At 40.6% G+C, this 144,179-nt stretch overlaps 1 protein-coding gene across 2 annotated transcripts; it reads left to right on the plus strand.

Moving 5' to 3' along the window:
- The first annotated feature begins 4,424 nt into the window (after window positions 1-4,424).
- On the plus strand, window positions 4,425-76,503 carry AP1S3 (adaptor related protein complex 1 subunit sigma 3). Of its 2 annotated transcripts, none has more exons than XM_003406038.4 (5): window positions 4,425-4,501; window positions 55,102-55,280; window positions 57,695-57,803; window positions 67,408-67,545; window positions 72,280-76,503. In XM_003406038.4, the coding sequence occupies exons 1-5, from the start codon at window positions 4,499-4,501 to the stop codon at window positions 72,313-72,315; spliced, it is 465 nt and encodes a 154-aa protein (XP_003406086.2). In that variant the 5' UTR covers window positions 4,425-4,498; the 3' UTR covers window positions 72,316-76,503. The 2 variants fall into 2 exon arrangements, with proteins under 2 accessions (XP_003406086.2, XP_064142709.1); XM_064286639.1 differs by lacking the exon at window positions 4,425-4,501 and adding an exon at window positions 49,438-51,387.
- Window positions 76,504-144,179: the final 67,676 nt, after the last annotated feature.

Consider the following 144,179-nt stretch of genomic DNA (forward strand, 5'->3'; position numbering starts at 1 on the left):
TATCTCCAACTCACATCTGTATAATGGGGATAAAAAATGACACGACAGTTGCTGTTGCGTTGATTCCAGTTCTCATGGCAGGCTCATGTGTGTCACAGTAGACCTGTGCTCCATGGGATTTTCAACAGCTGATATTTGGAAAGTAAATCTCCAGGGCTTTCTTCTGACGCACCTCTGGGTGGACCTGAACCACCAATCTTCTAGTTAGCAGTGAGGGTATTAACTGTTTGCCGCACCCAGATAAAGTGGGCAAACAGATTGTCTTGAGGTCCAGATAAATTAACCTATGTGAAGTATCCAGCCCATTGTAGGCCTCTTTGTTTTGGGTCAGGCAATTTCAAGGTGAGGTGTGAGCAGCTGGAGGGAAGAACATGGAGGTCAGAAGCCCCAAGAGCTTCTCTGACCATCTCAGTAAGGCCAGGGGGAAAGCAAAGAATGCTAATAGATTTTAAGTAAACCTTCTCCTCCTTCTCCATTAAAACCCTCCCATCAGGGGCCACACAGTGAGGGAACTTTCTCACGCTTTAATCCTCTTCTTAACCATCATGGTAAGAGCATTGAGATTTCTTTAGAGTTGAAACTCACCTTTAGTAATCCTCTGTCTCTTTCTCACCACGATTAGTAATAAAACCCTCAAAGCACAAAGTTGTGGTGCTTTTCAGAAGATCAGCAAGGTGGGTGGGACAAGGCTGGGCCCTGGTCTGAGGGAGCGGAGGCACTAAGTTAGGAAAACCCACCCGGGGGAGAATTCTGGAGTTCAGAAAGCCACTCTCCTATATTCACAATAATCTGTGGATCATCTTTCAGTAGATGAAATCACCTCTCAGCCTGGGGCTTAACTGTCAGGTATTCTTCTTCCAACTCCCTCAGCGGATGCCACACCACCAGGGGTGAAAGCTAAAAGGATTAAAATCGAGGACACATGGAGGCAGTTGGGCTTTTGCAGAACTTTGAGGTTGAAAGATTTCACTTTCTTGGGGGCTTTTAGTGTACCTGCCAGCTTAACACAGGTGAGCCCCATTGCTTCTGGCTCCTGCCCTTCTCCTCACACACAACTCCAGCCACAGAGGCCTTCTTTGGGGTCCTTGGAGAAGGAACACTCTCCTTTTATGCTTCAGAGCACTGGTTTCTCACCTTAGGTCTCAAGTCGCCTCCTTAGGGAGCAACCTTCCCTGACCACCCAGCTCATATATGGAGCTTTCCGGTGTCTATTCCAGCAAGCTATGCTTCTTGGTACTCAATGGTACTTTGTAATTACTTATTTACTTGTTTATTAGTTATTGTCCCACAAAATACTATAAGCTCCAGGAGTAGGGCTGTTCCCAGATGTCTCCCCAACGTGCCTCCTGTAGTGCCTGGCACAGAGTTGCTGCTGTTGTGCCCGTCAAGTTTATTCAGACTCATAGTGACCCCACAGGACAGGGTAGAACTGCCCCATAGTGTGTCCAAGGCTGTAATCTTTATGGAAGCAGACTGCCTCATCTTTCTCGTGCTGAGTGGCTAGTGGGTTCAAACCGCTGACCTTTTGGTTAGCAGCTGGGTGTGTAAACCCTTTGCTACCACGGCTCCTCTTCTGACTCATAGAGACCCTATAGGACAGGGTAGAACTGCCCGTAGGGGTTCCTAGGATGAAATCTTGACGGGAGCAGATGGCCAGGATTTTCTGCCATGGAGCCGCTGGTGGTTTCAGACTGATCTTTGGGTTGCCAGCCAAGCATTTAACCATTGTGACACCAGGGCTCCTTTGGCACAGAGTAAGGGCTGATAAATATTTGTGGAACAGATGTGGGGTGGATCCACAGTCACCTGAGCTGGCCCGCAGTGCAGGTTAAGGAGCTTCAACACACCCTTTGGGCAGGACTTTACAGATATTGGCCTCCAGGGACCAACCAGGCAGGGACTACCCAGCCTAACATTTTTAGGGTGGCGGATCTCTTTTGGTGTTCGATAAAACTGACAGACTCTCTTGCCCCAAACAACATAACATTACTCCAAAACTCTGTTTACAGCTTGGGAGTTTGGAGACTCCTAGAGCCCCAGGTAAAAACCCCATGACTTAAGAAAAATCTAGAGGACAAGCAGAAGAGTTGCAGAAGCAAGCCTCCATTCCAAAACATCTTAGGTGGGACCTCTTAAAGTGTTGTTGTTGTTGTTAGGTGCCGTTGTGTCAGTTCCGACTCACAGCGACTCTACGTACCACAGAACCAAACACTGCCTGGTTCTGCACCATGCCCACAGTCGTTGCTAAGCCTGAGTCCATTGTTGCAGCCACTGTGTCAATCCATCTCATTGAGGGTCTTCCTCTTTTCCCCTGACTCTCTACTTTACCAAGCATGATGTCCTTCTCCTGGGACTGATCCTCCTGGACAACATGTCCAAAGTATGTAAGATGCAGCCTTGCCATTCTTGCATCTAAGGAGCATTCTGGTTGTACTTCTTCCAAGACAGATTTGTTCGTTCTTTTGGCAGTCCACAGTATATTCAATATTCTTCGCCAGCACAATTCAAAGGTGTCAATTCTTCTTTGGTCTTCCTTACTCATCGCCCAGCTTTCGCGTGCATATGATGCGACTGAAGATACCATGGCTTGGGTCAGGTGCACCTTAGTCTTTAAGGTGACAGCTTTGCTTTTCAACACTTTAAAGAGGTCCTTTGCAGATTCACCCAATGCAGTGCGTCTTTTGATTTCTTGACTGCTGCTTCCCTGGGTGTTGATTGTGGATCCAAGTAAAACGAAATCCTTGATAACCTCAATCTTTTCTTTGTTTATCATGATGTTGCTAGTTGTGTCCAGTTGTGAGGATTTTCATTTTCTTTATGCTGAGGTGTAATCCATACTGAAGACTGTGGTTTTGATCTTCATCAGTAAATGCTTCAAGTCCTCTTCACATTCAGCAAGCAAGGTTGTGTTATTGGCATAATGCAGGTTGTTAATGAGTCTTCCTCCAATTCTGATTCCCCGTTCTTCTTCATATAGTCCAGCTTCTCGGATTAGTTGCGCAGTATACGGATTGAATAGGTATGGTGAAAGGATACAACCCCGACACACACCTTTCCTGACTTTAAACCACTCAATATACTCTTATTCTGTTCAAACAACTGCCTCTTGATCTATGTAAAGATTCCTCATGAGCAAAATTAAATGTTCTGGAATTCCCGTTCTTCTCAATCTTATTCATAATTTCCTATGATCCACACAGTACGAAACCCTGGTGATGTAGTGTTTAAGAGCTATGTCTGCTAACCAAAAGGTCAGCAGTTTGAATCCACCAGGTGCTCCTTGGAAGCTCTATGGGGCAGTTCTTGAAACGGGCCCTGTTTAAAATGACCTATGTCCTTGGATTGCCAATTTTATTAAAAAGAAAAAAAAAAAGATGAAATGAGGGTGGGGTAGAAATTGTTTCTAGTTCACTCTGCCAATTGCTCCCTCCCTCCCTCCGCTTTTTTTTTTTTTTTTTTTAGTGTTAGGCAGCCTCTGATACTTTCTTAAGAGTAAGAGAAATGTCTTGGTAAATCTTTGTGGAATGAATGAATGACACACTCGCGGTGTAGACTGAGAAAAGCAGCCGCCTAGGGCGCTTCCCCTTAGGGGCTTCCTAGTTCTCTCACCTGTCTGGGCCTCCAGAGTGGCTGCAGAGGAGGCCTGGCTGCAGAGGCAGGGCACAGGTGCATCCTCACCTGCTGCAGCCGGTGTAGGGCTGGGCAGAGAGAGCTGGGGGGGAGGGGGAGAGGGGGGAGGGGGAGAGGGGGGGTGAGGACGGAGAAGGGAAAAGGGAGGAGGACGGAAAGAGGAGGACTCTGGCAGGCGGGAGAGGAGGAAGAGGCAGGGAGGAGGGAAAGGGGAGGTGGGAGGGAGGCCAGGAAAAAAAGAAGGGACGGAGGAGTTCTACAGAGGCTTTGACAGGGACAGATTACCCACTAAACAAGGTAAGCATGGGTTTATTAGTGCTTACTTACTAATCTGTAGTGACCGATTTCACATGGGTTTCACCACACCTTTGTATTTATTTTCTAATTTGTAGTGACTAATTTCACATAGGTTTCATCACATCAAAGATGAAACCGGCGGTGAAATCGGTCACTCCCAGTACCCAGTGCCGTGGAGTCGATTCCGACTCACAGCGACCCTATAGGACACTACCCAGGACACTTTTTTTTTTTTTTTACAGATTAGTAAATAAGCACAGGCAGGCCCGTGCTTACCTTGCTCCCTGGGTAATTCGCCAGGGGAAGAGAGGGAGGAGGCAGGAGAAGAGAGAGAGGACGGGGAGACGGGAAAAGAAGAAGCGGGGAGGAAGAGGAAGGGAGGAGGGGGGAGGAAGAGAAATGGGAGGGGCGGGAGGGCGGGAGCCGCGGGGAGGAGCCGGCGAACTTTCCGTCCGAGGGCATTGTGGGAAGCAGCCATGGTCTGAGGCCGGCGCTCACCTGCCTGCCGCGCCGCCTCCCGCGCTCGCGTCCCAGCGCTCGCCGCTCGCCGGGTGGGCGCGGCCCGGCCACCATGGTGAGTGCGGCGAGCGGGCTGGCGGGCAGCTGCAGCCCGGGCCGGGGAGTGGGCGCCCACGGGAGGCACCTGCGGCGCGCGGCGGAGTGGGGCGCGGAGGGCGCCCCGCCCCGGCTCGGCCCCCCGGGACGCGCGCACCCCCTAAGGTGCCGGCGCGCGGGAGCACGAGGGGGGCGCCTGCCCGGGTCCCGGGGACACCCGGCGCCGCGGCTTCATTCATTCAGTCAGTGGTCGCTGAGCGCACAGTCTGTGCCAGGCACAGTTTCAGGCGCTGGGATGTTGCGGTGGCCCCGGTGGAACCCTTGCTGCCCTGGACCTTACACCTTAGGAGGAAGGTGTGGAGGGAGGGAGACCTGTAAACATGAAAGTGAAATAAAGATAACTTTCGAAAGTTAAGAGTGCCCTGAAGTCTCAGATACCTCGGGGTGATGGGATGGAGGAGTAGAGAGGCAACTCTTAGAGATTGGAAATTCAGGAAGGGCTTCTTTGAGGAGGTGACATTTGAGCTGTCCGAGGGAAGTCGGAGAGGGGCGCTGCAGGTCGAGGGAAGGGCTAGCCTGAGAGAGAGGAGCATGCAGGGGCAGAGGTAGGCAGGGACCGGATTATGAAGGACCTCCTCAGTGTGGATAAACAATTGGGTTTTATTCCAACTGGGTGGGGAGCCTTGGGAGGATTTTAGCCGGAGAACTGACCTTATTTGTTCTATACCCTAAAAAGATCCCTTTGGTTGCTGGTGAGGTGTGTTGTGTGGGGGGTGCTGGGAATCAAGGTGGAAGCTGGAAGAATGGTCCCACTTCCCTCAGGTGAGCTCACTTCCCAAATCCCAGGAACAGAAGTGACCTGCACTCTGTGGCCCACAACATGCAGGGGCAGGTGGACCATATGAGTTATGAGTGGATGGGCAGGGAAAATGGTGACGTGCTGGACACCTGGATAAGAAGACCACAGGAGGTGGCTTCTAGGTGAGCCTTGGCTAGGCACCACTGTTTGCTGAGGGTTCCTTGTAAATGCAGCATGAGGCAAAAAGGAGGCTGTAAATAATGGAGCAGCTCTCTTGGCTTGCTCAGGTTTCCCAGGGAACAAGATGATGGTGTGCCCAGGTGTGCCCAGCTCTCCAGTGTCATTTGCAGAGTGGAAGGTGGAAAAAGGCCATGAGTTTCTGAGTTGGCAGAAGGCTGCTTTCATTCTGTGGGCACCAAGCTTGAAACAGCAGCTGGTGTGGAGTCTTTTTTTTCTCACTGGTGTCATGAATCAGTTGATCAGAAATGTGCGAAATTTCTTTTGCTTTTCCGTTGGGCCTAGCTGAACGGGAGGTTTTAATGTTATCGAGCGCTTGTGGTAAATCAAAAGGATGCTCAGCTCTTTCATGTTCATTACTTGATTCAACCCTTGCAACATGTAGATGAGGTTGAGTATTGTTCTCCCTGCATTTTGCCTGCACTGACCTATTCTAGCAGGATGACCTTGGACAGTTCCTGGAACTGTCCATACCTCAGTTTGCCCATTTGTAAAATGGAGATGAGAATTGTTCCTGACTCGTAAGGCAGCGGTTCTCAAAGTGTGCGCTGGGGACTCCTAGGAATCCTTGAGACCATTCAGGAAGTCCCCAATATTAAAACTATTTTCATAGTAGTGCCAAGACGTTATTGCCTCTTTGACTTTTATTTTCACCTCGGTGTACTGAGTGCACTGAGTTTTCATGAGGCCGCGAGACCTGGGATAGCACAACAGATTGAATGCAGAAGCCAGTAGGACAATCCGTCTTCTACCTAGCCAGACACTGAAGAGATATGCAACAATGTCAGTGCCCTGCTTGTCGCTATTATTTTGTGTGTGTGTGTTTGCTTTGGAAACGTAGTGTTCATAAAAATGTTATTTATGTTCATGTGTAGTAGATTTATTATTTAGAAATAGTGCGTATTTTTAAAATTTTGTCCATTTTAATTTTTAGTACACTAAATATCAATGACTATAACCCACATAAACAAAAGGACTTTGGTGTCCTCAGTTTTGAAGAGTGTAAAGGAGTCCAGAGGAGCCCTGGTGGTGCAATGGTCAAAGCTCTCAGCTGCTAACCAAAAAGTCTGTGGTTCAAACCCACCAGCTGCTCTGTGGGAGAAAGATGTGGTAGTCTGCTTCTGTAAAGATTATTGTCTTGGAAACCCTATGGGGCAGTTCTGCCTTGCCCTATAGAGGCACCCTGAGCTGGAATTGACTAGATGGCACACAACAACACAGGAGTCCAGAATGTTTGAGAATCACTGTTATGGAGCTCTAACAGGTTGTGTGAGCTAATACATGTGAGAGTGCTTAGAGCAGCTTTGCCTCTTTTAAGTGCCCAGTTTTACCACCTGTCCTCTTTATTTCTGTCATGGGGTAGAAGGAATATGAGGCCTACCTGCTTGCCTGGCAACTCAAGGATCTTTGGTGAGGGCTGGTTAGTGACTCCCCGTCTTTTCTTCGCTGTGTTCCTGACTCTTGCCAACTCTTACCCTAGAAAACTGGAAACATGGGTACGACGTTTCACATGGTGCTCTGCATACAGGGTGGAGTTCGTGATTTCCTTGTGTCCCTGATCCAGGTGTGTAGCCCGATTTCATACCTGGTATATCTCGGGGCAGTGCTTGTATCTGCATGGTAGTTTGAATGAGCTGTGTACGTCTCCGTCCTGCCTTTGTTTTAGAAATCTCTGTCTTGGAAAGCAACTCTTTGGGTTGTTGTGCTTCAGGGATGCCCACTGCTCTGAGCCCAGTGTGCTTAAATGCTTACTGGAAGAATTTACTATTAAGTGGTTGACAATGTTGATGAAAGATGGAGGGTGGGCTTCCTCCCTCCTCCCCAGAAGATACCTCTGAGGACTTACAGGATGAATTTTGAAAGGCTTTGGGGACACTTACAATAAAAATGCAAGTGGACTTTGCTTTATACAGTCCATGTGCTTCTGAAAATTTGAAGTGACTTTTAAAACTGTATTGTTAACAAAATAGGGAAGTAACCCATGGAAAGAAATGGTGACTCCTTTTGAAACAGGAATAGTCATCTTTTTGTGTCGCAAACCCACTTCTCATGATATACATTCCTATCTAAGGTGGGAGCCCCACAAAGTGGGATAGATTTATGCTAAAAAAAAAGAAACTTTTTTTTTTTGGTGTCATTTTAAATCTGACGAGAGAGGGGAGAGAGAGAGAATTTACCAGACTGAACTACGAAGGCATTTGTTTATCAGAATTCATATTAACTTGAAATGGCCTGAGTGCATTTGTCTCCTAAATCAGGTAATTCAAAGCTTCCCATGTTAATTGTAACCTCATTATATTACATCTAAATAGAAAAGGTACAAAAGTGTCTACTTTAAATGATTTAAAGTTGTGGAGAGTGAGGGTGGGATCCTGCCTCCATGTACCCTCCCCCCCAACTGTGTGAAATATCAATCCTGTTGCCTGAGGCTTAAAAGCATTTTAATAAGTATGTAGTAATTGTTGGCAGTTTATATTCCAGTTGGAGAGTGAACTAGCTCTTTCCTCGTCTGAGGCCTGAGTGCTGCTTGCTAGCACTTAGGGTAGGTACAGGAGGTTGGGAATGGGGGTTGGAAATAGCCAGACCCTTTTTGGTGTTCCATTGTCTGAGAGAATTCACCTGCAGCAGGCACTCCCCATAGGACTTGAAATAACACCAGAGTGACTGGTATTTGCTCCCTGCTAGGATGCTTAAAGAGCCTTGGTGGCACAGAAGTGCTCAGCTGCTAACTGAAAGGTTGGCGGTTTGAACCTACCCATCAGCTCTGCAGGAGGAAGACCTGGTGATCTGCTTCCATAAACGATTACAGCCTAGAAAACCCTATGGGGCAGTTCTGCTCTCTTACACAGGGTCACTGTAAGTTGAAATTGACTCGAGGGCAACAAGATTGAGTTGTTCCCATTACTCATTTTCCTGGACAGTGCTGTCACCTGCTTACAATTTTTATATGGTATCTTATTAACAGCAGTTGGACGGAAACAGTGGACTGCATATTTGTCACAGTATATTTTCAATGTCTATTCTGTCAGTTCCATGAATTACTTCAGTATGGACTAAGATCTAGTTGATAAAACTATCCCCCCGCCCTTGCACACACACATAAAGAAAACCGCTTTAATAGTTCCCAAAGTTAGCATGTCTTGACATCTCCATGAATCAGTCCTTAAATTTTATTTTGTTAGTATAACCAGAAGTTCACCCAGTGATCCTGTGACGTCACTGCACTGCACTTGTTCCCCTGGGGCCTGTCTTTGTTGCTTCTCTCCTAGACCCCCTATCTGGCTCTCGTTCTTCCCTGACACCTCTTTCTGAGGGGATTCTGTTTTTCCTGAAGTAGCCTAGGAGAAATTCCCTTTAAGCCACTTGAAGCTCCCAGATCCTTTGAGGTGAAAGAAGGTACACAGGTACCAGAGACAAGTATCCCTAAAATTCTCTCAGTGGTATACTAAACCGTCTTAGCACTGTACTTCATTCTGTGGCTGCTAATAATAGGGTGAATTGATCTTTTTTTTTTTTTTTAACAAAGAGAAGTTTATTCTCTCACAGTCTAGGAGGCTAGAAGTCCAAACTCAGGGTGCCAGCTCCAGGGGAAGTTTTCTGTCTCTGTCAGCTCTGGGGAAAGGTCCTTGTCATCAATCTTTCCTTATGGAGGAGATTCTCAGTGCAGGGAGCCCAGGTCCAAAGGATGCACTATTCTTCTGGCTCTTGTTTCTTAGTGGTAGGAGGTCCCATGTCTCTGCTCGCTTCTCTCTTTTATTTCTCAAAAGAGATTGGCTAAAGACACAATCTAAACTTATAGATTGAGTTCTGCCTCATTAACATCGTAGAGGATTTACAACACATAGGATAATCCCATCAGATGACAAAATGATGGACAGTAACACAATACTGGAAATCATGGACTAGCCAAGTTGACACATGTTTTTAGGGTACACATGAATTGATCATTTATTAGTGGAAAGGGAATCCCGAAAGTCGTTTGAGTTAGAAGTGGAGTGCCACTGACTGTTATGAGGAAGCGGCCCTTTGAAAAATAATTTCTCTTTGTCAAAGTTTTCAAGTCTGAAAATTTTCTGAGAGGTAGAGATGGTTTTTTCAATAGCTGTCTCTAAAGAATTTCAGAAAACTGTGTGGGAGAAAACTCCTATGATCATTCATTAGAGTCTCAATGGGATGGAGTGTAGGCCTAAGGTACATTCAGTGAAGAATAAGGGCAATAGGTTTTAATGGCCTCATTGGATCTTCTGTAGCAGAATTTCTGGCCTGGTAGGAAATATTAAGGACGCACTGGTGGTTCAATGGCAAAATTCTTGTCTTCCGGGTGGGAGGCCAAGTTTGATTCCCAGCCAGTGTACCTCACGCATCGGCATCAGCTGTCTTTTAGTGGAGGCTTGTGTGTTGTTACGATGATGAACAGGTTTCAGCAGAGTTTCTGGACTAAGACAACTAGGAAGAAAGGCCTGGGGATCTACTTCCAAAACTCAGCCAATGAAAAAACCCCATGGACCACAACAGTCTGTCTCATTGTGTGTGGGGCCACCATAGTTGGGGGGAGGGGCTGACTTGACAGGGGGCTGATTGGTGGCAGCTGACTACAACAAAAATAAGTGGTTGGTGTGTGTTGAGGTTCAGCAGAAATGTAAATGCAGCAGGAGGCTTGCTTCCAAACTGGGCATATTAAAGAGAGAGTGTTGAACAAGCCACAGCTTCCCTGCTCTTTAAGAGCTTGTGTTCTTGGTGGGAGGTTCTCTAAGCTTTCCCCATATTTTGTATCGATCACAGAAGAGGATTTTACTCTTAACCGTTGGTAAGTCCAAATACCAAAATCCAAACTTAAAATTGCTAAATCCGAATATCATCTCACTTTTACTTCCCGGCAAGTTGCGTAATTTCTGAGGTGGGCAGTATGGGGACCCAATGAGGACACCTGGAGTAGGGAGCAGAGCTGGCTGGCCATGGTTGGCTACTTCAAGCCCTGCCACCCCAGCTCTTGCTCACCTGAGAAGGGGAGGCCATTCATCCAGCCAGCTCCACCAGCCCTTGGCCTCCTCCTGAGCCAGTTCTGATGGGAACAGAGAGATTTCAGGTGTCTCATTCAGTGTTTGGTTTCAGATTGGTGCTTCTGCTGAAGGCAGTGCCCGGGTCCCTATCCCTGAGCTGAGCCCTGGCCATGGGATGCCATGAATTTCCCTAGGGCCCCCCCGCCCCATATAATTTGTCAGTTTAGAGTCTGCACGCTATTTTCCCATTTGTGTGAAATAAGGAAACATACGCCTTATACAAACTGAAAGCCTCCAGAAGGATATACAAGGAACAGTGATTGTTTCTGGGAAAGGGACATCTGCTCTGGTAAAAAAAAGATTCACTTTTTACTGTGTATTCTTTTATATTCTTCAGTTTTTCCTATTTGCATTGTGATATATTTTAAATGACAGGAAAAATGACTTTAAAAAATATAGTCACATAGGACTTCTCCAGCAAACAGTGTTTTGTTTTACCCTTATGCTTTGTGGCTTCCCTGTTCTCAGTTCTTAGGCTTGGGTGTGTCTGGAATTGGAATGGAAACAAAAAAGGTTCTCTTAAAATACACACCCACATACACCCCTGTGCATTCTCTCTCTCACTCATTAACTTGCTCCCTCACTCAGGTTGTTGGCCAGACGTGAGGACTTTATTTGTTTGAGAATTGAGAATAGCTCAGGGGAAAAATGTGAACTATCTTTCTCACTTTAGTGACTATGGAAGGACTTGTGGTAATGAGTTAAAATAGTATTTCTGATAGATTCACAGGAATGAACTGTTAAAAACAGAGATGTTGGTCAGGTTGTCCAGGGTTGGCCTCTGTGCGTGAGTCAGTTAACAGCTGAAGTCTTCAGCAAGGCTAAGTAAGAAGTCCTGTTCCTGAAAAAGCCAGGAAGGACTGTCAAATCTGATACCAGATTCAGATGATTGCTGAATTGTTCTCCAGATTTCAGAGTCTGCTGCATAGTTCCTGGTTTTCCCAACAACCCCAGACCTTACCCTCTCCCTATCTCTCCCCTTCCTCCCCACCCAAAATCACTATAACCCATTGCCATCGAGTCAATTCTGAGTCAATTCTGACTCATAGCGACCCTATAGGACAGAGTAGAACTGCCCCATAGAGTGTCCAAGGAGCGCCTGGCGGATTCAAACTGCCAACCTTTTGGTTAGCAGCTGTAGCACTTAACCACTACGCCACCAGGGTTTCCAAAAATCACTATACAAAAGCCAAACCAAACCCAGTGCTGTCGAGTCAATTCCGGCTCAGCGACCCTGTGAAAAATCACTATAGGGCCTTTTTATTATGCAGGTGAAAGACTCGAATAAAATTAGTATTTTTTTTTTTAAGTGTCAGAATTCCATCTGGTCACAGAAACTGTTGTTAGAAGAGACATCTTTATCGTGTAAACATTTAGCTACAGGTTCCACATGGAAAGGACACTTTGCAGAGCCCTGGTGGTGCAGTAGTTAAGTGCTCGGCTGCTACCTGAAAAATTGATGGTTTGAACCTACCACCTGCTCCTCAGGAGAAAGATGTGGCCAGTCTGCTTCCATAAAGATTACAGCCTTGGAGACCCTACGGGGCAAATGGGAATCCTCTAGGGTCGCTATGGGTCGGAATCAACTCGACGGCATTGGGTTTATCCCATGTCACATGTTCACTTCCAAAGGGCGGACGTCAGGGCACTGTGGTGGGGCGGAGAGTCAGGCAATGCCAGCCCCTGTGTGTAGCTCCGTGCTCTCTTACAACTTCATCAGGTTACCCGAGGACTGAGTGAGATAATCCAGTTCTAGACGGCACTTAGCCTGGAACCTGGCACCAGAATGCAGTCCGTAAGTGCTAGCAAGGGTTATTTTTAAGAGAAACAGGAAAAGAGCTAATGAAAAAAACTTCAACACAGTCTGTACCTTTTTTCCCCGAGAAATTTATTAAACAGATGATATAAAGAAATTATTATCATAGATGGCAAATATTGGAGAGGTGGGGAGTGTTAAAAAAAAAAAAATACCCCGTTGCCTTGAGTTGACTCTGACTCATGGTGACCCCATGTGTGTCGGAGTAGAACTGTGCTCCATCGGGTTTTCAGTGGCTGACTTTTCAGGAGCAGATTGCCAGGCTTTTCTTCACAGATGCTTCTTGTTGGACTCAAACTTTGGGTTAGCAGCTGAGGGTTTAGGGCGAGGCGAAGGATTATAATATATATGTGTATATATATATTTATATATATTTTCGACATGCGATTCCAAAGTCAGTGTATGTACAGACACTTTTATTTCTTAAGTCCTTCAGTTTCTTTACTATGAAGTCAAGACTGCTTTATCTCCTGATTCTGAGTGCATTGAATATAAAAGTCCTACCTTTGAAAATGCACTTGGCTTCATGATTTTGATTACCTTAGGAATTTTTTTTTTTAGTCTGTATCAGCCATCTTCGCAAGATATAAGGGAGAAAAAACAGGCTTCAATATATATAACAAGACATCTCAGATAGATAGCTGAACTTTGATGGTGAACTTTGAACAGCATGCCTGACATGTTATGTCTTCCCTCTTAACAAATTTCCTTTGCAAGTGCAGGCATCTTTGTCATGGCGTAGTGGCTCTGGGGACAGATTTTCAGGGAGTGGGCTGCAGTAGAAAGAAAATGAAAGGTCTTAATATACATTTAAGTGGCCGTTAATCATTCAGGGTGTTGAGTTTAGCATGTTAAGTACACCTTCTTGAGCAAAGTTGCTCCTGACCGCCAAAAAATTCACATTGAGAAAGATCAAATAAGCACCACCATGAAATATGAACAGGGTCCCAAATTATTAATGCCTTCTTCAACTTCAAAGTGAAAATTGCTGGAATCTTCCCGTTTCCACTATGCTTTTTTCTCCTTGAATGATTTGAAACAGAATAAAAGACCAGTCTGTCACCTCTCAAAGTACCACAGGAGAAAACCTAATTAGAGGCATATTTACTATAGGAAAAAACTAACAGGCATCACTGAATATTCAAATTTGATTACTCTGTGTGGGGGAAATGATAAATGGAAAAATAGTACAGGACTCACTTTTCAGGGTATTGTCCACTTGTTAAACGTTGTGTTTCTAACTGTGAAAGTTGTTAGGAAACACAAACGCACAAGTATAAGATGTGTTTCTTGATCACAAAAACTTGTCATATTGGGAGGAAATTTCTTACAACATGGCAAATGTCGAGAAGTATGGGAGTGTGTAATTAAATTTTGACTATGTTGTTGAGGGAGCTCTGGTGGTGCGGTGGTTAAAAGCCCAGCTGCTAACCAAGGTCGCAGTTCGAAACAGCCAGCTGCTCCTTGGGAACTCTATGGGGCAGGTCTACGGTGTCTTATAGGGTTGCTAAGAGTCGCAGTCGACTCGACAGCGACCAGTTTGGTTTGGTTATGTTGTTCAGGGAGCCCTCGTGGTACAGTGTTTAAAAGCTCAGCTGCTAACTAAAAGGTCTGCAGTTCAAAACCAACAGCCGTTCCTTGGAAACCCTATGGGGCAGTTCTGCTGTGTCTTAAAGGGTCACTATAAGTTGGACTCGATGGCACTGGGTTTTTTTTGTTATAAGTTGGAATTGACTTGACAGCAAAGGGTTTGGTTCTCTTTTTGTTTTTTTGTTGTTCGGATTATGTAATTGCTGAAGGACTTCAGTGGGGAGGAGATGGGAAGGACTCATGGAAGAGACAGGCATACAGCTGAGCCCGGAACATGGGGTGGCTTTGCCTCAGCAACTCAGAAAAAACTGTATGTGTGTGTGTGAGGGGGAGGGATAGTAAAAACATAAGGAAAGGAAGTAATTATTAAAGAAATGCAAATCCTGGGGAAAAGCTGGGTGAACGATCAAGACAAGGAACCCTTTTCTTACTGACTCTCCCATCTCTCTAGCCCATGCCCCTCGTCATGTCTTCTAACTCCACCCTCCAGTCAGTAACACTAAGAAATTATTTATCCAGTATTATAGGGAATGAGATTTCTCCCAAGCAAATTTTCTAGATAACTAAAGGCACAAACCTTTTTTTCCTGTAGTTTTAGAATAAAAAAAATTAATATCCTCCTTAAGCACTTTATAGTCCCCAGGTGGTGCAAGCAGTTTGCAATTGGCTACTAACCCAGAGGTTGTTGGTTCGAGCCCACCCAGTGGCTCCATGAAAAGACCTGGCGATCTGCTCTTCTAAAGGTTACGGCCAAGAAAACTCTATGGAGTAGTTCTACTCTGTAACACATGGGGTCACTGTGTGTGAGCGGCAATGGGTTTAGAGTTTTAAAAAAAATTTTTTTTTATTTTTAAGCATTTGGGAAAATAGTTCAAAATATAGCCTGAGGCTTGTCCAAAGTTAGGAGGCTTACTTCTCTCAACTGCTTTCTTACCAGACAAGGTAAGGTGTTAACTGAAATTACAGGTGCACTTAGAGGTGTGTGTGTGTGTGTGTGTGTGTGTGTGTATTTTGTCTCTGAGTAGATTAGTTCCTTTCTGTATCTCTAAGAAGCTCTCTTCTGTTATCTCACTCCAAGACCCTATGTGTCAACCCCCAGGCTTTCTTTCTCTACCACTTTAATGTGTGTTTTGAGAAGAGGAGTTTATTTTAATAGCAGCTTAAGACAAACATCCCTAGAAAGGCAGAAGTGCACAGTGCTTGGAGAGATTGCTGGACTGGAAGATAAGGGCCCTCAAGTCCTGTACCCAGCTCTGCCAGTTGCTGTGACCTTCACCAGGTCACCTAGCTTCCTTGGGCCTGTCCTGAGCCGTCATATGAGAGATTGGGCCCAAGATAGGATCTTAACAGTATTTTCTGGTTCTAACAGTCTGTTGCTAGCTAAAGGAAAATAATGTGCCTCTCTAAGCCTAATATAAGGAGCCCTGTTGGCACCATGGTTAAGCAGTTGGCTGCTAACCAAAAGGTCAGTGGTTCAAACCCACCAGTGGCCCTGTGGGAAAGAGACCTGGCGATCTACTCCTGTAAAGATTTCAACCTAGGAAGCCCGATGGGACAGTCGCACTCTGTCCTGTAGGGTCGCTATGGGTTGGAATTGAGGGTATACAACAACAAACCTAATGTGCGTTTTCTGAACGTGTTGGAATCAGAAGCTAGGACGGCCTGATGCTAGATTGTTGATCCGCATGCATTTGCTTTGCCGTTGCTCAGGAGCTAGGCCCTTCCTTAATGTAGCTTACAGGTGGGGTTTTATGAGTTGAATTTATGTCCCTCAAAATACGTATTGCCATCCTGGCCATCTGTACTTGAGAATGTGAGGCTGTTTGGAAATAAATTTTTCTTTTGTTATATAAATGAGGTGTCATAACCAGAGTAGGGGGGGTCATAAACCTAATCACTTCTGAGTTATAAAAGGACCAGAATAGACATAGGTACGCACAGGGCGAGGAGGAAGATAGACAATGGAGAAAGATTCATTTATAAATCCAGGAACACCAAAGATTGCTGGCAGCTACTAGAAGCTGAAATAGACAAGGAAGGACCTCGCCCTAGAGCCACACCTTGAGTTGGGACTTCTAGCCTCCTGAACTGTGAGAAAATAAATCTCTTTTTTAGGTATGATAGGAACAGTATGTGAAGTTGATATCAAAGTGTCTTTTAAATCATGTTAGAAAGTGGTTTTTGGAATAGGGTAGCAAACATGAAAATAAAGTTTGCAGTGTTACAATCTCTTCACGTAAATCAGTTTCAGAGTCAAAACGTTGATATCTTAAAGACCACACTAAATCTTTGTAACAGGAGTCACTTCTTAACAAAACCAAGTTGTAAATCCCATTTTCCTGAGCTCATTTTTATAACCACTGAATATAATTGAAGGTGCCCTATTGGCACAGTGGCTAAGTGCTCCGCTGCTAACCAGAAGGTCAGTGGTTCCAACCCACCAGCCACTCCTTAGGAAAAAGATATGGCAGTCTACTTCAATAAAGATTACAGCCTTGGAAACCGTATGGGGGAGTACTACTCTGTGCTATAGGGTCATATTTTTCAGCAAGAGTTCAAAGCAGAATATGTAAGGTAACTAACTTTGCAGTAATCATCGTGTTTGTAGCACGTGTTTACAAGATGAATGATCCTATACTATTATGCTTAAGCAATATAGAGTATTCTATACTGGAGTGTTGGCTATGGAAGCTAAAAATTTGAGACCTTGGACAAAAGTGACTCCCGCAAAAAAAAAATAGATACAACTTTTTTGTTAACTGAAATAATCAAAATGAGATTAGGGCCTCCTTTTCTTTTTTTTTTTTAAGTATTTTGAGATGCTGTTTTTTTTTAACAGTCTTAGAAGATTTATAATTAAATGCCAGTTTTACTGCCAACTGCTATAATTATTTATGGGTGCCATGACTTCATAGTTTTTATCCTGTAGCTACACATTGCTAAAATTAGGTTCCATTTCTGAATTTTAAAATAACGATTAAAAATGTTTGGCAAGGGAAAGTCATAAGAAAATAGATCATGCTTTTCTTATACTGCCTATTTCTCTATTGGGTGACATAAAGAATGGGTGAGTTCCTACCCAAGTGACCGAAAAATATTTGTCACATCCTCCTTCTGAAAGACTTCATGCACTTTGACTAGTTGGCAGGGCTAACTAAAAAAGACATAAGTATGAAAAATTGAAGCTGTTAAGTCCATCCGCATGTGGCTGACTTGTATTTATATATTGACCCAAAACGGGCCGGTGGGGGTATGGTTCTGGTGCTCACTGTGGTGCTTTGCTGTGGCCACCGCACTGAGAATGGGCATGCTCTGGAAAACGGCCTGGAACCTTATGTCACATTGCTGTTTGTTGTTAGGTGCCATCGAGTTGGTTCCCAACTCATGGCAACTCTGTGCACAACAGAGCAAAACCCTGCCCAGTCGCAAGCCATTCCCATGATTGGTTGCTGATCAGACTGTTGTGAACCATAGGGTTTTCATTGGCTGATCTTTTGGAAGTAGATTGCCAGGCCTTTCTTCCTAGTCTGTCTTAGCCTGGAAACTCTGCATCAGAGTTTACGCAGCAACATGTAATCTACCACTGGTGGGTGATGGCTGAGCAGAAGGTGCACTGTTCAGGGATTGAACCCAGGTCTCCTGCATGGAAGGTGAGAATTCTACCACTAAAACCACCAATGACCAGTTATGTTACATTTCAAAAATAGAAAAAGGCCCTGAAAGAAATCATGTAATGGAATTTGAGCAAGAGGACTGGTTCACTATCAGTTGATTAGCCCTGGATGTAATCTTAACAATATTTTCTGGTTCTAACAGTCTTTTGCTAGCTGAAGGAAAATAATATGCCTCCCTAATCCTAATATTACTTAAATGGTTTGGGAGGAAAAATAATGGGAACATATTCAACTGTTCTGCATAACTGAGCTTAATTCTAAGGCAATTAAATAATGTCATCTTCAAAGCAGAGTGGTTCTTAAAGTTTCTTGGAATATGAAGTCCTGTGAAAACCTGCTTAGATTTCTGAAACTTTCCCTAGAGCAATGCTTGTAAATCTAAAATTTTGTATTTTGTAGTTTCAAGAAATCTGTGTGTATCCCATTTTCTTTCAAATTATCCTTGGACCTTTGGCATTTTATGTAAAACTTTAGAATCCAACCTGGATTCAATTTCAATAACCTACTCGAGGGCACTGGGTTTGTTTTGGGTTAGCCTGCCTCCTGTATCTTGATAACTCCAGGCAGGTCTTTTAAGTGTCAACAGCTTCATTTTTTAAATCAATATGATGCATTGTCTAGACTTGTGAAGTAAGCAGTATAATGCATGTGAAAGTACCCATCACTGTGCCTTCTGTGCAGGGCCTTTTTTTTTGTGTAAGATAAAAATAATGGTTTATTTTTTATGTTATTACTGAAAATATACATGGCAGAACATATACCAGTTCAGCAATTTCTACATGTACCATTCAGTGACATCGGTTATATTCTTCAAGTTGTGCAACCATTCTCACCTTCCTTTTCTGAATTGTTCCTCTCCGTTAACATGAACTCACAGACCCCTAAGGTTCCTACGTAACCTTGCAAGTTATTGTTGTCAGTTTGATCCCATATAGATAGTTCTTTAAAAGAGCACAGGGCTCAAGGCAGACATTCTTTACTAAATAAGTTAAACAATTATTTGGCTTAAAGAAGACTTCAGGGGGTTTAAGGTTTAACGATTGTTGCAGGACAATAATTTTTTGGGTTCATTCAGTTTCAGTGGGTCCAGAAAGTCTGGATTCCATGAGAATTTTAAGTTCTGTTTTATATTTTTCCGCTTTTGATCGAAGATTCTTCTATAGAATCTTCGATCAAAATCTTCAGTAGTGGTAGCTGGGCACCATCCATTTTTTCCAGTCTCATGGCAAAGGAGGTGGTTGTTCATGGAGGCAATTAGCCTCACATTCCATTGCCTCCTCCTCTTCTTGCCTCTCCTCTTTCTTTGTTGCTGTAGGCAAAAAGAGACCAATTATTGTGCCTTGGATGGCCTCTTGTAAGCATTTAAGACTTGAAGTGGGTCATTTTTGTTTTTATTGATGTTAAAGGGACCCATATGGTGTAACCAGCAGTCCCATCTATACTTGTTTACATATGAAGACTGTCTTTGATTGGCAGACAGCATGGCCCAGTAGGAAGACCATAGCCTTTAGAATTAGATCTGTGTTGGAACCCCTCCCTGCCACTTACTAGCCTTCGAACTTAGCCCTTGACATAGGTATTACAGTTACCTCTCCATGACCTCCTGTGAATCCTCACTGTCTGTTCCCTGCTAGTGGTTGTTATGGCTTGTGGCTGCTCACAGTTCCTACTTCTCTTAGAAATGTTGCATGTTCAAGGCCTGGAACCTTGGCTTTGCTCAAAGAGGGCCATGTGATATCTCGATTTTTTTCTGACCAGTGACCAGTTGAAGTAGTTTTTATCAAATGCATGGGGATCGAAAGAACAGTCATCCACTGTCTGTCACAGAGGTGTATGATCTAACAGATTACATTACGTTGCTTATGTAGCCCATTTACCCAACTGGTGGTAAAATTCCTTCTAGTACTGTTGTGTTCTTTGGAATGCAGAGTAATGCATGCCTAAGCACGGCTGTGGTTCTTAGATTATTTACTGTAGAATTAAAAAAAATTAGATTTCTTAAGAAACTAGCAACCACTGCTTTGGTTTTTCTTAAAAGGTTCATATATTAGGTTGGTTTTACAGATCTATGGATCATTCATTTCAGGTTAGTTAGTACCCCAGACCTCAGGAATCTTCAAGATGGTTCATAAATTTAGGAGGGATCGTGATTGTTATCTTGAGAGTAGGTCAGACCCTAAAGAATCATCGCTTAAGTATGTCTGGAATTAATTAACTCAGTTCCTCTGCTTTTCTTGGATGGCATCCAAAATCATGACCCTGGGTGGTTTCTCTTGGAAATTTTTTTTTTTAAAGAAAATGTGTCACAGAGTGGGGGCCGTGGCTAAAATTTACCAGCAAGGAGAGCTGATGACTCTGCCTTTAGCGTCATAGCAAATGATACTTTTAAGGTTTTCCTGCAAATTTATGTAAAATTCATATTCATTTTCAGAATCACTGGAATTGTTTTTATCAATTGTTAAGTATGTGTGGGAATTCTAATCCCAGTACCTGTGGATGTAGTCCTGTCTGGAAATAGGATTTTGTTTATTATAGTAATGAGGCCATATCAGTGTAGGGTGTGTCCTAAATCTGGCCACTTCTGAGTGATAGAAGGGACAGCATAGACCCAGAGCAAGCACGGACAAACTGAGGGAGATAGATGCCATGTGAGGAGCACCAAGGAATGCCCAGGGCTACCAACAGGGAAGGAATCCACAGGGCTGAGGCCCTGATTTGAACCTTTAGCCCCCTAAACTGTGAGAAAAGAAATTTCTGTTCTTTAAAGCTACCTACTTGTGTTATTTGTGTTACAGTGGCGCTAGGAAACTAAGACACTGACTTTATCAGCCCTCTAGAAAAACCAAGCCAAACCCATTGCCGTGGTCACTGACTCACAGCGACCCTGCAGGTAAAATGAAATAAAAGCCCACGTTGAAAACTAACATTTAAGGTAAAGATTGGACCTTTGTTGTTATTGTCAGCCTGGAATCATCTGCACAGTCATAGAACATTGGTCATGTATTTTAATGTGTGAACCTCATCTTGATTGAAGTACAACGCACAGTTCCTACATTTTAAACATGAGACTGCTTTGCACAAGGTGGATGTTCACGTAATCAGTGAGACTATTGTCTGTGAAGTTTGTTAGGGTTGTTAGAAAATTACCCCTGTGCACAACATGCCTCTGATCATTTTGTCCTGGGAGGTGGCCAGGGGTGGTTTGAATGTTATCTTTCTAATACAGTTGGTTTCAGACTCAGGTGATATTTGGGGAGGAGAATGGCCAGCCCTTTGTCCTTTTTGCCTCTTCGTGAACAATACTGGGGCATGGCCTCTGCCCTGGGGCTGCAGGCTGTGAGCTAGACAGGGCAGAACAGAAAATTAAAGATGGAGAAAATGATGGAGTGAACAAAGCACAGAGTGAGAGGGACAACATGATGCCTGCCAGCGGCCACTTCCAGTGACTTTTGTGTAACTTGCTTAGTGTGATGGTCCTACACTGTGTCACAGAGGAACCAGACCTCTCAGAGGAGAGGGAAGCCCAGGCCACTTCCATTTCTCAAAGCCACTAGTCTATGAAAAAATGAGAAATGTCAAAACAAGTATATAAATATTGTGACACCTTTTAAAGCTTTATGCTTTACAGGTTCATGCCTGTATCACATATACAATACTGTGCACTTCAATTGTGCCTTTTGCAAACTATTTTAAGGATTTATAAAAATGTATTGATTTGCCCTGCTTGCCAGCAGTGGGCTGGTAATGGGGCACACACTTATCGTGGCACAAAGTATGTCTTTGTCTTTTGGCCTAGGCAGAGTTTCTCTATGACAGCCTTAATAATGCTGGAATTCTAAATTTGAGACCCTTTGTGGATGTGAGGCCTGACCCTTTCTTCTCATCCGTGTCCGGGTGATTGATGAGTCCAGTACTATTTGCTCTTTTTGGCTGTCTCACACATTGGCAGTCACAGTGCCCATATTTTAGAAAATGGCTTATACAAGGGATGCAAAGACTGTATGGGAATGTGTTACAGATTGAATTGTGTCCCCCAAAATATGTGTTGTAAATCCTGACCCCTGTATTTGTGATTATGATCCCATTTGGGAATGGGGGTTCTTTGTTGTGTTAATAAGGCAGTATTAGTGTAGGGTGTGTTTTAAGTCAATCTCTTTTGAGATATAAAAGCAGATTAAGCAAGCAGAGATGGGGAAGATAGATGCCACACCACATGATATCCCTAAGGAACAAAGGAACAGAAGCTGAAAAGAGAAAAGGACCTTCCCCCAGAGCCAACAGAGAAAGAAAGCCTTCTGCTTGAGCTGGTGCCCTGAATTTAGACTTCTATCCTTTTAAACTATGAAAAAATAAAACTGTTTTTGTTATAGCCAGCCACTTGTGGTATTTCTGTTATAGCAGCACTAAAGAACTAAGACTGTTTAGCCAGGTTGTAACCATCCTTTGAGTCCCTGAGTTTTGTGATCACTTGCTAATCTAAAGTTTGGTGGTTTGAACCCACCCAGCATCACTGAAAAATAAAGGCCTCATGATCTACTTCTGTAAAGATTACAGCCAGGACGACCCTATGGAGCAGTCCTACTCTGTAACGCATGGGGTTTCCATGAGTCAGCATCGACGACTCAGTGGTAACAGGTTTGTTTTTTTGTTATCCATTCTGCAAACAGGGCCCCATTTGGTTAAAATATTCAAGGCATGGGATCTGGTGCCAGTCCACCTGGCTGGCTTCTAAGCCCAGCTCTCCCACTTACAGCTGGATCACCTTGGGCAAGTGATTTAACTTCTCTGTCCTTCGGTTATCTCATCTTAAAAGAGGGAGTATAGTTGTTACTTAACCTCATGTGGTTGCTGTGGGGATTAAATGATACAAAGCACTTAGCCCAGAGCCTGATGTGTGGTAAATGATATTCCAGATAAGGTACCAGGGTTTCCAAATAAGGTATAATAGTCATAAATTATTACAGTTCATTGTTTTACTCACTGCTTTCCCAAGATCTTGAACTATTGACTCTGTTGTTGGGCTCCTCCAGGCAACTAAGACCCATGGTATAATATAGGGAGATACTGTACTCCATCTCCAGGTCTACTCCATCTCTAGGCATAAATTCCAAAGTAAAGGCTTGGGGAGTCATAGAAAAATTACTTGTGAGGTCAAAATGGTGCATATGAAGCAACAAGAGAAGAAAAGTGAATTTTTTCATTGTTTTTAATCACTAGTTTTGAGTTATATTTATCTGTATATTCCTGCTTTTCCTCCCCCTCACCTCTCTCTCTATTTGAGCATTGAGATGTTACCGGCGGAGGGGGAGTGGTTTTCAGGCCAGGCTCCATGGAGGTCCCTGGGCATCCTCTAATGTCTCCTGAATCTTCCTGATTAACTTTTAGATCCAGAGTTTCCATGTTAAATAACAACAAAAGCAAAAAACTGAACATGAAAACCAGTTTTCTAGGACAAGAGGTTGGAAAGGGAACTGAAATTTATTGCCCCTACCTTGCATTTTGGGTGGTGTAAACAGTTAAGGGCTGGGGTACTCACCAAAACATTAGTGGGTTGAATCCACTCAGATGCACCTCAGAGGAAAGGCCTGGTGATCTGCTTCTGAAAAATCAGTCATTGAAAACCCCGTGGTGCGCAGTTCTCTGACACACATGGAACAGCTGTGAGTTAGAACTGACTCAGTGGCAACTATTTTTTTTTTAATTGTGTTTTAGGTGAAAGTTTATAGAGCAGATTAGTTTCTCATTAAACAATTAATTTGCTTGTTGTTTTGTGACATTGGTTGCCAACCCCGTGACATGTCAGCACTCTCCCCTTGTCAGCCTTGGGTTCCCCCTTTCCGTTCATCCAGCTTTCCTGTCCCCTCCTGTTTTCTCGTCCTTGCCCCAAGGCTGGTGTACACGCATGGTTGAATTATGTGTGTTACTGTTTGTTTTATAGGCCTGTTTGATCTTTGGCTGAAGGGTGAACCTTGGGAGTGACTTTAGTACTGAGTTAAAAGGGTGCTTGGGTTTCTCCAGTCTCTGTCAGACCAGTAAGTCTGGTCTTTTTTTGTGAGTTAAAATTTTGTTCTATATTTTTCTCCAGCTCTCTCCGGGACCCTCTATTTGTGATTCCTGTCAGAGCAGTTGGTGGTGGTAGCCAGGTACCATCTAGTTGTGCTGGGCTCAGTCGGGTGAAGGCTGTGGTAGTTGTGGTCCATTAGTCCTTTGGACTAATTTTCCCTTGTGTCTTTAGTTTTCTTCATTTTCCCTTGCTTCAGACAGGCGACCAGCCAGTAGATACATCTCAGATGGCTGCTTACAAACTTTTAAGACCCCAGGTGCTACTCACCAAAGTAGGATGTAGAACATTTTCTTTATAAACTATGTTATACCATTTGAGCTAGTTGTCCCCCAGGACCATGGTCCCCAGCCTTCAACCCAGTAACTTGATCCCTCAGGGAGTTTGGATGTGTCTATGAAGCTTCGATGACTTTGCCTCAGTCAAGTCGTGCTGACTTCCCCAGTATTTTGTACTGTCTTATCCTTCACCAAAGTTACCGTTTATCTATTGTCTAGTGTTTTTCTCCCCATCCCTTCCTTCCTTTGTAACCATCAAAGATTGTTCCTTTCTGTATGTAAACCTCTTCGTGAGTTTTTATAATAGTGGTCTCATACAGTATTTGTCTTTTTACGATTGACTTATTTCACTCAGCATAATGCCGTCCAGATTCATCCATGTTGTGAGATGTTTCGCAGATTCATCATCTGTTCTTTATGGTTGCTCAGTGTTCCATTGTGGGTATGTACCCTAGTTGGTTTATCCGTTCATCTTTTGATGGGCACTTAGGCTGTTTCCATATTTTTGCTATTGTGAATAATGCCGTAATGAACAAGGGTGTGCATGTGTCTATTCATGTGGTGGCTCTTATTTCTCTAGAATATATTCCTAGGAGTGGGATTGCTAGATCTTAGGATATTTCTATTTCTAGCTTTTTAAGGAGGCATCGTATCGTATTCCATAGTGGTTGTACCATATTGAATTCCCACCAGCAGTGCCTAAGTTCCAATCTCCCTGTGTCCTCTCCAACATTTATTTTTATTTTATTATTTTTTTTTGATTCATGCCAGTAATAATGTCAAGGTGAGATGGTATCTCACTGTGGTTTTTATTTGCATTTCTCTAATGATAGTGATCTTGAGCATTTCCTCACGTGTCTGTTAGCCACCTGAACGTCTTCTTTGGTGAAGTGTCTGTTCATATTCTTTAATAGCAACTGTTTTCCTTTCTTTCTTTCCTTTTTTTTAAACCTTGCACCAGGTGAACAAAGGCTCATACTTCTTCGTGAATAAATGGGAAAGACTTTGATCAATAAATGTGATATTTGTGTAATTCGGTAATATTTGGCTTCTGAAAAGTATGTAGAAATGCTGTATGACTACTGACCTGAGAATTACTCTCTGTATTATATTATTTTAAGAAATGTTTGGTATCCATTGCTTTATGCAATAGATATCTCAATGTCAGGCTGTTAAAGCCAAAAGGAACCTTGGAAATCATCTCAGGGCCAGCCCCCGAGAGATGCTGGCTGACATGCATAACCACATGTAAGTGGTTCTTGGCAAAATCAGCATTTGTACCTATATTTGAGGCTACTCTGCCCTATTGTGTCCTAAGGCTACTATTTTTTTTTAATAGTTTTTATTGTGCTTTAAGTGAAAGTTTACAAATCAAGTCAGTCTGTCACATATAAGCTTATATACACCTTACTCCATACTCCCACTTACTCTCCCCCTAATGAGTTAGCCCCCTCCCTCCTTCTAGTCTTTACTTTTGTGACGATTTTGCCTGTTTCTAACCCTCTCTACCCTCCTATCTCCCCTCCAGACAGGAGATGCCAACACAGTCTCAGGTGTCCACCTGATACAAGTAGCTCACTCTTCGTCAACATCTCCAACCCATTGTCCAGTCCCTTCCATGTCTGATGAGTTGTCTTCAGGAATGGTTCCTGTCCTGGGCCAACAGAAGGTTTGGGGACCATGACTGCTGGGATTCCTCTAGTCTCAGTCAGACCATTAAGTCTGGTCTTTTTATGAGAATTTGGGGTCTGCATCCCACTGTTCTCCTGCTCCCTCAGGGGTTCTCTGTTGTGCTCCCTGTCAGGGCAGTCATCGATTGTGGCCGGGCACCAACTAGTTCTTCTGGTCTCAGGATGATGTAGGTCTCTAGTTCATGTGGCCCTTTCTGTCTCTTGGGCTCATAGTTATTGTGTGACCTTGGTGTTCTTCATTCTCCTTTGATCCAGGTGGGTGGAGACCAACTGATGCATCTTAGATGGCTGCTCGTTAGCGTTTAAGACCCCAGACGCCACATTTCAAAGTGGGATGCAGAATGTTTTCATAATGGAATTATTTTGCCAGTTGACTTAGAAGTCCCCTTAAGCCATAGTCCCCAAACTCCCGCCCTTGCTCTGCTGACCTTTGAAGCATTCAGTTTATCCCGGAAACTTCTTTGCTTTTTGGTCCAGTCCAGTTGAGCTGACCTTCCCTATATTGAGTATTGTCCTTCCCTTCACCTAAAGTAGTTCTTATCTACTAACTAATCAGTAAATAACCCTCTCCGCCCCACCCCTCGTAACCACAAAAGTATGTGTTCTTTTCAGTTTATACTATTTCTCAAGATCTTATAATAGTGGTCTTATACAATATTTGTCCTTTTGTTAAAGGTACTATTTTATTGGTTCAATAGTCAACAGGCAGAGAATAAGCAGGCCTTAAAACACAGTCCTTTCAGGACAACTTAAAAGCTACCAACTTGCATATTCTAGTTTTCTACGGCTTATGTCCACTCCACAGAGGCCCCAAGACAAAACACAATGAGGCCACGTCAGTCCCAAATCCAACAAGAACGCCCTCAGCAGTTACAGTTGTATAGAGATGGAAGTGTTCAAAATGGAACCATAGTTTAAACCATAATAAAAAGAGAAGAAACTTCTTAAATGAGTAAGTAGTGAACAAAGAAATCTTGGTGGCGTAGTGGTTAAGTGTTGCAGCTGCTAACCAAAAGGATGGCAGTTCGAATCCACGAGGTGCTCTGTGGAAACTGTATGGGGCAGTTCTACTCTGTCCTATAGGGTCATTACTATGAGTTGGAATTGACTAAGTGGCAACAGGGTTTTTTTTTTTGGTTTAATTAATGAAGAAAAGGAACCCTTTAATACTATAAATGGTCTGTTATAGTGTAGATAATGACTGCCTACTTTATTAAGGAGTTTTCTATCAATCACATAGTATTGGCTGAATATTTTTATCATTTATTTTTTTTTAAAGTGAGAGCACATCTTTGCATTTGGCTAAGCAGACATTCCTTCATGTGCCGTTTCAAAAAAAGAAAGGATTTTTTTTAGACCAGCTATAAACTTAACAGTTTAAGTTCAGTAGCATATTTAGAAAGTACAAAAGAAAGACAGGATTGAGGTTGGGTGCGGTATCATTTATTTTTCCCCTGTTCTGTCATGCATAAATTAATAATAATTAGTCTAGATTTTTACTGGCCCGGCTTGATTTTGCTTTGGTCAAAAGGTAACTGTCTGTGAGATCAGCATCTGCAGGTTCCATTTCTCACTCAGCAGCTTCCAAGCCATGCCACCTTGGGTAGGAGCTTTTCCTCTAGAACTGCACTAGCACTGGATTAGCTCCAAGATCCTATTCAGGTTTGGCATTTTATGAACTTTCTGGTATATCACATTGACATTTTTAGTGCATAAGCAATTTTAAGAGCATATTCCTTCCCACCTAATTGTTGCTGAACTGGCTCTGACTCATGGTAACCCCAAGTAGAACAGAGCACATTGTTGCCAAGTCTTGTACCATCTTCATGATCGTTGATATGCTAGATAGTCCATAGAGTTCTACTGTGATTTCTCAACCCAAAACGCCAAAAACCAGAACTAAACTCCTTGAGAATTCATTTTAAATGAAATATGGAAAACCTAGTGGAATCAGTTACTCTCCCTGACTCATTTTAGGGTCTGCCTGAAGATCCATGGTGAAAGATTTAAAGACATTTTGATGTTAGGAGGTGTTTTATTACGTCATTGTCAGTATTATTTATAGAAGCATTATTATGAAAACTGCTGTCAAGCCCTGATGCCAGTGCTGATGGCATGAGTTAGGAACTTACTCTAGAATTCTGTAGCTGGTAGATGCACTGTCGTTCTGCTGTTTGAACAGCCCCTGGAAAAATCACAAGGAAAATTTCTTGTTACTGTGTACTGTCAGGTCAATTCCAAGTCGTGGGGACCCTATGGGACAGAGGAGAACTGCTTCATAGGATTTCCTAGGCTGAAATCTTTACGGCAATAGATTGCCAAGTCTTTTCTTCCGTGGAGGAACTTGTGGGTTCAAACCACCAGCCTTTCAGTTAGCAGCCGAGCACTTAGCCATTGTGCCACCAGGATATTGACAAGACTTGGATCTCTATTCTGAACCTATTGGCTTGGAAATTATAACAAGTTTTTCCAGGAAAACAAAGAAGTGAAATGGCTGTTCATACCACCTTTGCAAAGGAAATGGTTTTTTAAAAACTCTTTAATTTCACAGCTATCCAGATTTTGAACTGGCCCTCAAGGCCTTATTTTCTGCTTCTTGTACCCAGGTAATTCTCATAATTTGGGTGCATACTAGACATGCAGCCTGGTCTGATTTTGTGTTTTCTCAAGATATTTCCTTTGCTCGTTGTTTCCTGATAGTTTATTATCTCTGTCTTATTTCGTGGGAGGCTGGCGATGTTGAGCGTGTTGGGGAACAGATAGTTGGTAGCAAGTTGAAAAGTTAAATGTTGATTTCTTGACTTTGAGTTCACCTAAAGTCTCCATAGCAGTTATTTCATGGTTGTCAGTCTTACCAATAAATGGGCTAAGGGAGATTTTCTTTGTGATATGTATGGATGTAGCATTAAAAAAAAAAAAAAAAAAAACTCTAACATTTATGGAGTCCCTGGGTGGCGCAAATGGTTAAGTGCTTGGTTACTAACGGAAAGATTGGCAGATCAAATCTGCACAGAAGCATCTTGGAAGAAAGGCCCTGGTGATCCATATACTTTTTAAAGATAGATCTTTGCGTGTGTGTTTTATAGTCCAGTCTAATCTTTGTCTGAAGAGTGGGCTTCAAGAGTGGTTTTAGCTCTGGGTTAACAGAGCGTCCAGGGGCCATGGCGGTCCAGAGGCAGGATGAGAAGGCAACGGACAGGGATTGGTCGAATGGACATAACAAACTCAGGGTGGAAAGGGGAGTATGCTGGCACATTTTAAGGGTTGTAGCCAATGTCACATAATGATATGTGTATAAATTTTTATATGAGAAATTAACTTGAGCTGTAAACTTTCACCTAAAGCACAATTAAAAAAGTTACAGCAGCACTGAAAGTAATGAAGTATCAAGAAAGAAAAAAAAAAAAAAATGATAGAGCTACTTCTGCTCCTTGAAAACCCCGTGGAACAGTTCCACTCTGAAACATATGGAGGTGCCATGATTTGGGATGGCAACTATTTGCTTTTTTTTTTTAACGTTTATAGGAAGAAATTGGAGCCTAGGTGGCACAGTGGTTAAGTGCTTAGCTGCTAACTGAAAGGTCAGTGGTTCAAACCCACCAGTTGCTCCATAGGAGAAAGATGTGGCAGTCTGCTTCTATAAAGACTACAGCCTTGGAACCCTATGGGGCAGTTCTGCCCTATCCTGTAGGGTTGCTGTGAGTTGGTATTGACTCCATGCAACAGGCTAATAGGAAGAAAAATTCATAATGTTCTCATGTTCTTTTTAGTGTATTGTCCAAGAGTTATATACCAAAGATTGATGCTGAATAGATTTGTATGCTGATATTATATTCATGGTTCTCTTCTCCCCCACAGGCAAAATTCTGTCATTAATATGTGAGGGAATGGTGTATTTAGATGTAATTTGAAAATGATTTCATATTATCCTATAAATTAATCTGCATTCTCATAATCCTGTTGTAAGTTAACCAAATAATTACATTTTACAAGTTACATCTACTTTGTGTTGCTGAACTATCAGTGAATCACTTCTTCATCATCTTAATGCAGGAACTGGTCTACCATAGTAATTTATTCATTGAAAAAGTATTTATTGAGGGCCTACTGTGTGCCGGAAGGAGCCTTGATGGTGCAACAGTTAAGTGCTAGGCTGTTAACTGAAAGGTTGGTGGTTCGAACTTACCCAGTGGCTCTGTGGGAGAAAGACCAGGCAGTCTGCTTCTGTAATGATTATAGCCTAGAAAACCACATGGGACAGCTCTGCTCTATCACATGGGGTTGCCATGAGTTGAAAACGACTTGATGGGACCTAACAACAATAAAAACACTGTGTGCCAAGCACTGTTCTGTGAACTTGGAATAAATACATCAGTGAATGAAAGACAAAAGTCGTGCCTCATGGAGTTTACATTATAGAGTGTGGAAGAATGACTGTAATATAGTAATATAATAGGTCATAAATACCGTGGACAAAATGCAGTAGGGAGAGGATTAAGAGTGTCAGGGTAGGGGAGTGATGGTGGCGTATTTTATATAGGGTGGTCAGGTTCTTAGGCTGGGTTCTCTAGAGAAATAAAACCAGTAAAGCGTGTAAATATACAGAGAGAGATTTATATCAAGGAAACAGCTCATGCGATTATAGGGTTGGAACATCCCAAGTCCTTGGATCAGGATAGAGGCCTTTCCCAGTTGATGAAGCTGCAGAAGCCGGTGAACCCAAGATGAGCAAGTTGGAGAGCACGGCTCCTGCTCACAGGCTGTGAAGGTTGAGGAATCCCCAAGGTCAACAGGCAAGACCACAGGTTTCTCCTGATTCATGTAGCTGCAGGGGCTGGTGAACCCAAGATAGGCAGGTCGGGAAACAGGGCTCTTGCTTGCAGGCTATGAAGACGTGCAAATCCCAGGATGGACAGGTAAGCTGCTAGCTCAAGTTCTGAGAACCAGAGGTGAGACAAGAGACAGCTGCTGGATTCAGAACAAGCCAACAACCTTTGCAAGGCAAGCAGGAAGGAAGTAGGCGGCGGAAGAAGAAGAGATGAAGGCTGAGGGGGCGGTGAGCTGCCAGAGGCCCCATCCCCGCTTGTACCACTCAGCCGATTCCATCATGGGGGTGATCACATATCACATTTCAACAGGGAAATGATCACAACATTATACAACTGCCAAAACACTGAGAATCATGGCCCAGCCAAGTTGACACACAATCTTAACCATCACTTCAGGGCAGGCCTTACTGAGAAGTGAATTTTTGAAAACAGGCTTGATGGAGGTGACCCATGCAGATATCTGGCAAAGAGGGTTCCAAGAAGAGGGTATGGCTTGTGCAGGGCCCTGAGGTGGGGTGCCCCAGTGTGGTTGGGATGGAGTAGTGAGGGACACAAGGATTAGGGCCTTACAGGTCACAGTAAGAGAGAAATGGGAGCCATTGGGAGGTTTTTTAGCAGGGGAGTAACCTGCTGTAGGAGCCCTGGTGGTGCAGTGGTTATGCACTTAGCTGGTAACTGAAAGGTCGGCGTTTTGAACCCACCAGCCACTCCACAGGAGAAACGTGTGGCAGTTTGCTTCTGTATAGACTACAGCCTTGGAAACCTTATGAAGCCATTCTGGTCTGTCCTGTAGAGTCGCTATGAGTTGGAATCAACTCAGTGGCAACAAGACCTGCTCTGATCTAAAAAGAGAACCCTGTAGCCATGTTGAGAACTAATTGTACGGGTGCAGTGGTCGAAGTAATTGTTGTATCTTTCTAATACGGTCTCCTAAAATGTCACTATTTCAGCCTATAAACTCACTGAAAATAAACTGTAGAGTATTTCTAAGTCACATTGTTCCCTTGTGCATGACTCTAACGCATTCCAGTCAATTCGCCATCAAAGTGTCAAAGATTAGAGGCCTTGCTTAAAAAAAAACTAGTCGCTGTCGAGTGAGTCTGGCTCATGGTGACTCATGTGACAGAACTGTGCTCCATAAGCCAAAACCAAACTAAACCCAGTGCTGTCAAGTCGATTCCGACTCACAGCTACCCGATAGGACGGAGTAGAACTGCCCCATAGAGTTTCCAGGGAGCACCTGGCAGATTTGAACAGCCGACTACACCACCAGGGTTTCCTGTGCTCCTTAGCGGCCGATTTTTTAGAAGTAGATCACAAGGACTTTTCTTCTGATTGATATGATTTCTGGGAGGACTGGAACCTCTGTCGTTTTGGTTAGCAGCTGAGTGTGTTAACCGTTGGCGCCATCCAGGACTCCCTGGGGCCTTGCTTAGGCCTTCCTTAATGAAAAGATGAGTCATTTAAAATTGGAAATGATACAGCATACAACTTTCTAATGTAAAAATGATTAAAAAGCATCTGTCCTTCTGTGGCATATGTGGTGGCCTGTGTATTGACAAAAATATTTCCTATCTCTTGTAGCATTAAATTCTCAGTAATTAGCTAGGATTTAAGAACATACCGGAAGGGAGAGGGCTGCCCAGGTAGGAGCAGAGGCAGCACTCTGGCTTCCCTGGGCCTTAGAGAGGATGTTGGCTTGCAGCTCAAATCTAGCTGTTATCTCTGCCCTTGTGTACTGGGGTTTGACTTTGCCATTTGGGAAGAATTTATGTTAATCTGTTCACTTCTATTTAAGGGAATGCTTATAACTACTGAGCTCTTCCTTGAACTAAACCCAACATCAGCAAATCACGTTTCATTAGGTGGGCTGTATGGGGGCATGGGGTAGAAGGTGGGGGGAGAGTCCTTGCCACAGTGTCTCTGAGTAATAGTAATGTCTCTGCCTCTAGCTGTCCTGCATTCCAGAAAACCCAGTTCTCCCTTTCTTGTGTTAGAGTAGCTACTGTATCACCTTAGCAACATTTATTAGAATTTTTCCAATTATGACAGTAATATATAGAACAGGTTTCAGCATAGCTTCCAGACTAAGACTAGGAAGAAAGGCCTGGTGCTCTCCTGAAAATCAGCCAGTGAAAACGTTATGATCATAACGGTCTGATTCTATGGTGCATGGGGTCATCGTGAGTCTAGGGCTGACTTGACAGCAGCTAACAACAATAAGAGGAAAATAAAAACCACCTGAAATTCTGCCTTGAGAAAACCATCGCGGTGTTTATACTATTACTTTTTCATATGTTTTAAAAAGTAAACGTGAACAGTGTCCCAAATTACTGGGGCCCCCAAAAGAAAGCTTATAATCTTAACCACAGAGCTGTAAGAATTCACATATATTCCAAAAGCTGAATGTACAAGGGCATCTTACAAAAGCACCTGAGATAGTCAGAAAGTAAAAGGGAGACTTGGTTTTATATGTAAATGAAATTATATAAAAATAATTCTTTGTTTATATTGAAAACTAAACTGTGACCATCAGTCTCACGTGGCATCATTTTGCATTTACGGGTGTGATTACTAGGCGGTGTTACTTGGGCTTGGTTCTCTCAGGTAGTGAGGGTATGTTGTCAGCCATCCAGTTGGAACCTGGCTGGTTTCTTTTTAGTTTGGCAAGCGTGCCTGCCAGAGTTATGCCATTCTCCTGGTGTTCATACTTGGCTGCGTTTTTACTTTTGTATAGTTAAACCTTTGATATTCTTTGCTTTTTGATGCTCTTTCTAATTTAGTAAAACATCTAGTTAGCACAATGCCAGTTCTCCTCTAACACTTTTGATTTTGTATTTGGACAATCAGCATTAGAAATGGAAGTTTCTGATATATTCTGACTAGGGAGGGATCAGAAAGTATTCAAATTTGACCTCTGAATCATTATTATTTGCAAGTGTTCTGGTAAATTATAACTTAATTATATACAGTAAAACCTGCAAAAGCCAGAAACTGTATAAGGCGGAAACCTGTCGGAGAAGGAAAACTCAAATATTTGCCACTAAAAAGAGCAATAGAAAAAAGACTGCACCGTGTCAAAGGTGGAAAACTTGCAACACCCAGAAAAACAAATCAGTCCTGTCGAGTTCTGGCTCTCACAGGTTTTACTGTATAATGCATGGGTAAAAAAAAAAAAAAAAAATAACCAAAGGGGAAAAAAACAAAAACCCAACTCACCGCAACTTCAAAGGAATAAAGGCTGAGAATCTGCACCTGAAAAATGCCAGCTATCTTCAAAGTACATTCTTTCAGAAGTGTAAGAAGTTAGATGTACTTCTTGAGCACAATGAGACATTAGCAAATCTTTGTTGAAGTAATGTAGAATGGTATCTAAAGTATCGGGTGGAGAATTTTACCTAACAGAATAAACTTTGAGACTAAAACAAATTGTCTTGACATCAGAAGTATCAGACAACATTACAGCGTAATGTTGTAAACGTAAAGGCAGAAAACACACGCTTCAGAAGCAGTTCAGGAAATTGTCCACAAACTTGTTTTAAAGTGACAAGTCACCGATTCATTCTTCCTAAGCCCACTGACAACTCTCAAAGCTTTTGCCCAATGATGGCCTTTTCTTTGCTGGTCCATTTAGAGGCAAGTTCATTGCTGCTGTTGTTTCACCAGGAATGTTTTGTTTTCTTGCAGGTTCTTTTCACCTGGTGCATAGTTGTACGCACCTGAGTTTCAAGCCTGCATAATTTCAGCTATTACTTTAAGGTGGTTTTCAACAAATTAGAGTCAGCTGCCCACACAACCCTATTACATAGTTAAGTTTTCTCCCGCATACTGATATTTAAGGTGGATATACAAATATCAGATTATACTAATAAACATCCTTACTTAAAACAAAAAACTCCCCTTCCTTTCACTTAATCCAGAGGATCCTAGTCTTTTCTATCCTTCTATAGCTTAGAATCAGTGCCTTGGAAAATTGGAAGAAAATGAACGATGGGATCAGCAAAGCACGCCTGTTCACTTGAGTGTGTCTTGTGAAGTTAATTGGTGGTTAAGCTTCCATGTTGGCAGTGTAGATCCGCAGCCACTAATTTGGAGGACTTGAGCCTTGTGCTCAGCCCCTGCCTTATGGCTGTTCTGTCACGCCAGAGCCAGCGTGTGACCTAAGTTTAGGAGCATGACCATAGGTGTCAATTGAGAGGTTTACCATGTTCTACCATTACTGGCTCTGATCACACCATTTTTAAAAAAAGGATCGTTGTTCAGTCTATGGGAAAGGGAGATGCGGGGTGGGGTGGGTCACAACTCAGCATTCTACTTAAGTTTGAATGAAGACAGACATCTGTGCGCCCCACTTTGGTGCTGTCTGTTACGCCTTTCAAAGGTCAGGGAAATGTGCTTATTATCCCATTTTTTTGAGCCAATGTTTCCATCTTAATGGTGGCATAATGGTTAAGAGATCAGGCTGCTAACCAAAAGGTCAGTAGTTCGAATCCATCAGCTGCTCCTTGGGAACCCTGTGGGATAGTTCTACTCTGTCCTATAGGGTCGCTATGAGACAAAATCGACTCGATGGCAGTGGGTTTGGTTATGTTGGTTTGTTGTTTTCACCACTCGCTTGCTTTGGAATCGACTCCGACTCAAGGTAACTGCACATATGTCAGAGTAGAACTGTGCTGCATGGTGGGGTTTTCAGAGGCTGCTTTTTCAAAAGGAGATGGCCAGGCTTTTCCTCTGAGGTGCACCTGGGTGGATTTGAACCTCCAACCTTTTGGTTAGCAGCTGAGAGTATGAACTATTTGCACTACCCAGGGACTCTTCTTGTTTCAATTACCTCTAATTTCCCACATTGTTTTCTAAACTCAGGCATACAGTTAATCACCCCAAAGGTAATAAGCAGTTGCTGTCGAGTCGCTTGTGACTCATGGTGACCCCTTGGGTATCAGGGTTGAACTCTGCTCCACAGGGTTTTCAGTGGCTGAGTTTTTGGAAGTAGATCGCCAGATCTTTATTCAGAGACGCTGCTGGGTGGACTTAAACCTCAAACTTTGCAGTTAGCAGCCGAGTGCAGTGACTGTTTCTACCACCCAGGGACTCCCCAAAGGTACTAAGTGACCGACTTCCCTGGGATTTTCTTTGCGAACACGACATGGCTCCACCAGTTACCTTTACTGACATGCCTAGTGGCCCTTGTGTTACGATAAACCCAGTTAGTTACTGCACAAAGTGGAAGGCAATTGCGTATGGAATTCTGAGTGGCAACGTTTAGTAACGCTGACATTGCATTATGAAACTGGGACATTTTAAAACCTTAGTGACAGCATCTGATTTTTGCATGCCACTTGGATCCCCTTGACTTATATTGGATATGAATAAAAAATTAATTTGTGGCACTGGCTTTTGAGTAAAGCTTTAACTTTCTGAAAGAGGAAGACCTCAGAGTGAATTTATGACCTGGTTGAGGAGAGACGATCTTGGAGTCGTGGTGGACGGTTTTCTTTGAGGACCAGTGGTTTACTAGCAGAAACACTTCTTACTTAGCTGCTGGTAGATGTGTTTGTTGTTATTTGATAACATTACGGTTTAAAGTTGCTATAAACTGGGTTCAATTAATCATAGAATAAGGTTGGTCTGCACTGTCAACCAGTGCAGAAATTGCGATTGATGGGAATTTTGATTGTTGGGAAAACCATCTCATTTTGCTTTCTGGTTATAGAGTCAAGGAGTATAGATATTTACTGATTGCAGTTTCATCCATAAAAAAAATGCTTTGTTGTTCAAAATATTCCTAGACTATATGGTTTCCAGAAATATATCACTTTTAAGAACTAAGGTGCAGAATAAAAGCTCAGAAAAGGTGCCCCCTTGCCAAACCATTGATGAAATTCTAGCAATCTGCTTCACACTGAGACGGAACATGTCTCAAAGCGAATGAAGAGAAAGCACACTAGAAAAATAGTTTACCCTTTCCGCATGTGGGATTTGTGTGGGTATTCGCTAACATTGTTTAAGAGCTACTGTGTCTTTCGTGCAACTCCACATATTACATAAGAATATAATTTATAATTATAGAAATTATATTTAAAAGATAGGACTTATTAGTAGAGATCAGAAAAGCAAAAGACCATTAATAATTTTTAAGTTGTGTTTATAAGAAAACACTTTTATAGGTTCTTATATTGAAAAAACTTTGAGGTGTTTAAAACAACCTCACAAACATACTATAATTTTTCCAACCTTGTTAAAATAACATTAATTAGTACCCTTGCATATTTTAAGCATTTACGGTTATGTGGTTCATAATTGGAAAATGCTGAGACACCCCCAAACTACACAATCTTACCTGCTTTTTTCCCCAAGAGGTTTTGAAATGTTCATTTTTAGTGAATTCAAAATTTACAAGGAAGAGACAAACAGAGCAGGACGTTACCAATGCCGTCCTTACTGAGTTGAGCAGATTTGCTCTAGTGAAGTGGGACGGGTAACAAGTTTGACTCTTGCTCCATGAGAAATGATGTAAGATGGGGACCATGGGCCTTTATTCTACACCTGATTTTACCCACCCCCTTTGCAGTTTTGGTAAGTCATTGCCCTTGTCCGTGCCTCAGTTTCCTCATTTATAGAACAGAGAGAATGCAGCAGATGATTTAGGAGGTTTCTTGGACACTCTGTTGGAGGGCAGTCTCCACATTTCAGAGCGTCTTGAAACATAACCTTATAGAATCCAAGCCAGTTGCCACTGCCATGACTGCTCCCTCCCCTTGGGCTTTTCTCCTACTCCTTCAGGGTTCCCTGGTTGAAAAAATTTGCCACCATACTTGGGAATTATCCTTAACTTTTCTTTCCCTCTCATATCCACAGCTAACCAAGCCCCATTGGTTCTACTACTTAAATACCTCTAGAATCCTTCTGCTTCTCTTAATCCTTACTGTTGCATGACGATAGGAACCACTGTTATTTCTTGCATGCATTACTCCATTCTTGTGCTTCCTCATCCAAACTCTTAGTCTGAAGTCCAGATTCTTTACTGTAGCTTGTAAGACCCTCCATATACTTGCCTTGGCCCATCTCTCCTATATCATCTCTCCCCACTTTTCCTCTGTAGTCAGCCAGGCCCATGTGCTTTTCTTGGTTCTTGAAGACACCAACCATATCCCTTCTCACCTTATGGCTTTATATCCAGAGTTCCTTCTGCTTGATCATTCTTACTTAACCCCACTGTCTCCGTCCTCTCCTCTTTTCCACTTGGCTAATCATTTTCATCTTTCAGGTCTTATCTTGAAAGCCACTTCCTCAAGGGTTGTCTGGCCCCTTAGATAAGGGCCAGACAAACTTATTTTCCAGTAGTTCCTTGTGCTACTTCTGCTTTAACACACCATGCTGTGATACAAGCTGTGCTGTTTAATTGTCCATCTCCCTCCTCTAGAATGTATGTTCCACTGGGTAGGAACTTGTATGTCCTGTTCTTGGTGGAAGCCTCATCTCTTGGCACAGTACCTGGCATACTAGGCGTTCAGTAAATACTTGCTGAGTGAATACAGAAAAGAAAGGAAGAAAGGTTAGACTGCATTTTTAGTGAGAAAGAAAGCCCCCCGCCCCCGCAACAGCAGCACCTCCTTGCCATCCGCCACCACCTGCCTCCCACCTTGTTTCTGTTAGAAGTAGAGACTTCCCTACCAGTACAGGGTTATTTATCTTATAATCACAAGGAAACAGTAACTCTTCCTTATGATAACGTTATGGACCCTTAGTAGAGATATCTGAGCAATTTTTTAAAAATTCAGGTTCCCTTATTGATCCAATTTGTATGAGAAGAGATAAGGGCCTACTCTGAGCTAGCTAAACTACTTAGGTGATCTCAGATATCGTTTTTCTGCTAGGAAAAAGTTGCCAGTCCAGTAAACTTAGAGCTTTTTCTTCCATTTTATTGTCATTACTGTGATAAATGGAGCCCTGATGGCACAGTGGTTAAGAGCTATGGCTGCTAACCAAAAGATCAGCAGTTCGAATCCACCAGCCACTCCTTAAAAACCCTGTGGGGCAATTCTACTCTGTCCTGTAGGGTTGCTATGAGTAGGAATTGACTTGACGGCAGCAGGTTTACTGTGATATATTCACCACTCGTCTGTCAATTTGTCATACTGTGGTGGTTTGCTTGTTTGTTTTGCTGTGATGCTGGAAGCTGTGCCACCCCGGTATTGCAGATACCACCGGGGTCAACCATGGTGGATGGATTTCAGTGGAGCTTCCAGACTAAGACAAACTAGGAAGAAGGACCTGGCGATCTACTTCTGAAAAAAAAAAATCAGCAGTAAAAACTTATGGATAGCAGTGGAACATAGTCTGATACAGTGCTGGAAGATGAGCCCCTCAGGTTGGAAGGTACTCAGAATATGACTGGGGAAGAGTTGCTTCCTCAGAGTACAGGTGACCTTAATGACGTGGCTGGAGTGAAGTTTTCAGTACTTTCATTTGCTGATGTGGCATGATTCAAAATGAGAAGAAACAGCTGCAAACATCCATTAATAATTGGAACCTGGAATATGTGAAGTACAAATCAAGGAAGTTGGAAGTTGTCAAAAATTTACTTGGATCCACAATCAACACCCATGGAAGCAGCAGTCAAGAAATAAAGGTTGTATTGCATTGGGCAAATCTGCTGCAAAAGACCTCGTTAAAGTGTTAAAAATAAAGATGTCACCTTGAGGCCTAAGGTGCACCTTAGTATTTTCAGTCGCCTCATATGCATGCAAAAGCTGGACAATGAATAAAGAAGACTGAAGAAGAATTGATGCCTTCGGACTACAGTGTTGTACAGAAATATTGAGTATACCATGGACTGCCAGAAGAATGAACACATTTGTCTTGAAAGAAGTATAGCCTGAATGCACCTTAGATGCGAGGATGGTGAGACTTTACCTCAAGGACTTTGGACTTGTTATCTGGAGAGACCAGTCCCTGGGAAAGAATATCATGTTTGGTAAAGTAGAAGGTCAACAAAAAAGAGGAAGACCCTCAACGAGATGGATTAACACAGTAGCTGCAACAGTGGGGTGCAACAAAGCAAAGATTGTGAGGATGGTGCAGGACTGGGCAGTGTTTCATTCTGCTGTACGCAGGGTCACTATGAGTTGGAGTCAGCTTGATGGCACGTGACAACAACAGCAACCTCGATGTATATCTGTATCAATCATAGTAGTTACGCAGAGAGCAACATGGTGGTGTAATGAATTAAATACTCAGCTGCTAACTGAAAGGTTGGTGGTTTGAACCTACCCAGTATCTCTGCAAGAGAAAAGACCTGGTGATCTGCTTTTGTGAAGATTATAACCTAGAAAACCCTATAAGCCAGCTCTGCTCTATCATATGGGGTCAGTATGATCTGAAACTGACTCAGCGGCACCTAACAACAACAGCAGTGTGACCCAGAGGGCTTCAGTGCTAATGTCATTCTTATTTTATTCGAATGTTTACTTTTTCTCTCTTAATCTACATGAGCATAGGTCTTTTGCCCCCTCCTGCTTGTTTTTATGATTGACACAGAAACCCTTGGTTATTGGATAGGGCAGGGGGAGCTTCATATGCTGCCTTCTAGTTACAAAGATGATTTAGTATCATTTTTAACTTCAAAAGTGGGAGAGGCTACCCTATTGGTGCCACTGTATATCTTTCTCCATGAGGAGGCAACATTCCATAGCCACCTCAGTGGTTCAAAAGGTTAATTTGCTCAGCTGCTAACAGAAATGTTGGACCCAGAGATGCCTTAGAAGAAAGGCCTGGTGATCTGCTTTTAAAAAATCAGCCATCGAAAACTTTACGGAGCACAGTTTACTCGGATACACATGGTGCCACCGAGTCTAAATCAACTTGATGGCAACTGGTTTTAGAAAGGGGTGTTTGGAATTGAAGTTAGCTCTAGAAACTTCTAGCTAGTTGGCCTGGACCCAGTTAACAAAATTAACATTTTCCAAAACACTTAGGTTTTTAGTCCCCGCATTACCCCTATGATTCAAACCACAAAGGTTTTCAGGTTTAGATCACTCCCCTGCACATTCAGTTACTACTCCAGAAGGTTCATAATTGACTTGAGAGCTACCGTCTCTCTCCTTGCCACAAATCCACCTGTGTTACAGTTTGAGGAATTTTGAGGCAAAGTGGGCTCCAGTTTCCTTATCAATCAAATAGGGCTAGTAATAGTGAAGATTTGATAAGATTATGTGAAGTGCTGCAAGTGGTGTGCTTAACGGAGGGTCTGGCACATGCTCAACATCTATATTTCAACCATTGTAAGTAGGCCTCTGGTGTTGGCAGAAGACTTGCATGGTTATAATTACTTCCAAAGATGGAAACACAGAGAGCAGCAAGCAGTTTTATCTTTACTGGACAAGAAGAAGTGGTCCATGGTGCAGAATGCCAAGGGCCTTGGGCTGGGAGCCAGGAGATGGTTTAACTGCCAGTTACTAGCTACTTGACCCAGTGCCTGCATCACCAGCATTCTGGGCCTTGATTTTCTCAGTTTGAGGATGTTTGCCCCAAATCAGCTCTGTCATCCTTTCTAATGCTAATATTTTGCCAGCCTAGAGATGAGTGATTATTTGATTTTAAATACCTCACCAGGGTAGATACTGAATAAATATTTGCTAAATTGAATGGAATCTGCTGCCTTTATCTCTGGAATGTAGATGATTTGGTTTTATGATACTGAATTTTAATGACATAGAAAACAACCATGATGGTGTTTAATATTAAAAAAAAAAAAAAGATAAATTTCAAAGCGAGAGATAGGCTGCTTATCCTATCCTTTTGGTATAACTATCCGTCCATCCCCCATCCCCCATCCCCCGATCCATCCATTCTCCCATCTATTCCCCCCCACCATCCATCCCCCATGCATGTATCCATCCATCCATCCATCCACCCATCCATCCGTCCACCTGTCCACCCGTCCACCTGTCCACCCTCCCTTCCTTCCTCCCTCCCCCCTTCCGGTAAATGTTATTGTGCAATAACAGGTGGATGAATAACAGACAATTTTTAGGAGGGATTCTCTTCACAGAGAAAGCTTATAGCTTTACAGAGAAAATGAGCCAGTAGCTAATTCTCAGCACTTAATCTTTGAATTTGAGAGTTAGCCATAGCATTTGTTTCTATCTCATTCCCATTTTCCTCACTGTCCCTCTTACCCTGCTCTTCTTACCTTCTTCCTCCTCCCCAAATTCACTTCAGTTGCTTTCTTGACTGAGCATTTCATTTTTTATAGGTAGATGTTCTGCCACCAGATGGTGTATGAGGCTTAGGAAAAGCACGGAAATACATGGGCTGAAGTGGCCGCTTTTCAACATTTAATTTCAGGAAAAAGGCTGGTTTAACAGGCCAGAAATGAGATTCTGAGATTGCATGGATTTTGATTACCTATGTAACGTTTCTCTGTCTTTGTCATGGAAGCATAAGCCTTAGCTGGAAATCTTGAGGGGAAAAAACCCTGTAAAATTCGATGAATAAATGTTAACGGGAGACTTAATTTCAGAAGAGATTTGACAATACTTTCTTCTGCCGAGATGTGGAAGTAAGGTTCTTGGGTCAGAAGGCTACTTTCTCAAGCAAGTAGTTTCAGAAACTACGAAAAAGAGAAATCTCCTGAGCCCAATAAAGCTGTAGAATGAGTGAGGCAAGGGACTTCAGCGGCCATCAGATTCAGCAGCCCCCACCCCAGGTGCAGCTCACAGGCAGTGATGATGAGGATGATAATTGCTAACATTTAAAAGGAGTTCCTGGGTGGTGCAAATGGTTAATGTGCTTGGCTGCTATCCAAAAGTTAGAGGTTCGAATTCACCCAGAGGTGCCTTGGAAGAAAGGCCTGGTGACTGACTTCCCAAAACTAAGCATCGAAACCCCTACAGAGTGTAGTTCTGCTTTGACACACATGGGGTTGCCATGAGTTGGAACCTCCTCGACTGAAACAGAAACATTTTAAAAAATCCTGCAATTTCACATAATCATCCAGATTTCAGACTTCTTTTGGAAAAAAAAAAAAATCCGATGGTCTGGCAATGTCAGCTGATTTTTGTTTTTGACAACACCTTGCTGTGGCTGAGTTGTGGCTGCTGTTGCATTTAGAATGTGTGATTTATAGTTTGTCACTGTCTCTTTTAAGGAGCCCTGGTGGCACAGTGGTTAAGTACTTGGCTAGCTGGAAGGTCAGTGGTTCGAACCCACCAGCCACTCCAGAGAAGAAAGATGTTGCAGTTTTGCTTCCATAAAGATTACAGCCTTAGAAACCCCCTGGGGCAGTTCTACTTTGTCGTGTAGGGTCACTGTGAGTCAGAATCATCTCCAGGGCAATGGGTTTGGTTTGTTTACTATCAATGTTTTTTTTTTTTTTTTTTGTCTCTTCCATCTCATATTATATTACATGGAATCTTCACTGTCATTTAAATGTAACTTGTTCTGAGTGGCTCCTCCTCTGAATTTGAATCTGTGAACCTGATCACCCATTTCACAGTTGGAGACATGAGACCCAGAGGGAGGTGTGACAGTTGATCCAGGACCACACCCATCTTCCATTCCCATGACCCCATGCTGCCTCTGTGAATAGAAACCAGGTTGGAGGTGGATGGGTAATGAGAGGGATCTACCAGAGAGGAGTTGTGCAGTTCAATTAAGGAATAAGGATGAAAGTAAAAACAAAATATTAAAAAAATAATGGACATTACTCAATTATAGAAAAAGACACTTGAAAAATAACACACACAAAAGTGGAAAAAGTAGGGAACCCTAAAGTAAACACAAAGAGCCTTGGTGGGCAGCAGTTAAATGCTCTTTTGGTGACCCCACTCAGTGGCTTCCTGGAAGATAGACCTGCTGATCTGCTCCTGTAAAAGTTAAAAAAAAAAAAAAAAGTTACAGCCTAGGAAATGCTGCTCTGTCACACGGGGTCTTTATGAGTCTAAATCGACTGGATGACACCTAACAGTAACAACAACAAAGTAAGCACCTTCCAGGGAATCTGAAAAGAATGAATAAATATGTGATCAGAAGACCATGTCAACAGTCAAAAGGAAGAAAGTAACCCTGAGTGACTTAATGACAAGGCTGGGCTGTCCTTGGAGTAAAAAGTCATCATTTAAGCACTGGAAAGATGTTTGAGAAGACAAGGTGATTGATGAGATAGTTAGAAATTGGATGGTTTATTATTACCCGAAGAACCAGCAGAAGGCCTTGCTGGTTACCTGTAAAATGACTGTCAGTTCCATCAGAACGTTGGATCCAGTTAGTGAGAAAGTAATGGGGTGATAATGGAGTGAATTGAAAGGGAGAAGTAGAGAATGCTTTGCTTGCCTCAGTGAAGATAATTGGGAAGATAAATGACAGAGGGCGACTCCTGATAGTTTATTAGTGATAGCAAGCATTTATTGAGAGCTTGCTCTGTGCTGGACTCGGCAATTAGAGGTTTGCATGCCTGATCTAATTTCATCTTCCCAACATTATGGAGGTAATTGTTATTGTCAACTGTATTTTACAGATAAGGGAAGTGAGGCCCAGAAAGATGAGGTCACTTCTCCAAGTCCATGTAGCACATAAATGATAGAGCCAGGATTCAAAGGCAAGCTCCCAAGTTACCAAGATGTTTACGCTTAGCAATGAAGCTACTCCACCGCCCATACTTCCTCCTCCCGGAAGGATGTGGGTTGTCCTAGTGATTAATGCACAGCCTGCCCTGGACCCAATCTGAAACGGTGGTTGAACTGCGCCGTTTCGGCTGGGTGACATATAACAAGTTTGGAAGAGCTGGAAGTTTAAATTCCGGCAAGTAGCAAGTTTCTTTCAATGAGTCACTAAGAGGATTGGCAGTGTGAGTGAACTTTCATCTTAAGGACATGTGTAAATCACACCTAGGAAACTTCAATCTGACAAATCTTACTTGCACGAGGTAAATCTATACACTGGTAAAATCTATAATAAAGGTTGATCATTGAAGACTTAAGCTTAGGGAGAAGGAAGCTTAGCTTGTGGAAGAAGGAATTGTATGTGGCTGGAGCTCTTTGATAAGCAAATACATGATGATGGAGAAGAAACAGTGGATGTCCATTCTCTCAATTTTTTGGAAACCAGTTGCCATTGCGACACCTCCAACTCATGGTGACCCCATGTGTGTCAGAGTAGAACTGTGCTCCGTAGGGTTTTTTAAAATTTTTAAAATTTTGTTGTTGAGAATATACGCAGCAAAACAGACACCAATTCAGCAGCTTCTACATACACAACTCAGTGACACTGATTACATTCTTTGAGTTGTACAACCATTCTCACCCTCCTTATCTGAGTTGTTCCTCTCCCATTCACATAAACTCACTACCCTCTAAGTTTTCTATCTAATTTTCTGAGTTGCTGTTGTCAGTTTGATCCCATCTAGATAAATCTTCAAAGAGACAGGGTTCAAGGCAGGCATTCTTTACTAGCTAAGCTAAACTATTGTTTGGGTTTAAGAAGATTTCAGGGGATATTTTTGGTCTAAAGTTTAAAGATTATCTCAGGGCAACAGTTTCAGGGGTTCATCCAGCCTTCATGGCTCCAGAAAGTCTGGAGTCCATAAGAATTTGAAATTCTGTTTTGCCTTTTCCCTTTTTTGATCAGGAGTCTTCTACAGAATCTCTGATTGAAACGGTCACCTCCTAGCCTCACGGCAAAGGAGACAGTTGTCATAGAGGCAATTAGCCTCACATTCTGTTTCCTCCTCACATTCCTGACTTTCCTTCTTCCTCTCTTGCTCCAGGCAAATAGAGACCAGTTGTTGTGCTTTGGATGACTGCTTGCAAGCTTTGAAGATCCCAGATACTATGCAAAGAACTAAGGGGGTAGAACAGAAGCACTAAACACATTATTAGGCCAATTAACTGGGATGTCCCATGAAACCAAGATTCTAAACCTCCAAACCAAGGAGCCAAATCCCATGAGGTGTTTGATTATACGTGGATAGCCTCAGCAGCTATTCTTTTTTGTTATTGTTGTCCGTCATTGTTGTATCTATCAGACAGCTTTTGTCAATTCAACTTTTTACGTGTGTGTAACTTATGGACAGCAGTTGCAATAATCAGTTGTGCGACCCTGCGTTTAATCAATGCGATTTCTCCATCACCATAAACCAAAACTCACTATTCCATACACGGTAACCTGACCTTTCTCCTCCCTTCCGCCTCTATAACCACCAATAAACTTGAGCCTCTATACCTTTGCCTTTTCTTGTCTTTTTACGTAAGTGAGGTCATATAATATTTGGTCTTTTGTGATTGACTTATTTCACTCGGCTTACTGTCTTCAGGCTCTATCCATATTTTAGCATGTATCAAGACTTCATTTCTCCTACTGGCTGAGTAGTATTCCATTGTATGTATGTACCACGTTTTGTTTATCCATTCATCTGCTGGTGGACATTTAGGTTGTTTCCATCTTTTTGGCTGTTGTGAATAGTGCTGCAGTGAACATTGTGTACATCACTCTGAGTCTGTGCTTCAATTGATGATATTTTCGAAGGAGATCACCAGGGCTTTCTTCCAAGGTGCCTCTGGATGGACGCGAAGCTCCAACCTTTTGGTTAGCAGTGGAACACGTTAACCATTTGCACCGCCCAGGTACTCCTCAACTTTTAGAAAGCCCCTCTGATGGGAGCCAAGAACAAAGGGAGAAGCTTGAGAGGCAGCAGCACTGGAAGGATGGCCTTGGGCTTTTCAGAGAAGCTTAGAGGAAGAAAATTACAGCAGTTATTAAAGGCTCATCCCTGCATTCAGATGTCAGCCACGGAGCCCTGAAATGAGTGCTGAGACCAGTTGTGTGTAACCCTTTTATAACTGATCTAGCAGATAGAATATAGCAGCTTGCTCTCAGTTGGTGGTGCCATTAAGTCTTTGACCAGGAAACTGTAAAACCAGTCAGGATAAGCTGCCAGAAGACCTGGCAAATGGAACAAGTGCTAGTTGAGTTTATTGCATCTGGAGAAAAGTAATTCTATTTGTGAGTTTATGATGCCAAATAAAATCCTGGGTTTTATTAGGAAGGCTATAGCCAGAAAACCATAGTGCCCTCTTACCCTTATAGAAAACCCTAGGCAATTCCCTACCCAGAATATTGCCCTTTCTCAAAATTTTATGGTTCCATCGTTAACTTACCAAGTCCTTATTATGAGCAAGGAATGGATTTAGCTATGATCCAGGAAGGAAGCCATGGTATGAAAAGAAACTAAAGAGCTGAGACTCCTTGATTCCAAAGGTGAAGGTGGCTTGTTTTCCTTAAGTGACTCTGAGTGACCAATGAAAGTTGTGCAAAGAGGTGCTCCAACCTCGTGACTTGCTCTGAGTGGCCACCTTGCCTCAGCTCAGTCTCTGTATCCTTGGGTAAAGCAATTGGGAACTTACGTGTATGTGTGTGTGTGTCTCTGTGTCTGTGTGTGTGTGTGTGTGTGTGTGTGTGTGTGGTGTGGTATGCGTGTATGTCCTCTGGAAACGCTGTAGGTGGTAGGTAGGTAGACTTTCAGCCAGCCTTGCTACTTTCAGAACTTTGCCTTGTCACTAGTTTTCTGGGGACATGGTAGCCCCGGCTGCTGCTCTCAGGCATTCTCTGGGGAGAACTGGCTGAGTCCTCTTTGGAATCCACATTTTAAGTCACAGCTTTCCCTGTTTTGTTAAGTTGGTTATCATTCTTTTGTCTCCTTCCCGCCTCCCAAAGATTATTGAAAATTTTCGCCTTTTATTTATTGTCTCCCCTCCCATTTTCTTTGTCTTTTGTGGGTTAATAACCTTTTGAAAATTCTGCTCTTGTCATTTTAGTAGTGGTGTGGGGGGAGAAGACAAAGGCTTATGGTCAATTCAGTATGTTTACCTTGAAATCTCTTTTGATGCCTTATCACATCTGTAAGCTTCTCAAGGTAAAGGACTGTCTTATTTTCATATACCTTATAATGAATGATACAATGCCTTGCATACAGTACGACTCAATAAATTCTGGTTGAATGAATAAATTGATTTACTTTTTAAGATCTCTCTGAAATACAGTTATTTTGACTGCTGATGTAATTATTTGCCCTGAGATGGTCTCAGGTTTGGAAACCCTGGTGGCGTAATGGTTAAGAGCTATGGCTACTAACCGAAAGGTTGACAGTTCAGATCCACCAGGCACTCCTTGGAAACTCAATGGGGCAGTTCTACTCTGTCCTGTAGGGTCCCTATGAGTTGGAATCGACTCAACGGTTAATCTTGAAATGAGGGAAGGGTATTGAATGCCGGTATTGACACTTGTGACTGAGTGAAGTATTTCTTTCTTTCTTTTTTATCATTTTACTTGTCTATTTAATTTGTCAGCATTAAAAAAATGTTTGAATTCATTCCTGCATCAAAGGGCTATATTTCTGTTTTTTTCTAACAGACTTCGTGAGTTAGTCTTATACTACCTTTCCTGAAGGTTGGCATTCTGACTGGAATACAGTGGTTTGACACACCCAGAGTCCCATTCCAAACAGTTGCTTCTCATACATTGAAAAAGTATATATGGGTGTTCTTCCTGGTACCCAGCATTCTCTGAGTTTAAATATTAATACTGTTAAATAAAAAGCCATTTTTCTTGTCCTGGAGACACTATTAACATTTCCTTACTGACTAGACCTGTGTTTAAACATTTTTTTCCCCCAGGCTTTTTTTTTTTAACCTCATTTTGGACAACCTCTTTGCTAGCTCATTGTCAAGGTCTTCATCGTCATCTTTTTTTTTTTTTTTAAAAGCCACAACCAATAGTAAAAAATGTGTTTTATGCCACTGTTACTGTCGTGTGCCCTCGAGTCGATTCTGTCTCATAGCAACCCTACATTTTAGGGTAAAATTGCCTCATAGGGTTTCCAAGGCTGTAATCTTTTATGGGAGCAGATAGCCAGGTCTTTTCTCCTGCCAAGCCACTGGTGGGTTTGAACCTCCGACCTTTCAGTTAGTAGCTGAGCGCTTAACCATTGTGCTACTGAGGCTCCTTTTACACCACTACCTAGATTAAATATATGCAATCAGAACACATATTTTTTTGAAATAATATTGCCATTGTCCTGTTCTACTCTATTTCATTAAAAGTTTGCTGGCTGTGATCCACTAAATTGGTTTTACAACCCACTGGATAACAGTCTGCTGTTGCAAAAACAAGTTAACTTAAATAAAACCTGGACTAGAGGTTCATGGTTCCCTGCACCCTTGCTTTCTTTATTTCATTGCTAGAATTAAATAGTGTTGTTTTGAAGTTAGAGAAAAAAAATTCACTAGGGCTTCTCCATCTTAACATAGCAATGATGATCATTTTTATATGTTCCGTAACTACTGCCTTTGTCGTTATGCACACATAGCTGGCGTTATAGGAGTGGTTCCCTTCATAGGCTGTGAACCCCATTTTGTCTGATTACAAAGTCCGTACTACAGGGTCTCCTGGGTAGAGTGCAGTCTCCATGAGGTATAGTTTTATTTGTTGAAAGAACTTTGACATTTACTTAATATTAGGCCTTCGGATAGAAAGTTGGCTGATTTTTATTAAGCATGCTAATATTCTTTTTATTAAACATTTTTTTTCTGATTATAAAATCATGCATGTGAATTTTGGAAAATCCAGACAAGTACAAAGAAGAAAAGAACATTTATAATTTTACTGTTTCAAGATAACCACCATTAACAACTTCGTGTATTTCCTTCATGTAATTTTTCTGCAAGTGTACTTTTACATGGTTGATACAATTCTACCGGCACAATTTTATATTTTATTGTTATTATTTAACATTATATCATACATAGGCTCCTCACCCCATTAAAATCTTTTAACAAATATTAAAGTTTATTATTGAATGTTTATTTTCCAGTTTTATTCATTTGTGTGCTTCAATAAAGAAATTCAGTAAATATCTAATGCTTTAATGTCTATCTGCATTATAAGGCACAGCCTTAAGATAAATTTAAAAAATAGACTTACTGGGCCAAAGGATATGGATACTTTAAGATACTTGATGCCTAGCACTGGGACATTTTTCGGGAAGATTAGGATTCTAGAGCAGATCGTTGATTTTTTAAAGCTGAGACAAACTTGTGTTTGTTCAGCATCTACATGTAAGTAGCCCCAGAGAAGGGTCTAGATTGACAGTGTAGGAATGATGAAGCTACACCCCTGAAGAGGCAGGTGAGGGTAGAAAACAGAGGGTGAGAAGATGCTGTGTTCCCTGATGGAGAAAGAAAATAATTTGGGTTGGGCATGGGGGTGACCAAGTGTGTGTACATGTGTGTGTGCGGGTGTGAGAGGAGGTGAGGGAATCCCAGAGAATGGACTTTATCCTCTGCTTACAGTCAGGAAGTAAGGATGGAGATAGGAAATATGAGGGGCATGGTAGTGACTTAGAATAGCCCGTGGTGGGGATAGAAAGGAGAGCTCTTGCCCCTTTACATGAGGAGGGACATGGAAAGGGTTTCCAGATAACACTGGAGATTCCGCTGAGTTGGGACATCATGCATTTCGTACCAATCTCTGAAGACTTCTGTGAATTTTCTCAGGAGTTCCTGAAGCCCTGGTAAAGGAGCAGGCGTGAGAATAGCTGAACTAATCTTGTTTGGAAATTTGTGAGTTGAGTGCAGAGGTTGGAAAAGGGGCTAAAGAGGTGAGGATCTTAGCAGTAACATTGTTCAAGTGATACATGCCGTGATCCAGGTTGTCAGGGGAAGGCCTAACAGGCTGATGGAGTTGGAGGAAAGGAACATGTTCTGTATATTTATATTCGTGTCCAGATCCTGAAAGACAAGCTAGTCCTGAAAAGGTGGTATTCGTGGTGTGACGTCAGGAAAAAGTTCCTGAGTCCCTCTCTTTTTGGAAGCTGGTTGTGGGTCCATTTCATGGGTTTAGGTCAGGAGCAGGGAGATTTGCAAACATTAAGAACCACAGCTGCTATTGGAAGCCTTTACTGTTCATCTTCGACTAGAAGGAAGATCCCACCAGTGGTTCAGTGCAGCAAAGTAAATAGATTGGTACTAGGCTGCTGCAGGCTTTACTTCAAAGACCTAACAGGGCTTATAGAGTAGCCATCCTGGATGTGCTTCGGAAAACACCCCAGAGTAGTTTGTGCTCTGGGTCAAAGTGAGAATTTTGGGCTGGGACCAATTAGGTTAAGGGTTATTCTACTGGACACTCTGAGGACAAGGAATGTTTGGACTAACCTGACATGTTTGCAAGGACCACCTGCGATAGAGCTAGAGCCCTCAAGAAGGCTGCTGACGTAAGCAGCTCCTTCTGGGTAGGGGTAAGGGGGCTGTGGAACCAAGTGTCCACACGAAGATAAAGGTTTAGGCCCAATGTAAGAAGTCAGCTCTGCTCAACACACTTCATTGGGTTTTATGGTTATTTCTGGAGTTGGTTTCCCCTGGGACAGTATTCTCAGTCTCTCCATTGCTCTTTTCTTCTCAGCGACATTATTGAGAGGAATGTCCAGATGTTGTTTTCTAAAATCAGATGAAGTTTGTTTATGATATCAACTTGAATTTAAGTTGGCTCTTAGTAAATACTGAAAAAGTCTTCTGATTGCCCCCTTCTTTTTTTTTTTCGCTACTCTCAGGCTAATGCTAGTCAAAAATGGTATTTGACTAACCTCTTGAAATACATTATTCAGATGTGCCTTGAATGATTAAATCAATAAATTGGATAAAATTAATTGCTGGAAGTGATGAACTCCTGTGAATCACTACTGTTCATTCTGCCCGTTCTCTCAGGCGACACCGCCAAATCTACAGAGGTGACAGTCACCGCAACACAAGCTGCAGTTCTTGCCACAGCAGGTCCCAGAACACGAGAGGACCAGTCTTGCAACATTGTCATATGTGCTGGTATTATTAGATAAACTTGAGTCTATTTGTTCCTCCTTCTGTATTTGGACACACTTTTATATCTTAAATGGGCTTTATGGATGTGTGTATCATGTTCTGATCATCCTCTCTCTGAATTCGTTGTTAGAGTGAAAAATTGCTCTTTGTTCATTGTTCTACATTACTAATCCATGCTGAGAGGGCAGGCACCTGATCCTGAAATGAGGTGGCAACGTAAAAGAGCTAGAAAGTAATCCGCCATTAAACTCGGCTGTAGTTCCAGCCTTTCGTGGGAGCTTTGGGAATGACCTGGATGTGTTCCAATGTAAAAGTAATGTTTAGCTTATGGAGAAATCCCAAAGGACTTCAACAACAATGATTATTAGGTCACAAAATAGAACCAATAAGAGAGGACATAAAACGGGGGTTATTTCTTCTGGAAGGAAAAGACTAAGAGTAGACGTAAAGGCTGTTCTCAAATATGTAAGGCTGCTGGGTAGCACAGTTGGTTAAGTGCTTGACTACTTACTGAAAGGTTGATGGTTCAAGTCCACCCAGAGATAGCTCAGAAGAAAGGCCTGGTCAGTCTGCTTCTGAAAAGTCACAGCCATTGAAAACTCTATGGCATACGGTTCTACTCTGACACACCTGGGGTCACCATGACTTGGAATCGATTCCACAATGAGTTTGGTTTTATTTTTGGTTTTAAGTGTGTGAAACTGAGAATAGGGATACATTCCCACTCTTTGTATACTCTGTGAATAAAATAAGAGAAAAGTGGCTTAAATTGCAGCAGAGGAGATTTTAGGTTAGATGGGAAGAAACCTAAACCTAAAATCTCCTCTGTTGCAATTTAAGCCAATTTTCCCTTGTAGGGGAAATTCCCTTTAGGGTCGCTAGGAGTCGGAATCGACTCGATGGCACTGGGTATGGGAAGAAAACATTTTCTGACAGGAAAGGCAAAGTGAACTACCAAGCAAGTGTGCGGATTTCATTTCTTTAGTGAAATTCTAACTAGTCACTAGACATTGGATTGAATAGGCTTCATCCATTGGTGATCAAAAGCTAAGTCGTATCCGCAAGATCCTGAGATGTTATGATCTGATAATCGTACAATTTCATACTTTTAGAATGTTAGCCACTTTTATGGTTATTATCTTTGGAAGCAAAAATACCTTTCTCAGTATGATTCTAAGACAATAGTTACTATGTTTCTTTATTGAATTATTTATACCTGCGCTGACAGTGAAATGAGTGTTTAAGAAAATGCTGTGTTCTAAACAGATACTTAAAATTCCTGACTGAGGGCCATTTTTTCCTAAAGCTTCTGGATGAACAAGGCTTTTAACTTGGTTTCACTTCATTGGTTGCTGTCTTAGCCCTCAAAGACAAAACAGAAACTATTCAAAAACCAAAAATTAAAACCATTGCCTTCAAGTTGATTCCCACTCATAGTGACTCTATAGGACAGGGGAGAACTGCCCCATAGGGTTTCCAGGGAATGGCTGGTGGATTCGAATTGCTGACCTTGTGGTTAGCAGCCAAGCTGTTAACCGCTGTGCCACCAGGACTCCCTAAAAAAAATTCTGTAGGTTGGGAGTAAAGGAAGCTCTGAGACAAGAACCTGGTTCCATTTGGCCTCAGATATCGCCACCTAGTGGGTTGTTATGGTTTATGCCACGGCTTTTGAATTAAACCTCTTCAAGAAAATGAGTTATATCTAAAATGATTTTTTTTTTTAATAATTAGGTTTGGTTTCCAGTATATGTTGTTTCTTACATGACATAATTAACCCAAACAATGAGTTAAAAAAAACTACCCTAAAACAACAAAAAAATTATGATTCTAAACCTGATCTTCACATATATGGATTGAGAAAACTTGATCTCTCATAAAATTGACAATTTCTGAAAATCAAATTCACCTAACCTCCAAGGAACCAAAGTAAATTTCTAATAAATGTCACAAAGTCTTCCACTCATATAAAGCTTATGAAGTTTCATTGAACCTTTACTTACAAATACATATTCCGAGACTTACTTGAAAATTAAGTCAGAGTGCTTTCTCGTGTTGAAAACACATACCAGCTTGGCAGGGGTCTGGGGACCATGGTTTCAGGGGACATCTAAGTCTCCATTGGCATAATAAAATCTGTTAACAAAACATTCTGCATCCCACTTTGAAGAGTGGCGTCTGGGGTCTTAAACGCTAGCAAGCAGCCATCTAAGATGCATCAGTTGGTCTCATCCCACCTGGATCAAAGGAGAATGAAGAACACCAAGGACACAAGGCGATTACGAGCCCAAGAGACAGAAAGGGCTACATGAACCAGTGACTACATCATCCTGAGACCAGAAGAACTAGATGGTGCCCGGCTACAACTGATGACTGCTCTGACAGGGAACACAACAGAGAACCCCTGAGGGAGCAGGAGAGCAGTGGGATGCAGACCCCAAATTCTCATAAGACCAGACTTAATGGTCTGACTGAGACTAGAAGGACCCTGGTGGTGATGGCCCCCAGACCTTCAGTTGGTCCGGGACAGGAACCATTCCCGAAGCCAACTCTTCAGACATGGATTGGACTGGACAATGGGTTGGAGAGGGATGCTGGTGAGGAGTGAGCTTCTTGGATCAGGTGGACACTTGAGACTATGTTGGCATCTCCTGCCTGGAGGGGAGATGAGAGAGTGGAGGGGGTTAGAAGCTGGCGAAATGGACACGAAAAGAGAGAGTAGAGGGAGAGAGCGGGCTGTCTCATTAGGGGGAGAGTAATTGGGAGTGTGTAGCAAGGTGTATATGGGTTTTCGTGTGAGAGACTGACCTGATTTGTAAACTTTCACTTAAAGCACAATAAAAATTATTAAAAAACAAAACGCATACCATTTAAATTGCTTAAAAATCTATTCTGATGCCAAAGACAATTTTAACTTGAGATGAGTGATTCTAAAACTCTGAGCCAAGTATGCCACCGCCAAAAAAAAAAAAAAAAAAAAAAATTCACTGCCTTTGAATTGATTCTGACTCATGGCTACACTCTCTCCAGGACGTAGTAGAACTGCCCCATAGAGTTTCCAAGGCTGTGATCTTTACAGAAGCAGACTGCCACATCTTCCTCCCACAGAATGGCTGGTGGGTTTGAACCACCCACCTTTTGGTTAGCAGCCAATCGCTTTACCCACTGCGCCAGCAGGGCTCCGAAGTATCCCACAAGATTTATGAAAAAGCTGACGTTTGAAACTTGAGTTCTCACTCTTTGCCCTTGCTTCATCCTTTCTTTTCTTTACTTCTTTATATTATCATTATGTTTCTGTGATTGTGATATGGAACTGGTATGTAATTTTTATTTAAGTAAACCCCTCAACTGTTCTTAATGGTTTTTTTGGCTTGTGAAAAAGAAATTTTATGTTTTCTCAAAGAAGTTATACACTTTCTTGGTATTTTTTATTCCTTCTAATGGCTCTGTGGTTCTTAAAAGATGTTTTAAAAAAAACAAACAACTGACGTGACTTACCTTCCCCTCACATAAGGGTACTATATTTGTGATGTACACATTTCTTTTTCCTCTGAGCGGCTAATAGTAACAACTTGTCAGATGGGCTAGTTTTCATGCTGGTATTTTTAAATCTGTTTAGGGTTATGTACCTTTGTACCTCTTGCTGCTGAAGTTGAGGGTCTGCTCAGAATGACTTGGTTGACCAGGCTCTGGTTTTGCCCCCTGCTTTGTTTGCTCTAGATGCATTTCATGTTGCTCTTCAGTCGACAAGGGAAATTACGGCTGCAGAAATGGTACACCAGCCTCCCGGACAAAGAAAGGAAAAAGATCATCCGGGAGATCATGCAGATTGTTCTCTCTCGTGGTCAGCGGACAAGCAGCTTTATTGACTGGAAGGAGCTAAAACTTGTTTATAAAAGGTGTGAGTAACTTTGTGAGAACTGAACTTCTAATTTTTGCTTTGGTTTGTTCTAATCCTGAAGATTTTAGATGGCAACACCAATCCCATCATTTCCTCACATCTTTGAAGGCAGAGGCGCAAATATGTGTACCAACAGACTAATTAGAAAAGAACTCTTATTCACTGAAAGGCCTTTGATGTGCCAGGATGGAGTCTAGGTACTTAACCTATACCTTGATAGTACACGCACGCATTGGACAATTATTTTATGAGCACCTATTATATTCCTGGTGCTGTTTTAAAGGCTGGGGATTCTGCACTTCACAAGACACGATATTCCTGCTCTCGTAAGCTTCATTTACTTGTTAAATAAACAATTTTCATTAGTAACAAATGCTGTGGAAAAAAAAATGCAGGTTCACGTCATAGAGAGATGGGGAATATGTTCGATTAACAACAACAACAAAAACCAAACCCGTTGCCATCGAGTTGATTCCAACTCATAGCAACTCTGTAGGACAGAATAGATCTGCCCCATAGGATTTCCATGGAGTGGCTGGTGGATTCGAACTGCTGACCTTCTGGTTAGCAGCTGAGCTCTTTAACCACTCCGCCACCAGGGTTCCAGGTTTGATTAGGCAGCTCCTGTTATAGTTACTGTTCATATTTGCAGATGAATAAACTGAGGCCACAGAGAGTGTAAGTAATTAGTCCCAAACCCAAAACCACTGCCGTCGAGTCAATTCTGACTCATAGCGGCCCTATAGGACAGAGTAGAACTGCCCCATAGAGTTTCCAGGGAGCGCCTGTAGTGGATTTGAACTGCTGACCTCTTGGTTAGCAGCCATAGCACTTAACCACTACACCACCAGGGTCCCAGGTCACTGTAAATGAGCAGTAATTGGCAGAGCCAAGATTCATATCCAGATCTTTTCTGGCTTCAAAGCCGAATATTCTCTTTTTACTGTACATCCTCGCCATGGAGAGAGAAACCTCAACTTAGCCATGAGGGAACTGTTGCCTTGAGAGTTAAAGTCCTTTTGTCTGTGACGAGCCAGATAACTGATGCTTAAGCCAGAACCAAGAGTCCCTGTGTGGTGTAAATGGTTGACATACTCAGCTGCTAACTGAAGGGTTGGAGGTTTAAGTTCACACAGAGGATCCTTGGAAGAAAGGCCTGGCAATCTTTTTTTCATGAAAAATCAGCCATTGAAAACCCTATGGAGCACAGTTCTACCCTGACACATATGGGGTCGCTGTGAGTCAGAATGGACTCCACGACAACGGTTGTTTTTAAGCCAGAACCAGGACACAGCTGACCTGACCCCGCATCTGGCATTGTACCTTAACTTCTAGAAGGAACATTCATGTTAAAAATGCTCTTACAAAGGGGGTTTATAAAATCCAATGAGGAAGAACAGAGGTGACCTCCACAGACTGATATTGAATGGAGTAAATTACCAGCAATTACCTGGGCAAAGCCCTTCTTCTGGTCCAGGTCAGAGCTTTTCACACTAGCATCCTGCAAGATGTCAGCAAAGGCTGTTTATAATTAGCCTCCCAGGGGTGGTGGCAAGGCAGAGTCCCAGGAAGTACTTGCCGACAGAAGCTTGTCCTCTCTCTCTGCCTGCTGGTTTTAAAACTTGAGGTTCATTTATAAGTTAAATAAGTGTGTAAAGAATACACTTTGGTGTTTCTCTCAACAGATATATACAGGCACTGAGTATCCCAAGAGGGAACCCCTTGGTTGGGTCCCTATCTTTATGAAACCAGTTATCTAGATGGGGGAACAGGCTTTGCAACTGACAGGAAGAAACGAGATGTTCTGATGGGGGAGGCATGGGAATGCATAGCAGGTACATCCAGTTCGAGAGGATAGAAATTTCCTGGAGGAAATGGTGCCCAAGCTAAGACCTAAGGAGAAATAGGAGTCAACCAGATGAACAGGGGACAAGAAGAGTATTTTAGGGAGAAGAAACACATGACTGAAAGCAGAGGAGGGGAGACCTGACAGGCTGGTGATAGGGGACAAGGACAAAATGATGGGGGAATAACGTGTGGAATGAGAGGGAATGAGGCCCCCAGAGCCTTGGTCAGGGGTTTGCACTTCAGAAAGAACAATTCACAAGCAGTGGAAGGGCTTGAGCTGACCCCAGTTACTGGGCGACAGAGGACTCTGTCCCACTGGTTATGTCTCTACACTGTAAAATTTTGTTGAGACCCTTTCACCTCATTAACAGAAATAATCCAGTCACGACACTTTTTACACAATCTTACGTGTTGGGAGGATATTGAATGTGATGAATAAGTAAAATTCTTCTTGGAGGGGGTGCATCTCTGGAGAGGAGATTTTGCATGGTTGTTAGGAACAAAGCTGTCTTCAGGTTGTTTCATGTGACTTTGTATCTTACTTGATATTTTTCTCTCTTCAAGGTATGCTAGTTTATATTTTTGCTGCGCGGTAGAAAATCAGGACAATGAGCTCCTGACCCTAGAGATTGTGCACCGTTATGTGGAGTTACTGGACAAATACTTTGGAAATGTAAGTGTTGTTCTGGTCTGGTAGAAAATGTCACAGTCTCCGTCTTTGCTTGTACTCCAGTTCTGTCTTGCATCAGATTCTCTTCTCCCTCAAGTCAAAAATACAAATTGCATTTGTATCAAGGTTCACACTGCTACCTCAAATGAGAATACAAGGCTTTCCCTTGTCCTATAATTCTTAACAAACGAAAGATCCAAAGCCTTCAAGAAGCTGTCGGTATCTCTCTCTTCAGACCACAAATGCATTAGAAGTCTTATTAATTCACTGCCCAGTTCACTGAACTAGAATTTAATTGTAAAGAATTCCTTGATATTCTGTCCCTTTGTCCTCTTTGACTTTGCCATCTCTTTTCTATGTTGACTTCTTGTCCCTTCTCTGGCTTTTTTCTTTAATCTTACTTAAGAAAAAAAAAAAAAAGCCCAAATCCTTTTTTGTTCACATTGCTATTCAATCTTCTTTTGTTTACTGCCAAGTAACATACTATACCAGAGCCCTGGTGGCGCAGTGGTTAAGAGCTCAGGCTGTTAACCAAAAGGTTGGCAGTTCGAATCTACCAGCCACTCCTTGGAAACCCTGTGGGGCAGTTCTCCTCTGTCCTGTAGGGTTGCTATGAGTTGGAATCAACTCGAGGGCAACAGGTTTGGTTTAATATACCGTACCAGGTGCCCAATCCTCAGAACTCATTCACTCCTCAGCAGCTTACAGCTTGGGTGTCATCTTTATCGCTCCAGGAAAATCATAAAGCTACCGCTGGTGTAAGTCTTCTCCTTCTTTGTCCTCTACTGCACTCCATCATTGCTCATCATACCTCTGCCTTTAACTTTTCTTCTCTTTGTTTTTTCCGTGACACTGAGTTCTGTTGATTCTCAGCCTGTATTTCTAAAGGTCCCACCTTGGTTTCCTCCACTGGCCTCCCCTCCTCTTCCTGCTCTCTGCGTGCCCACTTCTCTTCCTACTTGCCTTGTGTGTCTACCTGACTTTGTCCCCTGGAAACCCAGTCCTGCATTGCCAGGTGACTGGTTGTCACTTTGTTGGTGACGATCTTCACTGGCTTCTCACAGTCATCTCAGCCTAAATATGACAAGAATCAAAACTCATCAACTTCTGAAAACTGTTTCTGTCTGGTTGATTGAATTTATCATGCTCTGGGTTCCCTCATTGCAAAGGCCGGCGTTTCTTTCTTTGTTCTCTCTTCTTTGCTATGAGTCTGCCTCTGTCTATTCAAACTGGACTAAAGTTCACCTCCTTCTTTCCACTCTCACTAGTATAGTTTTACCTGGGATTTCAGTTTTGCTTTTTCTCTATCAACTTTGTATCTGGCCCTTTCTGCTTCCCCTCCTGGCCTGTTATCTATAATGAATAAAATTCAAACTTCGAAACATTGGTCCCAGACCATGTCTCTGATCTTCTAGCTTTTCTTCCGTATATCCCTGACATAGTCAATGCTCCAGTAGCACGGACCAGCCTTGTGTTATCCTTAACTTGTATCAGATTTGCCTGACCACCAAATTGCAAGTCCCACTAGATCATAACCTGGGTCCTGTCTGTGTTTTTTTTAATCACTGTAACCACTTGGGCCAGATTGTGGTAAATGTTCCAGAAACATTTAGGAGTTCACAGTCTTCAGGAACAAATCATTGGATTTGAGAAATGTTTTCTCCCCATTTCTTTGCTCGCTGAAGATCAGGTTTTCTTTAGTATTATTAGGAGAATTTGCTCCCAGAAGAGTGTTCTATTTTCTGTTTAATGGAATGAGCATTCGCAGTTTGGGTTGGGATTTTGTCAGATTTATTGCAGCACGTCTTTGTCTTTTCCCAAGGATGAACGTTTGACAAGTTTCCTGAATGTCCTTCTCCCTTCATCTCTCCCTCTGTCCTCTCCCTCTGTCTCCCTATTTCCCTTCCTTCTCCCTTCTTCTTTCTCTCCCTCCTCCTTCTTGTCCTCCTCCTCCCCGTCTCCTTTGTCTTCTTTTTGTAAATGAAGTTATGAGGCCTTAAATGTTACTTCAGGGATTTCAGGCTGTTGGTCAATATACAGCTCAAATAGGACTGCTAGACCACCTTTTCTTTCTCCTTCTGGATCACTAGGTTAATTTTAATCATCATGAGAGTTTAAGATTGTTAAAAGATGTTAAGTAGCATGCTTTCAAATTTGAAATTATTTAATTTTATGCTACCTACTATTTTAATAAGGAGCCCTGAGGGCACATTGGTTAAGCACCTGGCTTCTAACAGAAAGGTTGATGGTTCGAACCCACCAGTGGCGCCACCAGAGAAAGGACCTGGGGATCCGCTTCCATAAAGGTGACAGTCTTGGAAACCCTATGGGACAGTTCTACTCTGTCCTGTAGGGTCACCATGAGTGGAATCGACTTGATGGCACACACAAGAACAACATTATTTTAATGAACTCTGACATTTTGGCACCTTTGTTGGAAATAAACTACTGAAGTGACCTTTTGAAAAGGCCTGACGGAGTTTTCTAGAGGCCCGGGTTTTCCCTGACCTGTCTTCTCCCCCTCATTTCTGTGCTCTGCTTTCACCTGTTGTTTTTTCCTAGGTTAAACCAATGGTGGTCATGTGAATTGGGGCTGAACTTGATCTCAGCCTGACTGAATTACAACCAGAGGTTTCAGAACATGTTGTGATTCTCAGAAGAACCTGAATCACCTTCACCAATGTTAAGCCCAGTTAAAAGTATAAGGAAAATCGGAATGAATTCCTATTTCTCTAACATTAATTTTCTATCCTATTCTGGCATACCTTTAGAAACTCTGTCTTTATCAAGAACCTAAATGTATTCACTAAAAAATTCAATGCATCTTTCATTAAACTAAGAGCAGCTAAGAGCAATTCAAGGCTATATGCCCAGTAGGTGTTCAATTCTTATTAATTAACAGTGATGAGCAAGGCCTCCCAGTACTGATTCTCATTGGCAAAGTCTCAGGAGTAATATATTTCTCTTTGGCTTTCTTTTCCTCTTGCGTTAATACTAAAGGTTTCCTTGACTTCCGCCTTTGTGTTATCCACGGGGAGACTTTGTACTTGACTTTTCCTGTGACACTGGAAACTATTACCCTCTTATGAGAGGTAACCCCAAATCCCTGGCTACTAATTTAAGTTATGTACCGTTTTCTTTCTTTTTCTTTTAGCAGTTTTCAATTCCAAGGAGATTTATAAGGATTAACTAGTTCATCTTTCGATCTTTAGTAAGTAGCATTAACCCCAATTTACAGAGGCTAAGAGAAAATGCCCCAGCATCTCACAGTAGATAAGGATCCTTTGAGGATTTAGATGCTTGCCACATTTTTCCATTACAGATGGTAGCACTGATGTTGACTGATGCCCTCAGGGTGTGTGGATGTTGCTGTCCCACAGAGGATTTGACCTTGATGTAGGGAGTTTTCTTGTTGTAAGAAGGGCACTGTGAGTCCTGGAGCCTGGTGTCAGCTCACTCATCGACCAGGTCTATGATTTATCTCATTTTACAGGTGAGAAAAATGAGACTCAAAACACCAAAAAAAAAAAAAAAAAAAAGCCAACCCAAATTCACTGCTCTCCATCGAGTTGATTCTAACTCATAGAGACCCTATAGGACAGAGTAGAACTGCCCTATAGGGTTTCCAAGGCTATAATTTTTATGAAGCAGACTGCCACATCTTTCTCCCCGGAGTGGCTGGTGGGATCGAACCGCCAACCTTTTGGTTCACAGCCAAGCTCTTTAACTACTGTGCCACGAGGGGTCCTTTGAGAGCCTAATAGAAAAGGTTAGTAGAGATATTTATGTTGCTGACCGCATGGGGCTGCCATGAAGATCAAATTGACAGTGTAAATAACAAGACTTTATAAACCGTCAGTTCCTATGTAGCTGTATTATAATGTATAGCTTTGTTATAGTGATTTCTATTATTTAGTGTTGTAGTGTTTGTATAATTTCTTATTCTTTGCTGTATGTAGCTTGAAACTTTTTGTATTTACTTTGGAACAGAATTCAGTAAGGGCAGGTGGTAGTCAGACTCTTTTGAAATTACTAAGGTCCCTGGGCAGCACAAATGGTTTGCGCTCAACTGCTCACCTAAAGGTTGGCAGTTCAAACCCACCCGGGGTACTATGGAAGAAAGGCCCGGCAGTGTGCTTCTATAAAGATTACAGCCAAGAATACCCTAGGGAGCTCATTTCTACTCTGTATCACATGGGGTTTCCATGAATTGGAATCAACTCGATGGTGGCAAGTTTTTTTTTGTTTGTTTTGAAGTTATTGAAATGCCGGGAATAATCTCATCACACGTGTGTTCTATAAAAGAAGACCTTCAAGCCAAATGATACAGTAAAGCACAAGACTAGAAAATCAAAGATGAAGTTAAATTAACACTCTGTTTTCTTTGAGCTTTAATTCAGAATATAGAAACAAGAAAATGAGAAAAATGTAAATAAAGAAGCTCATGCATTTATGAATTAACAGGGTGAGTGGGTGAGTGAGGAGGAAGCCATGTGTATTTGCCTAATTAGATGGATTGGAGTCAGCCAGCATGAAGGGCTCATTTCCGGTGTTACTGAGAAAGCTTTCTTAAGGTGGAATTTACTAGTCTCTGGGTAATTAGGCAGTAGCTGATGAAACCTGGCTTCCTGTAAGGTTGTCTTGAAATATTTTCCCTTCTTACCGTCAGATACAAAACCTTCTCAGGGTTAGAACCAGCGGAGCTACCGTATCTGAAATAGTTTCTCGCTTATAGCGTTCTATGTAACGCCAGTGGCACTTGTGCCTCCGTTTTCCTCATGATCTACAGATACTAGTCATATACCCTCGTTGCTGTTGTGTGTGTATGTGTGTGTGTATATCTGCTTTTGGGTACCACCTTCCACCACTGGTTGCCATTCGGTCCATTCTGACTCATGGCGACCCCCTGTGTGTCAGACTAGAACTGCACTCCATAAAATTTTCAGTGACTGATTTTTTTCAAAGTAGAGAGCCAGGCCTTTTCTTCTGAGGTGCCTCTGGGTGGATGGACTCCAATCTCCAACCTTTCATTTAGCAGCTGAGTGCATTAACTGTGCCACGCAGGGACTTTAGCACTTGCAACTAAAAAAAAATAGGTGCAGTAAATTCTGCTGGAGGGCCCTACAAGCCTGGGGATGAATTGCTGCCCTGAGAGTGGGGCAGGAGAAATTTCTAGAGAACTTGCATTAGTCTCTGTTAGGTTCATTTTGTAGGATTCTGATTGCCGGTTTCTCCTAATGAGGCTCCTGTCTGCCTTAGACTGCCGGTCTGCGCCTGTCCTGAACTCTGAGATGCCTCAGCTCTCACCTTGCTGCTTTAACTCCTGACTCGGAGTCTCTTCTGACCTCTGGTAACTGCTTACTTCTCATACCTTCTTTCCTGTGCATGGATGTCTGATCTACTGTGCTTTCTTTTTGTTTATGTTGTTTAAAATTGCAAAACGATGCATATGTGTAACATATCCTTCTAGCATACACATTTAAAAAAAGCAAATGGGATTGTGTTATGCATGTTATTCTGCAGCTTTCTTTTTTCCCTTTGAAATTTATCTTGGAGCTCTTTTTCATGTTTTTCCATGTAAGTCTCCCTCATTCTTTCCAACTTCTGTATAGAATTTCCATACCATAGTAGAGTATGCCACGTATAAACCAGTTCCCTATTGATAGACTTTGAATAGTGTCCTAATTTTTATGATAAATTATGCTGTAGTAATCTTTGTTGTTGATATATATCTTTGCACACTAGTGCGAGTATAGCATGGGCATAAATTACTTGTAGAATTCTTAGGTCAAAGGATTTACACATTTAAAATTGATAGATTAAAAAAAAAAGATACCACAATTTGGCCCTCCACAACAGCCTGTAAAAATTTACAGATTCCTCCAGCAGTGAGTATGAGTACCTGTTTGTCCATGCTGACACCAGCAGTAGATATTGTATCTTCTGTTTTCAGATGAACATGGTTTTAATTTGCATTTCCCTGATTTCTAGTGAGGCTGCACATCTTATTAGATGTTTGTTGGCCTTTTCTATTTCTTGCCTTGTCTATCAATTGCTTCTTTATAGCCTTTATTTATTTATTTTTATTATGTTGTTTATCTTAGGAATTTTCAAGAATTGTTTTTGTATTGTGGATGCTCTCTCCTTTCCCCGCCTGTTATAGATATATTGCAAATGTTTACCTCTGTTTCTGTAATTTTAACCTTGTTTATGGTACTTGGCCCACATTCTGATCTGATCATTCCAGATTTTTGTCTTGGGACCTCTTTTCCACTGTCCTTCGAATTCCTGAAATGAGAATATTCTGGAAGTAAATGAAAGGGCTCATAAGCTGAGAACATGTGATTTTATGATGACATACTCTCCCTGGTGGCTGTTCTTAAAGGAAGCCTTAAGAGTCTAAGGAACCCTTGAACTATATAGTGTTGTGTCTCAGTGAATAGACACATGTTAAAAAACTTGGTCATACATGTATCTGTGCATGTATATACATATTATGTTTATACGTATGTACGTGCATATATACAGTAAAATCTGCTAAAGCCGGAGCCTGGATAACACAGAAACCTGTCAGAGAAGGAAAACTTAAATATTTTCCACTAATAGAGAACAATAGAAAAGTGGTATGACTGTACCCTGTCAAAGACGTAAAGCTTGCAAGACCCAGAAAAACAAGGCAGCCCCGTCAAGTTCCGGCTCTCACAGGTTTCACTGTGTGTGTGTGTGTGTGTGTGTGTGTGTGTGTATGTACACACATACATATACGTACACATATATAGAGAGAGAGAGTGCCCAGAGAGAGGTTGAGAGAGAGTAGAGAGTGAGAGAGAAAGCAAAAGTGGGAAAGGAGAGAGAGCTATCGGTGTGTACACACACATGTTGTTAGTTTGATGCTGTTTTCCAGGGAATGAAGAGACTGTAACTTTTGCCTGTGTGTCAGATGAAGTTTTCCGAGCTGGCCATTTATTATAGTGGTGTTTTGTTAACTTGTTCCATGCTTCTAGATTCAATTGGATCTGTCAGCATAAACTATTTTTCTTTTGGAGTCTGCAGGGTTGTTGACTGAAATCCTAAACATACGGAGCAATTTTCTAAAATACTGATACCCACTGTAGGTAGAGTCATAGCATTTAATGAATCAGAAAATTGTTTTTAGCTAGGAAGCCACTAATCTCCAGTATAATAGAAACAGGCCTACATGGTGATGGACTCATTCATTTCTCCTACAAGCATTTGTTGTGCCCTACTATGTTCCAGATACGAGAGATATAAAGTTGACTAAGACAAGGACTCTGCCCTGTCTTAGTGCCTGTCTTAGCATGCTAAGACAGTTAAGCACTCAGCTGCTAACTGAAAGGTCGGTGGCTTTCCAACCTATCAGCAGGTCCGCTGGAGAAAAGACCAGGTGATCTGCTCCCGTAAAGATTACAGCCCAGGAAACCCTATGACGCAGTTCTGCTGTGTCCTATAGGGTTGCTGTGAGCTGGAATCAATTTGAAGGCAAACAATGATGAGAGGGGGAGTGGTTAATAAGTGAGCATATACTAGAGTGCACACTAGACGTGAGAACACAGAGAAAGTGTTGCTAAACCGAATGGAGGAAAAGAGGATTTGGGGAATCACCGTGCAGTTGACCTTTGAATTTGGCCTTGAAAAATGAGCTGGATTTTGCCAGCGGGAGAATAAAGGAAAGGACATTTGGGATAACACCCCAGTAATTGCTGGCATGTGCGAAGGGCCAAGGCATGAAAGACTACGGTGAGTTTGTAGAATGTGTGGCTGTTGTATGGGGTGTGTGTTGACGCTGGAAGCCAGAGAGCAGAGTGAGTGGGCTGGGTTGTAAAGATTCCTGTGTGCCAGGCTGAGGAATTCAAACTTTATCCCGGACATAGGCCTTAGAGGCCTTGCACAAGAGAGAGAATCACCATTTTGGTAAAGTGTTAGTGGTTGGTGGCCTTGAGTAGACACAGACCCCAATGGCCCAAGTCAGAGATGTTGCCGGCCTGAGAAGCGGCAGTGAAAACATGGAGAGAGGAAGGTTAGGGATTCATTTAGAAAACAGAATCAGTAGGAATTGCTGAGCAAATTGAGAGGGATGAGACCGATGGGGGGAGAGGAGTGAGGGAGAAAGGAAAATACATAGAACTCTAGAAGGAATCAGATTGAGCCATCAGATAGAGGTTGAAGCTCTTAACCAAAATAAGAACTAAGAATGAAGAATAAGCTTGACTTCAATTTGGGACAAGGTGACTTGAATGGAGGAATGACCAGGTCATGGTGCCCAGTTAATAAGTGAAAATATGAAGCTAGAGCTCCAAGAAAAGGTCAGGGCTAGATATCTACATATTTTAAGCCAACTGTATGCTAGAGACAGCTGTAGAGAGAAAGTGAGATTGACGAGGAGAATATATGTATTGAAAAGAGGAGCGGACCTCTTGAGCAGCACCAATAATTAAGAAGATGGGTCCCTAGAATGTAAATAATACAAAGCAGAGTTGTTTGCTTGTTGATTGATATGTCCCAAGCAGTCTGTGAATACTTCTTAAATGAGTTCAGGGTATGGGAGATGTCATCAATGGGATCAGAGAAGGAATTATCAGAGACAGAGGAGGAGAACTGGCCTTAAACAGTGTGGCCAGTCAAGGAGATATTTTTAAGAGAGAGAGCTTGATAAAGGATGTCAGGTGCTGCTGAGAGGTAAACTTGAGGGAGGACTGAAAACTCAATTACCAGGGCATCAACCTTTAAGAGAGCTTTTCAGCTGGATGAGGAGGGTATGGAAGGGGGAAGCGAGTTTTCAGGGAAGTGAGGAATGCGTGGAAAGGAAGACAGCAAGGATAGTACCTGAGTGGCCATCTGGTTGAAGAATTGGAAATGAGCCTTGTTTGGATTATAGAGAGGGATCTTGCTACTTGCTACGCTTAAAACAACAACATCTGTCAGGCTTTTCTTTGATCCATGACAGTGGTTCTCAAAGTGTGGTTGTCAGACTACCAACCTCAGTATCACCTGGGAATCTGTTAGAAATGCCAGCTCTCAGGTTTTCCCCAGACCTTCCCAATCAGAAACCCTGTGGGTGGTAAGGTGCATTCTGGGTGATTGTGATATGTGCTACAATTTGAGAACCATTGGTCTAAGATAGAATTTTGAGAAAAATCAGCACAATGGAGCTAGTTTACATCTGATGAATGAGCTTCTGAGAGAATTCCCAAACTAGGAGCCAACATTTACAGGAGAAACCTCTCAGAGGAGAAAGGAAGCTCTTGGCCCTTGTGCCTGAAATGGACCCGAGGCCTGGCTTTCATTTGCGCCGAAAGCAATAGGAGCTGAGCCGCCTTGCTTCTCTCCTGCTCTGAGCCTCTAATTTCTTTTTCCAACATAAAACAATATTATCTGAAGACATAATTCTGCTTTAATAGAAGGTGGTTTCACTTTTATTTAAGGCTTGGAATTCCCTGGCTTGCTTTTTCTGTCTTACAATTTCTTCTTATATTTTTATCTGTGATTTGCTACCAGGATGCAGTTGTTGAAAGAGCTTGAGACTTTGTCAGGTGTTTCCCTTGATACTACTGCAAGTTTATCAAAACATTTGTTTTTGTCCTACCAGGTCTGTGAGCTAGATATTATCTTTAATTTTGAAAAGGCATATTTTATCCTGGATGAGTTTATCATAGGCGGAGAAGTTCAGGAAACATCCAAGAAATCTGCTGTGACAGCCATTGAAGACTCCGATATGTTGCAAGAGGTTAGTACAAAGTTTAGCATCTCACGGGTGGGAGAGGGAGATGACGATGGTGGTGGTGATGATAATGCAGTGAGGTCTGTGAGAGCCAGAACTCGGCAGGACTACCTGGTTTTTCTGGGTCTCCTAAGTTTTCTGCCTTTGACGGGGTGCAGTCTTACTGCTTTTCTGTCTCTCATTTTAAGGGAAAATAAAATAGCTCCCTTTCTCTGACAGGTTTCCGCCTTTCACAGGTTCTAGCTTTCACAGGTTTTATTGTATCAGCCAACATTATTGAGTACTTAAACCCCCTGGATGGTGCAAGCAGTTAACACCCTCGGCTACTAACTGAAAGGTTGGAAGTTCAAGTCCATTAAGCGGTGCCTTGGAAGAAAGGCCTGATGATCTATTCTGGAAAAAATCAGCTACTGAAAACCCTGTGGAGCACAGTCCTGCTCTGACGCACATAGCGTCAGCGTCAGTTGTAATTGACTAGACAGCAACCGGTATCGCGTACTTACTGTATTTTTACTCAAACGATGCGCACCTTCTGTGTTTGCCAACTGCTCCCTCCCCCGCAACGTATTTTCATAAGCGCTGCTATGCCATTTTTTTGTTTTTACATGTTGCTGTAAAAAAATTTAACATTAGTATGCTTATAAAAATAGCTTGCAGGGCGAGCGCATGGTTGGCAAACAGACGTAGAAGGTGCACATTATTTGTGTAAGAATATGGTACTCTGTCTCAGGCACAGTTCTAAACAAAGTATTGACTTATTTAATTCTAGTGACAGCTCCTAAGAGGTTGACAGTATCATTGCCCTTGTTTTACAGATGAGCAAACCAAGTCACAGAGAGGTTAAATGACCTGCCCAATGTCACAAAGCTAGTAAGTGTGTTACAGGGATTTGAACCTAGGCAACCGGGTTCCAGAATCTTTGCTCTTCGTTTTTGGTTGAGCTTGTTAGTCAGGACACCTCACTGTAAAAGAAGATATCAAAAGCTTGGGGCTGTTACTTTCAAGAATAATTTTATGAGATGTATAAAAAGACTTTCATTAAAGGACCTGTGCTTCCCTGACAAAGAAGAATAGCAGCACTTTGTTATTTCATCGGCTGGAGATGTTAGAGCTTTATTATTGAAGATAGCATTCATCATTTTAATTAAAATTTCTTTCGCTTCCTGGGGAGGCTGTATGCATTCTCCTGTTTGCGTAAATAAATTGGGAACACTGTGGCTATCTTGCCAAGGTATGAATGGGCCCTGAAGCATTGGTTTGGACCTGTTCTTGACTTCCCATGATTCCGATATGGAATACAATGGGACTTTCTTTTAAAGCAGCCAGATTTGCACCAGACCTAATAAAAGAACTTAAGGGCTCCTTAGAGTGGATAGAAGCAAGTAATATAATTGCCTAAAGAAAAAAAATTACTATATTCTTTCATTTCTGTCTTCTGTACTTAAACACGTATTTATAGCTGCTAAAGGTTAAGGGAGGCCTTTATGACGTTGGTTTCATTTGCAGAACAACTTTAAACCTTGAGGTATCTCCCGGGACTCTGCCCTTATCCCTTCCTAATAAAAGTTTCTTAAAATAAAGACTCTGTCATTTAGTAGGAAGAAACACAGTGTCAAATCTCCAGATGCTCAAAGATGATATGAACGTACATGGGCTCCAAAAACCTGCTGCCACTGAGTCAGTTCTGACTCATAGCAACCCTATAGGACTGGGTAGAACTGCCCCATAGAGTTTGCCAGGAGCACCTGGTGGATTTGAACTGCTGACCTTTTGGTGATCAGCTGTAATGCTTAACCACTACACCACCAGGTTTTCTTTACATGGGCTAAAAAAAAAAAAAGATGTTGTTAATATGGAAAGAAAGGAACGCTTTAACAAGTTGGAGCTGACTTTAGGAGGTACATTGTTTTGTTTGGAGCTGTCTTTAGGAGGTGCGTTGTTTTGGGGGTAATAACTAAGATAGGTGGATAATGGTATAAAGTTATTGTTAGAAGGAAAAATAAACTTGAAAAGGAGAAGAGTGTGATCATTAACTACAGAGGTTGCAATTCCTGGGATCACCAGTGGGGGCAGCAAACAGAACTTTTGACCACAAAGTAAGAAAGCACCTTAAGAAGGGAGGGCCAAGCAAAAGGATACCTCCTGTGTATACGTATGGATGCTTGTGAAGCTGCGAGGTATACCCCAACACTGTCATCCTTAAAAGCATAGACTGTGTCAACAGCTAAACCAAACCATAATGTAGTAAAAAGTCATAGCATATTCAGTTCCGAATGCAGAGGGAACAGCACTGGTAGAGGTATCACAGAAGGTGTCCTAGGATACAGACTAGTCTTGGGAAAGGCAAGGACAGATCTCTTCAGACTGTGCCAGCCCCCAAAGTCTGTTCCAGCCTTTAAAATAGTAAGCTCATTACTGGTATGTGTAACTGCTCATTACTGGTATGTGCACTGCAGTTACAGTCCAGCTTGGGAAGGGCAGCCAGTGTAGTGTTCAGCAGACTGAATCATCAGTGGTCTGAGGCAGTGGAAATAACTAGGGGTCAATGAACCGTGAAGCCAGTAAAGTATTACCTTCAAGGCCTTTTACTGGCCCAGGTCCCTTCTAAGACTGCAGGGAGGACCTAGCAGTGGCCTCACGTGGTCATGCATTTTTGTAAAATTTGCACAAGCAAGGTATTTTAACTGCAGAGAACACATAGCCATAATGTGTAAATGAAATATTATAGAAGTGTGCCAGATACTTAATTAAAATAATATGCTATTGTTTTGAAGTTTATTGTATGTGTGGTATTGGCCATCTTTTTAAAATTTGTAACCTGCGGTGATTTATTTTCTCATTCTAAATAAAGTTTATGCCTAATTTCCATTTGTAACTTTGTATTCTTTTAAAAATGCTACTAACTCCAGGCTCCATAAACCTGGATGGGCCAATATGCTACCTTTGCTGAATTAAAAGCCACGGGCAGCATCTGCAGGTGGAGTTGCAGGGCAGAGATCTTAGGGTGTGGGCCTCCCTTGGCCAGTGCTCGTCAAGGAGACATAAGGGCTTGATAAGAAAGTTATGGGTGACTAAGCACAAGTATTTTCAGGAGAGGAGCACAGGAATTCTAAAGAGAGTTGGTGAAAAACCATGAGAAAACCCAGTATCTAACCTGAGTTAGATAGTGCATGGAAGAGCCAAACAATGAAAAAGGAAGACAGAAGAATTGATGTACTTGAACTGTGGTGTTGGCGAAGAATATTGAATATACCATGGACTGCCAAGAGAACAGACAAACGAGTCTGAGAGGAAATACAACTGGAATGCTCCTTAGATGCTAAGATGGCGAGACTTTGGCTCCCTTACTTTGAACACGTCATCAGGAAAGACCAATTGCTAGACAAGGACATCATACTTGGTAAGGTATAAAAAAAAAAGGTATAGGGTCAGCAAAAATGAGGGAAACCTCAATGAGATAGATTGGCACAATAACCACAAGAATGGGCTCAGTCATGCCAATGATTGAAAAGATGACACAGGACCGGGCAACCTTTTGTTCTGTTATGTATAAGATTGCCATGAGTCAGAGACAATTTAATGACAATGAATCCCAGTATCACTTGAACAGTCTTGGTTGGCCAGTGGCTTTGGTCTGTTTGGTCCATATGGCCTATGTGGCTGGTCAGTGTCTTTCCTGGCAGGTACAAGTGAATCATTGACCCTGGGGTTTAAGCTTAAGAACAAGTTGAGCATTGCTGAATGTGCTGACTGTGACTGACAGGGCAGAGGCAGGGGTATTACCAAAATACTTTTTGCCCCCTTGGGCACCCTTTTTTATTCAACTCAAGGACCAAGGTGTTATACGGAATATATGTGTTTATAAAAGCAGAGAGTGCAAGAAAAAGTCCTTCCATCTTGCGTGGTGTGATTTGCGTGGGTAGGGATTCCACAACATTGTTGTCACTTTTAACTTTGCATGTAACTGTGAGTTTGTTCAAATATTAAAACAAACAAACAAAAAATGCGGGAAAAAATTATGGCCTATGGCCTGTTAGCAAGCTTGGTATCATCCTCTGATGAGGAGGAAAATAAAACGTAGTTTGTACACTTTGTAAGAAATCTTTCTCAGAACATATGACTGGAAATTCTCAATTATGGTTTGTTTATCCTTTAGATCTTGGCAATAAGTGTAATAAAATGTTGCACAGTGTATGTAACATTGCATGTGTTGTAGACATACAGTTCACACTTCCCTAATGCATGGTCCTGAATGTGGTCCTCATGAGCATTTTAGCAGACACATGTATTTTAAGTCAATGGTGCTCTCTTGGCAGTTGTTACTTTACCCGTTAACCTTTGCCATCAAGTCAGTTCCGAGTCATAGCGACCCTGTAGGACAGAGTAAAACTGCCTCATAGAGCTTCCAGTGAGCGCCTGGTGGATTCGAACTGCCACCCTTTGGTTAGCAGCTGCAGCACTTAACCACTATCCCACCAGGGTTTCCTGTTAACTTTAGCATCCCTCTAATCATTCATTCATTTAATGATCAAACTCAGCTTTTTCTCGGTTGAAAGTTATTAGTTCCAGCCATTTATATGTATGTGTACATAAATTATACCCACCCTAGAACGCAAAGATTATGTTCATAAGTATTTTTGAAGACCTCTTTTCTATAATGGCAAAAAAAAGAAAAAAATTTCAACCTGCTAACAGATGTGCTTTAAGGCAAAACTGTTCTGATGTATTGTTCTCTTTCAGACAATGGAAGAATACAGGAGCAAGCCTACGTTTTAACTGCATCTACTTGAAGGCTCAGAGTACTACCCGTTGTGAACCTGTAAATAAACGTCTTGCATGGAACTAATCTGACAGCGCCTCTGGCACCCTGCCAAAAATAACTTAAAGGGATTGTTTGTTAACTAGCAAAATTGAAGTTGTTTAACATATTTATAATTATTACATGTCTGTATTATACTGTATATGAACACTTATTGTAGCTCTAGATATTGAAATAACTGCCACAAAGCTCAATAGACTGTATATTTGCAGTGATTTTAACTCCATGTAATATTTTTAAGCTAATTTTGATAAATTAGCTGCAGTGTATTTTTGTTAGCTTTGATCTTCTCCTGACAGGTTGAAACCTATGCTGTAATGATCCATGATTTTGAATGTAAAGTATATTTTGCATCAATAATACCTTTGACGCCCACTTTTTTAATTTTATGGATAATTCAAAATTATCTTAATAGTTCACCATTCTTACATGATGCTAGATATTTTTAATGCACTGAGTGGTACTGTAATTTTAGTCCAGATACAGAGTATCTGGTTTTGATATTATGAATTCATTTATTTTTTTTAAGGATTGGATTGATGGAAAATAACCAAAGATAGTATGGGATTTAATACGTGCTTTTGCTGCCTTAGAAGCCGCTATCTCGGCTGAGATTGTTAATTTACCTTTTAATTGAATAAAGGGACATTCCAATCAGATGGTGTTTTCCACACACCTATATATTTGTTAAAGTTTCAAGAGATCTGGAGATAGTGCCTATGACTTTTCTTATTATAAAAATAGTAGAATAAGGAGTAGTAACAATAACGATTATCATTATTGCTAGTACTACTTAAAAAATCTCATATTCCATGTCCTCTTAGTTGCTTGACAGATTTTGCTTCAGATGTTTTAATGTATGTCTGACATATTTGAAGGCTTATTGTTCATTAGGCTTACTTAGAACGTTTAATATTAATGCAGCCTGTCTGGTAGATCCCCTCCCTACCTTTTTCTTTCCCTGACCCCCAAAGAAAATATTTGCTGCTGACCATTATTACTGTGAATATGTTGCACCCATGCCTCCTGGAATGAGAGTTGTCCATACCAGCTAGTAATGGGATCAGACCTACATGTGGAAATAGCTCATAGTAGTCTGTCTTGGTGTCCTCTTTTTTTGTTCTTGTGCATTTTCAACGTTAGTCTTGAAGTTTTGATATTATTCGTATTTGAGTAGTTAGGAACCCTCTTGCGCTTTTCCTAAGGGAAGTGTGCTTGCTATTGGATTACATAGGAGACCCTATATGGGAGACCTTTAGAGAACATGATGGGAAAATGTCCTCATTGTTTCTATTGGCAGACATAACCCATAACAAAAAGCGTGTTGCCATTGAATCAATTCCAACTCATAGTGCCTCTATAGGATGGAGTAGAGCTGCCCTATAGGGCTTCCAAGGTGTGGCTAGTGGATTTGAACTGCCAGCCTTTTGATTAGCTGCTGAGCTCTTAACCACATATTCAGGGAAAATTGACAGAACTAGAGCAGAGGGGAAGTTGATCAATTCCTCAATATGACCGTTATTACAAGGAAATAATTCATTAGCATGTAAAGTAATTGTTAGGCTTTTAGCATCTAATATCTTCTGAAATTGATATAATTATGACATCAGATTGAAGTTTAACTATCATTTTTGATTACTTTGTTTACTTTAGGTCTTCAGTTTTGTGGTTTAACTTTTTTAATATGGTGGAACTCTATTTTAAGGAAACAACTTTGTAAGGATAGACTTCATGTAAATCCATCAGAGTTTTTCTGGTTCTTCTGGAGTTTGCCACCATTTTTGGGTGAAGGTATTTATTGAACCTTATTCAAATGTACTACACATATTCTGGATAAATAATTCCATGTTAGACACTGTCTGTATGTACATAGGCTTCTCAGACTTCATGTCATGCCACACATAGAAAATGAGCATTACTGTATCACACAATGGGGTAAATTAAGGGGCTTTGTGGACATTTTACGTGGACATTGGTGAAAATAATCATTATGTTTTGTTTGTATTAATTGCAATAAAACTACCAAGTGATAGGAAAAATATTCAATTTATATAAAACTTTGGAAATAAAATATTTTTTAAATTTTTCAATCAGGCATTTAAGTGTGCTTTCATGAATATCGGGTTTTATGCTTGTAATTGCTACCCACAATTCCTGGTGAAGTCTTTTAATGTGATCTTTTTGCTTTCTTGGTACTTACCATCAAGGAGAAACTTCACAAGTAGATGAATGGGATAAGAGTATGTATTACCTTTTCCTCTTACTGACTTCTTTCTCACAATTTGGTAATATGATTTCTTAACGTTTGTAGTTTACAGTGCAGTCATTCTTGAAATCTAGTAGCTCTTCCTTTTCTTTCGTTAAAAAACCAATACCCAGTGCTGTCAAGTAGGTTCTGACTCATAGCGACCCTTTAGGACAGAGTTAGAACTGCCACATAGGGTTTCCAAGGCTGTAAATCTTTACGGAAGCAGACTGCCACATCTTTCTCGGGCAGAGTGGCTGGTGGGTTTGAACTGATGACCTTTTGGTTAGCAGGTGATTGCTTTAACTGGTGCTCCATCAGGTCTCCTTTTCTTTTATCGGCAAATTCCTTGTGATAAAGCAAATGATTTTTAACCCATTCAGACTTTTTTTTCATACCAAGTATCCTAAAATAATGAGAAAACTTTTCATCAAACATCTGTAGATGTTGTTTTCCTAAACTTATTAATTCTTCAGGATTTAAATTATAATGCCCGTTATACATCACTGGTGAGCTGCTTTTAAATCTACTTTTCTAAGGTTTAATTGATAAACTTTACTGGTAGAATGTTAATTTTTTTTATTCACATGGTCTCTGCGATTTTTGATTAAGTTTATTCAGATGCTCCAGAATGTGAGTGAAGCAAGCCAGTGACTAATTTTCAACAATTTGCAGAGAGAAGGCTACTAATTCAGTAGACGTATGAGGACATGTTAAATGACCTGAAGACAGTCCTAACTCATCAGTAGACGTATGAGGACATGTTAAATGACCTGTAGACAGTCCTAACTCAGAAGATGATGAGATCATATGTGTATCAGTTTAGCTGTGATGGTTAAAGTTGTGTGTCAAGTTGCTGGTCCATGAGTCTCAGTGGTTTGGCGGTTATGATGTAATCTGGCAGTTATGTAATGATGTAACCGTCTCCACAATGAGATCTGATATAATGTCATCACCTCCATGATGAGATCTGCTATGAGCAGCCAATCAGTTAAAAGGCAGATTCCTTAGGGGTGTGTGTCTACTGATAGTATTATTCAAAAGTGGCACCTTCCCTCTTTTCTTTGGAGAATGTTGAGAATTTCCATGCAGGCTGGTAAAATGAACAGTTCTGCAGTTGTGTGAGGTGTGTGGGATTTTGCTGGTGGCATAGTGGTTAATTGCTACGGCTGCTAACCAATAGGGCAGCGGTTCAAATCTGCCAGGTGCTCCTTGGAAACTATGGGGCAGTTCCACTCTGTTCTATAGGGTCGCTATGAGTCGGAATCGACTCGAAAGCAGTGGGTTTTTTTTTTTTTTTTGGTTTTAGTATGAGCTTATAGCTACCTTTATGAGCTACACCTGGTATTGTTGTAATTTGTACAGTAACTTTCTGATTTTGTTGAAAATGTTTGTGGTTAAAATGATAATCTTGTGCGTAAGTGTACGTTTAGTAGACCGACGCCCACATAATTTAATTGACACCATTGGTTCACTTGATAGCGTTTTGAAGTAAATAAGACATTTAGGCCAGAAAGGAAGAATGAGGACACTTAGTTCCAAATCTGGATAGTTTTCTTACTGCTTCAAGACTTAAAAAAAAAAAAATTTAAACTATTTTAATTGTGATGGGGTGGTCTGGTGAATCCGTGAAGCTTCCAGTTTTAATAACATTTTTCTATTATGGTAGAAAAATACCTGTAAAATTTAAGACTATATAAATGTAAATAAGGGACTGCAGAACTTTGTGGTCAGAAAACTGATTTTCAAAAAATAATTCAGCTCATTTTCATTCCTTAGAATGCTACAAAAAGAAATTGAAAAATTTAAATACAATAAAAATGAATATATTTAAAGTTAATAATGCAGTTAAAATGGAAAGTACTGAAATATTAATTTAATAAAATAAACTTCCTGAAATTTTTAAAAAGTTAAGTGCTGTTAGAAAAATTGAATGTATAAAATATTAATTTTCATTTAATAAAATAAACTTCAAAAAAAGCCTTAAAATATAAATATTACTTTTACTTACATAAAGTTAACAATATTTTGGAGAATCTGTATCCTTTAGTTGATTTAATTATGTTTTTTCTGTTTTTGTAAATAAGTATCTTTATTTCTGGAAATATATTTTTTATTTGTTCTAAGGAGACTGGTAGCATTACTGTTAATTATAAACCAAACCAAACCAAACCCTTTGCCTTCGAGTCAATTCTGACTCATAGCAGCCCTACAGGACAGAGTAGGACTGCCCCATAGAGTTTCCAAGCAGCAGCCAGTGGATTCGAGCTGTTGACCTTTTGGTTGGCAGTCAAATACTTAACCACTGGGCCATCGGGTCTCCACTGCTGATTATACTGCTAATTAGCTATGCTCACATCTTTAAAGGAAAGCAGGTCAATGAAATGTGCATTCTGAAAATAATGTTTTGGTGAAATTGTATTGAGTCGGACTTTGGCTAATTATAATATTAAAAGCCGAAGCCAAATCAATGGACAGATGAATAAATAAATATAGGTATATAGCTGAGAAAAATGACTAAAATCAATGTCTTCCACCTAGGAACATCTACTCCCAGTGTGATAATAGCAGTAGTCATAAAACAACTGTACGTACTTTCTCTATTACTCGAAAAAGTTATTTAAAATATAAGATCACAGAGCAAATTAAGTTGGAAGAAAATCTTTGTCTTTTACATGCAATCTCAGGAGTGATAAATCACAAAGTAAAAATTAAGACTACCTATTTTAGGAAGTGCTACATATATTTTTTATATATGTAGACACTTTTATTCAGTTCCTCCCTGCTCTCTGGCAGTGTATTCTACGCTTAAAATCTTATGAGCCAAAATATGTAATTACATAATTTAAGAATTTTAAGATGGCAGAGGCAGCCATCCAAATACTATTCAAATGTAATTTCAGCTCTTGTGAACTTTTGAATCAGTGGGAAATATGGCTTGATTTTTTTTTTTTAATTTCTCTGTATAATTTACTGTCAGTCTCCTAGAGCAAACAAGTGGACCAGTACCACTCTGGCTGGGATATTTTGAGCCATAAGAATGAGTATCAAAATGAACTAAGAATTGGGGTTCTTCTGTTGGTCTTGGCTATGCCAAGTCCAAGTCCTGGCTCAGGCATTTCCTCTTTGGAATGGATGAAATGTGAAAGTCATATGGGATGCGAATGAAAGAACTGGATGGTGCCTGGCTACCATTAATGGACATTTTGATCAAAGATTATATAGAAGAATTCTTTTCAAAAGGAGTAAAATGCAGAATAGAATTTCAAATTCTCATGGAGTCCAGACTTTCTGGAGCTGTGGAGGCTGGATGAACCCCTAAAACTGTTGCCATGAGATAATCTTTAAGCCTTAAACCAAAAAGTATCTCCTGAAGTCTTCTTAACACCAAACAATAGTTTAGCTTAACTAGTAAAAAATGCCTGCCTTAACCATTATGCTTTTTGAAGAACTATCTATATGGGATCAAATTGACAACAGCAACTTGAAAGATTAGATAGGAACCTTAGGGGGCACTGAGTTTATGTAAATGGCGGAGGAACAACTCAGGAAAGGAAGGTGAGAATGGTTATCCAATTTGAAGAATGTAATGTCACTAAGTTGTTCGTGTAGAAACTGTTGAATTGATGTGTTTTGCTGTGTATATTCTCAACAACAACAACAGCAACAAATAAGTAGCAAAAAAGTCATGTGGGAACTTGGAGGTGAGCTAGTCTAAGCCATTCAGACAGATGAGGAAGAATCATCAGCATATTAACATTTATGCTTTGATCAGGTCCCAGTGCTAATCCTTTGTTTAATTAAACCTTGCCTCGATCAAAGGTGCTACCTCATGAAAGCATTTGATGACCCTGTCTTCCTGGTTTGAAATACAAGACTAATGACATTCAGGCATGTTTTTCATTCTTTTGAATGATCCAAGTGGAGCATATTGAGTGCATTTTAAATGAAGGGTGCTGTTACAGGAGTGGAAAGGAGAGCTGCTTCTGGAAGGAGGACTGATGGTACAATATGAGTCGCCAAGTTTGGGTTGTTGAATTTTGGAGGCGAAGAATATATTTTTTGCTGGTGTTAAATAAAATGAAATCATAATCTGGAGCAGACATTGAACTCTGACCATTTCCTGCATTTAGCTAAGGCTTATTTCAACCTTGGTTGCACCTAACCGTGAAATAAGCCTTTTATAGCTGCTGGCACATATATGTTCCTGCTACATTTTTTGCCCCTGGAGGTTTATCGGGAGGCATTTGACCACTTTAGTGATGTTCTGACATCATGGTGGATAACGGTGCAACTATCTAAAAAACAAAGAAGTTCGTCTGGGATGCATTCGAGTGTTGAAAGCCATTCGTATGAGGGGATGCTTCCCAGAGGAGTGATTGTGTGAAACTTTTGTGTCTTTTGGCTTCCGTATGGTGAGATATGGCTTGCAAGTGTGTTTACTATTTCCTTTGTGTTATTGGGAAGGTATGGTTACCAGCATTCAGAAATATTCAAGTCAATGAGTTATTTTGGGGGTGAAACAGTTAGTGATGCACTTCCTGAGCCATGGGACTGATAAGTACTGTGTGTGTCATGTGCTTTATGGAACATGGGGCTGATATGGCCTGCTCACATTAGTTACCTCTGTGATGACATCTTTTATAAAGTGTTCCCCTCCCTGATGTTTTATGGCTCAAGTGAAACCAGGAAGTGTGATGCACTTCCTGGGCCACAGGACTGATATGTACAGTGTTTGTGATGTGCTTCATGGAAAGTGGGACCGCTATGGCCTGCTTGCAGCTGACACCCCATTTTTTCAAATAATGGAAAAGTACCAACAAACAATGATTCAGCATCTATTCCATTAGTGAAAAAATTCAGCATCCCCCAAAAATTTAGTCTTTAAAGGGAAAAGGTCTTCATGTTTGGTTCTGAGCTGAGGAGCCAGGGTTAGATTAAACCAAACACTGAACAATGAGGCAGAGGCCAGCTGTTCATTTCCACAAATCATTTCCTGTTTCCTCCTGGGCATACAGCTAGACTGTATTTCCCAATGTCTCTTGCAGTTTGGTTTATCCAAGGTGGAATTATAGCCGGTGGAGTGTAGGTCGAAGTAGCATACGCCCCACAGCAGGTCTGGCTCATCAGACTCTCCCACACGGCATCTTCCATTCGCTGTCTTGTCTTGTTCACCCCTGGAGGAGAAGATGCAAGGATTCAGAGAAGGCAGAGCCACAAGATGGAAGGAGATTGATAATGGCTTCAGGAGAGCAGCCAACTAAGAATAGCCACACCAGACTGCTGCATGTGACAGAAATAAATCTCTATCGGGTTAAGCCACTGAACTCCTGTTTTTGATTTTTTTTTAAATAGCAGTGAGTCTACCCTAATACATGAAACAGTTGTGCCCTGCCATCATCAGAATCAGGGTATGTGTAATCAGGTTTATTTCAGAGAACAGAAAATTATAGCACTTTTTATAACTAATCCAAGTAGCTAATTATCTGGAAGAGGGTGGACAGTAAATCTGATGGGAGAGTAGAGGGCTGAAAAGTAGGTGCCAAAATGTAGAAGGAGAAAGATGATGATGTTACCATCCACGGACTGGTTGTGTAGTGGTAGACCTTGGGTCCCCCATGCAACCCTAAGCCTGCATACAATTTTGTTTGGGTGTACAAAAATGAGTCAATCATATGATTTCATATAAAAATTAGATTTTCATTTTGTTGTGTTTGTTTTTGCTTCTCTTGGAAAACGTAAGAACTGGCTACTGCAGACCTGGAATTCTGCAGGGCAAGAATCAGCTGGAGCTGCTGTTTTGTATATTCTGCATCATTATACCTGCCCAACTTGGTGGTGTAGCCCTGGGACATTTTTGTTGTGACGCAATGCTGTTTTTTTTTCTCTGCTCCCATGATTGCCGATGCGGTCCTTAGCCTGACTTTTGAGACCCTCCATGATCTGATTCCTCTAGAACTTTTAAATCATATATCCCACCTTTCTTTACATTTCTTTCACATGAAATTATTACTCTCTTCTTTCTTCTTGGGATGCGTCATCTTCTTTGTGCTTTTACTGTTTATTCGTTTTACCTGAAATGTCATTTGCTCCATCTCCCTATATCCAGATTCTTTAATATCCAATTCAAGTGTTACCTTCTTCATGAATCCTGTTTTATTCCATCCTTTCTCCGATCTCTGAAATCCCTTTGTGTTACATTTGTATCTCCTGTGATACTTAAACCACTTTTAATCTTACAGGCATTTAAAAATATGTCTATGTCTTGGGATGTTCTTGTGAGCAAGGTGTGTGTGTGTGTGTGTGTGATCAAAATACTTTCACTTTGATCAAGAGGGTTTGTACCGTCTCTCGTATTTGTCTTATGTTTGTAGAAATCTCATATATCGGAAGCATGGCAGGATCCCAAGCCTTCCGGTGACACTCTGCTGTCTTAGACTTTCTCTGTTTTATCTACCTCTGGGTCCCCACCACCCACACCAGTGCCTGGCACACAGTAGGTTACCAGTAAATGTTTGTTTAATGAAAGTTGAATGAAGAAAGAGAACACAGCAATTCCTTTGCTGCAGTTGCTCCTGTGATAGCTGTCAAGTGATCAAAATTCAAATTGAGCCTGTAGTGATGGTACCATGAGGATATGTTTTATTTATGGTGAAAGAAGTAGGTTGGGACCAGAAGATAAGCTGACACATTTCCAGGCCAGCCTTAATTCGATACCATTTATGTGAGTGGCATGCTAAGCTTTTATGTTGAAACCATTTATCTGGGTAGGAGCCCCTTTGTCAGTCCTTGCCAGCATGATGAAATGGAACCAGATGGTTTGTTGATATGCTTGTACAAAGAGGAATAAACCAAAACCAAACCAAACCCATTGCCACTGAGCAAATTTTGACTCATAGTGAACCTGTAAGATAGAGTAGAACTGCCCCATAGGGTTTCTAAGGAGTGGCTGGTGGATTTGAACTGCCGACCTTTTGGTTAGCAGCTGAACTCTTAACCACCATGCCGCCAGGGCAAATAAATTTGATTCACTTCAACCTAAATATGTGCAGATTTTGTATTTTTAATTGTGTTACATGGATTATGACTTTTCTAAATGATTACTGCAGGGAACAGGTCTTTGCAGAATGGGCTTTGATTATTATTATTTTAACTCATGAAGTAGAAAGCAGTGGTACACTAATTCTCTCTGTCTCTTTAGTTTTCCTTTGGTTCCGCTACAATTATGTGTTGACTTGCTCTTTAAACACTGTGTGAAGATCTATGAAAAACCTACAGGCAGTGCAAACAGTTAATGTGCTCAGCTGCTAATCCAAAGATTGAAGGCTTGAGTCCACCAAGAGACACCTTGGAAGAAAGGGCTGGTGATCAACTTCTGAAAAATCAGCCACTGAAAATTCTATGAAGCACAGTTCTACTCTGACACACATGGGGTCACCATGAGTTCAAATTGACTTGATGGCAATTGGTTTTACAGGTTTGAAGATCTGTACAAATGCAATTGATATGAAGGCACATTTTTAAACAGAAATAGAAAAACACCTTTTATGGAAGTCTAACTGTAGCAGAAGGAGGCAGTAGTTGCCATGGGAGTGATTGTCTATCACAAGACCTAGCTAAGATATTAGCCATAAGACACAGGAAAGGAAGGACAGACAGTAGTAAAAGAATATTTCATGTTGGTAAATGTAAAGATTCCCCATTTATTTGATTCTCTCATTTTGTGCTCCTGTTTATAGAGGCAAAAGTAGTAAAACAAGGATTTACAGTGAACAATTGTAAAGGAGATCAGAAGGCCAAATTAAAACCTTTATATTGTCATTTCTCAACTGTATTTGATAATTCCACCACCTGTCTGTCAGTTTGTCATATTGTGGGTTGCGTGTTGTTATGATGCTGGAAGCTATGCCAGTGATATTCCAAATACCATCAACGTCACCCATAGTGAACAGGTTTTAGCAGAGCTTCAAGACTAAGACTAGTAGACACGGCTAAGGTAAATACTCAACAATATTTAAAATTAATATACCATGGTAGATACTTGTCCATATACTTTTCCCACTTACTCCTCACAATAACACTATGCAGTGGATATTATGGCTATCTAAGAGAGGAAGTTGGGACTCAGAGAGGTGAAGTACCTTTACAGAGTCTGCATAGCCCGTAAATGGTAGAGCCTGGATTCGAGCTTGAGACTGCTGACTCCTAAACTTGTTTGCGTCCTTTTGGGTGTACAGTCAGTGGTTCTACTGGCAGGCAAAAGGGTAAGGAGTAGGTCATCATATGTGGAATCTGCAAGTGTCACCTGTCCAAGTGGCAGGGAGAGGGCCAGTGTCACCTCTTGGGGCAAATGTCTGGGGCAAGGAAGACTGAAACGGAGCCCGCTCTTAGTTGCAGGGGCTGACTGGCAAGCCTGGCCTACAGAATGGTCTTCTAGGGTTTGATCGCCCATCTCCTCCTGACCCATCCTCTCTCCCTTGAGTTTCCTCTTCCGCCTAGCTGCACAAACAGCAACTGACAGTTGTCTCTCGCTTCTTCTCCCTCATCCAATTCATTGGCAAGCTCGGTTTCACTTCCAAAGATGTCTCAAACCCTTCACCCTCTCCTCCATCCTCTCCCTCTTCCATTGCCTAGTTCAAATCATCATCATCATCTCTCATCTGGAGGACAGTTAGAACCTTTGACTTGGTCTCTCCATCTCTGCCCCTACACGTCTGTCAGTTTGTTGTACTGTGGTTGGCGTGATGCTGGAAGCTATGCCACTGGTGTTTAAATACCAGCAGGGTCACCCATGGCGGACGGTTTCAATTGAGCTTCCAGACTAAGACAGACTAGGAAGAAGGACCCAATGGTCTATTTCTGAAAAGAGTTAGCCAGTGAAAACCTTACGAATAGCAGCAGAACGCTGTCTGATACAGTGCCGGAAAATGAGCCCCTCGGGTTGGAAGGCACTCAACGTACGACTGGGGAAGAGCTGCCACCTCAAAGTAGAGTCAACCTTGATGATGTGGATGGAGTCAAGCTTTTGGGAACTTCATTTGCTGATGTGGCACAACTTGAAAAGAAGCTGCAAAGGTCCATTAATAATCAGAACCTGGAATATATGAAGTATGAATCTAGGAAAATTGGAAAACATCAAAAATGCAATGGAATGCATAAAGATCAATATCCTAGGCATTGTTGTTGTTAGGTGGTGTAGAGTCAGTTCCAACTCATAGTGACCCTATGTACCACAGAACAAAACATTGCCCGGTCCTGCATCATCCTCACAATTGTTGCTATGCTTGAGCCCATTGTTGCAGTCACAGTGTCAGTCCATCTCATTGAGGGTCTTCCTCTTTTTTGTTGGCCCTCTGCTTTACCAAGCATGACGTCCTTCTCCAGGAACTGAGCCCTCCTGATAACATGTCCAAAGTATGTGAGATGTAGTCTCCCTATCCTTGCTTCTAGGAGGCATTCTGGTTGTACTTCTTCTGAGACAGATTTGTTCATTCTTTTGGCAGTCCACGATATGTTCAATATGCCCCATCAACACCACAACTCAAAGGCATCAATTCTGCAGTCTTTCTTGTTCATTGTCCAGCTTTCACATGCATATGAGGCGATTGAAAACACCAAGACTTTGGTCAGGTGCTCAGTAGTCCTCAAGATGACACCTTTGCTTTTCAATATTTAAAGAGGACTTTTTTTTTTTTTTTTGCAGAAGATTGACCCAACGCAACGCATCTTTTGATTTCTCGACTGCTTCTCCCATAGATGTTGACTGTGGATCCAAGTAAAATGAAATCTTTGACAACCTCAATCTTTTCTTCATTTATCATGATGTTGCTTATCGTCCATTTGTGAGGATTTTTGTTTTATGTTGAGGTGTAATCCATACTGAGGACTGTGGTCTTTGATCTTTATCAATAAGTGCTTCAAGTCCTTTTCACTTTCAGCAAGCAAGGTTGTGTCATCTGCATATTACCGGTTGTTAATTGGTCTTCCTGCAATTCTGATGCTGCATTCTTCTTCATATAGTCCATCTTCTTAAATTATTTGCTCAGTATATAGATTGAATAGGTATGGTGAAAGGATACAACCCTGATGCACACCTTTTCTGACTTTGAACCACGCAGTATCTCCTTGTTCTGTCTGAATAACTGCCTCTTTATCTATGCACAGGTTCCTCATGAGCACAATTACGGGTTGTGGAATTCCTATTCTTCCCAAGGTTATCAATAATTTGTTATAATGCACACAGTCGAATGCCTTTGCACAGTCAGTAAAACATAGGTAATGGCTTCGCATTCATCGTCAAAAAGAACATTTCAAGATCTATCCTGAAGTACAGTGCTGTCAGTGATAGGATATATCCATATGCCTAAAAGGAAGACCAGTGTGACAGTTATTCAAATTTACACACTAACTACTAAGGCCAAAGATGAAGACATTAAAGATTTTTACCAACTTCTGCAGTCTGAAATTGATCAAACATGCAATCAGTATGCACTGATAATTACTGGTGATTGGAATTTGAAAGTTGGAAACAAAGAAGGATTGGTATTTTGAAAATATGGCCTTGGTGATAGAAATGAGGCTGGAGATTGCATGATTGAATTTTGCAAGATCAATAACTTCTTTATTGCAAATAATTTTTTTTACTAACATAAACGTTGACTATACATGTGGACCTGATCAGATGGAATACACAGGAATCAAACCAACTACATCTGTGGAAAGAGACGATGGAAAAGCTCAATATCATCAGTCAGAACAAGGCCAGGGACCGACAGTGGATCAGACCATCAATTACTCCTATGCAAGTTCAAACTGAAACTGAAGAAAATTAGAACAAGTCCTCAAGAGCTGAAGTATGACCTTAAGTATATTTCACCTGAATTTAGAGACCATCTCAAGAATAGATTTGACACGTTGAACACTAATGACCAAAGACCAGACTAGTTGTGGAATGACATCAAGGATATCATACATGAAGAAAGCAAGAGGTCATCAAAAAGATAGGACAAAAGAAAAGACCTAAATGGATGTCAGAAGAGACTCTGAAACTTGCTCTTGAATGTCGAGTAGCTAAAGCAAAAAGAAAAAACTGATGAAGTAAAAGAGCTGAGCAGAAGATTTCAAAGGGCAGCTCAAGAAGGCAAAGTAAAGTATTATGATGACATGTGCAAAGAGCTGGAGATAGAAAACCAAAAGGGAAGAACATGCTCAGCATTTCTCAGGCTGAAAGAATTGAAGAAAAAATTCAAGCCTCAAGTTGTAATACTGAAGGAAATAAAGGGAAGATATTAAATAATGCAGGAAGCGTAAAAAGAAGATGGAAGGAATACACAGAGTCACTATACCAAAAAGAATTGGTTGACATTCAACCATTTCAGGAGGTAACATATGATCAGGAACTGATGGTACTGAAGGAAGAAGCCCTAGCTGCATTGAAGGCACTGATGAAAAACAAGGCTCTGGGAAATGACAGAATACCAGTTAAGATGTTTCAACAAATGGATGCAGCGCTGGAAGTGCCCACTCGTCTATGCCAGGAAATTTGGAAGACAGCTACCTGGCCAACTGACTGGAAGAGATTCATATTTATGCCTGTCCCCAAGAAAGGTGATCCAATTGAATGCAGAAATTATTGAACAATATCATTTATATCACACGCAAGCAAAATTTTGCTGAAGATCATTCAAAAGCTGCTGCAGCAGTATATTGACAAGGAACTGCCAGAAATTCAAGCTGGTTTTAGAAGAGGATGTGGAACCAGAGATATCATTGCTGATGTCAGATGGACCCTGGCTGAAAGCAGAGAATACCAGAAGGATGTTTACCTGTGTTTTATTGACTATGCTAAGACATTCGACTCTGTGGATCATAACAAATTATGGACAACATTGTGAAGAATGGGGATTCCAGAACACTTAATTGTGCTCATGAAGAACCTTTACATAGATCAAGAGGCAGTTGTTTGAAGAGAACAAGGGGATACTACATGGTTTAAAGTCAGGAAAAGTGTATGTCGTGTTGTATTCTTTCATGATACCTATTCAATCTGTATGCTGAGCAAATAATCTGAGAAGCTGACTATATGAAGAAGAACGGGGCATCAAGATTGGAGGAAGACTCATTATCAATCTGCGTTATGCAGATGACACAACCTTGCTTGCTGAAAGTGAAGAGAACTTGAAGCATTTGCTGATAAATATCAAAGACCACAGTGTTCAGTATGGATTACACCTCAATATAAAGAAAACAAAAATCCTCACAACTGGACCAGTAAGGAACATCATGATAAATGGAGACAAAGATTGAGGTTGTCAAAGATTTCATTTTACCTGGATCCACAATCAACACCCATAGAAGAAGCAGTCAAGAAATCAAAAGATGCATTGCATTGGGCAACTCTCCTGCAAAAGACCTGTGTAAAGTGTTGAAAAGCAAAGATGTCACCTTGAGGACTACTGTGCACCTGACCAAAGCCTTGGTGTTTTCCTTCCACTTCTCTTATGTTAATTACCAGGCATATGTGGATGACTCCCAAATCTCTATTCAAAGGACACCCAGTAAATCTACCCAGGAAGAAGGACCAACTGCCTCCTGAATTTGGAATTATTCCTTTAAAAAATATTATTGAGCACCTACCATATGCTGGGCATTCAGCACGAACAGAAGAGTAAAGGTCCTTGCTCTCGTGGAATTTCCTTTCTAGTGGGATGAGATAGACAAAAAGCAAATGAAAAATAAACATAAGATATCACCTGATGAAAAGTGGTATGTTAAAGGATGATGAAGGGAAACCATTGCATTCTCAGTTCTCAGCTCATTTGACTTTTCAACAGCATTGAATACTCCCTCCTTCTTGAAACACATTCCATCTTGGGCTTTGGAGACAATGCTTTCCTGTTTCTCTGACATCATTGGCAATGTTTTCTGTTGCTGTCTCTTCCTCATCTTTCCAACCTCTAAATGTTGGAATGCTTCGGAACTCAATTTTCTTCCTTTTAACCTTTTCTCCTTTAGCTGTTGTTGCTGCCTAGGTGATCTCATCTACTACTACAATGGCCTTAAATAGCTTTAAATAATGACTCTGAAATTTACGTTTCCAGCCCTGATCTCTCCTCTCACTACAGATTTAAAGTTCCAGCTATCTATTTAATGTGCTGTCTTGAATATTCCCTAATAGTGTGCATAATAAACAACCACAAAACCTCAGTGGTATACAACCATAAGCTTTTTTTTTTTTTAATAATTTTTATTGTGCTTTAAGTGAGAGTTTACAAATCAAGTCAGTCTCTCACACAAAAACCCATATACACCTTACTACACACTCCCAATTACTCTCCCTCTAAAAAAAAAAAAAAAAATTTTTTTTTTTTTTTTAATGACACAGCCTCCTCTCTCCCTCCAGTCTCTCTTTTCGTGTCCTTTTCACCAGCTTCTAATCTCCACCCTCTCACCTCCCCTCCAGGCAGGAGATGCCAACATAGTCTCAAGTGTCCACCTGATCCACGAAGCTCACTCATCACCAGCATCCCTCGCCAACCCATTGTCCAGTCCAATCCATGTCTGAAGAGTTGGCTTCAGGAATGGTTCCTGTCCTGGGCCAACAGAAGGTCTGGGGGCCATGACCACCAGGGTTTTTCCAGTCTCAGTCAGACCATTAAGTCTGGTCTTATGAGAATTTGGGATCTGCATCCCACTGCTCTCCTACTCCCTCAGTGGTTCTCTGTTGTGTTCCCTGTCAGGGCAGTCATCAGTAGTAGCTGGGCACCATCTAGTTCTTCTGGTCTCAGGATGATGTAGTCTCTGGTTCATGTGGCTCTTCCTGTCTCTTGGGCTCGTAATCACCTTGTGTCCTTGGTGTTCTTCATTCTCCTTTGATCCAGGTGGGTTGAGACAAATTGATGCATCTTAGATGGCTGCTTGCTAGCGTTTAAGACCCCAGACACCACTCTTCAAAGTGGGATGCAGAATGTTTTCTTAATAGATTTTATTATGCCAATTGACTTAGATGTCCCCTGAAACCATGGTCCCCAGACCCCTGCCCCTGCTACACTGGCCTTCGAAGCATTCAGTTTATTCAGGAAACTTCTTTGCTTTTGGTTTAGTCCAATTGTGCTGGCCTCCCCTGCATTGTGTGCTGTCTTTCCCTTCACCTAAAGTAGTTCTTATCTACTATCTAATTAGTGGATACCCCTCTCCTGCCCTCCCTCCCTCCCCCCTCTCATAACCACAAAAGAATATTTTCTTCTCAGTTTAAACTATTTCTCAAGTTCTTATAATAGTGGTCTTATCCAATATTTGTCCTTTTGCAACTGACTAATTTCACTCAGCATAATGCCTTCCAGGTTCCTCCACGTTATGAAATGTTTCACAGATTCCTCACTCTTCTTTATAGATGCATAGTATTCCATTGTATGAATATACCATAATTTATTTATCCATTCATCCGTTGATGGGCACCTTGGTTGCTTCCATGTTTTTGCTATTGTAAACAGTGCTACAATAAACATGGGTGTGCATATATCTGTTCATGCTCTTATTTCTCTAGGATATATTCCAAGGAGTGGGATTGCTGGATCATATGGTAGTTCTATTTCTAACTTTTTAAGAAAGCGCCAGATTGATTTCCAAAGTGGTTGTACCATTTGGCATCCCCACCAGCAGTGTAGAAGTGTTCCAATCTCTCCACAGCCTCTCCAACATTTATTATTTTGTGTTTTTTGGATTAATGCCAGCCTTGTTGGAGTGAGATGAAATCTCATTGTTGTTTTGATCTGCATTTCTCTAATCAACCATAAGCTTTTATGCTAATATGTTTACAGTGGTTGACTAGCTGACTCTAGTGATTTAGCCCGTGAATAGTCATCTGAAACATAAGACATTTTAAACAACTCTTGATTCCTCCCCTACCCTTCTTTCCCCAAATCTTTCCCCCTCAGTAAATGGCACTAGTATGCTTTTGTTTAGCCCTCAGAGCTTAGAAACATCCTTGACTCTTCTCTTTGCTCATGACCCACTACAGTGTACTTCTAAGACCTGTCAGCTGTGTCTTCAAAATGTTGTTGTTGTTTTATAAAACCTGACTTTTTTTTTTTTATTTTTTATCAGCTCTGCTTCTACTACCCTAGTGAAAGCCCAAAATTTGTTACTAGGATATTATAATGGCATCTTATCTGGTCACATTCACTCTTGCCTCCCTGCAGTCTATTCTGCAGTAACAAGAGTGATCTTTTTCCAACAAAAATCAGATCATGTCATGTCCTTTCTCAGAAGCTTCCAAAAGTTTCCCATCCCACCTTGAATCAAATTCATATTTGTAGGGATGGTTCAACTTTAGAAAATCAATCAATGTAATCCATCACATACATATAAGAACAACATAATCTTATCAGTTGATGCAGGAAAGGCATTTGACAAAGACCAACATCCATTCCTGATTTAAAAAAAAAAAAAAAAACTCTCAGCAGAATAGGAATAGAAGGGGAATTCCTTGACATAATAAAGGGCATTGTATACAAATTCTAAACTGAGAGAGATGGAAAGCATTCCCCTTGAGATCAGAAACCAGGCAAGGATACCCTTTATCACCACTCTTATTCAACATTGTGTTGGAGGTCCTAGCCAGAACAATTAGTCTAGAAAAAGGACTGAAGGGCATCTTAATTGGTAAATAAGAAGTAAAAGTATTCCTATTCACAGATGATATGATCTTATACACAGAAAACCCCAAAGAACCCACAAGAAAATTACTGGAACTAATAGAAGATTTCAGCAAAGTATCTGGATACAAGATAAACATACAAAAATCAGCTGAATTTCTCTGCATCAACAAAGTGAACTTCAAAAAGGAAATCACCAAATCAATACCATGTACAATAGCCCCCAGAAGAGGAAGCACTTAGGAATAAATCCAACTAGAGACGTAAAAGACCTATACAAAGAAAACTACAGGACGCTACTGCAAGAAACCAAAAGAGACCAGCATGAACGAAAAAAATACCATGCTCATGAATAGGTAGACTTAACATTGTGAAAATGTCAATTCTACCCAAAGCAATCTATAAATACAATGCAACCCCAATCCAAATACCAACAGCATTCTTTAAAGAGATGGAGAAACAAATCACCAACTTCACATGGAAAGGGAAGAGGCCCTGGATAAGTAAAGCATTATTGAAGAAGAAGAATGAAGTGGGAGGCCTCACATTACCTGGTTTTAGAACCTATTATACCACCACGGAAGTCAAAACAGCCTGGTACTGGTACAAAAACAGACACATAGACCAATGGAACAGAATTGAGAATCCAGAGGTAAATCCATTGACTTATGAGAAGCTGGTATTTGACAAAGGCCCAAAGTCTGTTAAATGGGGAAAAGACAGTCTCTTTAACAAATGGTGCTGGCATAACTGGATATTCATCTGTAAAAAAATGAAACAGGACCCATACCTCACACCATACACAAAAACTAACTCAAAATGGATCAAAGACCTAAATATAAAATCTAAAATGATAAAGATCATGGAAGAAAAATAGGGACAACACTAGGAGCCCTAATACATGGCATAAATAGTGTACAAACCATAACTAACAATGCACAAACACCAGAAGAGAGACTAGATAATAGGGAGCTCCTAAAAATCAAACACTTATTTATGTTCACTGAAAGACTTCACCAAAAAAGTAAAAGGAGAACCTATAGATTGGGAAAAAGTTTTTGGCTACAAAATATCTGATATCTACAAGCTACTGCAATACCTCAACAACAAGAAGAAAAGTAATCCAACTAAAAAATAGGCAAAGGATATGAATAGGTACTTCACCAAAGAAGACATTCAGGTGGCTAACAGACACATAAGGAAATGCTCACGATCAGTAGCCATTAAAGAAATTCAAACCAAAACTACAATAAGATACCAACTCACCCCAGCAAGGCTAGCATTAATCCTAAAAACACAAAATAATAAATGTTGGAGTGGTTGTGGAGAGATTGGAATTCTTATGCACTGCTGGTGGGAATGTAAAATGGTACAACCATTTTGGAAAATGATTTGGTGCTTCCTTAAAAAGCTAGAAATAGAAATATCATATGATCCAGCAATCGCAGTCCTAGGAATATACCCGAGAGAAATAAGAGCCACTGCACAAATAGGTATATGCACACCCATGTTCATTGCAGCACTATTTACAATAGTACAAAGGTAGAAACAACCTAAATTTCTATCAACAGATGAATGGATAAACAAATTATGGTACATACACACGATGGAATACTATGCAACGATAAAGAACAATGATGAATCCTCAAAACATCTCACCACATGGATGAATCTGGAGGGCATTATGCTGAGTGAGATGAGTCAGTCACAAAAGGACAAATATTGTATGAGACCACGATTATAAGAACTCAAGAAAAGGTTTAAACACAGAAAAAGGCATTCTTTGATGGTTATGACGGTGGGAGAAGGGTGGAAATCACTAACTAGATAGTAGACAAAGTTCAACATCAGTGAAGGGAAGGACAACACACAATACTAGGGAAGTTAGCACAACTGGACCAAAGCAAAAGCAAAGAAGTTTCCTGGATACATCCAAACACTTTGAGGAACAGAGTAGCTGGGGCTAGGGCCCGGGGACCATAGTTTTGGGGAAAATCCAGGTCAATTGGCATAACAAAGTTCATTAAAAAAGTATTCTACGTTCCACTTTTGTGAGTGGCGCCTGGGGTCTTAAAAGCTTGTGCGTGGCTTTCTAAGATACATCAATCGGTCCCATCCTACTTGGAGCAAAGGAGAATGAAGAAAATCAAAGACACAAGGAAAATATTAGCCCAAAGGACTAAAGGACCACCTGAACCAGAAACTCCATCAGCCTGAGACCAGAAAAACTAGATAGTGTCCAGCTACCACTAATGACTGCCCTGACAGGGAACACAACAGAGAGTCCCAGACAGGGCAGGAGAAAAATGTAGAACAGAACTCAAATTCTCATAAAAAAGCCAGCCTTAATGGTCTGACAGAGACTGGAGGGACACCCAAACTATGCCCCCCAGACACACTGCTAACCCAGAACTGAAACCATTCCCGAAGCCCACTCTTCAGACAAAGATTAAACAGGACTATAAAATAAAAAATAATATACATGAGGAACGTACTTCTTAGTTCAATCAGATATACAGGCAGCTCCTGTCCAAAAGCAGGATGCGAAGGTCGAAAGGACACAGGGAACCCAGGGATGGGGGAAAGGAGGAGTGTGCTGTCACATTGTGGGGATTGCAACTAATGTCAAAGGAAAATTTTTTAAAAATCAGAAAAAAAAAAAAAAAACGAAAATTCATATTTGTCACCATTGCCCAGATGCAACTAGGTCCTGTCTCTGTATCTTTACACTACCCTCCCTTTTGTCTGCTCTACTCTGGCCATGTTGGTTTTCACCCCTGATATGTGAGTGTGTTCAGCCGAGATCAGCAGAGCCACTAGCCAACACTTTTAGACATTCGAGCAATAAAATCTTAGTGTGGTATGCTACAGAGATTTGCGATTGCTTGTTATAGAGGACTATTTAGCTATAAGTAGCAGATGGCTGGCATCCTTACTTTAACCAAGTTTATGCTTGAATGTCTTGTACACAAAATGGTTTTTCCTAACTGTTTCATCACTTTCTACTTCTTTGAGCAGTAATCATTACTAAAATTGTAGTATATACTTACTGTTTATTTATTATTGCTAATCCCTCACAAGAAGCTACACGGGCAGAAATTTTGTGTTACTCATTACTGTATGTACAGGGTCTATAACAATGCTTACTCAGAGTAGGGACACAATAAATGTTCGTTGAATGAAACGATGATTTATTAGATTTTTTTCATTAGCATTTGTTGTTGTTATGTGCCATCAAGTCTGTTCTGATTCATAGTGACCCTATGTACAATAGAACAAAACACTGCCCGGTCTTGCCCCATCCCTCGCAGCCACTGTGTCAGTCCGTTTTGTTGAGGGCCTTTCTCTTTTTCAGTGACGCTCTACTTTACCAAGCATAATACCCTTCTCAAGGGACTGGTCTCTCCTGATGACATGTCCAAAGTACATGACACAAAATCTCACCATCCTCGTTTCTAAGGAGCACTCTGGCTGTACTTCTTCCAATACAGGCCTGTTTGTACTTCTGGCGGTACATGGTATAGTCAATATTCTTCACCAACACAATTCAAAGACATCAATTATTCTTTGGTCTTCCTTATTCCTTGTCCAGCTTTCACACGCATATGAGGCAATTTAAAATACCATGGCTTGGGTCAGGCGCACCTTAGCCCTCAAAGTGACATCTTTGCTTTTTAACACATTAAAGAGTTCTTCTGCAGCAGATTTGCCCAATGTGATACGTCATTTGATTTCCTAACTGCTGCTTGACTGTGGATCCAAGTAGAATGAAATCCTTGACAACTTCAATCTTTTTTCCGTTTATCATGATGTTGCTTATTGGTCCAGTTGTGAGGATTTCGTTTCTTATGTTGGGGTGTAATTCATCCTGAAGGCTGTAGTTTTTGATCTGCATCAGTAAGGGCTCCAAGTCCTCTTCACTTTCACCAAGCAAGGTTGTGTTATCTGCATATCGCAGGTTGTTAATGAGTCTTCCTCCTATCCTGAAGTCGCATTCTTCTTCATATAGTACAGTCTCTTGGATTATTTGCTTAGCATATAGAATGAATAAATATGGTGAAAGGATACAACCCTGATGCATGCCCTTTCTGATCTTGAACCACACAGTATCCCCTTGCTCTGTTTGAATGACTGCCTCTTGGTTTGTGTACAGGTTCTGCATGAGCACAATTAAGTGTTCTTCACAATGTTATCCATAATTTGTTATGATCCATAGAGTCAATGCCTTTGTACAGTCAAAAAAACACAGGTAAACATCTTTCTGGTATTCTCTGCTTTCAGCCAGGATCTATCTGACATCAGCAATGATATCGCTTATTCCGTGTCTTCTTCTGAATCTGGCTTGACCTTCTGGCAGTTCGTCAATGAGATGATGGAAAAGCTCAATATCATCAGTCAGAACAAGGCTAGGGACCGACTCCAGAACAGACCATCAATTGCTCATATGCAAGTTCAAGTTGATGCTGAAGAAAATTAAAACGAGTCCATGAGAACCAAAATATGACCTTGAGTATATCTTACCTGAATTTGTAGACCATCTCAAGAATAGGTTAGACTCATGGAACACTAATAAACAGAGACCAGATGAGTTGTGGGATGACATCAAGGACATCATACATGAAGAAAGCTAAAGTTCCCTTAGTATAGATGTTATTTTCTTCAGGAGGACTTCTCTGATCTCTCCTACTTCCACTCAATGGTTAGATACTCAGGCTTGGTACTTTCCCACTACCTAGTGCTTCCCTATCTTGGCACATTCATACCAGCTGCCTGAGTCAATTCTGACTCCTGATGACTGTGTCAGAGTAGAAGTTTGCTCCATAGAGTTTTCGTGATTGTAACCTTTCAGAAGCAGATTGCCAGCCCTTTCTTCCAAGATGCCACTGGATAACTTGAACCTCCAACCTGTCAGTGAGCAGCTGAGTGCTTAACCATTTGCACCACATGGGCATACCCCCGAAAAAACCAAACCATTGCCATCAAGTCGATTCTGACTCATAGTGACCCTAGAGGACAGAGTAAAACTGCCCCATAAGGTTTCCAAAGAGCAGCTGGTGGATTCAAACTACCGACCTTTTGGTTAGCAGCTGAATTCTTAACCACTGCACCACCATGGCCCCACCTAGGCATACACACTGTCTTAGTCATCTAGTGCTGCCATAACAGAAATACCATGCTTTAACAAAGAGAAATTTATTTTCTCACAGTCTAGTAGGTTACAAGTCCAAAATCAGGGCATCAGCCTCAGGGGAAGGCTTTTTCTCTCTGTTGGCTTTGTCCTCAATCTTCCTCTGGTTGAGGAGTGTCTCAGGTGCAGGGACCCCAGGTCCAAAGGACAGGCTCTGCTCCTGGTGCTGCTTTCTTGGTCGTATGAGGTCCCCAACTCTCTGCTTGCTTCCCTTTTCTTTTATCTCTTGAGAGATAAAAGGTGGTACAGGCCACACCCCAGGGAAACTCCCTTTACATTGGATCAGGGAGGTGACCTGAGTGAGGATGGTGTCTCAATCCCACCCCAATCCTCTCAACATAAAATTACAATCACAAAAAGGGGACAACCATGCAATACTGGGAATCACGGCCTAACCAAGTTGATACACACATTTCTGGGGGGACATACTTCAATCCATGACACACACATATTTATAAGTATCCCCATCCTTGAGACCAGGGGCTCTGTCTTGGTCACCATTTTGTCCCTAGAACTTAGCACAAAGACCTTCATGATTAAATATTTTCTGAAGTTATGAGTATTTATTCAGCATATAGTCAGCCTGTTCTGGGATGAATGACTTTTGGTATTGTGCTAAGGGAGAAACAAACAGAAAAATTACCGAAAACGAGAATAAAATGTCCTTATGCTCATTTGTTTCTTCTGTACAAGATCTATTTTATAAAAATTCAGATTTTTACTTTTTGTTGGCTGAGCTGTCTGCCCATAAATGACTAAAAATTGTCCTTGGAGAGTGAATGACATAGAAAAATAAGAATGGTGTGTACGTGTTAATTATACCCGGCAAAGACACTCAGCAGCCTGCGTCAGTTATACCAGGCTTCTCTTCTTTACTGTATTTTTCGTGTGGACTTGAATTCAGGAGACTAAATGTAGTGTCAGGGGCCTCAGGCAATTTCTAGGCACCGTGGCCAAAAGTTTATCTCATGTTTTCTATCAAGCTTGCATTTCAGCCTGTCTTTCTTATACTGACTTTTTTTGTAAATCTGATTTTTATCTGGATGAACCAGGAGCAAGGAATATTGTGTTAAAGGTGTCTCTGAAAAGTTGGCAGTTTGAACCCACCCAGTGGCTTCTTGAGAGATAGACCTGGCAATTTGCCCCTGTAAATATTACAGCCTAGAAAACCCTATGGGGACGTTCTACTCTGTCACATGAGGTCACCATGAGTTGGGATCAACTTGACGGCACCTAACAACAAAAACAACATCCTTATTTAAGGTTAAGAAGCACCCCCACCTGTAACTTCCAGTGCAGAGTATATTCAAAGCAGCTTTTTGCACTTTTTATTTTCCTTTTTCTTCTTTTTTTTTTAAATGGGAGACTGAAACCTCATTAAAAGAGTAGAAATAGCATCTATGACAGTAATTAGATCACTTGGTAGTAAGATTGCAAAGGAAGCTGAGTGCTAAGGCCAGCCCCTGTTCTAAAGGGCAAAATGATAAAAACAAGACTGTGCTACCTTTGGACAATCTAAAGATTTTGTCCAATTTTGGGAGAAAGACCAAGCTAATTGTGTTAAGATGTAACCTGTGCCACCATTTCCTAGGTGGAAGGCTCCAAAAGAAGTGCAGAAATAAGTAGCTAATAGAGTGTTGAATTATTCATATCTGTGCACACTTTGCACATTTCTGATGCAAGACTGTGAATGTGGGTAAGTAAAGCAGTTGGAATTAAAATGTCATCCTCATTAGTTACACCTGGCTGAAAAGAGCAAATGAGATAATCTGTTTAAATGCTTAGTGTAGTGCCTGGTATACAGTGAGCGCTCACTAGATGCTAGTTGCTGTTATTTTTTCCTTTTTTGTTAACATTACTGTAACAGGTGTTTTCAGACACCTTATATGCATGTAAAAGTTGGATGATGAATAAAGAAGACCAAAAAAGAATTACGACTTTGAATTACGGAGTTGGTGAAGAATACTGAATATACCATGGACTGCCAAAAGAACGAACAAATCTGTCTTGGGAGAAGTACAGCTAGAATGCTCCTTAGAAGTAAGAATGGTGAGACTATGTCTCACATACTTTGGATATGTTATCATTAGGAATCGGTCCCTGGAGAAGGACATCATGCTTGGTCAGCAAAAAAGAAGAAGACCCTCAACGAGATAGACTGACAGGGTGGCTGCAACAATGGGCTCAAGTGCAGCAATGATTATGAAGATGCCTCAGGACTGGGCAGTGTTTTGTTCTGTTGTACATAGGGTCACTGTGAGTCAGAACAAACTCAACAGCACCTAAATGACAACAACAACTATTTAATGAGTCCTTACTATGTGCTGGCACTGTCCTAGGGGTTTATCTATCTCTTCACTCAATGAAGTAGTATTCTTATCATTTCTACTTTATATTTGAGGAAGCTGAGACAGATTACTCAAGACCACACAGCTGGTAGGTGGTGAAACCAGGTTACCATCACCAAAAGCATCATTATCATTACCACATCACTTAACCTGGCTTTGGGAACTATCTAAGAACTAGGATTATTGATTAAATGGAACATGAATTTGGTTTAAGATTTTTTTTAATAAGACTAAAATTACAGAACAAATGCAAGTGTATTAGAAAGAGTTTGGAAAATGCAAAAAAAATAAAGTAAAATAAAATAAAGAAGGAAATGAACCTCACCCACTATTCCAATGTAACAAGCAGATTTGAATTATACTACTACTATTGGCTTCAAGCCAATTCCAAAAGAATTCATTGAGTGGCTTCTCAAGGGTTTTTCTAAAAATGATACATTTCATCCTGTGTAAAGTATTCCCATATCACTTAATTTTGCACTCTATCATCCTGCTTATTGATTGTACTGCAATTTATCTGGGGTACGTTTACTTCTACTTGACTCCCTCTTCCAGAAGAAAATAACTCCTTGAGAGCAGCCTCGTGTCTCGTGATCTTTTCATCTTTTGATCAATGCTTGACACATAGTAGGTGCTCAGGAAATATAATTATTGATTGATTCAGTTTAAACACACACATAATCATAAGTATATGTTCTGAGTTTTCTCTAAGACTCCCCTCAAAACCAAAATAAATGACTCCATGTGTCAGAGTAGAACTGTGCTCCTTAGGGTTTTCAATGGCTAATTTTTTGGAAGTAGATCCCCAGACCTTTCTTCTGAAGTACCTCTCTGTGGATTCAAACTGCCAATGAGGGGCAGATTATCCAATAGGCAAGGTAAGCACGTTGCTTACCTTGCTTACCAGATAATCTGTAGTGAACGATTTCACATTGTTTCAGCACATCCAGGATTCTGCTTCTAGGTATGGCTGACATCGACCTCTCTCCCAACTTCACAGCACCTTTCTACAGAATGAAAGACTCTTTTCAAATTTACAGTCCCTGAGAGGGGCAGATGACCCAGTAAGCAAGGTAAGCATGGACTTGCTTGTACTTACGAATCTGTAGTGAACTATTTACCATGGGTTTCACAACATCTTTGGTGTAATTGTTCACTATAGACAATCTGGTAAGCAAGGTAAACACTGTGCTTACCTTGCCTATTGGATAATCTGCCCTTGCACCAATCTTTTGGTTAGTAGCCAAGTGCTTAACGATTTGTGCCACCGGGGACTCCTGGCTTTCCCCAAAAGGACCTCAAAGACTTGCAAGATGAAGGAGTAGTGACATCTGTTGTACCTACATTTATCTTGCCTATTTGACTTGTTCAGAAGACAGGTTCTTCTCATTCCCCTCATCCAACTCATTAGCTAGACTGTTCAATTCTCTCTCTCTTCCTCTTTCTACAAGTCCAGTGTCAATACACCAGAATAAACTACGGTCCACTCTTGCTGGGTTGACAGTAATGACTGAGCCAGAACAGAACTAGCATCGGACTAATTAGGGCAAGTTTTCCACATCAATAACATATATGTGGGTATGTTAAATGTTTAGAAAAAGGAGACAGAAGATAGGGTTGCTATGAGTTGGAATCAACTCCATGGCAATTTTTTTTTTTTTTTTTGGGTGGGTTTATGGTATCTTTAGGCGTTTTCTAAAGATTGGGCTTCCAATTCCAGGTGACCAAGGTTTTTTCCTTCAAGAAAAGGAAAAAGACATTCTTCAGCTCTCCAAAGCTCACTGATAATGTCTCATTTAACTCTTACTCAATATGCATCAGGCATCTTCTCGTTCTAATTTGCTTTCCTTACCACACTTACCACCTAGGAAGGAAGTGCTCTCTGCTAGTATTCGGTTCATAGGTCAGGTTCTTCACTTGTTATAAGTTAGGAAATCAGTCATTGGTTTCCTGTTACAAATCAGCTCTGTGTGAGTTTGAGTAATAATGCTACACTGAACCCTGAGCCGGAGTAGGACTAGTATTAAACTAATAGGGCTAGTTTTTCACATTAATAGCATATACATGTGTATGTTAAGAGTTCCTGAAAGTTCTCCTAACCCCAAATTATCTTTCCTGGCCATTGTCATGGAATGAATTGTGTCCCCCCAAAATATCTGTCAACTTGGCTAGGTCACAATTCCCAGTATTGTGTGATTTTCCGCCATTTTATCATCTGATGTGATTTTCCTATGTGTTGTAAATTCTATCTCTATGATGTTATTGATATGGGATTAGTAGCAGTTATATTAATGATGCATGACTCAGTCTACAAGATTAGGTTGTTATTTAAGACAATCACATTTGAGATATGAAAGAGAGAAGCAAGCAGAGAGATAGGGAGACCTCATACCACTGAGAAAGTAGTGCTAGGAGAAGAGTGCTTCCTTTGGACCTGAGGTCCCTGCACTGAGAAGCTCCTAGACCAGGGGAAGATTGATGACAAGGACCTTCCTGCAGAGGCGACAGAGAAAGAAAGGCTTCCCCTGTTGCTGACGCCCTGAATTTGGTCTTCTAGCCTCCTAGACTGTGAGAGAATAAATTTCTGTTTGTTAAAGCCATCCACTTGTGGTGTTTCTATTATAGCAGCACTAGATAACTAAGACGCCATCTTCCATAATATCTGAAATGCCAAGATTAGATTTATGCTATTGGACTATAATTTCAGAAGTTACCGTAACGGTGTAAGTAGTTAACACTCTTGGCTGCTAACCAAAAGGTTGGCAGTTCAAGTCCACCCAGAGGCACCTCAGAAGAAAGGCCTCGTGATCTACTCTCAAAAAAATAGCCATTGAAAACCCCGTGGAGCACAGTTCTACTCTGGCACACAACTCCTGGGCTAGCCATGAGCTGAACTTGACTCAACAGCAACTTTTTTTTTTTTTAAAGTTCAGTTCATCCTAACAAAAACATTGTGAAGGGTACTTTAAGTGATTAAAACACTAAAAGCGTAAATAAAGATGATGATAAAGTAAGCTTGCCTTCCTCAAGATCCACACAACAAATTGTGAGCAAGATTCAGTGATAAGTTACTGTGTCAAAAAAATGCTGAAAGGAGTGATAAAGATCCTTACTAAATAAAAATTCAAAGAACTAAGTGATCAATGTGTGCTGTAGTAGCTAGACTTGTGGCTTGAATTGGGACTTCAAAGGCAGACCACTAGTGGTAGTAAACAATTTAGGTTTGACCTGTTGAGTCAAAGAAAGCAAGAGAAGATGGAAAGAAGAGATGGACTTAGAGTGGAGTTCTGGGCACAGCACCAAGGGACAAAAGAGGACAAGCTTAGGTGGTAGGGCCCAGGGCAAATACCCAGGGGGATAAATTGTGAAGTTGCCAAAAAGTTTCCAAGGGGAAGTTTGTTTGGATGTTTGTACAAGGATACTAGAACTTTGTTTGATTATGCCTTATGAGTTACTTAGCTCCCTTGAATCCCTAGTTGAATAAGTTTTAGTGTGAACAGTGGAATGTCCTTCTCCATAACCTTTCAGTGTCCTTGGAAATTCTTAAGTGAAAGGAAAACTGGCAATGGTCACTGTTAAGATCTTGTAGTGAGACATTGGTGGTTCAGTGATAGAATCCTTGCCTTCCATGCTGAAGACCTGGGTTCAATTTCCAGCCAATGTACCTCACGTGCAGCCATCACCTGTCTGTCAGTGGAGGCTCCTGTGTTACTATGATGCTGAATAGGTTTCAGCAGAGTCTCTAGATGAAGACAGACGAGGAAGAAAGGTCTGGCAATCTACTTCCAAAAATCAGCCAATGAAAACTCTGTGGTATAGACAAAATAGAACACTGTCAGATCCACAACTGATCATGGGGATGGCTAAGGACCAGGCACTGTTTCGTTCTGTTGTGTATGGGGTTGCCATGACTCGACTGTAGCTAACAACAACATTTTGTAAGCAAATTTATGTAAAATATGTTATTAGAAGAGACTGAAAGCCTTCTATATTTCCCAAAGGAAAAGAACTAATGACAGAGATTTGGTATTGTTTGACAGGAAGAGACTCTGATTTCTAGTTTTCCAGTCAACTTGACACTGAAATTGGAGTTTTCACAGCTTAAACTTTCTTTGTGTTGAAATCATTACTGCCAGGAGGGGAGGAGGAAGCAGTTATGACCCAAATGAGACTCAGGAGGGCATTTGGGTCATTATACCCAGGCCGTTACCATCCGCTTCCTATCCTTCTGAAAGGAGCGAGGCTTTGACGTCAGGTGTGGATGAGTCATCTCTCCTCTTGGGGCCATGGGTTGGGATTTGCAGGCTGCCTTTGCAGCCGCTGTTCTGTTAGTCATTCACAAAAGAGCATATTGGAAAAGCTGAAGGGAAATGCTTGGGTGAACAAGTGATTAAATTTCTATTTTCATGGCCGAGAACCCACTCGCTTGCTCACAAAAGCTGCCTCATCCAATACCAGGCTCCCTAAGGGCGCTCAGTAAATACTTGTTGATTGACTGAAAAAAGGATCTGCTGGGCCCTTGTAAATCATGGTGTCGAAATGGAATTTTCCAATATGATTATGTGGCTGGTATATGGAGGTTTCATGTTGTGCCTATTGATTCCTCCGAGCCCTGGAATATCAGCTTGGATTGCTCAGATTTACATAAAGAGGTTAGAAACACCACTGGTCCCACTGTCATAAACATTCTGAAAGGAAAATGAATAAGGCCCTTTCTGGAGCTTTATCTCTGCAGGAGCACATGTGGGATTTAATGGAAGGAAAATTGAACTAAAATCTAAGAATTATTCTCTATTTTGCTCCAGGAAGCCCTCACTAATCATTTAACTGATTTGAGAACCGGTTAGAAAAAGAATAAAAAGATCTCCTTACCTGCCAGCAATGTAAAAGAAATAAGAGTAAAAAGGACAAGGAAGAGTGTTACAAAGTTTATTAAGGAAATGTTCTATATCCCACTTCGGTGAGTGGCATCTGCAGTATTAAAAGCTTGTGAGCGGCCATCTAAGATACATCAGTTGGTCCCATTCTACCTGGAGCAAAGGAGAATGAAGAAAATCAAAGACACAAGGAAAATATTAGCCTGAAGGACTAAAGGACCACATGAACCAGAGACTCTACCAGCTGGAGACCAGAAGAAATAGATGGTGCCCAGCTACCACCAATGACCACCCTAACAGGGAACACAACAAAGAATCCCAGACACAGCAGGAGAAAAATGTAGAACAGAACTCTGATTCATGTAAAAAGACCACACTTAATGGTCTGACAGAGACAGGAAGAACCCCCAAAACTATGGACCCCAGACACACTGTTAACCCAGAACTGAAACCATTCCCAAAGCCCACTCTTCAGACAAAGATTAGACAGGACTATAAAACGAAAAATAATACACGTGAGGAGTGTGCTTCTTAGTTCAATCAGATATACAAGACCAAATGGGCAGCTCCTGTCCAAAAGCAGGATGAGAAGGCAGAAAGGGACAGGAACTGGTGAAACAGACACAGGGAACCTGGGATGGAAAGGGGGAGAGTGCTGTCACATTGTGGGGATTGCAACTAATGTTACAAAACAAGATGTGTATAAATTTTTGTATGAGAAATTAACTTGAGCTATAAACTTTCACCTAAAGCACAATAAAAACAACAACAAAAACAAAGGCACAATAAAGCACCTTAAAAAAAAAAAAGTACTCCTAGGTTCCTCCAGCCTGGGGCAGGAGACATCATTATTGTTCTTGCTCCACTTAACTGATAGGGAAACTGAGACCCAGAGAGGGGTGGTGCATTAGCCAGCGAGATGGTCGGAGTAAGCCCTCTTACTTACGGACTAAGTAGGTCCTCTTCTTATCTTCTGTCCTCTCTTCTGCAATCTCCATGGTTCTACACGCTAACTTATATACTGATGACTCTTAGATTTCTGCCTCCAACTCTAAGCTCCAGCCTCACATGTACGACTTGTGCTTTACACCTTCACGTGAAGGTCCGATAGTCATTTCAAACTTCATATTCAGACTGGAACTCCTGACTTTCCTCTCCAACCTGCTCCTCTTGAGTTTCCTTTAGTGTTCTTAGTTGTTGACTAGTTGGCTCTGACTCATGGCAACCTTATGTGTGAAAGAATGAAATGTGACCTAGTCCTGTGCCATCTTCATGATCATTGGTATGTTTGAGGCCATTCCCCAGTTAAAAAAAAAAAAACAGACCCATTGTCTTCGAGTTGATTCTGACCCATAGTGACCCTATAGGACAGAGTAGAATTGCCCCACAGGGTTTCCAAGGAGTGGCTGGTGGATTTGAACTGCTGACCTTTTGGTTAACAGCTGTAGCCCTTAACCACTATACCACTAGGGCCCCATTCCTCTAGTAAGCACCCTCATCTATAGTTATCTAAGCCAAAAAAATCTAAGAAAAAAAGCCACCTTGATTCCCTTGTTCTCATTTTCTTCATTAAATTCATTAGCCAGGCCATTCAGTTCTTTTCTGAACCCAGCTTGAATTTCTGGCAGTTCCTTGTCGATGTACTGCTACAACCATTTTTGAATGATCTTCAGCATAATTTTACCTGCGTGTGATATTAATGATATTGTTCCATAATTTCCACATTCTGTTGGATGACCCTCCTTTGGAATGGGCACAAATATGTATCTCTTCATGTTGGTAGCTGTCTTCCAAATTTCTTGGCATAGATGAGTGAGCACTTCCAGTGTTGCATCCATTTGTTCAAACACCTCAATTGGCATTCCATAAATTCCTGGAGCCTTGTTTTTTGCCAATGCCTTCAGTTCACCTTGAACTTTTGCCTTCAGTACCGTGGGTTCTTGATCATATGCTACCTCCTGAAAAGGTTGAATGTTGACCAATTCTTTTTGGTACAGTGACTTTGTTTATTCCTTCCATCTTCTTTTGATGCTTCCTGCATTGTTCAATTTTTTGCCCATAGAATCCATCGTGGCAACTTGAGGCTTAATTTTTTCCTTCAGTTCTTTCAGCTTGAGAAATGCCAAATGTGTTCTTTTCTTTTGGCTTTCTAACTCCAGGTCTTTGCACATTTCATTATAATACTTTACTTTGTCTTCTCCAGTTGTCCTTTGAAATCTTCTGTTCAGCGCTTTTAATTCATCATTTCTTCCATTCACTTTAGCTACCTATGTTCAAGAGCAAGTTTCAGTGTCTCCTCTGACATCCATTTTGGTCTTTTCTTTCTTCATGTATGATTTCCTTGATGTCATCTCATAACTTTTCTGGTCTTGGATCATTTAGTGTTTAATGCATCCAATCTTGAGATAGTCTCTAAATTCAGGTGAGTTATACTCAAGATTGTTATTTAGCTTTCACGGTCTTATTTTTTTTTTTCCCAGCTTTAAATTGAACTTGCATATGAGCAATTGATGATCTGTTCCGCAGTCGCCCCTAGCCTTGTTCTGACTGATGTTATTAAGCTTCTCCATTGTCTCTTTCCACACATGTAGTCCGTTTGATTCCTGCGTATTCCATCTGGCCATGTATGAAAAAAAAAAAATGTATAGTCACCCTTTATATTATTGAAAAAAGGTATTTGCTACAAATAAGTCATTGGTCTTGCCAATTCTATCATTCGATATCCAGTGTCATTTCTACCACCAAGGCCATATTTTCCAGGTACTGATCCTTCTTATTTGTTTCCAACTTTTGCATCCCAATCACCAGTAATTATCCTTGCATCTTGACTGAATGTTTGATCAATTTCAGACTGCAGAAGTTGGTAAAAACCTTCAATTTCTTCATCTTTGGCATTAGTGGTTGGTGCATAAATTTGAATAATATTAGTATTAACTGGTCTTCCTTGTAGGTGTATGGATATTATCCTGTCACTGACAGCATTGTATTTCAGGATAGATCTTGAAATGTTCTTTTTGACAGTGAATGCAACACAGTTCCTCTTCAATTTTTCATTTCTGGCATAATAGACCATATGATTGTCCGATTTAAAATGGCCAGTACCAGCCCATTCCAGTTCACTAATGCCTAGGATATGGATTTTCGAGAGTTTCATTTCGTTTTTGACAACTTCCAATTTTCCTTGATTTATACTTCATACATTCCACATTCTGATTACTAACGAATGTTTGTAGCCGTTTCTTCTCATTATGGGCCATGCCACATCAGCAAATGAAGGTCCTGAACACTTTACTTCATCCACTCTACTTTGAGGAAGCAGCTCTTCCCCTGTCATATTTTGAGTGCCTTCTGGCCTGAAGGGCTCATCTTCCAGCGCTATATCACACACTGTTCTGCTGCTATCCATAAGGTTTTTTTTTTTTTTTTTTTTAATAATTTTTACTGTGCTTTAAGTGAAAGTTTACAAATCAAGTCAGTCTCCCACACGAAAACCCATACACACCTTGCTACACACTCCCAATTACTCTCCCCCTAATGAGACAGCCCACTCTCTCCCTCCACTCTCTCTTTTTGTGTCCTTTTCGCCAGCTTCTAACCCCCTCCACCCTCTCATCTCCCCTCCAGGCAGGAGATGCCAACATAGTCTCAAATGTCCACCTGATCCAAGAAGCTCACTCCTCACCAGCATCCCTCTCCAACCCATTGTCCAGTCCAATCCATGTCTGAGGAGTTGGCTTTGGGAATGGTTCCTGTCCTGGACCAACAGAAGGTCAGGGGGCCATGACCACCGGGTGGCGGGGGGGTCCTTCCAGTTTCAGTCAGACCATTAAGTCTGGTCTTACGAGAATTTGGGATCTGCATCCCACTGCTCTCCTGCTCCCTCAGGGGTTCTCTGTTGTGTTCCCTGTCAGGGCAGTCATCGGTTGTAGCAGGGCATCATCTAGTTCTTCTGGTCTCAGGATGATGTAGTCGCTGGTTCATGTGGCCCTTTCTGTCTCTTGGGCTCGTAATCACCTTGTGTCCTTGGTGTTCTTCATTCTCCTTTGATCCAGGTGGGTTGAGACCAATTGATACATCTTAGATGGCTGCTTGCTAGCATTTAAGACCCCAGACACCACTCTTCAAAGTGGGATGCAGAATGTTTTGTTAATAGGTTTTATTATGCCAATTGACTTAGATGTCCCCTGAAACCATGGTCCCCAGACCCCTGCCCCTGCTATGCTGGCCTTCAAAGCATTCAGTTTATTCAGGAAACTTCTTTGCTTTTGGTTTAGTCCAATTGTGCTGACCTCCACTGTATTGTGTGCTGTCTTTCCCTTCATCTAAAGTAGTTTTTATCTACTATCTAATTAGTAAATACCCCTCTCCCACCCTCCCTCCCTCCCCCTCTCATAACCCCAAAAGAATGTTTTCTTCTTAGTTTAAACTATTTCTCAAGTTCTTATAATAGTGGTCTTATACAATATTTCTCCTTTTGCAACTGACTAATTTCACTCAGCGTAATGCCTTCCAGGAGGTTCCTCCATGTTATGAAATGTTTCACAGATTCCTCACTGTTCTTTATCGATGCGTAGTATTCCATTGTGTGAATATACCATAATTTATTTATCCATTCATCCATTGATGGGCACCTTGGTTGCTTCCATGTTTTTGCTATTGTAAACAGTGCTACAATAAACATGGGTGTGCATATATCTGTTCGTGTAAAGGCTCTTATTTCTCTAGGCTATATTCCAAGGAGTAGGATTGCTGGATCATATGGTAGTTCTATTTCTAGATTTTTAAGGAAGTGCCAAATCGATTTCCAAAGTGGTTGTACCATTTGACATTCCCACCAGCAGTGCAGAAATGTTCCAATCTCTCCACAGCCTCTCCAACATTTATTATTTTGTGTTTTTGGATTAATGCCAGTCTTGTTGGAGAGAGATGAAATCTCGTTGTAGTTTTGATCTGCATTTCTCTAATGGCTAATGATCGTGAACATTTTCTCAAATATCTGTTAGCTGCCTCCATGTCTTCTTTAGTGAAGTGTCTATTCATACCTTCTGCCCATTTTTTAATCTTTTTTGCAGTTGAATTTTTGCAGTATCATGTAGATTTTAGAGATCAGGCACTGATCAGAAATGTCATAGCTAAAAACTTTTTCCCAGTCTGTAGGTAGTCTTTTTACTCTTTTGGTGAAGTCTTTGGATGAGCATAAGTGTTTGATTTTTAGGAGCTCCCAGTTATCTAGTTTTTCTTCTGCATTCTTTGTAATGTTTTGTATACTGTTTATGCCATGTATTAGGGCTCCTAAAGCTGCCCTATTTTTTCTTCCATGATCTTTATCATTTTAGATTTTATATTTAGGTCTTTGATCCATTTTGAGTTAGTTTTTGTGCATGGAGTGAGGTATGGGTCTTGTTTCATGGTTTTGCAGATAGATATCCAGTTATGCCACACCATTTGTTAAAAAGTCTGTCTTTTCCCCCATTTAACTGTTTTGGGGCCTTTGTCAAATATCAACTGCTCATATGTGCATGGATTTATGTCTGGATTCTCAATTCTGTTCCATTGGTCCATGTATCTGTTGTTGTACCAGTACCAGGCTATTTTGACTACTGTGGCGGTATAATAGGTTCTAAAATCAGGTAAAGTAAGGCCTCCCACTTTGTTCTTCTTTTTCAGTAATGCCTTATTTTTCCGGGGCCTCTTTCCCTTCCATATGAAATTGGTGATTTGTTTCTCCATCTCATTAAAGAATGTCCTTGGGATTTGGATCGGAATTGCATTAAATGTATAGGTTGCTTTTGGTAGAATAACCCAGTAACCCAGTGCCGTTGAGTCGATTCCAATTCAGAGCGACCCTATAGGACAGAGTAGAACTGTCCCATAGAGTTTCCAAGGAGCGCCTGGCGGATTTTAACTGCCGACCCTTTGGTTAGCAGCCATAGCACTTATTTGGTAGAAAAGACATTTTTATAATGTTAAGTCTTCCTATCCACAAGCAAGGTATGTTCTTCCACTTATGCAAGTCTCTTTTGGTTTCTTGCAGAAGTGTACTTTAGTTTTCTTTGTATAAGTCTTTTACATCTCTGGTAAGATTTATTCCTAAGTATTTTATCTTCTTGGGGGCTACTGTAAATGGCATTTATTTGGTGATTTCCTCTTCGATGTTCTTTTTGTTGGTGTAGAGGAATCCAACTGATTTTTGTGTTTATCTTGTATCCCGATACTCTGCTGAACTCTTCTATTAGTTTCAGTAGTTTTCTGGAGGATTCCTTGGGGTTTTCTGTGTATAAGATCATGTCATCTGCAAATGAGATACTTTTACTTCTTCCTTGCCAGTCTGGATGCCTTTTTATTTCTTTGTCTAGCCTAATTGCTCTGGCTAGGACTTCCAGCACAATGTTGAATAAGAGCAGTGATAAAGGGCATCCTTGTCTGGCTCCTGATCTCAGTGGGAATGTTTTCAGGCTCTCTCCATTTAGGGTGATGTTGGCTGCTGGCTTTGTATAAATGCCCTTTATTATGTTGAGAAATTTTCCTTCTATTCCTATTTTGCTGAGAGTTTTTACTATGAATGAGTGTTGAACTTTGTCAAATGCCTTTCTGCATCAATTGATAAAATCAGGTGATTCTTGTCTTTTGTTTTACTTATGTGGTGGATGACATTAATTGTTTTTCTAATGTTGAACCATACCTGCATACCTGGTATGAATCCCACTTGGTCATGGTGAATTTTTTTTTTTTTTGATACGTTGTTGAATTCTATTGGCTAGAATTTTGTTAAGGATTTTTGCATCTACATTCATGAGGGATATGGGTCTATAATTTTCTTTTCTTGCGGTGTCTTTACCTGGTTTTGGTATCAGGGATATGGTGGCTTCATAGAATGAGTTTAGTAGTATTCCATTCTTTTCTATGCTTTGAAATATCTTTAGTAGTAGTGGTGTTAACTCTTCTCTGACAGTTGGGTAGAACTCTGCAGTGAAGCCGTCCGGACCAGGGCTTTTTTTTGTTGGGAGTTTCTTGATTACCTTTTCCATCTGTTCTTTTGTTATGGGTCTATTTAGTTGTTCTACCTCTGTTTGTGTTAGTTTAGGTAGGTAGTGTGTTTCTAGGAATTCATCCATTTCTTCTAGGTTTTCAAATTTGACTATAGTTTTTCATAGTAATCTGATATGATTCTTTTAATTTCAGTTGGGTCTGTTGTAATATCGCCCATCTCATTTCTTATTCGGATTATTTGCTTCCTCTCCTGTTTTTCTTTTGTCAATTGGGCTAGTGGTTTACCAATTTTGTTGATTTTTTCAAAAAACCAACTTTTGGTCTTGTTAATTCTTTCAATTGTTTTTCTGTTTTCTATTTCATTTAGTTCAGCTCTAATTTTTATGATTTGTTTTCTTCTGGTGCCTGTGGGTTTCTTTTGTTGCTCTCTTTCTATTTGTTCAAGTTGTAGGGATAGTTCTTTGATTTTGGCCCTTTTTCTTTTTGGATGTGTGCCTTTATTGATATAATTTGGCCTCTGAGCACCGCTTTTGCTGTGTCCCAAAGGTTCTGATAGGAAGTGTTTTCTTTCTCTTTGGATTCTATGAATTTCTTTATTCCATCCTTAATGTCTTCTATAATCCAGTCTTTTCTGAGCAGGGTATTGTTCAGTTTCTAAGTGTTTGATTTCTTTTCCCTGATTTTTCTGTTATTGATGTCCACTTTTATGGCCTTGTGGTCAGAGAAGATGTTTTATAATATTTCAATGTTTTGGATTCTGCTAAAGCCTTGCTTTATGACCTAATATGTGGTCTATTCTAGAGAATGTTCCATGTGCTCTAGAAAAGAAAGTATAGTTGGTTGCTATTGGGTGGAGTGTTCTGTATACGTCTATGAGGTCAAGTTGGTTGATTGTGGCATTAGATCTTCCGTGTCTTTATTGAGCTTCTTTCTGGATGTCCTGTCCTTCACTGAAAGTGGTGTGTTGCAGTCTCCTCCTATTATTGTGGAGCTGTCTCACTTTTCAATGCTGATAGAGTTTATGTATCTTGCAGCCCTGTCATTGGGTGCATAAATATTTAATATGGTTTTATCTTTTTGTTGTATTGTCCCTTTAATCATTATATAGTGTCCTTCCTTATCCTTTCTGATGGATTTAACTTTAAAGTCTATTTTTTCAGAAATTAATATTGCCATTCCTGCTCTGTTTTGATTGTTATTTGCTTGATATATTTTTTTTCCATCCTTTGAGTTTTAGTTTGTTTGTGTCTCCAAGTCTAAGGTGTGCCTCTGGTAGGCAGCATATAGATGCACCTTGTTTTTTAATCCATTCTGCCACTCTCTGTCTCTTTATTGGTGCATTTAGTCCATTTACATTCAGGGTAATTATGGATAGGTATGAATTTAGTGCTATCATTTTGATGTCTTTTTTTGTGTGTTGACAGTTTCTTTTTCCCACTTGATTTTATGTGCTGAGTAGATTTTCTTTATATATTGTCCTTTCCTCATATTTGTTGTTGTTGATTTTGTTTCTGCTAAGTTTGTATTTTTCCCTTGTATTTTATTTTGATGAGTAGGATAATTTGTCTCCTTTGTGGTTACCTTATTATTTACCCCTATTTTTCTAAATTTATAACTAACTTTTATTTCTTTGTATCACCATATCTTCCTCTCCATATGGAAGGTGTATGATTACATTTTTTAGTCCCTCTTTATTATTTTAATGTTGTCTTCTTTTATATAATAACATCACTGTTGGGGTTTTTTTCTTTTTTTTTTTTTTTTAGTCTTGCTTTGTTTTTTTTGGATTTCCCTGTCTGAGTTGACTTCTGTTTGCTCTGCCCAGTGTTCTAGTCTTGAGTTGATACCTGATATTATTGATTTTCTATCCAAAGAACTCCCTTTAGTATTTCTTGTAGTTTTGGTTTGGTTTTTACAAATTCCCTCCACTTGTGTTTATCTGCAAATGTCTTAATTTCACCTTCATATTTAAGAGACAGTTTTGATGGATATATGATTCTTGGCAGGCAATTTTTTTCCTTCAATTTTTTAAATATGTCATCCTATTGCCTTCTTGCCTGCATGGTTTGTGCCGAGTAGTCCGAGCTTATTCTTATTGGCTCTCCTTTGTAGGCGACTTTTCGTTTATCCCTTGCTGCTCTTATAATTGTCTCTTTATCTTTGGTTTTGGCAAGCTTGATTATAATATGTCTTGGTGACTTTCTTTTAAGATCTACCTTTTGTGAAGTTCGATGAGCATTTTGGATAGATATCTTCTCATCTTTCACAGTATCAGGGAAGTTTTCTACCAAAAAATCCTCAACAATTTTCTCTGTACTTTCTGTTATCCCTCCCTGTTCTGGTACTCCAATCACTCGTAGGTTATTTCTCTTGATAGAGTCCCACATGATTCTTAAGGTTTCTTCATTTTTTTAAAATCCTTTTATCTGATTTTTCTTCAAATATATTAGTGCCAAGTGATTTATCTTTGAGTTCAGAAATTCTAGCTTCTACTTGCTCAATTCTGTTCCTCTGACTTTCTGTTGAGTTATCTAAGTCTGTAATTTTATTGTTAATCTTCTGAATTTTTGATTGCTGTCTGTCTATGGATTTTTCCAGCTTATTAAACTTTTCATTATGTTCCTGAATAGTCTTTCTAATTTCTTCAATTGCTTTATCTGTGTGTTCCTTGGCTTGTTCTGCGTATTGCCTCATTTCCTTCCTGATGTCTTGAAGGGTTCTGTATATTAAACTTTTGTGTTCTGCATCTGGTAATTCCAGGAATGCACTTTCACCTAAAAGATCCCTGGATTCTTTGTTTTGAGAGCCTGTTGAGGTGATCATGGCCTGTTTCTTTGTGACTTGATATTGGCTGTTGTCTCCGAGCCATCTATACGTTATTATATTAATTTATGCTTGCTTACTGTGTCTTAGCTGCTTGCTTTGTTTTGTTTTGGTATACCCCTATGGGTTGTTTGAGTGAGCTAGCTTGATTATTTTTGCCTTTGGAGCTCTGGTGTCCTGTCCCCAGCTGGCTAGAGCTGTTATCAGGTATATCAGTCTAGGAGTCCATTCAGTTTTCTTGTATGAATTCAACTCAGGTTTCCAGGTAGCTGATATCAAGTGTGTGGTACAGCCTCTGTCCTACAGTCTTAGAGGGGCAGGGGTGATTGGCGTATATACCAGTATCTGATTGCAGCAGGGGGTCAAACTCTGAATAAGGCAGGGGGCTCAGAGCCGACCCCCAAGTGTTTCTGAGGAAAACGCGTCTCCATTCCCTAGAGTGTGCTGGTGGGTGGGTTCTGCAGAGGGATCATGGGTACCCAAAGATTTTGTTGTAAGGACTGGGAGGTACCAGTTATCTTTGGACCCCTGTCGCGGGTGGCTGGGTGACCTGAGTGGAGCTACCAGTCCTTAGGTCCCTGCTGTGGGTAGGTGAGGGCCTTGTTTAATAGGCAAAGCAATGTCAAACGTCAAACATCCAGTTCTCCACCGCACAGCTGAAATGGTTGGAGTTTGCCAACAAGGGCCTATTCTCCCAAAATAGTCCCACACAGGTCCATGCAGAAGGGAAAGGTGCTCAAGGTCCAAGGACAGTTTATGCCTGGACAGGAGCCGCTTCTGTCCTGAGCTCCCCTTGTTAATGGAGCTACCACATTATCTTTTCCCCCCATTTGCGAATTTTTTCCTTCCCCAAGGCCGGGAGGACAGCTCCAGGTGCTCACCAGGGTCTATCTCAGGCCCAGGGATTCAGCCACTGAAGCCGGCTTGGAGGTGGCGGGGTGGGGGGGAGGTTAAGGTAAAATATACGCAAGTACTTAGCTTTTGCCGGGAGTGTGCTGTTCTCCTCAGGTTCCAGAGGTGTGAGTGGGCTGTGTGGCTAGCTGCTTCTCCTTGAGGAAACTGCTGCCAAACGCTAGGACCAGCCCGCAGCAGCCGCCGCCGCTGCTCCGGGAATGGTGCCTGAAGGCTCCCTGCGATTCAGGTCAGTTAACTCCTGTGCACTTCTGAACAGTCTCTTCCTCCCCCTGTCCCTCAGTTCATTTTCTAAGGTTGCCTTTGATGCTCAGAGCTCCCAGCCTGTCACAAATATATTCGTTTCACTTGTTTTTTTTGGGTCTTTGTTGTAAAGAGGGCTTGACGGAAGCGTCTGTGTATTCCACCATCTTGGCCCCGCCTCTATCTGTAAGGTTTTAACTGGCCTGTTTTTTCAGAAGTAGATCACCAGGTCCTTTTTCCTAGTCTTTCTTAGTCTGGAAACTCCACTGATACCTGTCCACCTTGGGTGACTCTGCTAGTATTTGAAATACTGGTCTTTTGTCTTTTTTCTGTGTTTTTAATGACATTTTTCTTTCTTCATGTATGATGTACTTAATGTCATCTCACAATTGTCCTCTGGACAGTAGCAGACTGGAAAAAAAAATAATAAATCAAAAAGAAAGAACATCTGAACGGGAGGAGAGTCTAGCATTTACCTCTCCATTCTTTTTTAAGTTTTTTCTTTTGATCTTTTTGTTTCTTTTTAACTTAATTTTACGCAATGTAACTTCCCCTACTTCTTTTATAGAAATTTTCTTTATGAACTCTCTGTATCTAATGGGGCCAACTTATTATATTTTATAAATCAAATGATAATAGATATTGTATATTACATGAATGTTACATTTCAACAAAGGAGAAAAGTGTATGTAATTCACACACCGTGATGAATTTTCTTTTTCTTTTTGCCAGGGATTTGTAAAATAAGATGGTTGAATGGGATGCTTTCTAAGACAGACTGTGGTCTTTAAGGTTACTTCTACCTCTGACATGCTGACATTTTTTAAAATTCTGTTTTCCTAAGAAGATTTTCATGGTACAGTAGGAATAGTAATACAGCAACATCCTTCTTAATGAGCTTACTTACTCAGTGGAAGGTCACTTAAAGTTTAATGGGATTAATTTGGCTGACACATTCAACTTTAAAAGGGATCTTTGTTCCTGTGCCAGCCAGCATGGATTTTGATATGAGGAAAAGCTCAGATCCTACCAATTTCACCCAGGAGTTTGGCGCCTAAGCTGGTACTGGCTGCAAAGCTGTTCTGTAGACACTGATTGCAGAGCTGATAAATGGAAGGCTCAACAAATATTCTTGGGCTCCCTTTTCGAGCAAATTTTGCTTGCCCTCCAGGCGATACTTGCCCTATTTCTGGGACCTTCTTTCCAATCTGTGCTAAAATGGCAATAAGACTGAGGCAGAATAGTGTTTCTTTACCCTGAGCCTGGAGTCCCTGGGTAGTGCAAAGTGTTAATGTGCTTGGCTGTCAAATGAAAAGTTGGAAATCCAGATCCACCCAGAAGTGTCTGGAAGCAAAGGCCTGGTGATCTACTTTGGAAAATGAGCCCTTGAAAACCCTATGGATCACAGTCCTACTCTGACACATATGGGGTTGCCATGAGTTGGAATCGACTCGATGAAAATGATTTTACCCCAGGCCTTAGAAGATCTGATGAACTCCACACTGAGAAGGTACATTCTGAAGGGCAAAGTAAAAAAAAAAAAGCCTTCAATCATGGAAGCAGCATTGGCAGCCTCTAATTTTCCCTTTCCCTTACTGATCCTTCTCTTCCTGTATCTTCAGGCACAGGCAAGAATATCTTGCTGTTGGTGTTACAGGCTCTCTCAGCAGCAGCTGCTCTTTTATGTTCTTCCAATGCCAGCAGGGCCTTTTCTTTTTAAACTCCAGCTGTTTTTAAGTTTTTGCATTTACACTGCTTCCTACAGATAGGGAGGGCCTTAGGGACTGAGGGCAGGGAACCTACAAATAAGTTGGGCCAACATGGCAAAAGCTGAACCCACTGGGATTTAGAATAAACTCTCTCATTATACTAGAAGTATAGCCAATTAGCTAGGCATATTCTCCTTTAGAGCTGTCAGTGGAGAATATCTAGAATAGACCAGGTATTGATCCATGAAACAAATGTTTATAACCACCATATTTTTAAACATTGAACTCAATTGATTAGAGTAGGCTTTGCCCTGGAGTAGAGGCATGGTGATGCCATCAAGCTATCTATAACCTCGATATCTGGCCTTGGAAGACAATACTTGAACTGTTAAGGCCTTATGCTTTATACTCAAATTGACTTCGCTTCAGTATAGGCCCCATCTTTTACTACACACATATGTGCTACCTAGGCCACTTACTTAATTTTTCCATACCTTAGTCTCACCATCTCTAAAACTAGGATAATAATAGTATCTACATCATACAGTTGTAGTGAGGATTAAATTAAATAGTTTAAACTCTCAACAAATACCAGTTATTATTAAGGCAAGGTCAATGTCTTCTTTATTGCTGTATTCCTTATCTCTGAACCTAGGCTTCTTGGCTCTAAGTGTTTTACAATCTGAATTAGAGTGGAGGCAGGAGCACAGAAAAGAAAAGGCTAGCTTGTAGATACTGTTGTTGTTGTTAGGTGCCATCAAGTCGGTTCCGACTTATAGCAACCCCATGATCAACAGTACGAAAGAGCCTGGTCCTGTGCCAACCTCAAAATTGTTGCTATGCTTGAGCCCATTGTTGCAGCCACTGTGTCAATCCATCTCCTTAAGCATCTTCCTCTTTTTCACTAACCCTCTACTTTACCAAGCATGATGTCTTTCTCCAGGGACTGATCCCTCCTGATAACATGTCCAAAGTATGTGAAATGTAGTCTCACTGTCCTTGTTTCTAAGGAACATTCTGGTTGTACTTCTTCCAAGACAGATTTGTTCTTTCTTTTGGCAGTCCATGATGTATTCAATATACTCTGCCAGCACCACAATTCAAAGGCGTCAGTTTCAGTCTTCCTTATTAATTGTCCAGCTTTCGCATGCATTTGAGGCAACTGAAAACACCATGGCTTGGGTCAGGTGCACCTTAGTCCTCAAGTGACATCTTTGCTTTTCAACACTTTAAAGAGGACTTTTGCAGCAGATTCGCCCAATGCAATGTGTCTTTTGATTTCTTGACTGCTTCTTCCTTGGGTTTTGATTGTGGATCCAAGTAAAATGAAATCCTTGACAACCTCGATCTTTTCTCTGTTTATCATGATGCTACTTATGGGTTCAGTTGTGAGGATTTTTGTTTTCTTTGTGTTGAGGTGTAATCCGTCCTGAAGGCTGTGGTCTTTGATCTTCATCAGTAAGTGCTTCAAGTCCTCTTCACTTTCAGCAAGCAAGGTTGTTTCATCTGCATAACGCAGGTTGATAATGAGTCTTCCTCCAATCCTGGTAACTCATTCTTCTTCAAATAGTCCAGCTTCTCAGATTACTTGCTCAGCATACATATTGAATAGGTATGGTGAAAGGATACAGCCCTGACGCACACCTTTCCTGATTTTAAATCACGCAGTATCCCCTTGTTCTGTTTGAACGACTGCCTCTTGATCCACGTACAGATTTCTTATGAGCACAATTAAGTATTCTGGGATTCCCATTCTCTGCAATGTTATACATAATTTGTTATGATTTACACAGTCGAATGCCTTAACATAGTCAATAAATCCAAAAACTTTACCAAGCATGATGTCCTTCTCCAGGGATTCAAGCTAGACTCAGAAGAGGATGTGGAACTAAGAATATCATTGCTGATGTCAGATGGATCTTGGCTGAAAGCAGAGAATACCAGAAAGATGTTTACCCCCGTTTTGTTGGCTACTCAAAAGCTTTCAACTGAGTGGATCATAACCAATTATGTTGTAAACATTGTTGTATTAAAAATGCAACAGTGTTCCACTACTATTCATAAGGTTTTCACTGGCTAATTCTTTTGAGAAATAGACCGCCAGGTTCTTTTTCATAGTCTGTCTTAGTCTAGAAGTTCAGCTGAAACCAGCTCACCACGGGTGACCTGCTAGTATTTGAATACCGGAGGCATAGCTTCCAGCATTACAGCAACACACAAGTCCCCACATTACAGCAAACTGACAGGCACGTGGGAGTTGTAGATACCACACAATGAAAATATAGTCAGGACTGGGTAAATCCTTTTATGAAGAACAGAAATGGGGCCAAAGATAACTTTTAGGCTTGAAATTCCAGACACAAAAACAATGGAAATACCAGGGAATGGGACGTTCAGAGAAGAAAATGTCTGAGGAAAGAAGATGAGGTGTTTAACTGCTGTTACGTAGACATTGAGGGAGAGGAGTCCTGGTAGTGCAGTGGTTAAGTGCTGGGCTACTAACTGAAAAGTGAGTGGTTCAAATCCACCAGCTGCTCTGAGGAAAAAAGATGTGGCATTCTGCTTCTGTAAATATTTACAGACTCAAAAACCGTCTCAGCTGGAATTGACTAGATGACAATGGGTTTGGTTTTTTACTTTTAGACATTGAAGCAATTCCTGTATGAGCACAATTAAATGTTCTGGAAGCCCCGTTCTTCACAATGTTATCCACAATTTATTATGATCCACACAGTCAAATGCTTTTGAGTAGCAACAAAACATGTAAACATCTTTCTGGTATTCTCTGCTTTCAGCCGAGATCCATCTGACATCAGCAATGATATCCTTAGTTTCACATCGCCTACTGAGTCTAGCTTGAATCCCTGGAGAAGGACATCATGCTTGGTAAAGTGGAGCCTCAGTGAAAACGAGGAAGACCTTAAGTGAGATGGACTGACATGATGGCTGCAACAATGGGCTCAAATATACCCACTATTGTGAGGATGGCACAGATGAAGCAATGTTTTGTTCTGTTATACATGGGATCATTAAGAGTCGGAACCAACTTGATGGCACCTAACAACAACAACAGACAAGGCATTGGTGGAACATCCAGTATAAATGTCCAGCAGGAACGTGAAGGAACTGGGAAAATTATTTTGCTGATATCTAAACTGATTTTTAAAAAGCTGAATATAATGTGACTTTGATGACTTCATTTTTGAAAAATTGTGTTCTAGATTTTTAATGGTATATAATTCTCTTGTTTGTTCCACCACCATTTCAAGAAGTTTTAACTTAATTTTAAATTATACTTTTCTTTTTAGAGGATATTTATATTATACTTTTGGGGGGAGGGGGGTGGGAAGAGTGAAGTTTATTATTTTTCCTGTAAGAATTTCGTCTTATATGAACATGATTTCATCTTTGTTTTTAACTTAAATCTCAGCAGAGTTAATGAACTAACTACATTTCCTGGAACTTAAGACTTCCTATAGCACACCAGTGTGTTTATGATTTGTTGCTTCATTGATTAGCAAGTCAAGAATCTCTGAGAATGGAAGTACACAGTAAAATGTCTCCCTTTAAAAAGAGAGGCTCTGACAATAATCCTATTAAGATAGAAGCCTGATGAATTTATCAGCTGGAGACACATTCTTCTACAAAAGGGGGAAAAAACCCAAATAGAATGAATGACAAGTAAATGCTGATAGAAATTGTATATTTAACATAAAAAATAATAATCACATTATATCCAAATGTCAGTTTCTCGCCATGAAAAATTTGGCCTTTTTAAGATCTAAGCCTGATAGCATTTAGACAAAAAATGAAGAATTTATTCTATTTCCAAATATTTGAGTCAATGTTATTCTTTAAGTAGTCATATGTATTTTTTTAATTAAAAGGAAAAATAATCTTTTATATATTTAGGTATATTTACCATTCTGGTACTCTTTATTACTTCCTGCAGATTCAGATTTCCATTTGGTTTCTTTTTCCTTCAGACCGAAGAACTTCCTTTAGCCTTTCTGGCACTGTGGATCTGTAGGTTACAGTTTCATTTAGTGTTCTTTTATCCGAAAATATATTTTTTGGCCTTTATTCTTGAAGGATAATTTTGCTAGATATAAGTCTACATTTATTTATTTATTTCAACACTTTAACTATACACTGGTCTCCATTATTTTTGAAGAGGGGTTAGTAATAATTTGACTTCTTGTTCAGTTGTGTGAAATGTGTCATTTTTTTCTGGTACTTTTAAGAGTTTATCTTTAGTTTTCATCAGATTGACTACAATGTGTCTGCATATAATTTTCTTTGTAATAATACTGCTTGATGTTCACTGTAAATTTATGTCTTTCACCAAACTTGGAAAATTATTGACCATTGTTTCTTTGAATATTTTTTTGTACCTCGTACTTCCTCTCCTCTCTTTATGGGAGTCCAATAATATGTATGCAAGACCTTTTGATCTGCTACAGAAGACCTTTTTAAAGTGTTGGAAAGCAAAGATGTCACCTTGAAGACTAAGGTGTACCTGACCCAAGCCATGTTGTTTTCAATCCCCTCATATGCATACAAAAGCTTGATGATGAGTAAGGAAGACAGAAGAATTGATGTCTCTGAATTGTAGTGTTGACAAAAAGTATTGAATATACCATGGACTGCCAAAAGAATGAACAAATCTATCCTGGAGGAAGTACAACCAGAATGTTCCTTAGAAGCAAAGATGGTGAGACTGCATCTCACATACTTTGGACATGTTATCAGGAGGGATCAGTCCCTGGAGAAGGACATCATGCATGGTAAAATAGAAGGTCAGTGAAAAAGAGAAAGATCCATAACCAGATGGATTGATGCAGTGGCTGCAAAAATGGTCTCAAGTATAACAAGTTTTGTGAGGATGGCTCAGGACCAGGCATGTTTCATTCTGTTGTACATAGGGTTGCTATGAGTCAGAGCCAACTTAATGACACCTAACAACAACAGACCTTTTGATAATATCCCACAGGTCCTTGAGACTCTGCTCTTTTAGAGTTTTCAACCTTATTTCTTACTGTTCTTCAGATTGAATAATTCCTATTGAGCTATTTTGAAGTTGGTTTGTCTTTCCTCTGCTATACTCACTTTGCTATTAAGCATATCCAGTATATTTTTTTATTTTAGATATGGCATTTTTGTTATAGAAATTATAGTTGGTTCATCTTTATAGTTTCTATTTTTCTGCTGATATATCCTAATTTTCACACAATATGAGTATATTTTCCTTTAAGCCCTTGGACATAATTGTAATAAAAAAATAAAAAAAAATTTTTTTTTTCGCTTCAAATTCTAGTCTGGTAATTGTAACATAGGGATGATCTCAGGATTGGTCTCTATTGGTTACCTTTACTCCTGAGAATGGGCTATGCTTTCCTGATTATTTGTATGTTGAGTAATTTTGTATTGCATCGGATGTTGTGAATTCCATGTATGGAAACTCTTGATTCTGTTATGTTCCTTAGAAGAACATTGAATTAAAAAAAATCAGGCTGTTAACTTGGCTGAATTTCTTCATTAGTTAGATTGAGACTCAAAATCCCCAGCCATAGGTTGTATAAAGGGGCTCTCGGTAAATGGATATATTTGTAGAACATTGTAAGCATTTTGGCTACTAGTATTATTTCTTGGATTACAATAAAACGTTTCAGATTTAAGAAAAGGGAAAAATCTAAAGTTTGACCAGGTAGTGTGAGTATAATTGGAAATCCAAAAAAAAAAAAAAAAAAAAAGCCAGAGCCTTACCTCATAACACACGTACATATTCATTCTAGATGTATAAAACAACTGAATTAGTAATATAAAAATTATAAAGCAATAGGGAGATATTATAAATATTGGGATGGGAAAGGCCTTCTTAGGCAAAACCTCAAGTCCAGAAACCATAAAGGAAAAGATTGACAGGTTCTACTACATACAATTTCAAAACTTCTGAATCGTAAAACATACCATAAACAAAGTTAAAACGCAAGCAGAAAACTGGGAGAAAAATATTTGTGACCTGAGACAAAGAATAGCCATGAAATGTAAGGAACTATTACAAATCAATAAGAAAAAGAAAAAGAATATAATACAGAAAAATGCTCAAATGATACGATCAGGCCATTCACTGAATTAAATGTCCAATAATCATCATAAAAAATGCTCAACTCGTTCACAAGAAGAAATGCAAATTAAACAGAATTACCATATTTCATCCAGACTAGTGATAATATAAAAGTTGGTATTGTTTAGTGGTTGGGTGTGAAGAAAGACATTCTTTTACTGGGTGGGAGTCTAAATTGGTCTAGCTTTTTAAATTTTGTAGGGAAATTTGGCAGTTATTGACAAAACTTGAAATGTACATACTCCTTAAGCAGCAATTTTACTTCTGGAAATCTTCTCCTTATAAATATATAGAATAAAAATAACAGTTATCACCTTAATGATTTCATTATTTACTGAACATTTATTGAACGCTTTATGCCAAGTTCTGTACCACATACTTTGCATTATTATCTCAGTCAAATCTCACAATAATCTTGAGAGGTACTGAGAGAGAGAGAGAGAAGACTGAACATGTATAAACCAAAACACAAGAATGATGACGTAAAAGAATGATGACTAATTTTTTGCACATACTTTTCTTTTTTCTTAAATTGTTATGATGAATACATAATAGTCTTGTGATTATGTAAATTAATTGTCACATAAGAGAAGAAATATTATGGAAAACCTAATTTACCAACAACAAATATATTAACTATCAGTTTTGAGTCTAACAGATTGTTAACACACAAGGACAATACTGATTCAAACGTTAGATAAGTTACAGTCTCATTGGGAAGAGAAGATGAAACGTTTTGAATAACCTGAGGCAATTATAATCAATTGCTAAATTATTCAGTGTAGATAACATTCCCCCAGAGAAGGGACCAATACATACTTGTTTCAGTGACAAAAAAAAAAAAAAAAAAAAAACTAGTGCCATCGCAATCTCTAATTCTTTATGCCCTGAATTTCTCCAATTTATTTATCTGATGCTGCCCCCTCCTTGTCTCATTCCTCCACTGTAGCTGTTGATTCATCTGTTTGAGCAGTTGACTTGTCAGTTTCTTCTGGCTTAAATTTAAGTCTGAGTTGTCCTTCATCCATTAGAATTACCACCTATTGTTGGAAGAGCGTAATTGCTGACTACAGAGAGAGCACAGGAAAAATGATGCTTTTAACTCTGAGGTGTCCTGACGCCGTTTCTAAAAATACAATTTTATTAATAAGTAGAACCTTCTTTTATAAACTATAACTGGCTAAGGAAACAGACTCTGAGCTAGACTGTGAATACTAGTACCACCGTTTGCTAGCTGTGTGACATTGGTAATTTACTTAATCTCTGTTTCTTCATCTCATCGTCCTTAAAATAGAGGTAATAACAGCACCTTTATCATGTAGTTGCAATGAAGGTTAAATGAATCAATATATAGAATGTGCTCAGAGAGTACCTGGCATGTGTTAAGCGTTCCTACTATCAATGAGTGTCTTTTTTAAATACTCCTACTTTTTGGGGGTTCCTTCCTGTCTTAGTCACCTAGTGCCGCTATAACAGAAATATCACAAGTGGATGGCTTTAACAAAGAGAAATTTATTCTCTCACAGCCTAGAAGGCCAAAGGTCTGAATTCACGTTTGACTTGATAACAAAATTAGATAACCAGTTGTTATTGAGTTGATTCTGACTCATGGAGGCCCCATGTGTGTCAGAGTAGAACTTTGCTCCAAGCAGTTTTCAGTAGCTGATTTTTTGGAAGTAGATTGCTAGGCGTTTTTCCTGAGACCCTTCTGGGTGGACTCAAACCTCCAACCTTTTGGTTAGCAGCTGAGTGCGTTAACTGTTTGCACCACTCAGGAACTCTGAACATGATTAGATAGGTTATACCTAATTTTAAAGGGATATTAGAAAAACAAAGGAATTTGACATACTTCTTTTACTTGTTTGTAATGTGTGTTAACTTTGGGCCATGATTCTCAGTGGTTTGGCAGTTATGATGTAGTTTGGTAGCCATGTAATAATGTAGTCAACCTCCACAATGAGATCTGTTATAAGCAGCCAATCAATTGAAAGGGCATTCCCTTGGGGGCGTGGCCTGCATCCAATATAGGTGGACTTTGACTCTTGTTTACTCTAGAGACTGTAGCTGGCTCCTGTTCATGTGACCTCTGGTTCTTGGGACTTGAGCTAGCAGCTTGTCTGCTTGGGATTCATCAGCTTCTGCATTCTGTGAGCAAGGGGTCTGCTGTCTGACTTACCAGTCTTGGGCTCACCAGCCCCTGCAGCTACGTGAATCAGGAGAAGCCTCCGGCCTGACCCACAGACTAGGGACTTTCCAGCCTCTACAATTGAGTGAGCCATTTCCTTGATATAAACCTATCTATCTATATTTATATGCTTCACTGGTTTTGCTTCTCTGAAGAACCCAGCCTAAGACATAACATAAACAAACACATGAAAAGAGATATTAAAAAAAGCAAAGAGAAAATAATAGTAGGATTAGAAAACATGTTTTCATCTTCATGGTCTCACTTTGCTTTAAAAAGAGGTATTTATTCATTATGAATATGCATCCAAACATTTAGGTGGATAAAAGAGAACAAAATGTAACAGAAATTTAAGACTACCTTTCCCTCTAACAAGAAACATTTGATGTTTTATGTTTTAATGGATAAAATATCTAAAATTTTTCTAGGTCCTGTGGTCACATATTTTATTTTGGATGCTGCATAGCAACCATGATTGGCTTTTTCAAATAGTTCATTTAATTTTGTTAATACATATGGATTTATATGCCCCACAGGGAGAGAACATTGATTATAGATTATTTCATTTTATTCATGAGTTTTCTGTAATTTTAATGAGTTCCATAATCAATGAAAATGTTCGCTTGGAGGAAGCAGAAGAAAATGAAAACCTCTTGACTTTTGAGAAAGACTTCACTATAAGGTTGGATCCAAAATCATGGGATGCAGAAAAGTATTTAATGTTGGAAAATAGAGATTGTACCAATAGACATAGTGTTCAGTAACTTCTCAACTTTCAAACAATCTGTATATCAGATTGGCTGAGTGTGATGCTGAGACTCAAAGGGCTAAATTCATCATCTTATGACTCATTTCCTTTAGCTAATACCTGAGTCATAGCTCATCTTTGTTCGTTCAGATCTACGCAAAAGTTCTCAAGATGAACTCCGAAGTACCTTATGTTCTTTTTGTCTAGGCTGGGAGGTATCTAAGTACATTCTCATTTTCTTTCAAATATGTACTTAATAAGTTTGGTGAGTAGCAACATGAGGTATCATTAAATGTTGACTAGAAGTTCAGAGAGTACAACTTCTCATTTTTCTTTCTTATAAACTTTTTCCCCTTCAAATTCTCTTTAGCTTTCACAGTGCCCTGTCTGCCTTCAGCACAACACAAGTAAACTAACCTTGTTTGTTGGAATCAATTTGAAGTTTGCTCATGACTAAGATCAAGTTTTAAAATTGAGTCAAAATGCCATATCTATTCTTATATTCCTTTTTCCTCCTTTTAATTGTTATTTCTCTTCAATTACCTGACAATTATCCCACCCACTTCTTGGATTCAGTTTCTGCACTGAAATAATAATTTTCTTCTCTGTCATATCTTAATGGCCCCCCACTAGCCAGAAGTGCTAGTTGCTAAGATGAGATGATAGAACCATTCCCAAGAGGACACTGTGGCTGGATTCAAAACACAGAGGTAGAGGGCTGAGATACAGATGACTTGAATTTGCCGTTGCATCATAGCCATGATAATAAAAGCATTATTTTGATATGTGTGCACAGACTTTATTACTTTAAGTCAATCTGCATCTCCTGAAAAGAAGAAAACTTTTGAGAAAATTTGATGGAATGGTTAGGAAAGAGTAGAGACAATGTGTGCTAAATTTTATGGAATTGGGGACTTCAGAAGATGCTGAGACTAGGTTGGGTTGTGTTTTTCAACAGTATTTGTGCTCGTTTGTAATGAACAAAAAACTGCCTTCTTAATTAGAATGAATGGCATTGGAAAGTAAGAATAACCTCTTGGAAAGGAGTTTGGGTCTAATATAACTTCACCCTTGGCTTGTTCCAAGAGTTTGTGCAAAGTCATTTTGTGGAACACACCCATAGTTTCTCATTCTTTAGAACTGTGATGACATTATTTATTGAACATTTAAAACCCTTGAGTGACAATCAGGAGCATAATCAGGGCAAGATCAGGGTAAGCAGCCATTTTCCTGGGGCACATTCTGCAAATGTGGCAGTTTGAAAGAGTAACATGTTAACTCAACAGGTAAGCTATGTGGAGAACATTCTAGAAAAAAAAGAAAAAGAAAAGACTGTGACAAAAAGAATGGTAGCTTTCTGGGGAGGGAGTAGTTTGTCATACTCCTGCTGCTTCGTCAATCAAAAACACAGATCCCCTGCCCCCCACCCCCAACACCACCCCAAAGATGTTCCCTCTGAAGTTAGAATCTAATTGTGCCTTAGATGACAATGTGGATGGAAAAGATAATACGCAATCTACTGCCTGTTTCAGGAGAACAGTGGGAATCTGTTTTCACAAGTGTAGGTGGTAAAACAGTCCCCAGACTCTCTGCCAGAATTGCCCCTAAAGCTACCGTATCAAAAGTAATTCCTCCCCTGGCCTGCAGGCCCAGGTGGGTTGGGTGGCTATATACCTTCACAGACAACTCCTATTGTCTTGCTATGAATATTTTCTTTGCTTTTATAAAATACATTGGTTTTTCTCTATCCTGGGTAAAACCATTCTCCTAGCTCTTCCAAAGTGATCCCAGTATTGATGTAAAAATGATTTGTTTATTTTTAAACCCCCCAAGGTCGGATCATAATGTTCTCTAGCCTGAATCATCAAATGAAAGTTAAATGCATTACAGGCTCCTTAATGAAAAGCAGGGGTGTGAGATCTCCCAGAGGTTCCTATGATTCACGAGAAATAAATGAAAAGGACAGCCTTACAGAACAGTCTCAATTCAATTGATCTTCCCTTCCGGTAATTACAAGGCCTCAATCTCACTTGGGTTCAGTGTGTTCCAGGGAAGGAAGATCAGTTTCTCTGGAGAGTCATTTCACTTAAACAGATGAACTCACAACTGGTACTAATGACAAGCATCTTTTAGCCATGGAAATGATACTTTTCATTTAGTGATTTTTTAAAAGAGCACACTACACTCTCAAAGGTGAGGTTGGTAGCCATGATAGGTGATCACTGTTATGTTAGAGCCTGAGAGTCTGAAAAAAGAAATGTTGGAAAATTTTACCCAACGGTGACTGGTCTGGGATGGGCAGTGATATAATGGTACTGTTGTTGTTAGGTGCCATCGAGTTAGTTTTGACTCATAGCGACCCTATATACAATAAAACGAAACACTGCCTGGTCCTGTGCCACCCTCACTTTGTTATGGCTCAGCCCGTTGTTGCAGCCAATGTGTCAAATGTTAGGGCTGTGAGTTTACACTTAAAATCCACTGAATCCTGTTATAGTCTTTAAAAAAGGTATATTCCATCTCTTTGATACATTGCTACTACCCCATAATAGTATTTACCAATAATTTCATCTTGCATTTCAAGATTCTAAGAATAATCCTAAAAGGCAAAGGAATTTCATTTGTTCAAACAAAATTTTATAAGACATAGACTAAAATTTTCACCTTTTCGTGGAACAGATAATCTGAGTAAAATACGTCCAAAACACGAACACAGAACTGCTATGCGTAATGATGGTATCTATACGCTCACCAAATTGTTCTGAAAATGTTTAAACATACCCAAAAGTTTCAATCCCTTTGAAATGTATTTGTTCATTGCAGAAATTCAGTTTTCCAGCCAGGGCTCCCTATCAGAAGCAAGAGCCGTAAACAATTTGTGAAGACACTAAAGAGTCTTGATATTGAAACACCAGAAGACTAGACCCTTCTTACATTGTACTAAAGCAACAGTTAAAGCTCATTTATTTTTAAATAGAAACATTCTTGGAGAAACAAGGAAGGTTTCCATATTCTTGTCAGGTTGCAAGTTCTTTCTGATTAGGTGAAATAAAATCTCAGTGACCAGAGGACTGGGTAGCTGCCTTAGTCATTATTTGGACTACTTGAAATGTAGAATAGAGTGGAGGAGCAGACAAGACTTCTTTGGTTTATTGAGAGGTGCCATTCCCAACAAAGAGTTATTTTTCAAGCTGTCCTCTATGGTCTGGGGTTATCAGCCTTGGCTGCACATCAGACACTTGTGAAGCTTTCAAAAAACAGCTGTCTGAACCTTTTTAGTTTCCTAGGGCTTTAGAACAAAATACCACAGAATAGGTGGTTTTAAAGAACAGGAATTTATTTTCTCACGGTTCTGGAGGCTACAAATTCGAATCGGGGACTGAGCCATGTCAGTTTCTTCGGTGGGGCTGTCTCCTAGTTTCTGGTGGCTACCAGCAATCCTTGGCATTCTTTCGCTGTTTATAGATGCATCTGCCTTTTTTTGCCATAAGGCATCTCCCCCGTGTGTGTCTCTGTGTGTCTATACTCCCCTTTATATGACTCCGCTAAGAAGGGATTAAGTTTAGGACCTACACTATTCCCCTGTATGACCTCATAACATAACAAAAACCCTAGTTCCAAATAGGATTACTTTCATGGGAACAGGGGTTATGACTTTAATATAAAACAAATTATATATGGGACGGGGGGAGGAGCACACTCTTCAATCCATAACAAGGCCCCAGTCAGATCTATTGACTCTGAATTTCTGGAACCCAAGTATGGCATCTATAATTTCGAAAAGCTCCAATAATTATTCAGAAGGGCAGCCTGGGTTGAGAATTGGTGCCCTGGGGTCGAATGGATGGATATGGATGGCGGCCTCTACCCTCACTCTATTGCTTTCAGGCTGAGAACATCTAAGTCAGATGTGTTTTTACACATTGGGTTCATTTGAGTAAGAGGTTAAAACTCATTAATGTGAGGGATCCATAGCCTTCCCACTTGCCTGTTCCCTCTTAGCTTCTTCCCATTCCTCTCACTCTCTTAGAAGAGAAAGCAAACAAACTGAAAATGTACATTTCCCAAGAGAGAAGGTAGAACATGTGGGGAAGGGGCCTAGATGGAGAAGCAGGATGACCTGGGTGAGACTTTTTCTTCTAGAGGGAGAGGGGAAGAATAAGAGACTTTCATGATTAGAGACAGGGATGGAAGTGGACGTAGAGGCTGGGGTACAAGAGTTTACATGTTAGGCTTTATAGACTCATTCTTGGACAATATAAAATATTTGAAAGCAGATAGAAATTGAGACTTCTAACTGGGTCATGCATCTTTAAATGTGATTCCTCTCTGCAATGGATTATTAGAGGGATGGATTATCAGTTAGGGGGTGCCAAAAGTACCTGTGGGCTTCTTAATGATATCCAAGGTCCACGGTCTTTCCATTGTTCTACTCCATCAGCTGTAGTGAGTTGGCCTTTTATCTTTATGCTACATCCATGGTCGCAAGATGGCATTGCATCAAGCTTCAAGGCAAGAAGAAGAGGGAAGGGGTGAAGTCAGGAGCATGTAGCTGGCACAAGTCCTTTCTTATAAAGAAGCAAAAGTTTTCCAGTTGTGCTAGCAGACTGGATGGCCAAATTGGATCATATTGGCATCACTAGCTGGAAGGGAGGCTGGAAAAGTACTTAGCTTTTCTGGCATGCAGGCAGAAGGGGTTAGAATTCGCTGTTGGGTAGGCCAACCAACAATGCATGCCACAGAGGGATGGGGCTGCAGGTCAGAGCTTCACAGACTTTACACCCGAGTGAAAAAAAAAGTAAGCCCCAGTAAAAGAAACATGAAAACTACTGTTTCAGCATAGATTTTCAAGTTTCTGGAGTCTTTTAGAACTTATTAAAAGCAGATGTCTGGGCCTCACTCCAATAGATTCTGATTCAGTAAGCAGGTTTGGGATAAGACTTGGGGATTTCCCTTCTTAATAATCATCTTAGATAATTCTGATGTAGGAGCTCTCTGGACCACACATTAAGAAACCCTGTTTTTGAGAGACAGGCTAAAATTAGTTCAGTGGTTCTCAAACTGGCTGAGTGTTAGAATATTGGGAAACTCTTTAAAATTATCAAAGCAATGGGCCCTCAAAGTATGGGCCCTCTTCCCAAGGAATTAAATCAGAAACTCAGGGGTTGAGAAATCAGCATCATTTAAAATCTCCCAAGGTGATTATCATATTTAGAAAGGGTTGAGAATCATCATGTTAAAGACTGTACTGACTAACAAGCTTCTTGCATAAATAGTAAAGCCAGGAACAGCCGGGTGGCAGGAAGACACTACCTAACTCTCCGTGCTGGCTCTTGAAAAGCTTTGAGAGGTGTGGATATAGAAGACAGAGTGAAACAGGCTGGCAACCTTAAAAAAAAAATTTTTTTTTTTTTTTTGAGAGAAGGTAAATAGCAACTGATATGCAAAAAATAGTGAAAGGCGAAGCCTCTGAAAATAGCTCCATCTCTCAGGTTTTTAAATACTAGCTTGAGATGCAGGCTTTCTAATACTGATTTTAAGATATTGTATCATTTAATGTACCACGTCCATAGAGCAAAAATTTATTAATGTTTATGTGGGTGTTGTAATTAAGTGTTTAAGTAAAATAAATATTGTTAGAAGCGGTAGTCTCTGGAGCCCTCTGCAATGCCAGAGGACTGTAAACTACCCAGTTGGCAGTAATGCCATCTAGTATAGACCAGACTAAGCTGCTCACCACAGCCTCCTTGGAATCCAAAAAGACTCCTGTTTTCAGTGGCAGGTTTAGCCGATTAAATGTGACCATTGCATATTCTTAAAAGTAGATCTAATGGCATTCTGCTGGTAGATAGAAAATTAAAAAATACATGATTAACTACCGATGTAAGACACTAGCCTTGGTATTATGGAACAAGTGGCTTTAATTGTGAGAAATGTTGGCTGTGCTAAGACTCTGACGTGTCCACAATGTCAGCTAATGTGGTTAGTTTGTGCAGGCGACCAGATCAGCTCCGTGGTGACCTGTGTTGCCAGGGAATGAACACCTTTTTAGGTGTTGCCAGTTCCAGTTTCCTGGCAAGAACACGAAGAACCAAAAAGTGACCACATGAGAAGAAACTAAAAAAGGTGACTGAATTTCTATTCCACAAACCTTGTTAAGGCACCAACTATATGTGAAGTAATGCTCATGCAGAGAACGTGAAGATGAACAAGACTCCAGTCCTACCTTCAGAAGGACAACACACAAAGCGAGTAACTAGGAAACATGCAAGTGTTTTGAATACCATAAGGCATTCAAAAGTCATTCAAAGGCCCTGTGAGTTCAGAAAAGAGGAACTAACATTCTGGCTTGGGGAAGATTTTAAATGAAGTAGTTACTTTTGATATGAGAATCGAGACAGCCATATTGTTTTGGCAGACAGCGGTTAAGAGAAAGGCATGCCTGGTAGAGGGAAGAGCATGGACAAAAACATGGAGGCAAGGCGCATTCTAGGAGTCCCTGGGCGGAGCAAATGGTTAATGTGCTAGACTGTTAACCAAAAGGTTAGAAGTTCAAGTCCACCCAGAGGCTCCTCAAGAAAAAAGCCTAGTAATCTACTTGCCAGAAAAATCACAGCCATTGAAAACCCTATGAAGCACAGTTCTACTCAGATGCACATGGGATCACCATGTTGGAGCTGGAGTAGACTCAATGGCACCTGGCAAATGTGTGTTCTGGTGACAGAGACATAGTCAATGTTTGTGAGTGGGAGGAAGGTAATGAGTGGCCAGAAAGATATGTTTGGGGAAGACTTTGAAAAAGTGCCTTCAATTCCTTTTTAAGGGTTATGATCCTTTTTGGGGTGGGGAGAGGGTATTGAGAAGCTGTTGGAGGTTTCCAGTAGGGGTGGGGTGGGGGGCGAGATATTTAAATTATTTAGCTCTCTAAATTATTTTTATCTGCGTGAAACGTTTTTGGAGGAAAATAGCTGTTCACGTAACCTGGTGTTAGGAAACTGATAAACTCATTTGAGTCTGTGTGATGCAGCCTTCTTTCTGTCCAGCCTATTTCTTGGATGTAATCTTTATGGAAGCAGAATGCCAGGCCTGTCTTCTGCAGTACTGCTGGGTGGATTCAAACCACCAACCTTTCAGTTAATAGCTGAGAGCAAACTGAGCCCACAGGGACCTCTGAGAGAGACAGTAAAGGCTATATTGGAAGTACTAGCCTTGTGATTGAAACGTTGTAGATACTGAATAAAAAGTAGATATTACTAAGGAGGAGAGAGGTATAAATTCCCTGAGCGTGAAAAATAAACCTTTCTTGTAACAAACCCATTGCTGTCCAGTTAATTACGCTCTCAGTGACCCCATAGGACGGAGTAGAACTGCCCCATAGGGTTTCCAAGGCTGTAATCTTTATGGGAGCAGATTGCCACATCTTTCACCCACAGAGTGGCTGGTAGGTTCAAGCCCTCAATCTTTCGGCTAGCTGCTGAGTGCTTAACCACTGTACCACCGGGGCTCCTTTTCTTGTAAGAAGTCACTAATATTTTGGGACTGTTTTTACCTGCTTTATAACCTAGCATCTCCTGACTGAGACAGAAGCTCAACTGATGATAGCGTATTTTGTTTTTAAGTAAAGCAACTGCTAGGCACGACTTTTCTTATGAAGTTCAGTCACTATGAATAGCAAACTCTTTAAGCTGTCAACCACCTGCAAGAATGCCAAGCACAGATCTTCTACTTATAAATATTATTTACAGAGGCAAACATGAAGAGCCCTTGGCAGGAATAAGCCTCATGCCAGATGTTAAGTTTTACTTTCAACCAGATGCCCAGTTTTTATTTTCCAGCCATCATTCATTACTAGCGCTCTTAAGGATGGACTTTCTTGAGTCAACATAAGAGAAAGTCTCCCTTCGGACTGCATGTAAAAATTGGACACTGTCCTGGGATTCCAGCCTCCTGAGACAGCAGTCTCTTGAGCTCAGATCCATCAATACAGCGGCTGTGACAGACACAAGCAGCCTATCCCTTGCTTGTTTATTGCACTGACAGTTCCCAGTTGCTCCCCTCTGATGCCAGCCCTCGAGTCTTGTCATTGTCTGTCACGGCTGATAGGTTTGCATAGAAAGACGCCACCACGACATGTGTCAAGAGAGAAAAGTAATGATAAGAGAGAACCAAGGGTGAAGCATAAAAGCCTATCATTGTTATAGATCAGTACCATTTAGGGAGGCAAAGTGGAGGGGTAGAAAGAATAGAATCTGGAGTCAAAAACCCAGAGGTCTGAATCCCAGCTCCTCTAGGACTACCAGCAGCAACAATCTCTAACATTGATTGAGCTCTCTCTAAGCACGTTACATGCATCACTCATTTAATCTTCACAACAAACCTATGAGATAGATTCTATTGCATCATCATGCAGGTTTTATAGCTTGGGGAACTGAGGTACAATGAGGGGTGCTACAAACAAGAGGGCTCCTTCTGGTCCTTCAAAGGATTACTCTCCTTTTAAACTTCTAGGATAGCCAATTCTTCTCGACATCTGCCAACTATATTCAGGAAGCTGGGAACCTGGAATATTTATGTAATTAATTTCTAATGCAATCAGTATACCGCCTGCAAAGCAGTGCAGTGACATTTGCTAAAAGTAACGTCCAACACAATGGCATGTGGGTGGTCAGTACGATAGGCCCTATGGAGCTCAGTTCTGTTCTGTTACATGGGGTCACCATGAGCTGGAATTGACTTGAGGGCAATGGGTTTGTTTGTTTGTTTAATCTCTTAAAACTCTATGAGGTTGGTATTATTTTTCGCAAGCACAAAAATTGAGGCTCAAGGTAAATGAGTAAGTGGCAGACTGGGTTTTGAATCCAGGTTTTTCTAATGCTAAAACCTACTATTTTAACTATTATGTTATGCTGCTCTTTTAAACACAATTCTAAGATTTTTAAATAATGTAAATTCATTAATGTTCTCTAATATTTCTAGAAAAAAAATTATTTCTAGGGGAAAGGAAAATACAAATATCATCATTCTGCTGTACTGATTGACAAACACAGGCATGAGAAACTATGGACTTTATGTATCCTCAGAAAAAAAAAACTCTGCCATTGAGTCGATTCTGACTCACAGCGACCCTATAAGACAGAGTAGAACTGCCCCATAGAGTTTCCAAAGAGTGGCTGGTGGATTTGAACTGGCAACCTTTTGGCTAGCAGCTGAGCTCTTAACCACTGCACCACCAGTGCTCCTAATCTCTCCTGGTTAACACATTTAGTGACAAAGTTGAAAATGAGATCATGAGAGTGTTCTCCCATCAGCATCACCTTGGGTAATTTGCGGAAATGCAGATTCCAAGGCCCTCCAGTGGTCTTGGGTGTCCCCTATACTGCCCGTGGGAGGCTACTTTGGGATTCACCGACCTAAGTCTTCAATTCCTCTGCCAGTTCTATTGCCACTAGGCCATGTTGTCATCAGTTAAAGTTGAAAAACCCTTGTATAGGGCAAGGTTGGAACTCAGCAACTCTGCTAATGCTTTTGCCCAGAGAGACTGCCTGAACTTGAAGGTTGAATTTGAGGACAAAATGGAATTGCTGATTAAACTCCAAATGTAGCATTAACTATGCAGGAATAAACTGTCTCCATCTACAGTATATTTACATCTAGGTTTGTAAGAAGGCAATTAGCCCAATTAGTTCAGTAATGAATAATGTTAACCTTTATAATATCATTATTGAGTCTGCAATGCCAGTTTACTCACCTCCTCCAATTTTATATGTCATTTGAAATTGAGATGGAAGTGGCATTTCAAAACTACTCAACTTGGTGGTGGCAGGGGACTGAAAAAAAAAGTCAAACTGGAGGTTCAAAGGCAAAAATGATGTATTATTTAAATTGTTCATATTTTCAATGTGACTAAGCATTCTGGCAAGATTGCTTAAAAATAAGAATTATACGCTTTGATTTTTTGCTAAAATGTCATTGAATGGCTTTAGATTAGTTTACCAAACGTTGATTTGCTTGTATCATTTTTACATCTGAAATCAGTGTTTCCCATCAGCTTTCCATCAGTTTTTAAAAGCTGGGGCACTTTTGGAAGATGCAGACCTCCTGGTCTACCCCGAGAATCTGTATTTTAATCTACTCCTTGGGTCATTTTTATGGAAGCCATTTAATCCTCGTCCACAAGCTGCCACCTACCTCTAAGGTAATGACTCCCAAACACTTGGTAGTACAGCTTTTGTGGTCTTGGAATGTTTACTTATAAGGGTTGAGTTAGCTGAATTCTGTCCAGTTTTAAACTGATTCTCCTTCATCAAAGCAAATGTCAGAGCTTTTAATTAATTTATTTTATTTCCAAAAACTTCTAACTTCGCTTTTCCAATAACAATGACCCATTGTGACCTAACATGCAAAAAACCAGCTGCTCCTCTGAATTGAAAAAAGATAACACGGTTCTGTGCACAGTAGACGAAACAGATTAATGAAGTAAAACTTTGGGAAATGAGACTTTTATCCAAAATGACAAACCTTATTTGGTGACTATAATGAATAGAGTGGGACTTTGGATAAGTGGACATAATCTACCCAGTAATTTAGCTTTGCCCTTTTATTTAAGACTTGTTAGAAAAATCAGTAGTTTCTGCCTATTTGCTGTTTTCTCATATTAGGGAGATGAGACATACATAACCCCTTATGGGGAAATCAGAAGCAGTTCACACCCGTAGCTTCCCTCACTCCTTGAAGTAAATCAGAGGAAATGCTTCAACCACTGGCTTAATATTCCAGAAACACAGTAAGTCACTTCCTAAGACATGGATTGGTTTACATGATTTAATTTTCTTTACAAGTCTACAACTAACACCAAGATAATTAAATGCTTGTTAGAACCCAATTTTTGTATATTGGAAAATCTGGTGTGTGTATATAAAAAACATGAGGAGCACTGGTAGCACAGTGGTTAAAGCTCTTGGCTGCTAGTCAAAAGGTCAGCCGTTTGTACCTACCAGCCACTCTGAGGGAGAAAGATGTGACAGCCTGCTTCCATAAAGAGTTATAGCCTTGGAAACCCTATGGGATCACTATGAGTCAGAATCAACTCGATGGCAGTGGGTTTGATTTTTCTTTTTTTTATATAAAATATTACAATAAAGGTATAAATAATATTACCAATGATCATGAGGATGGCACAGGACTGGGCAACGTTTTGTTCTCTTACATACAGGGTCAGCTTGAGTCGGAGCTCACTAGATGGCAACTGACAACAACGATGATAAAGTAAATAATACAGTATATAACAAAATATAAAATGTTAATATAAATAATATGCTGTCTAAGTGCATGACTATGAGAGCATACGCTCTTAAATATATTTATGTATACAATGTATTTCTATATAATAAATATATATTTATATAATATAGTCTTATATTGTTGCTGCCATTGGGTACTATTAAGTAGGTTCCAACTCATAGCAACCTCATGTAGAACCGATCTAAACGCTGCCTGATCCGGCGTCATCTTCTTGATCATTACTGGGTCTGAGCCCATTTTTGCAGTCACTGTGTCAATCCATCTCATTGCGGGTCTTCCTCTTTTTCTTGTATGTATACTAATACATTAATAAACTTCTTATTTTTAATCTTACAGAAAGATATGTTTCAAACATGACATTATCCTGTCCTCAAATTAGAAATGAGTTATGGTTCACAGTTCCATTTGGAAGTCAATGGAACTTGGAGCAATCCATTATTTCTGATATTATATTAATTATTTATATAAATCATGTTATATTATATGTACCTTAAAAAACCCAAACTAAGCCCATTGCCGTCAAGTCGATTACAACTCATAGCTACCCTATAGGACAGAGAACTGCCCCTTAGGGTTTCCAAGGAGTGGCTGGTGAATTCGAACTGCCTGCTGCCTTTTGGTTAGCAGCTGAGCTCTTAACCACTGCACAACCAGGGCTCCATATGTACCTTATAATAATATTAAATCATAATGTGTTATATAATATTTAGTTATGTGTTATAGTTTGTTATGTTATTATTTTGTAATATTACAGAAGGTAAATTAGCCCACCTGTCTATTTAGTTTTTCTTTCTGAAATACTTTACATTACTTTTCTATTATTTTTCATGTCTATTGCCTGGTAGCACAGTTAAGCTACAAACTAAATATGCTTTGATAGTCTCACTGAGATACACAACTAATAATTATTACACGGTCATAATGAAGAATGTCTTAGAGTAACAAAGGAACATGGTGGCTTTGGAACTGTATCTTCTACTGGAGGGGATATGGCAGATACCTAGCTATTTTGGTTTAGGGAGCCCCAATCTGGCATAGTGTGGCAATTTGGTTGGATATTTTAAAGACCTGTGCCAATTAACAATGGAGGCTCTGGCTTAATAGTAATATTGATGACCATTATCATAATAATCATAAAAACAACAATATAATTTATAAAGGCCTTATTATATTCAGGTACTCTGTCAAGACCTTAAGATGTATTTTCTCACTCAACAATCACACTAACCTGATGATTTTAGGGGAAACTGAGGCTTTGGGAGAAACCCTGGTAGCGTAGTGGTTAAGTGCTACAGCTGCTAACCAAAGGGTCAGCAGTTTGAATCCGCCAGGTGCTTCTTGGAAACTCTATGGGGCAGTTCTACTCTGTCCTACAGGGTTGCTATGAGTTGGAATCGACTCAACGGCGCTGGGTTTCTGGGAGGCTTTGGGAGTTTAAACGACTTACCCAAGGATATTGAGCAAAGCCATCACTTGATTTAGCCTGACTCAGTCAAAAGCCCATGTGCTTCTGGGTAGGCAGTATATCTGTTTATACTTCTATTACAAAAAAGGAAAAAACCCATCATCCATTTTATAGAAAAAATTGTAAATAAAATAAGAATATAGGAAAAAAATTAGTCTTAGCATTCAAAGACAACTGTTAATATTTTATGTATGTCTTCAACACCTTTCTCCACATATATGTGAATATATAATATAAACATAAAATTACAATATAATGATTTAGTATTATCATTATAAAAATATATTAGTAAATATACAATTTAAAATTGCATATTACATCTATAATATCAATCAATAAAATATATACATTACAAAATTTGTTCACACTCTATACATAATTCTATTCCTAGTTTTCATTAGCAATATACTATGACCATATCTCCATATCAATAAATATAGACAGCTGTCTTTATATTTATGGATGCTAAGAATTCCACATTGTTTTGCTATAATTTATTTAACCCTATTCTAATTATTTCACATTAAGCTCTTTCTGGTATTTTTATATGGTAAAAATTACTTTGACCAACAGTCTCATATACTTACCTTTGTTAATGTGCTAACTCTTTCCTTAGGATGAGATTATAGCATTACAATTATAAGGTCAAAATGTGTGAGCATATTCCAGGATTTTATTACATATTGCTAAACTGACTCCCAGAGGACTATAATAAAGTAAATTCCCAATTGCATAATGTGAGAATGCTTAGACACTTACCTACCGGACTATAGGGACACTATTCTTTCTAAACTTGATCATTTGAGTAAGCAAAAAAATGTCACTTTAATTTACTTTTTTATTACAAATAAAGATGAGCATTTTTATGTTTTACTTACATTTATGTTTCTTCTTTTGTGAACTTTATAGTCATATGTTTTGTCCATTTTTGTCTGCAGATGTTTATCTTTTTCTTATTGGCTTAAAAGTATACTTTACATATTGAAGAAATTATCTCTTTATTATAGTTATTGCACAGAGTTTTTCCTTCACCACTTAAAAATTGTTTTATCTTTTAAAACGGTGATTTTTACCTTTCTGAGTTTACGTTTTTCCATAAATTCCATTCCTTTTTTTTTTTTTTTTTTTAATAACGGCTTTATTGAGATAAGCTCTTTAATGACTGGCTTAATAGATGACAGCAGGATTCTCATGTTTTCTTCTACATTAATTGGCTGCAATATCACATGCCATGTAAACTCTGGAAAAGTCTGAAAATGTGTGCGAGAAGGGCAAATAACATCTTAGTGCTATTATGAAGGCGGTTCTGACCTCACGAAACCTCTGAAAAGCTCTGGCGTTTTGCCAAAGAATCATTGCAGTATAGTTCAGTGGACAGGAGAGCTAGCGCTGGCTCTGAATACCTGGGTCCCAACTTCACCATTTACTCACTGGTGCACAGTGGTTAAGAGTTACTGGTGCTAACCAAAAGGTCTGCAGTTCGAATCCACCAACTGCTCCTTAGAAACTCTATGGGCCAGTTCTACTCTGTCTTGCAGGGTAACTATGAGTCAGAATTGACTTGACGGCAATGGGTTCGGTGTTTTTGGTTTTACCATAGTCCCTGTTACGGATTGAATTGTTGTTGTTGCCGGCAAGTCTGTTCCGACTCATTGCGACCCTGCGTACAACAGAACAAAACACTGCCCAGTCTTGTGCCATCCTCACAATCGTTATGCTTGAGCCCATTGTTGCAGCCACTGTGTGAATCCATCTTTGAGGGTCTTCCTCTTTCCCACTGACCCTCTACTTTATCAAGCATGACGTCCTTCTCTGGGGATTGAATTGTATCTCCCCAAAATTTATGCTGGAGTCCTAACCCTTATACTTGTGGAATAATCCCATTGGCAGGTAGTGTTTTCTCTTGTATATTAATGTGAGGCCATATCAGTGTAGGTGTGTCTTAAACCTAATCACTTTTGCTGTGTAAAAAGAGCTGATTAGGCACAGAGATAGGCAAGAACTAGTGGGGGAAGAAGATGTCACATGGAGATCTCCAGAGAAGCTGAGACAAGGATTTTCTCTAGAGTGGACAGAGGGAACTTTGCCCTAGAGGCACTGCCCTGAATTTGGAGTTCTAAGAAACCATGAGAAAGTAAATTTCTGTTCATTAAAGCCACCCACTTGTGGTACTTCTGTTGTAGCAGCACTGAATAACTAAAACAATTTCCTTGTCTGTAAAATAGGGGTAATAGTCATACAGATGGAAACTCTGGTGGCGTAGTGCTTAAGTGCTACAGGGGCTAACCAAGAGGTTGGCAGTTCAAATCCGCCAGGCACTCCTTGGAAACTCTATGGGGCAGTTCTACTCGGTCCTATGGGGTTGCTATGAGTCGGAATCGACTTGACAGCAGTGGGTTTTTGGTTTAGTACAGATAATCCCTGACTTACAATGCAGTGATGTTCTGATGACTCCTTCTGTTCCGATGACTCTTTCGACATAAGTCAAAAACCTCTCTCTATTTTTTTTTAGTTTTCATTATTATTGCCTTTTATTATCAGTATCTTCATAATTCCAATCTTTGAACACCTGTGACTGAACATATGAGAATGATAACCTCAGTAAATTACAAGCTGCAACATTGTATGTAGTACTAATGATAAAACAATAAGATATCAAAAAACAAAAAACAAAAAAAAACAGATGGTCCTAAGTGGTCATATGTGCGGTTTGTTGTAACTCTAATACATTGTAAGTCTCAGGCTCCCTGTAGTGAGGATTAGATCAGTTAAAATATCCAAAATGCATAAAACAGTGCATGGCAAAAAGCAAACACTTTATATTGAGGAAAACATTTTAACTCTCCTGGAATCCAGATTTCTTCATCCGTGGAGTTGGGGTGGCCCACCCAGCCCATTTGCTCTTAGGTGTCCTTTAGAACCTTGAGCCTCTAAGGAACTGTTTTTCCTGGAGTCACCTTCAGGCCAACAATAGCCTAGTAAGCAGCTTAATGGACATCATTTTGCCTTAGGCATTGGGTTCTTTTGGAGAATTATCTATGTGCGGACAGTTTCAAGAAGCAGGAACTCCACAGTCTGACTGGAAGCTGTGTTTTAGGATATATGGCATGTCCTTAATGACTCTGTTTTTACAAATAACTGACCCTGAAATCCTGCACATGCTCTGACTCTATCTCCTGAGAAACTAACGTGAAAGAAATTTACAGTGACCTTCAGGAGACTGCCCTGCCCGGACCCTGGCTATATAACCTTCTTTCCCTGTCCCCTCTTTGGAGCACCTTCCTGATACTTTCAGTTGATGCTGCCTGATTCAAATCATATCTACTCACAATAAATACATTCTGTTGCACTAATTTCTGATGTTTCTCTGCACATTTAGGTTTTTAACAATATACAATAGCTTTTTTTTTTTTAGTATTATTATCTCTTTTTTGCATGGAGAAACCCGAGGCTTAATGAGTGAGCTCCTAGACTTTGCATCCACCTGTGTCAGATTTTAGCTACGAAACATTGAACACGTTTCTTAACATTTGGGAACCTTAGTTTTCCTGTATGGAAGATGAAAATAATAGAAGTGGCTGTCCCATAGAGTTGTTGTTGTTACTAGGTGCCATCAACTCAGTTCTGACTCACAGCGACCCTAGGTACAACAGAATGAAATACTGCCTGGTCCTGCGTTATCATCATAATCATTGTCATGCTTGAGCCCATTGTTGCAGCCACTGTGTCAGTCCATCTGGTTGAGGGTCTTCCTCTTTTTTGCTGACCTTCTACTTTACAAAGCATGATATCCTTCTCCAGGAACTGGATCCTCCTAATAACATGTCCAAAGTATGTGAGACGAAATCTTGCCATCCTTGCTTCTAAAGAGCATTCTGGTGCACTTGTTCCAAGACAGAGTTGTTCGTTCTTCTGGCCGTCCATGCTATGTTCAATACTCTTCAACAACACCATAATTCAAAGGTGTTAATTCTTTGGTCTTTCTTACTCATCTTTCAGTTTTTGCATGCATATGAGGTGATTGAAAACACTGGCTTGGGTCGTGTGCACCCTGGTCCTTAAAGTGACATCTTAGCTTTTTAACACTCTAAAGAGGTCTTTTGCAACAGATTTGCCCATCATTTTAGAGTATTAAATGAGATAGCACATGTAAGGTACTTAGCACACTGAGTGCTGTTCAGGAAACATTCAATATGCCCTTGTTACTAATGATATAGTTATTACTACTATTGCATACGGCATTTTATATATGTGTGTATGTATGTATACCTGCACACACACACACTCACCTAAAATATTACATACTGGCCTATGGACACAGGCAAATAAACCATGGCCTAACCAAAACAGGTTGGTCGACTTAATTAGATACCTAGCCTGCCAGGTTGTCAGTTTAAATGGGATGTTTGGAAGTTGACAGAGAACTTTGCTTTTTATTAATATCTAGTTGGGGTGGGGGGCCTATGAATTCTTACCAAATAGCAATGTCCGAACAACTGGAATTATTTAAATACTGATAGATACCTTAGTGACTCTGTTTTTACAACTGACCGACCCTGAAACCCTGCACGTGCTCTGACTCTATCTCCTGAGAAAACAATGCGAAAGAAATTTACAGTGCCCTTCAGGAGACTCACCTCACTTATATAACCTGCTGTTCCTGTCCCCTCTTCGAAGCACCCCCCTGATACTTTTGGTTGATGGTTCCTGATTTGAATTGTATCTACTCACAAGAAATATATTCTGTTGCATTGATTTCTGATGTTTCCCTGCACATCTGGGTTTTTATCAATATGCAATAGCTGTTATTATTATTGTTTTCTACATTGAGAAACCTGAGGCTTAGTCGGAATAGACTCGATGGCAGTGGGTTTAGTTTTTTTTGGCTTTAGGTACCCATAAGGTATCCCTGGGTGTTGCAAATGGTTCACCAAAAATTTGGAGGGTTAAGTACATCCAGAGGCAAATCAGAAGAAGACCTGGTGACCTACTTCTGAAAAATCAATCATTGAAAACTCTGTGGAGCACAGCTCTACTCTGACAAGCGGGGGGTCACCACGAGTTGGAACTGATGCCATGGCAACTGTTTTTTTTTTTTTTTTTAATAGTCAGGAAAGCTCTTCTTATTTTGCTGTTTATTATAAAGCTCTGAACTGTTGCTTAGTAACAATTAAATCTGAAAAATCCAACTCTGACATAGCTGAATGGCTGACTGGTCTTTGGAAATGATAGTTTTTGAATTAATTAGATATTAAATCAGCATGTCACTTCGCATCTAAACCTGGGAGTACTCCGTCGAAACCCCTTCCTTTGATAATTAACATGTAATGTGTAATCCCAGTAGGTTCGCTTTGCTCTGTTTGTTTTTGTCATAGAAGGTATAATCTAAAGGCTTTCTTCATTGCAAATTACAATTACTTAATTTTATGTTACAGCTTTTTAACAAGGGAAGGGAAATAAACCACAATAACAATGTTTTGTGGCTCAAACAAATTTTCTTTAAAAATACTACGAATTTTATGGATGGCTCTTTGGTTTAAAGAAAATAATAGCCTAATACAAAATCTTGCTGCAAACATCTAGAGATTTGGGATAAAATAAAAAATAAAACACATCTTTTTATTTATTCATTAATTCATTCATTGATCCATTTCTCTACTTATCTATATCTACCTGTCTGCCTGCCTATCCATCTGTCACCATGGCAAATTTCTTTTTTTTTAATTTTTTATTGTACTTCAGATAAAGGTTTACAGAACAAACTAGTTTCTCATTAAACAGTACACACATTGTTCCATGACATTGGTTGACAACTCCACGACATGTCAACACTCTCCCTTTTCAACCTTGGGTTCCCTATTACCAGCTTTCCTGTTCCCTCCTGCCTCCTGGCCCCTGGCCCTGGGCTGCTGTGCCCCTTTAGTCCCATTTTGTTTTACGGCCCTGTCCAATCTTTGGCTCAAGGGTGAACCTCAGGAGTGACTTCATTACTGAGCTGAAAGGGCGTCCGCGGACCCTACTCCTAGGGTTTCTCCAGTCTCTGTAAGGCCAGCAAGTCTGGTCTTTCTTTCTGAGTTAGGATTTTTTTCTACATTTTTCTCCAGCTCTTTTCCAGGAACCCCTATTGTGATCCCTGTCAGAGCAGTCGGTGGTGGTAGCAGGGCACCATCTAGTTGTACTGGACTTAGTCTGGTGGAGACTGTGGTAGAAGTGGTCCATTAGTCCTTTGGACTAATCTTTCCCTTGTATCTTTAGTTTTCTTCATCTTTCCTTGCTATCGAAGGGGTGAGACCAGTGGAATATCCTAGATGGCCATTCCCAGGTTTTTAAGACCCCAGACACTACTCACCAAAGTAGGATGTAGAACATTTTCTTTATAAGCCATGTTATGCCAGTTGAGCTAGATGTTCCCCCAGACCATGGTACCCACAGCCCTCAGCCCAGTAATTCGGTCCCTCAGGGAGTTTGGATGTGTCTTTGGAGCTCCATGACCTTGCTTTGTACAAGGTGTGCTGGCTTCCTCAGTATTGTGTACTATCTTACCCTCCACCAAAGTTACCACTTATCTATTGTCTATTGAGTGTTTTTCCATCCCCATCTCTCCCCTCCCTCGTAACCATCAAAGATTGTTTCTTTTTGTGTGTAAACCGTCTCATGAGTTTTTACTGTAATGGTCTCATGCAATATCTGTCCTTTTGTGATTGACTTATTTCACTCAGCATAAAGTCCTCCAGATTCATCCATGTTATGAGATGTTTCACAGATTCATCATTGTTCTTTATCATTGAATAATATTCCATTGTAGGTACCACAGTTTGATTATTCATTAATCTGTTGATGGGCATCTAGGTTGTTTCCATTTTTTGCTATTGTGAATAATGCTGCCATGAACATGGGTGTGCATATGTCTATTCATGTGACAGCTCTTATTTCTCTAGGATATATTCCTAGGAGTGGGATTGCTGGATCATGTGGTATTTCTATTTCTAGTTTTCTAAGGAAGT

The sequence above is a fragment of the Loxodonta africana genome, chromosome 6 (genome assembly GCF_030014295.1).
Source record: "Loxodonta africana isolate mLoxAfr1 chromosome 6, mLoxAfr1.hap2, whole genome shotgun sequence".
Classification (NCBI taxonomy): domain Eukaryota; kingdom Metazoa; phylum Chordata; class Mammalia; order Proboscidea; family Elephantidae; genus Loxodonta; species Loxodonta africana.

Excerpts from the sequence above, each read along its gene's own strand:
- AP1S3 (XM_003406038.4), top strand. Across the intron at positions 57,804-67,407 it reads TGGACAAATACTTTGGAAAT|GTCTGTGAGCTAGATATTAT; the intron begins GTAAGTGTTGTT and ends TTGTCCTACCAG. Across the intron at positions 67,546-72,279 it reads ACTCCGATATGTTGCAAGAG|ACAATGGAAGAATACAGGAG; the intron begins GTTAGTACAAAG and ends GTTCTCTTTCAG.